The sequence below is a fragment of the Neltuma alba genome, unplaced genomic scaffold (genome assembly GCF_004799145.2).
Source record: "Neltuma alba isolate B1F8T4 unplaced genomic scaffold, ASM479914v2 tig00011202_pilon, whole genome shotgun sequence".
Classification (NCBI taxonomy): domain Eukaryota; kingdom Viridiplantae; phylum Streptophyta; class Magnoliopsida; order Fabales; family Fabaceae; genus Neltuma; species Neltuma alba.
Window position 1 is genome coordinate 5,808 of NW_021635926.1, and position 116,758 is coordinate 122,565.

Genomic DNA, 116,758 nt, shown 5'->3' on the forward strand with positions numbered 1-116,758 from the left:
AAAATCATCATAAAAAGTCAAGTATTTGTGTGGATTTCGAGATAGTGAAAAATTTTGATTCTTCCGCATCAGATCATTCATGTATAATAGCATACCAAAAGAACTCCAAGTATTTAATAGCTTTTTCTTATTATTTATATTTAAGACTGGATAAACAATAAATAATACTACCTGCGGTCCTTAATATAAGAGCTTGTTTGATTTTTACCTTCATCCTAAGTATAAGATTCCAATCCATTTTGTCTCTCATGTTTATCTATTTTTTTAAGGCATTCTTTGTAATAATTATAGTTCTAGTCAATACACTTAATTGGCAAGAATAGTTTAGGAAAGATAATACCTATTTATTACAAATAACTAATTTAACTAGTTTCGTTAATTTACTTAAATAAATTAACTAACTCTTATATTAAGGATCAGAAGTAGTACTACTCCTAATTGCCACTATTGCAAGAGTAGGTATCAATTATTAGTTCTATAATATGCATATCTATATGCACGTATGTATATGTACTGTAATATCCTAATTTTCATATATCTAATATTTAAACAAATTTTTATAGAATAGGTAGAGGTTAAATATATATATGTAATTAAAATAATTCTGATTTTATGTGTGTGTATGAGAAAATGAATAAAATAACAATGTTAAGAAGTCCCACATCGACTAAATGATGGGAAGAGGAAGCTCTAAGAGCCTATATATAGGTGGTAGTAGGGAAGAGTTAAAGATGAATTAAATAATTTTTGCACAAAACTGAGACAATCTCAGTAAAGTGCTGTTTATGGGTTTGTAAACCGTTGGATCGGGCTGCAATTTGGTCAGCTGATCCTAGACTTCAAACTCGTTAGTTTCAACAGTTGGATCGTCAATTCAGTGTCTGAGTTACAAGTTATTAGGTATGTTTTTCATTTTTTTTTTTTAAGATTTGGTAGATAGAATACTAGATAGTAAGTTAGTGTTTTTAAATTTGTTCACCGTTGGATTAACCCCCGAAATTTAGAGAGTAGTCTTGTAACATGTAAGACATTAAATTCAATGGTTGGATTAATAATTAGACTTCTACAGTAAGAATAAGTTAACTCATATTGAGGTTATCCATCTAAATTCTTTGAAGATAGAACATAAGTTATAAATTAAGGGTTCTTTATCTAGGTTGTGAATTTGGTGGTTCAAATGATATAATGTAATAATTAAAGATAACATAAGTTAAGGGAGCCTAGGAATTGAATATAAATCATTATATATATGTTCTTACCCCAAACTTTAGAAAAATCCTTTCAGGCTAGAATTTCGAGTAACAGCTGAATGTATTAGAGGGAGCGTTAAAGGTTAGAAATTTGTGAGTAGTTTACTCTAATACTATAGAAATAATGTTTTAATTTTAATTGTAGATACAAACCCTATTGTGGTATTTTCGAGTATGGGCCTCGATTATACTTGACTGTTAGCTAGGAGACCAGGTAACTAAATTTCTATCTGTTACATGCATTAGTATGAGGTTAGTTAGTGATTGTATAACCAATTTTCGTATACATATATTATGTTTTATATGAACTGTCTTGTGGGATACTGTTTTGAAAAGGATTGAAATCGTTTGTATTATTAAAAATTAGTGATTATGACTATGAGGTGTTATTCTGGAATTTGGTTGATTATGCATATAAATGTGTTATTTTGAACCCTGTACATCTAGTTTGGGTGGGGGAAAGAGATGATTGGAGTTATTGAGATGCATATACTTACCACGTGGTATCGGCCTCCATACGGAGCTCTATGGTTGGCCACTATTATTGTCCCACTAGTTCTTTGAAGGACTGTGACACCCCACTAGTTCTTCGAGGGGGACCCATGGTCCACTGAGTGCTTTGTGGTCTTTGGCCAGTCCATATCACTCGAGTGGTGAGCTTGTTAGAGTAGCCAGTCAAATGGAAAGAACTTAACCCATGGGTCCAGTCGGCGGAAATAAGGAGGATACAAGGATGGATTTGGGTTCATGGATTTCATATGACATAGTATCTTCATTTGATATTTATATCTTTTGAATAAAATGAAAAGTATGTTCTCTCTTTTTGAAATTTATCAGTTGTATGAGATTGGCAGAAATATTCAACTTATATGGTTACTGTGAGTTTAACTGTTAAATAAATGTCTATTGATTGTTTTTGACCTAGTGTATCCCACCTGACATCTCGCTAGCCCATGCTAGTGTGTGTGATAGATAAGATTTTAGTTACTGAGACGTTGTCTCATCCCTATTGTTTAACATTTTTCAGGTGAAAGCTTTAGATGGGGGACGTCAGGGAAGGCTCAAGAGGAGTAAAGCTACATTAATGACTTGTATCGTCTCCTCGATTTATGAGTTATATTGTATCTTGTATATTGTCACCTTAGAATAAACTGTGTTTAATTGATTCATGCATTATTGTGTTTTATATCCTTTGAGTTGTACTGTTGTGATATGCGTGCTGATAGTTGGCCAGAGACCTAGGATCGCATGTGATTTGTTTATGAATTTATTATAAAATATGAATTTCTCATTTAATTCTTAATATTTTGATCTATGAGCTATATGATATGTTGTTTTGTAATCATATTAGATGAGATTGATCATTGCTTACATAGGTTGTATTTGAATGAGTTAGGAAAAGTTCTTTTATCCGTAATAGGATGTATGATTGGATACTGCTCTTTTCTATCACGGATAACATTATGATATAGTTAGTTAGTGTAGACGACTGTGATATAATTTGGGTTGTATTTAGCATGGTTTTGTTATAAAAATCTATTTCTTAAAGTTACTATAAAAAAAAAAGTTAAGTTTTTCAGTTTATTTAGGAAGGTTGTTTCATGTACAAAAGCCAGAAATGTTGTTTTACAGCAGTCATAACTAGCCCTCTCCAATCTCCCCCGTATATTTAACCTCAAGAAGTGAACATAATACTAGTACATTTTATATATATTGTTACAAGTCAACAATTGCGACCATTGAAATGCTTTTAATAAATATATATATATATATATATATATATATAGAGAGAGAGAGAGAGGGGGGGAAAAACAAAGATGATAAGATAACGAAAGCAGAGGCACATGGAGGAAGGAAGAAGAATGGCACCGGATCAGCTGTCATAATAATTATCCGTACATTTCACATGTGATGGATAAGCAGAGCAGATCATATGTACACCAAAACAAAACAAAACAAAACAAGCTCAGGCAAGTCGGTACCTTTTGTGTGTGTGTGGCTTTGGATTCTCTTAACACGTAATATACTGCTAATTACACACATGTGCTTCTCATCCCCACGACCCCACCTCTCATTGTTTATCTTCCAGAGATTCATCCACACCCACATGCATACGACGACGACCGATTGTTCAAAACGACATTATTGTCGCACCCATACACAACATATCTAATTAATATCTTCATATTATATATTATTTTATATATATTTATTTATATATCTCTCTCTGTGTACATATTGATCCGTCAACCCTAAAATGAAAGGAGGTTCGGCTTATCTTATGATCTTATGATCTATCTGTATTCTCTCATTTTTGATAATCACCTCACATGCTTTCCACTATTATATTATGCATTTATCTCACTTCTCCAGGTTTCATTCTCTGCATATTCCCTTATTATCTCTCTTTTTCTTTCTTTCTTTCTATTTCTTCATTTTATTATTGTGATTATTTTTTGTGGCCCAGATTATTATGAGATTCATTTACCAGTTTGTCTTAAAAGTGAATATTGAATTGAGTGTGTCGGTCATTATCGGTCATTATTTTTGGCTTGAGGTAACATGCATGGGCATATGAATGTATATTCCCCAAAATGATCCACAGGAGGTAATAATTGATAACACGTGGTAGTGATCGATCTTTATTCTTGTTAGCAGTTAGAAAATTTATCTATAAAGTAGTTAATCATGATTTACTATTATCTTACATATGGGGCCAGAAGGAGTAATCAGCAATACCACACCTCTCTTTTAATCACTCTATATATTTTTAAAATATGAAATAGAAATTAAGAATTTTATGCAGTGCACTTTTTGCCTCCAACCCCACCTGTACTGTGATGGTCTGGATATAAGCACTAGTTTATAGAAATACTCATAAATTATTATTAACTAACTGATGAAGTGTTCAAAATTAGAGTATATAATTTGAATTTACTCCTATATTCTTGTGAGATATGTACAATTTTTTCTTCAAAAAAAACATTGGTGCCATCAAAATGAATTTTCAATAATGATGGAGGAACAAACAAGATTGATAGGGCCAAGGATACGGAATAGTAGCAGCAAAGGAATGGGTTAGCAGGAAATAAATGGAGGTTGGATAAACGCAATGGAAGTTTGTTTTGTTCATTATGAGTGACCAAACACATTAAAAGCAAAACGACACACACAAAGCAATAAATAGAAATCTGTCTTCCATACAAAAAAAGAAAAATGCTGCTAACTAAGAACTTGGATGTGAAATCTGTGGTATATTATACTGGTGAAAAAATATCTTTGTACTCTTATAATTCAAACCTACCTTCTTAAGTATCTCACTCATTATTGCACCTGCTCCTTTCAATTCACCCTGCCCATAACGCTACCCAAATATATGATTTTTTTTTCACATGAACACTTTTTTCAATAAATGATTTTATATCGCATAAAATCATTTCTCCACAATTAGTTAATTTTTAATTTAAATTTTTATATAGAAAAAAACATAGTTCAGAGATATTTGCCTTTTACATTTAACATTAGGAATGAAATTACTCCCTTCGATTTTATATACGCAAGATATTTTTTAGGAATAATCTGTTCCTATTTATAATAAAAAAAACACTAATAGTCAGTCTAAAATTTTTAGTTTGTTTTTTTTAAATTGTTGTTCCAATTAATTATTTGTTAGTCTTGCTGCATTATAATTACTACTCGTTCGCTCTCGCTCACTCATTCTTCCTCTCTCCATAAATAAAAGTTGTTTGAAAAAAATAAGTTATTTACCTATTTATTACTTTTTAAATAATTTGATTGCATATATCTTGAAAAAATAGTTTCTGGTATGATCAGAATAAATTCCCAGGAGACATGATAGCAAAGAGAATTATAAAATGTCTCATAATGCCCCTTATTTATACACCCTAATCATTCTGCAATAATATTTCTTCAAATAATGCGAAATGGGCAGCCCTGGAGTCGGTATAAATGTTGGATCAATCATGTAATACATAATATATATATATATATATATATTATGCAAGCATGTTTATGAATTATGAATAGATGAAAATCACATTCCATCATTATATCCTTGATCCTAAATATAAGACCCTTATAAACTAGTATAAGGGTCTTATTTTAGGACAGAAGGAGTATATTTAATGTTGGTTTGACAATAAAGTCTGGTTTTTGAAAAATCAATTTGATATTTTGTCTTTTATATTTTTGGAGATACTAATTATTACTTGTTTTAAAACAATGCTCCTATTAGATGGCGGGCATTTCATGGATATAAATTATCATTAAGATTTTAAAAAATAAAGCATTAAATGAATTAGGAAATTGTGGAAAATAATTCTCGCACCGTACCACATTTCGGAATGTGAGATTCTCGTAGAATGTTGACCTGATCCGATGAGTCACGAGGCATTCAGATAAAAAGTGTTTTATACAAACTGAGATAATATTTATCTCATATGTTTATTTTGTATATTATAAAATCACTTTTACAATCATGATTTGAGAATGTTTGAATAAAATCAAAACCGTAATTTTAAAAATAATTTTACAGTATACAAAATAAATATGTAATAAAAATTATCTCATTTGTATGAAAAAAATTTTTAAAAAGTGCTTATGAGGTTTACCAAATATTTTTTTAGTTTCATCTAAACACTCTCTCAGTTAAACTAATCTGACCTTGTATTGAGTTATTAATATTATAGGTTGAGTCCCAAGTAAATTATTTCTTGCTGCCAAGCTTGTTTAAGTGTTTTTGCAAATCATGGGTCTCATAATTTTCTATGTGCTTCTATGATCTTATTTATAAATTAAAAAGAAAAATTTTGTTGTCTTATTTATTAGTTATACATGTGTGTGTATATACATATCAAATAATCATTAATTTTTTAAATTAATTTAAAATTTTCAATTGTTTGTCTACATAAATCAAACCCAAATTGTTAACTGAGTTTTTTTGTTTTACCATGACTATTCATTTATATGTTTTCAAACTATTATCCCTTTGATTCTATTTGGACGACAATTCTAATATTTCATATATATTAAGAAAAATTTTAAACTGTATTAATTTTTTGTTAAAGTATAGTAACTTTTCAATTTTATTTATATTTATATATATATTTTTAAAAAAATTAACTACCTACGCTATAATAAATAAAAAACAAAATAATACATGCTAAAAATGAAATGATGTAATTTATAAATAAAACAAAAAAATTTTTCCTACTTTGTAAATAAAACCATAGTAGTATATCTTCATGAAAACAACCGAATTATCGTATTCAGGTATTTTATTTCACGTTTAAATTTTTATAATATGTTTTAATTTGAATTTAAAATCACGACTGCGTATGACAAGTTGGCTGTGAATTATTGAGAGCCTCTATGGCAGCTATAGCCATTAGCCACCCCAGGTCCAAAAAAAAATAAAAACGGACATATTGTCAATTTTATACCAATCATGCATCCTAAATTCCTAATATGATCCTATAGAAGTTTGGCCATTTGGTTACATGAACGCCAAATTGCATAATAAAATGAACCTTTTGTAAAAATGGTTTTTTTAAGAAAATAAATGTTTTAAAAGCATTTTTTTAATATATAGAACAAGTCAACACGAATAAATGTAGCTCCAAAATTGTTCTGTTAAACTTGGTCTCAGTTATCTAGCAAATAAAGTTATTGTTGTTATGATACAATGTACTTTATTTTCTTCTGAGTGGACTGGAGTTTCTTAGGGGCAGAAGAAAGTTGCATATAGTCCAAGTTGAATATTGAATGTGAAATGTAAGACTCACTTTAAATACACACTAATTTTGAACTCATAATATTGTGTGTGTGTGTGTGATATAATATAAGCATCTTAAATATATTTAAAATTTTTAAATATATAACATATGAATGCAATTATAAAACATAGGATTCAAAGGATTGATAATAAATTTAACGAGTTTATCTGATCTCAACTGGATTCTTATACGAAGCAGATTTAAAATGGTCATATAGTAAACACTAGAGCGATTCTGTATAAAAGTTACTACCTCCGGTCTTTAATAATATAAGGTCCAGTTGATTAATTTAGAAATATTAAAAAAAAATTACTTAATTAAATCTTATATTAAAGATAAAAAATAAAAGCATACTATTCACATAAAAATATGAATGGTGCATTCTCAGTGCCGGAGCAAAAATTAAGTTACCTGTAAGGCTAAATTACACATAATCCTTTAAACTTTGAATCATGTATGAACTTGACTCTGGTTAAAAAATCATGTATATGCATATAAATCAAAGTTTGAAATGGTTATGCGCGCACAAAAATAAAGTTTAAGCGGGTGTTTGGATGTAAACCAAATCATGATTTTAAAAATATTTTTACAGTATACAGGGTAAATATGTGAAGTGATTTATCTCGTTTTGCAGAAAAGTACTTTTGGGTGCTTTCAAACACTCTCTAAGAGATATATAATTGATGGCTATGGGTTATCCGTTTAAAGATCTAAAGAACTCAAGGGATTTATTAATTAAAGGTCAAAAAATGAAGTCATTTATACGTAGTCCAAAGTTCAATGGAATTTTAGGTAATTTAACCAAAATTTACCGGGTTCAAACTTCAAAAGTTAAAAGTTGTACATGTCAAAAATTTTAAAAACAATAATAATGGGGTCTGGATCGCGCTCTTTTACGGGAAACTTTATGGGCAAATAAACTATTTTTCTAATAAAAGGCCACAGCAAAACGGAAGGCCAGTAAAAGCCAACAACCAGTAGAGGCTTTCCAGGTGTATCCAAATTTTTTTTAAACAAAAATAATAATAACGGAGGCTTTCTTAAATTACAATATATTATGCCCAATCTTGCTATGATGAGTTTCATCAGCCACTAGCCAACACAGGAAAAAGTTTCTCCAAATTTGTTATCATTTTTTTTAAAAAAATTGTTATAAATTTATGACGCATTTGGTGCATTGTTATCAATTTATGACGCAGTTGGTTTAGCTCCTTTTCAATTTTTTTAAAAAAATAAGTTTGGCAGTTCAAAGTAGTGTAATTTTATTTTCAAATTTTCTTTTTAGAATGAAAAAAAAATACTTTAATATACTGCGAGCATAAAAGATTACTTTAAGATAGTAAGTACTGTTAAAAAATGCTTTAAAATACTTAATGCTTTAAAAATGATTTTAAGATATTAAGTATGGGTTACGAATTATTTCTCTTGTGCTATTTATAATGCACTTTCAACATGTTTTACATGAATTAAAAAAATCTTAAATTATACTAAGTCCCTATTAAAATATAACAATTTTTCAACTTTACTCCTATTAAATATATACACCTTTAAAAAAAATAATTATCTACTTATCTAGTTCTATTTATAAGTCACTTCTAATATATTTCGTACAGACAAATGAAAACCTTAAACTTCAATAACTCTTATTTAAAATTCAATAACTTTTTAATTTTATCCCTATTTAATCTACATTATATTTCATGAAAACAAAGTCAACATGATAATAAATGAATGGTGAACTATACATTCAGGTCAAAATTTTCTCTCAGTCCTATAAAAATTTCTTTTTTCTGTATCCTATAAATAGAACAAGAGGAATATACTATAATAAATAAAAGACAAAATAATATGTTCATTTTAAAAATTTAATAAAGTGACTTATAAATAGAACTAAAAAAGATATTCTCTCTGTGCCTTATAAATAGAATCATCAGGATATTATTTAACCAAACAAAAAGTTACGATTTTCTTAAAAACAAAAAAAAATTGACGGTGGTCCAATTCCCCAACAAAAAGTTGAATGCCCTCTTAGGATGCCCCGTAATTCTCCCACATTGTTTCCCCACCCCCCCCCCCCATGAACCATGATGAAAGGGTTAAGAAAAGGCTAGTTTTCAAGTCAATGCAAGCATCATTTGAGCTAATATGACGTTTTTATGCCCATTTGAAATGATTTATACAAGGCATGTATATCAAAAAAAATTTACCCTAACTTACATAAAACATATTTATAAGTAATTTTAATCATGATTTCAAATGGAGATAAAATAACAACTCTTCAACGTATATTTTCTGCTATATTAATTAACGTAATTTACATATATATGTGCTTTAATGATTGAACTTCTGGTGAGATGGATAAAAACACAGAAGTTGCTCACAGCCTGGTTCGTTTTAAAAGAGAACAGAAAACACGTGATGATTTGAAAGGAAAAAATCTTGCTTGCATCCTAAACTCTTCTTTCCAGATGCGAACAGTGACAACTGACGAGGTAAGGTATCCAAAATATAAGCCGAAAATTTTTATCCTAATATAAATTGCTTCTATAATACTACCTCCGGTCTTTAATATAAGACCCTGTTTGACTTTTTGTTTGGTCCTAATTATAAGACCCCAATTCATTTTATCTCTCATATTTATGTATTTTTTTCCAAGATAATCCTTCTAATAATGATAGTTCTAACCAATACATTTAATTAGCAAGAATATTTTAGGAATGACAATACTTATTTATTACAAATAACTATATTAACTTACTTCCTTAATCTCCTCAAATAAGTCAACTGGGTCTTATAATTAGGACCGGAGGTAGTATTTATAATAGTTGGGAGAGAGAAAGAAGAGAGATATGAGAAGAAATTTTTTTTAATAAGAAAAATTTAAAAATTTTATTAATTTATATTTTCTTAATATATATGAGAATGAATTGTAAGTAATTTACAAGTGACCACGTATTCAGGGAAGGCAAATATTAAACTTGCGGAAAACTGTGGAGCACTCCCTCCTTCCATGAGAACATTTCATTGTTTTACGTGTTAGATTCTTTTTGTGTGTGTGTGTGTGTGTATAATTATGTCAAAAGGAAGATGGTATGAGAGCTCCCCCGTACAAGAAAGATTACAAGTTCCATTTTATTTTAATCTCATATTATATGTCTCTACTTCTTTAATTTAAAAAAATTATGTCTGAAAGAACCGCTTTAAATTTAAAGTTATTATTACTTCGATCTCATTTAATTGAGAAGAAGCTCTCTCAATTAGTTTTTTTTTATTTTTACATTAAGAAGACCGAACTTGAGAACATGATCAATTTTGTGTCTTTGTAACATAATTTACACAAAATTTAGTGCCAGAGGCTTGATAATATGTGAGTCCAAGCTAACATAATGTTAAATTTGATGGATGCTAAACGTGAAATGATGAATTCCAATACAAAAGGATAAAAACCAGGTATTTTTCTTTGTAAATTAAAAGAAGATAACATTTTTTTAAAAAATCAAACGAAAAATCTGATGAAATCATTTCGTACACGATATAAAATATAAATCAGTTTCTTCTATCTATAAATCACCAATATTATAACTGATCTCAAATCCTAGAAAATATTTATATATCATTAATATTATAATTTGCCTCAAACCTTATAAAATACATACAGGAAACTTGTTAGGTTATAAAATGCAGAGTGCATATTTGAAGTCAAAAGTGATCAAATGGAGGCTGTTATTAATTAATTCTAGTAAGTTTTAATATCAAATTCAATCGATTGGCACTTTTACACTAGTTAATTACGAAGTGATATATAGTGTGAAATACCTTTCAAAGAACATTTAAACTATATCTGAGAAATTATATTAACTAGTGGCAGAAGTTTCTACACATCGAAGCCACAAGTTGTTGTGGTGTGTGTGTGTGTGGCTACATATATATATATATATGTATGTATATTAAATAATTATTCTTTCTTCTTAGCCATAATAAAGGTGACCACTCAATTAACTTTTTTGACGAAACATAGTATTCTTTATTGATCTTTTTCAAACGTAATTGTCAAATGGTCATTATCATGGATTTAAAATGTGACACAAAAAGAGCTCGTGGTAGGTCCTTTTTATATCAAATTGAGCAGGCTAGCTAATACTTGTTGTTTCTTTAATTAATCCCTTTTATTTATTCAATTATTGACTTGGCAATTTTGATTTTAAATATGTATAATCCTCGTCTTTTCATTTCAATTTCAGCGATGATCAAACCTGCCAATCTTATCGTCAAGACGCCAAAGTGCATAATGGACATGACATTTCTCTCTCTTTTGTCTTGATTTCATTAGTGGAAGCAGATTTGATCTTATTTTGAAATACTCCAACATTTTGAACGAAATGTTACCTTTTTTTCTTTCATCATTTATATAAGAATTAGTATAAATATTTATTTAAAATGTGATATACCAATTCACCATGTTTCCCAAATTTATAACTATTCTTCCAAACTCTCCCCATTGATTATATGTATTGAAAGTGTTTTATCGATCGGTAGTTTGTATACAAATAACATATTTTCTACAAATGAATGATTTATAACAAATTTTCTTACTATGTGCCAATTACTTATTAAACTCTTATACATCTATGACAAATGCAGTATTAAATTATTATTTATAATTTTTTTCAAAAAAGAAAATGACAAAAAAAGAAGCTAAAAATTATTAAATACCAAAAAAGGAATGTCAACAAAAATTTGTTGTTATTTGCAAATTCAGTATTATCAACATCAAATAAAATGTTGTTATTAAATCTGATTTGAAATTTAGTAAATTTCAGCTCTTTTTTTTGTCATTTTCCCCTTATCAAATCATCCATGACTTATATAAATAACATAGTAGATTATTATAAATTTTAGATTGAATTGAATTTTGATTTTTCCCTATTGTCTCAACTCTATTGGACCGATGTCCCTAGACGTTATTTTATAACTATGCTTTCCTTGCTATTTCATGATAGAAAATAAGAACATAAATAATGTTATTCTTAATTTATTTGTTTTAGAGTTTTCTTCTAGGTTACAACTAATTCGTCTCTATATATATTCACGAGAATCCCTTGGCATTTTCATACTTGAATAATATACAAGAAAAATGATTGAAGCTTTTAATCAGATTATTCACGTTGCGCTTACTTTCTCATCTAACATTGCTTTTAATTTTATCCAGTAGTTGATCCAAACGTACATCAGCATGAACTTTTAATTTTGTTTTATGATACTTTATGTCTACTCTATTAATTAGAGGCTGAACTTAGCTTGCTTGCTTGCTTGCTTGGTGAAGAAATTAAACGTAAAAACATAAACCACAAATCAATAGACGAAGAGACTGAGGAGAAAAGTGACCGAGGAAAGCAATGGTGAACATGAAAGTGGAGAAAGACGTATTAAAATGAAAAGTGTCGGGTTTTTAATCGTTAGTGGACAACGTTGTCAATTTGTCAATCATATATAAAAATGATGATTATCCTTAAATTATTGTCTAATCCCATGGAGTAGGCGTGTGTGAGGGGTCTCTTTATCCTAACCAAGATAAGGGTTGATTAAATTTTAGCACCTAGTGTTAATAGTCCTATATATTGTTGTTTTTATAAGTTCCAGTTAATTAATCAGCTACTACCGTTAGTCCTCATTATAAGACATAGTATTTCCTATGATCTGAATATGAATATAAGAATAGTTAAAGAGTTTGGATTTGTTTTAAATATAAAATTTTAATTCACTTTATCAATTAGAATATACTTTTTTTCAAATTATTCTTTTTTTTTTTGTGAGGATTGGGGCAAATGACCTTATTATTCATCAATCATCAACTATACAGCGTCTAGGATAGGAAAATATATTGCCTTGTAGTAAAGAAAAAAGTCCCCTAGGTGAAAAAATTTGAACCATTCAATATCTAATATAAATAATGGTCTCAATAAAACTTTTAACTTGTGACTTTTTTTAATGATAATCTTATTTGCTTAAAAAGTATCAGTTATAATTTTTATTTTAAATTTTGTATTTATTAAAATATAAAAATATTTAAATTAAATTTAAATAATTCAAAATCAATTTAGATAGTTTATATTAAAATGTTGTAGGGCCCACGGCATGTTGCGTGGTTTCAGCTCCCTGGACTGGAACAGTGATTTATATTTAGGACCGGAAAAAAAATATATATATATATATATTACCTGAACTGTCCCGTTGTTATTTATAGCATACGTTTATAAATTTTTTTATTATTTTAAAATATAGTACGTGAGATTTATGTTATTTGAAAATATACATATATATATATATATTTATATAAGTATATGACAGTTTGAGGGATAGCTTAAAACATGTTTGTAATAAAATATGTTCATTTATAAATTTAATTAAATTATATTTATATCATTTTTTATTTGCAAAATAAAATTCAATGTTTTCATATTTTGATATATATATATATATTGTCTGAAGACTCTTGTGGATATGAAATATAAAGTTGAATGATATGCAGCTGAAGACGTCCCATTAAAATTATTCAAACTTCAAGGTCTCGCTCATAATTCGGCTATTAAAAATCTAATTAAAATTTAAGCCCACGTTGTCGGGGAGTGTGTTACGAATATAATGACATCGCATTTTTTTTTTATTTACGAATAATCAAATTGAGATCTAAATTTAGAATGTGTGTGTGTGTGTAAACGAGAAGATGTTTTATATTCTCAACAACCATATCAATTAACATTATATGCAGTCACATCTCACACCCAAGCACACGAAGAATATTCCATCAAAATTGATTTAATTCGTACATATATTTAAGACTCACATATATAATTAATTAATTAAGATAGAATTAATTAAAGTCAGCATCATGTTTGGCCTAATTGTGTTCTCTTGAACAGTAATGCTGACAAATCAAGCATTTAGTTTTCAATTGTTCAAGTAGTTCGTGTCGCGCCAGAAGAATCTAGAGCAACAACCACAGTAATCCAAATTTTAGGTCAGAGGAAATTGATGAAGTCACTATTAATTGAAACATGGATATATATATATATATATGTATATATATGCATGTATGTATGGTTTCACGTTACTAATCAGTGTTTATTACTGACTAATCATAAATATAGATCTCATAGTTCGCGTGTGTTTGTATGCGCTCTGTCTGGTATAAAAAATTCGCACCTAACACACACATATGAACAATTTAAGTATGGTTCTAATGTATAAAACTTATGAATGGGGTCATAAATTATATATGGATAATTAACGGTTATTTATTTATCAAAAATGTATGATTAAATTTAATACTGCACGACACCGGCCAGCTGGCCAAGTTTATTTTTGTCATTAATTATAAGTTTGAGTTGATGGGGGAAATAAAATAAACTGCAAGTTGAAGTAGAGATGCACGATTGGTGCTGCTTTCGCATAGACATTTGATTAATATAATTAAATTTGTCAATTTAATTATTGAAAACAATACAGACACACTTTTATATTTTTTTTTCCTTTTAAATTATAATGAGAAAGGAACCGGAGTTTTTTAGTGGGATGTAATTTTCATTCACGTTTTAATAGTCATTAATTCATTCATGATACCCCTAAAACTGCAAAAACAAAAGAGAAAATTGAAGAGGACTTGCTGGCCTGGCGGGGGATATTCAATTACTAATAAGTTCCTTAAGGAATTTGTGCAAAAAAAATGCATAAAATAAATTGTAAATTTTTTAGTTTGACTCATGAATATTGGATCGGAGGAAGACTAATAAATCATCCCATGACTAATTTTTTTTCCCACAAGATTAATAGTTATTTGTGACACAATTAAGAACCATAACTGTAATTAGTTTTTGTGAAGTAATTATTCTCTTCCGATATGTTCCTTTAAAAATTGGATTCGTGCAGATTTTTCCTCAACTAACAAAGAGATCTGGGTGAATTATTTGTCACATATGAAATTGAGCACAGTCTTACAAAAAAAAAAAGAAGGCCGGCTTGTTTCTAAGAGAGGCATGGAAACATGCTCAATATCACTTGATTGAGTAGTTGACCTAACTCTTGTTACTTGAATATTCCCACCCCCACCTCAAAAGAAAACATGAGACAATAAATCCAATCTTTCACTTAAATTCAAATAACTATCTTGAATTTAAGTTGATTATGCTTCATCTTGTCTTTTAAGAAAGATGATAAAATAATTCCTAATCATGACTCAAATATTATGGGTTTCTGTTTATGGCCCAAATTATTGAATTTCAAAATGTTGCCTTCCATTTTAGAATGTTCATGAAAAGTTGAGTGCTTGTGTGAGTTCTCACTAAATTATAAGACAGTAAAAAAATTAGTCCTTACAGATCGGACTATCCACACACACACACACATATATATAAGGTAGCAAAAAATAAACTCCAAATATTTGATACTCCTCCGGTCCTTAATATAGGACTCAATTCTTGAGTTGGTGTTGGTCCTAAATATAAGACTCATTTATAATATTTATCAATTTTCTCTAAATCATCTCTATGGATATATACTCCCTCAACCATAATCAAGTAGAAGGGGGTATTAGAAAGATGATTATGGTGTTTTAGGAAAAATGTGTCATTTTTCTTATAATTAACTAACTTACCTAATTTTCTTGATCTACTCAAATTATTTAAATGAGTCTTATATTAAGAACCGAAGAAGTATCTTTTTCTTATTTTTTATATTTAAGACTGGATAAACAATAAATGATGCTACTCCTAAATTGCCAATATTACAAGAGCAGGTATCAATTATTAGTTATATAATATGCATATCATATATAAATATATATGTATAAGAGCGAGATATGTCGTTTTCCAGCAATCATAACCAGCCCTCTCCAATCTCCAGCGTATATTTACCCTCAAGAAGTGAACATAATACTAATACATTTTATATACAATTTTCAATTCTAATTATAAGACCCCATTTATAATCTATAAATGAAGTCCTATAATTAAGATCGAAAATGATATCTTGTTAGAAGTCAACAATTGCGACCATTGAAATGATTTTAATAAATAAATAGAGAGAGGAACGGGGGGATGATAAGATGCTAAGGAAAGGAAAGGCACGTGAAGGAAGAAGAATGGCACTGGATCAGCTGTCATAATAATGATCCGTACATCTCGCATGTGACGGATAAGCAGAGCAGACCACATATACACCAAAACAAAACAAAACAAGCTCAGGCAAGTCGGTACCTTTTATGTGTGTAGCTTTTTGTTGGCTTTGGATGCTCTTAACACGTAATATACTGCTAATTACACACATGTGCTTCTGATCCCAACCTCTCATTGTTTATCTTCCAGAGATTCATCCACCCACATGCATATGACGACAACAAATTATTCAAAACGACATTGTTGTCGCACCCATACACAGCATCTAATTAATATCTTAATATTATATATTATTATATATATATATATTTATATCTCTCTCTGTGTGTGTATTGAGCCGTCAACCCTAAAATGAAAGGACGTTCGGCTTATCTTATGATCTTATCTATCTGTATCCTCTCATTTCTGATCATCACCTCACATGCTTTCCACTATTATATTATGTATTTAGCTCACTTCTCCAGGTTTCATTCTCTGCATATTCCCTTATTATCTCTCTCTCTCTTTCTTTTTCTTCATTTTATTATTGTGATTATTTTTCGTGGCCCATATTATTATAAGATTCATTTACCACTTTGTCTTAAAAGTGAATATTGAATTGAGTGTGTCGGTCATTATTTTTGGCTTGAGGTAACATGCATGGGCATATGAATGTATATTCCCCAAAATGATCCACAGGTGGTAATAATTGATAACACGTGGCTGCAGGGATCGATCTTTATTCTTGTTAGCAGTTAGAAAATTTATCTATAAATTAGTTAAATATGATTTACTATTATCTTACATATATTTTTTATAATATAAAATAGAAATTAACAATTTTTTGCTTCCAACACCCCCGGTGATGGTCTCGATATAAGTACTAGTTTATAGAAATGCTCATAAATTATTATTAATTAACTGATGAAGTGTTCAAAATTAGAGTATATAATTTGAATCAATTTTACTCCTATATTCCTATGAGATATATAAAAAAAATTTAAAAAAAATTGGTGTCATCAAAATGAATTTCCAATAATGATGGAGGAACAAACAAGATTGATAGGGCCAAGCATATGGAATAATAGCAGCAGAGGAATGGGGTTGCAGGAAATAAATAGAAATTTGTCTTCCATACAAAAAAAGAAAAATGCTGCTAACTAAGAACTTGGATGTGAAATCTGTGGTATATTATATTTGGTGTTGGTGAAAAATATCTTTGTACTCGTATAATTCATACCTACCACGTTCATAAATGATACAATTCTCCACCTTCGTAAATATCTCACTTATTATTGTACCTGCTCCTTTCAATTCACCCTGCCCATAACGCCACCCAAAATATATGATTTTCTTTTTTCACACGACCACTTTTTTCAATAAATGATTTTATATAGCATAAAATCATTTCTCCATGCAATTAATGGAATATGGTTATAAGTTTAATTTTTAATTCAAATCTCTATATAAAAAAAACATAGTTCAGAGATATTTCCCTTTTACATTCAACATTAGGAATGAAATTACTCCCTTCGATTTTATATATGCAAGTTATTTTTTAGGAATAATCTGTTCCTATTTATGAAAAAACGCTAATAGTCAGACTGAAATTTTTAGTATCGCTTTTTCGTTTTTGCTCCAATTAATTATTTGCTACTCTTACTGCATTATAATTAGGAAGAATTACAATCAAGTCTCATGAAAGGAAACAAATAACAAAACAAGTTTTAAAGGTTGTCATTCTTTACTGTAAGACTTGTCATTTCAGGTTGCTCAGGTTGTGATTAAGACTTTTTAATAATTATTTCTTTTATATGAGACTTGATTATAATTTTTCTTTATAATTAATACTCGTTCACTCGCGCTCACTCATTCTTCCTCCCTTCATAAATAAAAGTGTGTTTAAAAAATAAGTTTTTTTTTTTACCTATTTATTACTATTTTTGAATAATTTGATTGCACATATCTTGAAAAAATAGCTTCTGGTATGATCAGAATAAATTCCCAGGAGACATGATAGCAAAGAGAATTATAAAATGTCTCATCATTCTGCAATAATATTTCTTCAAATAATGCGAAATGGGCAGCCCTGGATTCGGTATAAATGTTGGATCAATCATGTAATATATATATATATATATAATCTGCAGGCATGTTTCTGAGTTATGAATACTTGTGAGATTCCCTAATGTGGGACTTATAACAGAGCACTCCTCTTGAGAGCCGACGTCCCCAGTAGCTCCACTTTACGGCACTTCACTTGGTTTTCTTACTGGTTAGAACCCTTTGCAGATAGCCCTTTTCAGTTGGCCAACTCTCAATGAAAGCAACAATGTGATGAATATAAGTCCACAGGGAGAGCCCATCCCAAAAGACTAACCTATTAGGAGGGAGAGTCCCTTCAACTTATAAACCCCACAACACTTGTGAGATTCTCTAATGTGGGACTCATAACAGAGCACTCCCCTCAAGAGCTGACGTTTTTGGCTGCTCCACTCTACGGCACTTCACTCAGTCTTTTTACCGATCAGAACCCTTCGCAGGTAGCCCTCTCCGGTTGGCCAACTTTCAATGAAACAACCAATGTGATGAGTATAAGCTCAAAAGGAAAGCCCATCCCAAAAGACTAGTTTATTATGAAGGAGAGCCCCTTAAACTTATAAACCCCACAAGATTTGTGAGATTCCCCAATGTGGGACTCATAATACTCTCTCCCATTAGTTGGGCTCCATGATAACTTCAGCCACCCAGCATATTCTACAAATTGTTTTTGTTTGGCAAAAACGATGTCCTATAGATTATACATGAAGAGTGTTTCATGCCTCTTTGTATTTTCAGAAGAAAACTCCATCACCATTATTTCATTGAGGTGTTCAAAATATTTTATATAAGCAAATGTGTGGATAAAGGAATATGCCATATGCCATATCCATTGGTATTTATAAGTCATTTTTGCGAAGCATTTGATGTTATTTGTCAGTCATTTTATAAAATCTATGAAGTAATTAATACTCCATTCAGTCCCTATCATAAATTTTTCCCCAAAAAAAAAGGATGGTCATTAACAATGAGAGGATGTAATAATAATTTGAAATAGTAGTATTTGATTATTTTCATTTAAATATGGGTAATAGCGGAAATTTATCCGGTTTTCAAATGAAGCTAATTATTTTACCACCTCCTCTTATTAGTGCCGGTGAGGTGGTTACAGGTATATACTATAATAAGAATCAGGTGAAATGTGTTTTTAATAGTGACCCTCGTATCTTATGGTGACAAAGAGTATGGTTTATGCAAATGAGTAAGATTATGTTGGGATTTTTTTTTTTTGGACTGAATGTTGGAATTTATTATACCTAAGATTCGTTTTAACAAATGAGTAACTTATAAGTAGAAAAGAATGAAGTACGTAAGTAGGTAATTATGTTTGAGGCCGAATGAAAACGAAGTAAATAATTATCTCTAATGCGACCCTCACTCTAGTTTGACTCCAGTTTATATTATCGCCAATCAAAGGAAATAAGAAATGGTGGGCCAGAAGCAAAATAGCCCATTTTTCAACTGGCCGTTCTATGGGCCTTACTAACATTAGTTATCGATCACGATTGTGAATGTTGCTTGGGCCTACCGAAAATGGATGTTGCTAAGTCCGGATCATTCCAGGGTTTGACCAATCTAAAATTGGGCCTCCATAACATAGTCCGAAGCTCTATACTATATTGGGCTTAATTAGTGACCCAGTTTGGCCCAAAGGGTAATCCAGCTATGTTCTCACTCTTCTCGCGAGCATCATTTTCTTTTTGAGATTATTAGGCCACCTATCAATTCGTCAAGCCTTGCAAGCCCATATCTTTAGCCCAATAGAAGCCCATCATGTAACCTGGGTCCTCTCATTTTTTGTTCATAAAACAAAAGCCCATTTACCCTTGGTTTACTATACTCTCACAATTTTCCATCAAATAGGTGTTTAATTTCAAAAAATTGAAGTTTTCATCCAAAATAAAGTTTACTTGTGTTTTTAAATTTCAAACTATAAAGGATATTTGTCTAATTTTAATAAAATGCAAGAGATATTTAGAATGATATGATCTATTTTTATAATATTTCATATTAATTTTAAAAAAATTATTCTAACAAAATTAAGAAAAGTGCAATACACCAAACTAAGATAATAACTCCCACTTGCATGCATAAAAACCTACCCCACTCTTTCCCTCCATAATTACCAAATAGATATTTCATGACCAACTGGATCTGTAATCATGGGATGCGGGGTCCACCCATCACATTCCAATTTATATTGACAAGATTTTAGCTTTTTGTTTGGATTTATTATTTATCATTGTATTCTATTATACCGCTTGACTTAAACAGAATATTTTTTTCGATCTTAAATATAAAAATTAAATAATTTAATTTATAAAAATAAAAAATAAATTGAATTAATTATATGTAAAAACTGTGCATTAGTTTTCTTAAATATTTCCTTTAATTACGTGCATTAGTGAGAATTCCTTTTTAACATAAGTCATCACTGGTCACTAGAAATAGTTTAGAGCCACCGAAGGTTGGTTTGGTTAGTGATGGCGAGTTGGCCCATGACCTTAGTCTGAATCGAACCCTTAATATGAAGATTTTGTCCCTGAGCGATTTGCAAGTATTTTAGTTGTTTTTTGTTAGATACGGGCATTCTCTTTAAAAATATATATATAATTATATTCAAAGTACTGTTAAGCACTACGTATAGATATTTTTTTAAATGAAGATTTAACCTTAGTTTATCGGTGCGAAGGACTAAATTCAGTCTTTTTTATTATCTATGCAAGTTTTTTTGAACATGGAGATATACTTTCAGTTGTGGGTCACAACTTAAATTACCTAAAGGGAAAATTACAAATAAAAACTTCTAAATATGTAAAATTATGATTTGAGACCTTGAATTTGAAAAATAACAAATAAAGACTTGGTCTTACTTTTGCAAATCTGAAATGTGGGTGAAATGTCTAAAATGCTCCTCAGTCAAATTGTGATTTGGTTTATTGAAGTTGTCATTCGCTAAAATGAACTTATCATTTTTCATAGTCAACTCGTCATTTGGCATATCCTCAGCCAAGTTGTGATTTGGTCAACTGAAATTATCATTCATTAAAGTGAACTTATCATTTCTCATAGTCAACTTGTCAGTTGGCTGAAGGGCATTTCAGACATTTTATATTTGCAAAAGTGGGACAAGTTCTTATTTGCTATTTTTAAAATTCAGATCCCAAATCATAATTTTACATATTCAGGGATTTTTATTTGCAATTTTTCCTTGCCTAAACTTTATTTTATAAAAAAAATACAAATAATAATGCAACATGATGAGATAAATAATACTGTCTTCAGTCTTTAATATAAAACTAATTAACTAATTTAAGTAAATTAAAAAATTTGTTAAGTTAGATATTTGTAATAAAGAAGTATTATTTTACTAAAATATTCTTGCTAGTTATATATGTTAGCTAGAATTATTATTTGATAAAATTTTTAACATGTACAACTACTATAAACATTATTTTAATAAATAAATAAATATAAAGATAAAGTATATTGAACTTGTAATTAAAAGTTAAATAAATTTTTATATTAAAAAAAAAGACTAAAAGGTGGCCAAAATAAAGGATGGAAATTTTGTTGGGAGGCTCGTTAAGAACACATTATGATTATGTTCCCACAGTTTTTTTGTTCTTTTTGGGAAAACAGTGGGATGTATGGGCCAATTACAAATGTGTGGGGAGTAATCTTTATCTCTATTGGAAAAGCCTAAAAGTCACAGTGCCCAACCAAGCTCTTTTATGTATTTTCATTGTATTTTCGGACTTATACATCACATCCACCTCAAACCATGAGCTCTCCAATGACTTTAATATAAATATGTCTCAATCAAATGCTAAACATGGGAAATGGTCTGAACGGACCAAAATTGTCATGACCACCCTGTTTTATTGCTTCTCTCTCCTCCTTTGCCCCACCTCAACTCAACGTCAGACGTCATATTTACTATTTAGCCCTTTCATTCTCCCTTGCGTAACTCAATTCTATTTCAACCAAAAGTGCAAATAAAAAATATATATCAATAGTTAAAATTATCATGATTTCATCCATAAAATCAAATACATAGCCAGTCATAAATCCGTACGTATTTGTAATCCTAGTGCCGGTCCTCTATTTATTTTTCAAAACAATTGACAAAGTAAAATTTCATGGCTGACCGTCATCTTTACAAGTAACTCTTGAAATAAGAATAAAATTTTTCTCATATGTCCAACTCGTACAAGACAAAATAAATTAGGATAAGCTCATCCAAACAAGGGCCTATTTGAATTTCTATGGTAATCTGTCAATTATACGAGTTAAAACCATTATATATATTGAAGAATGCCCAAATACGCCTTATATAAATCAAAATCAATTATCAGCCAAACACCCTTTTGAATGTTCAATGAACTCAGCTTTGTGACAGCGAGAGCGGGAATCTGCCCGCTCACCAGCCTTCCAGAAAGAAGATATTTTTTTATCTAAAACAGGGTATTGAGAAATTTTTTTATATAGATATATTTTGTTTATATAACGTATAATATATACTCTTTCAGTCTTTAATATAAAACTCATTTAATTAATTTGATTAGATTAAAAAAGTTTAGTGAGTTAGTTAATTATAAGAAATGTGACACATTTTTTCTAAAACATTATAATCATCTTTCTTAATACTTCTTTTTCCCTTTTTTACTTGATTATATTGAGAGGGTATTCATAAGAATAATTTAGAAAAAATTAATAAATATGAAAAATTAGTCTTATATTTAGGATTAAAATTAACTCAATAATTGAATTATATATTAAGGTCCGGAAGAGTATTAAATAAAAATAAAATTAAAAAATTTACTTAATATTTTTTTTAAATATATATGAAATATGTTCGAAATAATTTATAAATGGTAAACAAAGGTGGAACGAAGCAACCACTGACAGTGACAATGTGGGCCACACAACCATGGCTCTGTGAAACAAACAAACGAAACAACTTCTGAATCTCATCTGACAAAAAGATAAAGTTCCGATCACCTCGTTGGAATTTGAGAATCTTATCCATCCATCTCAGTCTAACGTAGTCTTTGAATCCACGCCCACAATAACATTTTAACCAGCTCAACTCAACCATGGATTCAGGCAAGATCCTTCCTTTATAAATACCAATCCAATCCACCATGAAAATTCCTATCCCATTCCTTTCGTTGTGAGAGTTTGACAGATTCAGAAATTCAGAATGTTGGCTATTTTTCACAAGGCGTTTGCTCATCCGCCGGAAGAGCTTCACAGTCCTGCTTCGTATAAAGGATCTAAGAAGCCTAAGCTTCCTGAGGAGACTCTCAGAGAGTTTCTTTCTCGCCATCCAGACAACACTTGCTCTATGAGCTTTGGTGAGGCTGCCGTGCTTGCCTATGTCCGTCCTGAGCGACCATTTTCCATTCATCAGAGGTAATTCTTCATCATATCTCACAAGCTTCTGGTTTTTGGTCCACGGTGAAGAAACCCATTTCGTCTCTTTTCTTCTTCCATGAAGCAAAGATCGTTGCTTTTCTGATCCATGTTTTTTCTTGTGTCCATCGAATTAAGGTCCTTGTGTTTTGTCTGTGGTTATGCATTCCGAATAAAGAGACCCCACTTTGGGATTTTCACATTCGCAGGTTGTTTTGCGGGCACGACGACATATACTGTCTCTTCCTGGGGAGCTTGAACAATTTAAATTTGCTGAATAAGCAATATGGGTTGACAAAGGTGACCAGCGAGGCCATGTTTGTGATTGAAGCTTACAAGACTCTTAGAGACAGGGGACCTTACCCTGCAGATCAAGTTGTGAAGGATCTTGATGGCAGCTTTGCCTTTGTTGTCTATGACAGCAAGGTTGGAAGCGTTTTTGCCGCACTGGTATGTCTGCCATGGACCGTGTTTTCCAGATCGAAACCAGTTAATTTGTGACCAGCTAATCCATGCTCATCATAAAGAATTTCAACAAAAAAATAAGAAAAGAAAAAGAAAACACATCTGGTATATGAAATTGAAAAGATAAACTTGATTTCAGGGGTCAGATGGTGGAGTGAAGCTGTATTGGGGAATTGCAGCAGATGGGTCCGTTGTTATCTCTGATGATCTCGAAGTCATAAAAGAGGGCTGTTCCAAATCGTTTGCTCCCTTTCCATCTGGTACTGTTTCAGCTCCATTACTGGTTTACCATGGACATATCTTTAGGCGTCAATCTGTTTGGATAATCCTAGAAGAACCACTTTTTCATTTTACAAAACAAAACTCCTATCTCGTATTTACTTTATACAAGGCAGTGTCACTTAAAATAAGCCAAATCAAACAAAAGTACTTTCAAATCATAAACCCTCTTCTTCAATTTCTGTAAAAAAAGAAGAGAGTGGATAGAGATGACGAAGGGGGTGATGATTGTTTATGTGTTATATTTGCAGGGTGTATGTTTCACAGTGAAGGAGGACTGATGAGCTTTGAACATCCAATGAATAAGGTAAAGGCGATGCCAAGGATTGACAGTGAAGGGGCCATGTGTGGGGCCAACTTCAAGGTTGATAAATACACCAGAATCAACAGTATTCCTCGCGTTGGAAGTGAAACCAACTGGATGGATTGGGACCATCACTGACCTCAAGTTCAATAATATCACTTTGTCTTTTTATTATTAGGCACAAAGAGCTAGGCCCCACTTGAATAGGGGGTTGCCAAGCTTCTATTTCCTGGTTTCTTTTCTTTTTAACTCTACTGTAGAATATTATTGAGAGAGATCAATAAACTTATGTCTTGAAATGTCAATTACAGGGGGAAAAAAGGTGGCTGCTACTTGCTAACTACAATCATAAAATAATGTCTGTCAACCACTGAAGCTTATCCTTTCCTTCCCTCACAAAACAAAGAACAGAACAAAACTACTATTGCTGTTTTTGAACTTGTTTTCAAGTTGAGAACTTCTCATCATAATAATGCCATGTTCCCTTCTGAATAATTTGAATATGGTTGAGTTGCAAAGTTGGTGCTGTATAAGTTAGTTTGATCTTCCACGAATTAACCGGCGGATATCCGCGAAGGAAATCCATTTTAAAACTGCTTCGCTAGTTATATATACTATTAGTATTTATGTTATTTTCCTCAGAAAAGGACTTGCTGATATTAATTCAAATCCCTCACTCATTGCGTAGAAAGAATGTGCAGACAAAAAGACATACACTCACAAGCTAAGTGGCAAAAAATAAAGGAAGAAAGAAGATATCTGGACCAAATATGCATGGACAATGTTGTTGCACTGTGTAATAGTAAATTAGACTTACAAATCCTTTTAAAAATAACAAAAACTAGTAGTAGAGCTATGGCTTGAGCCAGAAACAATTGGCCCAATTTTGTATATGCGACTCAGCTCCACCAATATAATGAAAACTTGAATCTGATAAGCAAAACATTCCAAAGTCAATATTCCAAAGCCGACGAGTTCCGTGGTACTTGTTCAAAGCAAAATAAATGCAGTTTCTTCTCCCGTTTTTCTCTTCCAAACCAAGCGTTGAGATCAACCTGCAGCTTTTTTCGTCCACAAAAATCAAACGACCACCCAAGTCTTTAATCTCCATCCATTCACAAACCCCTTCACAATTTCTGGTTCTTTCCAACTCGTAAACCTTAAATCTACTTGTGTTACCTCTAACTAGTATCAGATCTCCAAAAAATACATCATATGCCAAGTAAACAGCTATACCTTTGCTGATATCAGCTCGCTTAGGGTTAACGACGATAAGTTTTTCAGACTTGGGAGCATTATGATTGTTGTTGTCATTAGACTTATCCAAGTCAATGAGATTATAAATTTCTATGTCTTCATCACAAAGACCGTATAATAAATTTCCAGTGATGACTATGTCTATAAATGTTGTACCTCTCCCAATTGATTTCCATGACTTATCTGTTATTTTGCAGAAAATAATCCCACAAGAAGTAAGACCCGCCACAAAAACTGGCTCATCTTTAGGGCAATTATCATATGGAGCTGAGGATGCCACCATTTTTGTGATATTGGGAATCTGGTCATCATCCTTATCCTTCATTATTTCTGATGGTAACATAACCTTAGCCCAAGACATAGGGTGGAAGAAGAAGAGGTTGATGAGTGAATACTTAGTTTTATTTGAGCTGGTCCAAAGAAAACCCTTAGCTTTTGTGGGTTCCGCCATTATTAACCAACAGTTAACTGTGCCAAGAATGAGTTGATTTCTTGGGTATATTTTATTCTCAAAGCGCAAAATTCCAATTTTCTTGTCTACCTCAAAGAAGCAAGGAACCTTGTCATTTTTGCCAGTGGTAGGGCATAGCAGAAGTAATGGAAGCTGAGGAAGAGGATAACAGTGCCTGTTTGTGACGGCTTTAACGAGCAGTGCTTGCCAAGATGAACAAACAAAACCAAAATTATAGAAGTCCTTGAAGCTCAATCTTCTTAATATTGATTCTGCAACTTCTTGGTTCAGATGATTCCAGTTTTCGCTGTATTTCTTTTTTGGCATTTTCTTCGCAGCATTGCTTTGAAAGCCCATAGTGATATATCATAACCTATATTAATATAAGTTTGAATTTGAGTCTTTATAATATATATCTATATATATAATCTCATCAACAAAAAATAATCACAATCAATGACAAGTAAAGATTTTACAACGAAGTTGTTTGAATTCTCAATTAATAATCTTATATACATGATGGAAAAATTACAAATTTCCTTCAAATCATACGGACACTATTGATTTGGAGATTATGAAAAACAAGCCAAAGTAGAAAAGGGGAAAAAGAAAAGAAAAGAAAAGTACCTTTGGTGGGTAGCAACACTTTGAACTGATTCTTCAATCATTCAGCCTCTATGCTGCGATGCAATTGAGGAGCAAGGATTATATATAGAGGACTCGCGGTTTATTTTATAATTTGAATAATTAGTTTATCTTATCTCCCTGTAGTTTTTTTAATTTGAAATTGAAATTTTGATCTTTGAATTACCTTGTACAATGATTACCTTTTTTTTTTATTGAGAAACACGTATTTAAAAAAAATTTCCCCTTGCATTTACAGGAATTACTTCTAGTTTTTTTTTTCCTAACTAGCTTATTGGTGGGTTATTTCTATTTTTTTAGATATAATTTATCTAATTTGAAATTATCTTGGTACTAAGATGTTGATTATTTTTTCTGATCGAGGCCAGAATCTTATCAAATCTGATTATGATCTTTTGCAAATGCTGGTTTTAAATGCCTTCCTTATAATTAAATATTTTATCAAAAGAAAACTAATTTTAAAAAAACCAAAAATAAAACTTATTTATTTCTACTTTGTAAATTAACTTTTAGTTTAATGATGTAATTCTAAACATTTCTAAAATTTTTAAAACAAAACTTATTTGTGTTAATGTTACAATTTTTAATATCTTAAAATATTTTGAAGTTGTTTTTTTTTAACATCAATATTTTGAAGTTGTTAGTTATCTATTTTAAGCCTTAAAGACATTTTAATTATAATTATTATATTACTTAACAGTTTTTTATTAACAAGGTCATAATTTTCCATTAACTTCACTATTTAGCAATGTTAAAAGTTAGAAAGCTTTTTACAACATTTTAAAAATTAAGGGACCAACATAAAATAAAAACAAAGTTAACGGATTAGAGTAAATTATACGTCAAAGTTATACACTACATATACTTTTGCCTATTAGCGCCTTCAACTTTGTGTAGCTTGTTGTGAGTTATGAATAAGGATCACCGTTTTTTTTTGTGTGTTTTAACCTTAAAAAAACCGTCCAAACATATTTTGTTTGGGAATAAAATCAAGGGATAATTAATCTCCAGGTCCTTATAGTTTCATCTGATTTTTAATTAGGTCCTTATAAAAAATTTTCTTTTTATCAGATCCTTTTACTTTCGTGTGTTTTTAATTAGGTCCTCTATTTTTTTTTCTTTTTATCAGGTTCTTATAGTTTCGCTTATTTTTTAATTAGGTGCCTTGTAGTTTTTGAAAAATTATTTATTAACTTTATTCTTTAAAATTAATTTTATTTTTAAATTAATAATTATATAATTGGAAAAAATAATTAATATAATCATTTAGTAATTAATAAATAATCAGAATAATAATTATACTTAAATATAAATTATTTATAATCATATTTTAATTTTAGAAAAATTTATTATTATAATTTGAATTTTATAATTATAAAAATTCAAATTGAAAGTAAATAATATATTTGTTTAACTAAAAATTTAAAAGAATATTAACATAAGATTGTTACAATAATTTATTATTTTTAAAATGTTATTATTTGTAAAATAAAGAATAAAAACTACAAGGATCTAATTAAAAACAAAGTAAAACAATAAGGACCTGATAAAAAGAAAAAAAATTATAAGGACTTGATTAAAAATATATGAAAGTATAAGAACCTGATAAAAAGAAAAAAAATTATAGAGACTTGATTAAAAACCAGTTGAAACTATAAAGACTTATATATTAATTATCCCTAAAATCAAGATGCCCTAAGAATACATCGTGATTGAACAATATAAATAATTAAAAAAAGAAATAGTTTAGAAAAAGGAAAGAGAAGTTTATAAGGACTTCAATTACAGGCAAGCTTTTTTAAAACTGTCCAAACATATTTTGTTTGGGAACAAAATCAAGATTGCCCTAAGAATACATCGTGATTGAACAATATAAATAATTAAAAAAAGAAATAGTTTAGAAAAAGGAAAGAGAAGTTTATAAGGACTTCAATTACAGGCAAACTTTTTTAAAATGAAAGTCATTATTTTGCACATAGTTAAACAAATACTCCTCCAGTCCTAAATATAAAACCTTTATTTAGAATCGAAAGAGTATTATACATACCCAGCTAAAGAAGAGTTAGACACACTCAAATTCGGATTCTTTCTAATAAATAAAATTTTTAAATAAGTACTTTAAACCAATCTTTAGTTTTAATTTTAGAGTCTCATGAAATTGAAGCAAAAGGATCCACAGAACACATCATGATTGAACAGTCGCAGTTTGTGTGAGAAAACAGTGGATGATAATTATACTTGAGTGAGGAGGAAGCTGAATCTCTGTTGGATAAGTTTAAAATGTCTCATTCCCAAACCAAATCCGTTTGAGTATCTGAATTTTATATTGATTTTAATATCCTATGTCACTTTCTTCGTCCCTCTTTTTTCGTCCCATCTCAATCTTGAAAGGTCATATTAGCCCCTGTATCCACACTCTATTCAATTCTTTTTTGTTATATTACGTATCATCATCATCATCGGTATGAAAATATTAAAACTTCAAGAACTATGTAAAACCCATGACCCATAATCTAATAAAGTGCACAAATTATATTATACTACTTAGAAAAATTTTATTAATTGAAATTAAATTTATATTATTTATACTTTATTTTTTTAAAATTTTCAAAATTATTCTTGTTTTAAATAAATCCAAAAAGTGAGATAAAATTATATTTTGTGAACTCAGAAATATTTTATTTTTTTTACCGAAAGAAATATTTTGACATGAAAACTACAAAAAATTAAAATTTAAACCTCAGTCTATCCATTTGTTCAAACTTAATGGGCCCGTTTGGAATAACTTATAAGTAGTTTTTTAATTGTGATTCACAAAATGCGAAATAAATATGTAAAAGGAGTTTTACCCTTACTTACATAAAACGTGCTTATAAATTATTTTAACCATGATAGCAAATAGAGCCAATATTGCATCAATTGATTTAAGCTTTTTTGTATTTTGTAATATCTCCATGTATCTTCATTAACGTATTGAATTATTTTTAAATATATTCATATATTATCCATAGTAAATTTCTTAATTACATTGTTGATGACAGAATTTGAACTTAAGCCACTGGCCACTCTGACCTTTGTCCGCTTCCAAAGTTTGTACAGATGAACAAAATATACAGATGGCGTCAATCACGAGCTTCCACGATGATTTTGGTCTCCAAACAAGGGAAGATGCCTTCCTCTCCCATGGTAACACGAAATTAAGAATCCGATGAAAGTGTCACAGTGACGATGTGGGGTACTGACAAAGCCGCCCCACCTCATTGCAATTTGTGAATCTCATCCATCTAAGGACCTGTTTGGATAACAAGCCAAACTATATTTTGGGAAAAAAATCATCCAAACAAATACAAATTATCTGAAATTATGATTTAGGTCAAAATCATAGTTTTGGAACTCAAGACCATGATTTCAAGAAAAGTGAATTCATTCTGCTTCTTGTTCAAATTGGAGAGTATGCTTATGCCTATCAGAGTAGATCTCAACAATAATATGACTTTAACACCCTTTAATTTTTTTATAAACATATTTAACCTTATATCTTATAAATATATATACACATATTAATTATTTATTAATTACGTTATCTTATGTATTATTAATTATGTTGGTAAAAAATATATTATTAATAATTTTATTTCTTCTAATTAAAATATATTATAAAATCTATGTTTTATGTAATTATCATATTAACTTATTTTTTTTTAGTAATTTATATATATAAAAAGTGCTTCTGATAACAACTATCCAAACACTCTCATTTTATCAGAATCACTTTTTCACAAAATCTATTATCCCAGAATCTATTTTCCAGAAGTTATTCTCCAAAACATAATTTAGTTTCCAAACACCCTTTTAAACTCGGGATCCACGCCCACGATAACATTTAACCCGACTCAACCATGGATTAAGGCGAGATCCTTTACTTTTAAATACCCCCATCAACCCAGCATGGAATTCCTATCTTCCTTCCTTCTTTCTTTCTTTCTGACAGTTTGACAGGATCAGAATTTCAGGATGTTGGCTATTTTTCACAAGGCGTTTGCTCACCCACCAGAAGAGCTCAACAGTCCTGCTTCGTACAAAGGGTCCAAGAAGCCTAAGCTTCCTGAGGAGACTCTCACAGAGTTTCTTTCTCACCATCCTGAAAACACTTGCTCTATGAGCTTTGGTGAGGCTGCTGTGCTTGCTTATGTCCGCCCTGAGCAACAATTCTCCGTTCGTCAGAGGTAGTTTTTCATCGTACAGTGTCTTTCTGACATGTTTTTTAATTGCTCGTTTCTAGACCCAATTTGTCTCGTTGCGTTTACCACATCAAGCAAAGATGGTTGTTTTTCTGTTTCTTAATTCTCTATCAACTAGGTTGGAGAAAACCCACTGTGTTTTCTCTTCTCTCCACCGAAGATCCTTGTGTTTTGCTTGTGGTTCATTGTCTTAAGATGCAGAAGCCCCACTCTGGAATTTTCACATTCGCAGGTTGTTTTGCGGGCACGAAGACATATACTGTCTCTTTCTGGGGAGCTTGAACAATTTAAATGTTCTGAATAAGCAATATGGGTTGACAAAGGGCGCCAACGAGGCCATGTTTGTGATTGAAGCTTACAAGACTCTTAGAGACAGGGGACCTTACCCTGCAGATCAAGTGGTGAAGGATCTTGATGGCAGCTTTGCCTTTGTTGTCTATGACAGCAAGGTTGGAAGCGTTTTTGCTGCACTGGTATGTACCACGTTTTCCAGATCGAAACCAGTTAATTTGCGACCAGCTAATCCATACTGATCATAAAGAATTTCACCAAAAAATAAGAAAAGAGAAAGCAAACATAATTGATATATGAAATTGAAAAGATGAATTTGATTTCAGGGTTCAGATGGTGGAGTGAAGCTGTACTGGGGAATTGCAGCAGATGGGTCTGTGGTTATCTCTGATGATCTCGAAGTCATAAAAGAGGGGTGTGCCAAATCCTTTGCTCCCTTTCCAACAGGTACTGTTTCAGCTCCATGGAGATATCTCTAGGTCAATTTGGCGTATTAAAGACAATAAGTGGCTTAGTATGGCCTAAACCATCTTAAGTACCCTTCCTCTCAGATTATATATGCTAGTTTACGGGCTAAGGATTTCCAAGGAATTATAGATACTCAATTTCTGCAAGAAGAGAAAGTGGATAAAGATGATGAAGGTGGTGGTGATTGTATATGTGTTGTATTTGCAGGGTGTATGTTTCACAGTGAAGGAGGACTGATGAGCTTTGAGCATCCAATGAATAAGGTGAAGGCGATGCCAAGGACTGACAGTGAAGGGGCCATGTGTGGGGCCAACTTCAAGGTTGATAAATTCACCAGAGTCAACAGTATTCCTCGCGTTGGAAGTGAAACCAACTGGATGGATTGGGACCAACGCTAAGCTTACTTATTACTTTACATTTTCTTTAATGAGAAGCACACAGCTAGGTCCCACCCCTATCTCTCCCTCACTTCCCTTCTTAAGTGTTCTGTAGAATGATGAGAAGATAAGCTAAAGTCTTGAGATGTAAATTGAAGAAAAAGTTGGTGTTGCCGTCGTACAATCATGTCACTCCCTCAATCTTATCCTTACGTAACAAAGTGACCCCTTGTTCTAATAATGTCATGTTTCCTTCTGAATATCAAACGTTGGAGTAGTCTTTTTTGTACATTTTGGCCTTGTTGCACCAATTAAGAAGGAGCTTATGATATAAAATTATGTTTGATTCTGTTAAGGGGAACAAATATTAAAAATTGGAGTGGTAGGCACTGTCCACCTAAGATTATTTCATGGTTCACTTGCTTTGGAAGATTGAAGCAGGTTAAATAGTCCATTATGCTTGAACTCGAGCTTTTCTACGCATATTTGCACTTTATTAGATTTTCCAATATAAACATGACATATAAAGCTTTAATTGAAAAAGAAACGGAAAAAGTTAACACCGTATAATTAGATATTTCAAAATAGTGCGTCCACATGTAAACAACCAAGAATCTCATTCTCTCCTTTTTACTTGCACACATAGTAATTGGTGTGCTTTGGAACAGAGATGCTGTACGAATTTTCTGCTCTGGAAAAATCTTGGAAAGAAGGGAATTTGTCAAACACATTGAACAAGCAAAATTTCTGGAGGCTACTATCACCTGAGCAAGTCTCTATCCTGCTTCATCTTTCAGAGGCATAGCCTTCGGTGATGCACTATTAAAATGAAGTAGAATGTGTTATCTAAACGAGCCCGCAGGGGCAATGCTTGCATCCAGCATAAAGGGAAGCAAATGTAATCCCAGTTTCCTCATGGTTCCTTCTGTGAAATTCCGAGTCTCCAACGTTATGAGCATATTTGCCCACTTTGCTGTCACTCCCTGTATGCCTTAACACCATATCAATCATAGCTCAATTTTTTTAAGTCCAGTTAAGCCTCCAGCAAATCCTCTCTAATCACCAAGGTTGGCTATGAGTCGTGCATTCCCAAGGTGTTTGTGCTTCCTGTTCAATTCAACAAAAAAAACGGCTTATGAAATAGATTTAAGAAATTGGAACTGTGTTAAAGAACAGTATTGTTATGACATACTGACTTGCGTTTGACTTGCACTCAAGATAAAAACAAAATACTTTACAGTTACAGATGCACACATTAGACATAATTTGAACACATTTGACCCCAGGAAGGGGGGGGATAGATTGAGACAGAAACCTATCAATGAGAGCATTTTAAATGACAACATTAGGAGCCAATGATTTGCCAGACATTCTTTCTTTTAAAAAGATCCATAGCTTCGTCCACGATTTTGATTTTACAATATCCGTTAATCAACGGAATAAAATTCAGATGCCTCAGTTACGGGTCTTTCTTTGTTAAATGTCATCAGTGATTGTGTTATAAATCACTGAATTGCAATTCACGGGCAGTTCTTCATTTTCCAGTATAACATAACCAATCTGCTAAGGTGCCATAAGTAATGACGTTCAATTAAAATCCTTTTGTCAACGAACCATCATAAAGTGTGGTGCTTTCCCGACCTCAGTATTCATACAAAGTCCTTTCATAATCGTATTTAACGTTACAGTATACGGTTGATAACCCCGCTTGAAAATCCTCCCGAGTGAAGAAGAGAAAGCGCAAGCCATGTCACCATATTCGGTAATGTTTGTTCTTTGCAAGTGATCCTAAAAGCTTGTTCATTTGGACAATGGAGGGAGGAGGATACGGTTGAACAAAGCCACATAATGTTGGACGCTTCGAGGACTTGGGAAATGGGAATGAACACAAAACTTCAGAATGAATGCACAAGAGAGAGAGAAGGATTCGGGGATGGCATACCCAGTTGCAGCTGAAGACTTTTTCTGGCCCTTTACCTTTGACCCTAGTCCAACAACATAAGACAATACACGGCCCAATCCAACAGAAGGCACAACACAGAAACCGTAAATGCGGCTCGTTCGGATTGGAAGAAGAATCTTCGAAGTCCGACTATTCTGCGCCGAAGGCGAAATCTGACGCTTAAGCCCAAGACCTTTTTTTTTTTTTTTGAAATTCTGTATCCAGTTATTGAATTATATTTTTAAATATTATTAAACCCAAACAATGGGTAATCATTCCTGTATCATTTTTTCACAGTTTTGAAGGGCGTCAAGAAAAAGTTTAAGGAAAAAATGAAATTATCTTTATGATTTTTATTTATTTTTTCTTCTGTAACATACCGTGTATTGAGAATAATTTATTTATATTCACTATAAATAATCCAGACTCAAACGTAACCTGTGATCCTAAACGGGATCACCAGGTCAAACTAAGAACCCAGTTATTCGGCTGTTTTCACTCTCCTTCTACCGCAATATAAGTTTTGCCCCATTTCTCAAATTTCAACCATGGGAACTCCACATGCCTGATTTCTGCATTCACGGTCCTTTTCACTGATTCTGAACTTGAAGAAGACCATACAAGCAACCAGGTATTCTTGCTCTTGTTCTTTGCCATCTCCAGGTCTCATCTTTCTTTTAGATTATATGCTGTCTTCGGCTGCAAATCATTGAGTTGTTGCATGAAGGGACGCTACTGCAAGCTTAATTCCTTCATTTTCTAGCTTAAGGCCTATACACACATATATTCGTTTTAAGTGTCAAACAGCTTATAAAATTCAAGGTGAAAAACAACAGCTTATAAATTGTTTTGGTTAGATTTCCCAGCAATATTAGTGGTCATGGAAATGTTCCCCATAAGGTGATAATTTCGTCAAGGTAAATATCTCATTAAACGAGACTCCCATCTTCCACATTTGTTATTATAGCTTCCACTCTTTACCTTCTCTGTTTTTGTTTTTGAATTAAAAAGGCAGATATTAATTATCTGAGGTCATTAATTGGCTGAGGTCTCAAACGGAATTGAACCCGCCCCCTACCTATGAGGAAACTCTCATGTCAATAAGATATTATATACCTTCTCTGCATATCATGGTTCTAACCATATGCAGATTGCAGATTGCAGATTGCAGATTGCAGATTGATAATCCCTAATAAAATATCTCGAGCCTAGATTGGAGGTATTATAACTCTGCGCTATTCTCAAACACCATTTCCATCCACTTCTATGTGTGATTTGCATTAACATTGCACGACACACTGGATTACAACAAAACTGTAAACTAGTGTAAAAGAATTTCCATTGACATTTGTCAGTCAATAAGCTTTTCCCATTCTCATTACTCTACATTTCCCGACTACATGAACCCAATAGGTTTCTAAATTCCTGCTGTACTTTTTCTTTCTCTTTTTTCCCCCTCTTTTTAACAATTTCTTTTCCCCCTTTCTGCACCAATCGGAATGGCAACCTATCTCCTCATCCGATGAGCACAAGGACAAGGAAGGAAATGGAACCCCTCTACTATAACAAATCTCACCCAATATCTGTACAAATCTTCAACTAATGGAGAAAGTGAAATCTACCACCTTCTGAGATGAAAATCATCAACCCAATTCTCCCCAGGCACTCTACATCACCTCTTCATTATATCCGAAGTGGCAATCCAAAATTTTGGAAAGTTCTAATTTCCCCTCGAAGGCCAGCAGTTACAATCACCATACCCCACGCTGACATGTTTTGGCTCACCCCACTGGAGAGATCTATGCTGACTCGAGGGGTTCGGTTCCGTGCAGCTACAACAAGTTTTTCCTCTGGCCACGTCGCAGAAATTCTATCAAAGAAGTAATCGTTTGTTGTGCTTGCAATTGTTCCATGAAGAGGACTGTTGGTGCATCCTGATGCCGATTGCGAACCATCAGTACCAAAATTATCCTCCACCGGGGTAGGAGGATGATTAGCAGACATGACATCATCCAGAATATTATCATCACCGGTCTGTTCTCCAGACAAAGTCTCAGGCATTTCCCAGGCATCGCCCATACCAGGCCAGGGAATTGCCACTGAAACATCTTTACAGTGAAAATGTTCATACGATTGCGTTACAGTAACACCTTTGCTCCGGTTAGGTCTGCAATCAGCTTCATTTTTCCATATATACACATGGGAATCCGCACTTGCTGAGATTACATATTTTCCATTTGCTGTGAGAGAGGCAGAAATCTGGCTATTTGGGTTACGAAATCCTGCACAACACCAAGTCAGATTATTCTCAAGCCAAAACCAAAATGAAAACATAGTGAAGAACACCATCTCTTCACATACTTCATGCCAATCTAAAGAAAGCTGAAATAAAAGATGTTCACCAAGAAACCAAAGAATAATGAGACAAATAAAGAAATTCTCAATCCAAAAGAAATCTCCACACTACACCGCAACTTACCCTATAACATATGATAGCGATAAAACATGGATGCACAAACTATATTAAGACTATAAATCTAGGTAAATACAAGGACTGCTCGATATTTGATGCCAGCATAGGGTTTGCTGGCTAGAATCAATTGGAGGAGAAAGCTCAGTGGCTGAGGTCGTTGAGAATAAACTCCACATCTCTCATCTAAACCAGCAAAACAATATAGTCTAAATTTTGACCAGATCATAGGATAGCATCAAATCCAAAAGCCTCCATTCAGATGAAAGTAATTTACTAAAAATTGTTATCCTCACTTGTTATACTATTTTTACAAATTTAAGCATTAATTTTACCTTTGAACTTATGAACCAGATCAACACCATCAACAACCCGAATTCTTGAATCAGCAGACGTGATAAGTACTTCTGAAGAACTTCCCGGGGCAAACTGTTGAAAAAAATCAAGTACCAAGAAAGACATCAGTCAAGGTAAATATACAAGATCATGCGTTCTCCTGTTATTCAAACCCCCCCCCCCCAAAAAAAAAAATTGAAAACCAAAAGGAGGAGGGGTTGCTTTCATATAACACAGCTACTAAGCCATTAAATACCTGGAAGCCAGTGATTTTCTTGTGATGCGATCTCTTTTTCTTGTTCTGCAAATTGATTTGACTTTTCTGTTGCAACTTATTATCTGAATGAAATTTGAAAACAATATTACAGTCAGCAATTCTACAATCGTACTAATGTCCCTTAAAAGGATATATTTAGAATATGAGGTGTCACTAAAAGTACCAGATGTATCATATAAATGGCAGCTACCCTTGTAAGAACCAATTAACGCACCCTGCAAAAGCCAGCAACCTTTACTTTATTACAACTCACCAAGTGAACTTTGAAAGCTTGAAATGATACATATTAACGACTGACAACCTGCCCATCAGATGTATAGCAAGCCGCAGTGACCATCTCGTGTAAATCAGTATAATCAACAACTTGACGATCAGGAATGCTCCATATGCGAACCTTAGAATCCAGCGATCCACTAATGAAATATCTATCATCAACAGGATTAAACTGGATGCAGGTTACTGTGTCCACACAGAAAAAGATTGAAGGAAAAGGTATATATTAGCAAGAAACAGAAGATCGGGAAGAATAGAATTGCTTTCATTGATAAGTTCAGCAAACTTAAAAACATGAAAGAACTCTTAAAAAAGTTCTTGTCTACATTAAATTATTCCAAAGCTGTTTCGCCATAAGGCACCATACCATTATAAAGTTATGCATTCCTGAGAAGGGAGTGCACAAGTAAGAATATGAAATCTATTAGAACAAGGAAAAACAAAAATCAGGGCATTCCAAAACATAATAACTGCATGTACTCACCAAAGTCACTGTGTGAAAAAACTTTCAAACAAGTCTTGCTAGTCAAGTGCCACAGCCGCACTGTTTTGTCCATAGAAGATGAGAGCAAATGCTGATCAAAAGGGAGAAAGAAAATGCATTACTAGAACAATCTAAACATACAGGTTTTTATCCCATATTTATAAAAGAAACAGCCCTATTTAAAGACAAAATCACCTGGGATAAACAGATTAGCTCGGGAAAATCCCCGCAGAAATAATTAGACAAATCCCTTAAGAGCTTTTAAATCACATGTCCTAAACTGCGTATGATCCCTCATTAAACCCAATTCTCTATGATCTAATAACTTGAAATATAATCGTTCTAATTCCTAGATGTTATCAACTTCGTATGAAAGATATGCCATAAATGTGGCTGCAAGATTCTAAACCAGTCAAAATCATTTCAACTATACAAAAAAGGGATTACACCTACATAACAAAATTGTAAATGTATTTGAAACCAAATTGAGCACCAGATAAGAGGAATTTTGTGGCCCTCTAAAAGCAGACGTCCTAAGCTGAGAGTCAAGTTTGTTTTCTAACAAATATTAAATACAGGACAATAGACAAAACAGAGTAGACAATGATAGAATGAATTGCTAAGCATCCGCTCCTATCAAGATAATAAAGCTTACAAAGGGAATACTGACAAATTGGCCAAAATTTTTAGCTAAAAAGCAGCTAATCCCAACCATTACATAGCACACCCATTCTAGACATCAACAGGATAATAATCCAAATAATATACAAACAAAAGCATCCCACAGGGGCTACTAACCTGAACACCTTTTTTTGTGGTATACTAAACAGAGCATTTCAGTTCCCTTTACCTACAGCCACTACCATTATTTCCACAGTTCAATGGAGCAATTGCTGATAAACTGGATATATCCATCGCATAGAATATTTCACATCAGACGTTATTATGGAATCTTTACAAGGCTAACGCCAGAAGCCATCCAGTTCAATTAAACAAACAAGCTCCCTAACTTTGTCGTCAAAAGCCTTTCCAGGGAAGGCTTAGGATTACAACATGGGGTTGTCAAATCAATTGTAAACCAAACTAGAATTGTGTGGGGAAAAAGTTCCACTTCTTGCTGAAACAGAACTTTCACTTTTTATTCCTATGATTTTCATACACACACACACACATATATGTATGTATATAACTTGGGACCAGCCTCAGCCCTAACAAAACGTTTGAATCATTATTCAATTGTTTTCAGTTAAAACATGCAGGAATGAAACCACTAGTTGCGTAATTAAATTGAAAGTATAACAGAAAACCTTAACAGTATATATACAATATTCTAATGTGAAACTTAAGATCTAGATTATCACTTCAAGGTTATTCACCACTCAAGAACCGGCCTATTTCAGTGAATTAAGGATAGGTGCCCATATTTAGTAACCGATCCTTCAAACAGGAACAGGATTTCCTTACCTCTAGTAGGAGGATACCTGTGTTTACACCCCCAAAAAAAAAAAAAAATCTATTGAACAGATTATATGTACAAAAGCAGAGAACTCAGCTTAAGCACATCCACCGCCGGAACCTATGATAACAGCATAATTTAGGAAAAAAATATATTGCTCATAAACGAGATGAGTATATCCAGCATGTGATAAAATAACACCACGTAATGGCAAATGACTCTAATTAGACATTGAGAGATTTGGTGTATATTCAGAATTAGACATATCATCAGAGAAAAGAAGCTAACCTGAGACTTGGACCAAGATAGGTCAAGGACATCATTATGATGGCCTTGGAATGAGCAAATGGGTTTTTCACTGAGCGCAAAAATAGTTTCCGGCACCACTAATTGATCCAAGCTCAACGATTTTCTGCTTATGGATGATCTCCCCCTTCTCTTCCTGTCAGGATGATTGTCCATTCCGGGGGAGAGCAGAGTTGGCTCTGGCGATCCATTCACAACAAACAACATGTTCATGTTCCCATCTTCAGCTCTCTCCATCAGTAGCTCTCCCTTCCTCTCTGACTCCACAACTTGCCAAACATGTATTAGACAATCCTCACCTGCACTGGCAAGGTATTTTCCATCCAAACTAAACTTAATGCTCCATATAGATCCATTGTGAGCCTGTATTTCCTGGCTTTTATAAAGTCCTGTAAGCTCTTTGCAAGACTTCCCATACTGCCTAACCCGTACTCTCTCAGGCCCGTGAAATGAACAATCCTGGCTATCATCCGTTGCTGAGCTTGACCTGCGGCCACCCTTCTCAGATGAGGTATCCCTTTCATCACTACTTCGTCGCTCTTTATAACCCGTCATAGTGCTTGCAACATTCTTGATACTCTTAAACCAACCCACCTTCTTCTTCGGCTTGGAACTCCCTCCACTGCCGCCACTTGCATTAGAATCTACACTATCCTTATTGCCCTCCTCAACACTTTGCCGTCTCATTAATTCTTGAACTATTGGAGAGTGCCCAACCGTCATCTCAAATTCCTCCATAGTCAACTGCCTTCCAGTCCCGACTTCTTTGAGTTTGCTCCACGTTCCGTCTTCCCTAACCTCCTTGACTACAAACTCCTTCCCATTATCGAGATCTCTTATGGTACACACTTGTTCATTTACGCTGTCAACCCCATTACAGTCCACAACCTCCTCTACCTCCGTACCTTCAATTTCCGAAACGGACACCACCAAGCTATGATCGAAATCCACACTCAAGTTCGAGGATTCGCTCTGAATTTCATTCCCCCTTTTACAATTTTTCCCAGCAGGCGGCTTATTAAGGGAAGCGGCACTATCAACGGGTGATCCATTACCATTAACTCCCCTTGACTTGACGACAAGATTACGGTTATTTACAAATGAACCGGTCTCTGGTGCGACCGAATGAATAGAAAGAATTGAAGAAGACGAACAAAAAGAAGACTTATTACAACGATCATGAGACTGACCAGACACAGACAAGTCACTGCGATCCGCTGCACCGTCTGATTTCGATTGGAACATGCCAGTGGAGCAACTAGAACTTGCAGCCTGTTGTTGGCGGCTTAAGTGATCGGACGAAACCGGTCGCCCAAACTCTCCATTGCCCATTTCTCTAAGATCAGCGGCGGAGGAAGGCTTTCCCCGGGACAATGATGGGTCACCGCCGAGGCCCATCTCTCGAAGGAGGCGGGTCCGGCGTTCCGACACAGAGGAGGGTTCGGAGATCCATATGTCGTACTTGGACATGGCGAGCGGGAATTTGGGGACAGGAAAGGGCTGGTTGGAACCATAATTCGGAGAGTTGGAATTGGAGTCGTTGTCGTCGTCGGAGTTGGAAGTGGAACAAGAGCAAGATGAGGAAACTAGGCGGTCGTGGGACTCGTAGAAGCACTCGTCTTCCTCTTCTTCGTCCCCGGCTCTGCTCATCGTTTATTGGGCATTCCCATTTGAATGAAAATGCCCCCGGAATCGATCAGATCAGAATGGGATTTCGTCCAAGCAGATACCTGAGAAGAAAGAGCAATGGTATCTGGGGTTGGATCTGCAGCGCTATTGGTGCGCTGAGGAAGAGTAAATTGGTGCGAAAAAGCGATACGAAGGGATCGGACAAGAAAGGGGACGAAACCAAGCGAGTTTTTGGCTTAGAACTCAGATCCAATGAGAGAGTGTGAGTTAGCGAGAGGGATTGGGAACGAAGCCCTATGCTATTGTTGCTGGGTTGTGTGGGGGCGTTGGGGTTTGGCGAGCAATGTTTTTGGTGGGAGGAGGGGAGAGAGAGAGAGAGAGAGAGGGAAAGATGATTTCTTTTCAATATAAAATGTCTAAGAAAGTGGAAACGAAATTTCTTTTGGATTTTAGGATACAGATGGAAAGTAAAATAGGGAAGGGAAATTGGGAGTTTGTTTGGCTTTTTTTCCCGTATACATATTTCGCTTTCAAGAATTGAGCATTGAGGAAGAAGAGAATGGTTGGGTGATTCTACCGTTTGGAATAACTTGTTTGTATGGTAATACTAATCCCTTTCTTTTCTTTTCTCTTCTTTTTTCAAATTGAGCCACCGTATGGTATACTAATACTAACACTAATCCCTTTCCATAAGCTTCATTTGAAGCTAACCTGCAAATTAAGAATTGGGGCTCTTTTTCTCCCATGTAAGGGGGGAAAAAATATAACAATGATAACTGTTCAAATAAAATTAACCACACAACTAGCGATATTTTATTAAGGTAATTTTATCCATTTAATGTGGATTATTATATTCATCCCTGCTGAGAGGTCATCATCTAAAAATTCATTTTAAATATTTAATTACTTCTATTTTTTTAATTTTATTTCAAGGAATTACTTTTATTCAGCTTTATTTATTGGCTTTTTTTTTTGGTTTAGTATGGCATGTTAAAATTCTGTTAACTTCTAAGGATAACAATTCCCCTCTTGTCATTGTCGTATTGCATATATGCTATTCAACATAAGATGAAATGCGAGATAACTTTATGCCAGATCAGATTGGATTCTTTATAACAGGGAAGTCAAATTATATTCTTTCCAATAAGAGCAGGTTTAGATCCAGATCATTTGAGCATGAGATCTAATTTACCCATCCTTAAATATTTTAGAAAACTATTTTATAATTACCTACATTTTTTCTTAATTAATTTCTAATTTGGTATTTATACGCTTTTTTTTTAATTAAATCATTTAATTTTACCTTATTAACGCTGCTAGTTTCTGTACAATGACTAATAATATTAATAAATCAAAGTTACTTGGACTAATAATACTAAAAGATCAAAGTTAAATGATTTAATTTTAAAAAATATATATAAAAGATACTAGGTTCAAATTTGAGGAAAAGTATAGGTAACTGCAAAATACTTTTTCCTGTAATTTTTTTTGACATTTCTACGAGACATCAGTGGGAGAGTATCTTTGAGGTAACAAAAGTAAATTCTTTTGATCCTGGTTTAGTCTATATACAAAAGTTAAGAATTAAATAGCCAAACACATGTTAAAGGGGAAACAATGAATAACAATAAAAATGATTTATTTGTCTCACAAATTTATAATTCATTTTCTAAGATATCTTTATTAATTACATATGTTAAAAGGTTTTCACTAAAAAATAGTGATGATTAAAAGAATATTTCAAGAATATCAACTTATACATGTTACAAATAACTAATTTAATTAAGTTTTTAGTCTACTCAAAGTAATTAAGTAGCTCTTATATTAATAACATAATATGATAATGAACGAAGCAACATCGAAATGAATCAAGGGGAATAGAAACAACAAGATGGGATTCATGATTAAGGAGGTGAAAGAAGTACTATAGAGTGATGTGGATCTATGTCCAACCAACAAAAGGTTTTGTGATGTTTACAAGTTGTTGTGTTCCTTCTCCAAAGGGGTGTTGCAATTTTGAGGGGCATCATGATTATGTCTTGGATTAACAATTTCCACAAAACCCATAATTTTCTCTATTTTTTGTTATCTTTTTGGGGAATTCAAAGTTTACCAGACACACCAAAGTCATTAAAGCTAGGGTTTTTAGGGACACTATAAATCATGCTTGTTGGGGGACAAAATATGCATATAAAATAATAAAGCCAATAAAGCAAAGCCACCACATATATGTCATTATGCTTTAACTCACTGTAACTTTGAAATTAAGTCATTTGTTTCATCTTTGCTTCCTCTAAAAAAGCTCACCTGAATCATCTCCACTTTTACTTACTTTATCATACATTACGATTTCTTTTGTTTTTTACATGCTTTTGTTCTCAGAGCAAATTATGTATATACGGTTAAATTCTTAATTAAACTAAACCAAAGAGACATATTTAATTCAGAACATTATGTTTTTATTATTCAATATTAAATGCTAAGATCAGTTGTGAGTAATAACTGGATATACATGTCATCAGCTACTTCTTTTTAATTAGATGGCAACCTAATTATTGCGCAATGAAAATGTTGGTGGAGTAAAATAAAAATAAAAGAATACCTATAAATAGATATATGCATCATAATGAGATTCTTTAAATTGACAAAAGCCCCATTTAAAGCAATAGAAGTGATAAAGACAATTGAAGTGGAATTTGATAAGACACAATGTAAAGCCGACATGCAAGGGTAATAATCATTTTGATGCGGGGTAAAAAAAAATGACGGTGGGCATTTTAATTATGCAACAGAGAATTAAAGTGTGAATAAAATTAAATTAAAAAGGAAGTTATAATAAGGGTGTAGGTAGGATGGAATCATTTAATTGTGAGGAAAATGTGTATAATGGGCTAGTAAATTAAATAAATGAATAATGGCTGGGGGAAGATAATAAAGGAGGAATTAAGAAAAAGAAAGACTTTACAGATCATAAGAACATGGAGACAAATAATGAGGAATCAAGGCGTAACAAGTGCATATTTCATCAACACATGCTCTCCCATATTCTTTCCACATTGCTCCTGACATTTATTCTTCTCCTTCTTCTTTCTTCTTTGCTTCTTCACGATCTCGGATTGGTTTAATTGATCCATATGAGCTTCCTTTCTTCTTTACTTTGTCTCATATTCTTCCAATCTTTTTTATATATATTATTCTCTTGGTCTTAAAGTAAAATTTATTTTCTAATGTAAATTAAATATGTCTTGCATTTAGGATTGGAGGAGTATAATTTTTTAAAAAGATTTGGCCTTCACGCTTTTTCCTTTTTTTACTGCAAATTAATTACACGTCTTTTTTATTTTTTTCTTACTCATTATATTACCTCCGATTTTAATTATAAGATTTTATTTGTAGTCTACACATGAAATCTTATAATTAGGACCGGAGATAATATCTTTTTTTTTGCCATTCTTCTATCATCATATTCCTCGATCACTATCTCTATTAATAAGAAATAAGAATACATATCTATATATATATATATATTTCTTATATATTTACCTTTTTTTTTTAAATTCCTAATCTACATGTAGTTTAATTGTTTATAACTTTTTTTTTTTACCGGAATTGCTTATAACATATAAAAGGGAGTAGAGGGAGTATTTCATATCATGAGGTATACCACGCTTATTATATCAGTACTGTCATTATTTAATAGTAGCAGTATTTTGTTATTTTTTATTCAACGACGAATAGGATCGAATTTTTTATCTGCAATGTTTCCCTCTTTTTTTGGCCAGATTTTTTAAAAATATTTTTCAGTGCATTCCGATATGTGCATATTTCCTCCTAAGAATTCTTTTTCTTAAGAAAAGAAGTGGTTGGAATTGCAATTATCAAAATTATTTAATTAAAATATGACAAGTATATTATTTGTTTGTTTTTTTAATTGAATAATTTGGTCCGCAGAAGTTGCAAGCAATTGAATCTCAATCAATCACAGTCAGCAAGTCAAATAAAACCTATTAGAAGGATAAAGCTCTTCCAGTGCTATTTCTTTTTCATTCACGAGATGAACCGAGAAATATAATCCTTTTGTTTATTTATTTTTAAATTTGGGTTCCACGAACCTGAAAGCCTATTTAAGAATATTGGGAATTTATACCACACAAACAAACAAATATCAATTTAATGATCGGGTTTTTTAAAAAGACAAAAGGACTTCACAATTTATCGAAGGAATATAACGTGGCTGTATGGTTCATGCTGGGGGGGCTTCATAGAAGAATATTCTTCGCCTAATGCCGTTTCAGCTCATAAACAAATGAAATAGAAAAATCAAACCCATTAAAAAAAAAAAAGTGATGCCCACGTATTCAACTATTAATTGTAATTTAAATTATTACAAAAAAAATGAAATTATATGACTTTGTGTGGCCCTTGAACTTACGTGGCTCACACCGGCCATCTCTATATTTTGAGTTTATTATTAATATGAAAATTTAGAAGCCAACATTTAATTTATAGTAACTAATATTTTTATATAAAAAAAAAGCTTCAATCAAATTTTATAATAATATATACATATGAAGAACAAGGTTGGTTCCTTGATGGTTGGTGATTTTATAACTAATAAAGGAAATAATGATGAGAGGCCACTAAATTAAAGAGCAAAGTGCAATTGACTAAAGAAAATTGGTTCATTTAACACGTATGCGACTAATACCTTACAAAAACATGGGTTTAAATCTCATTGCTAATATAACAACTCTTATTACGCCCTCTTATGAGAAAGTTTAATTTGATTCTAAATAAAAAACCTTAATTTATTTTATTTTCTAAATTTATAATTTTTTTAAAAAATTCATATTAATTGTGCAGGTTAAGGAGTTGATAGTGATAAAGTTAAAAAGTTACTCTTCCGGTCATAAATACAAGACCCTTATACACACTTGTATAAAGGTCTTATATTTAGGATCGGAGGAGTATTAAATTTTAAAATATAGTTAATGAAATCTAAAATTTTTGTTAATTCTAATATAACATGTTAATAGTGATTTATAAATAAATAATACGGATGAGTAAAATTTTTGGCCCCTGCCAAAAGAAGGACAAAAAAAAGGAGGGGAAGCGGTTGAAGACCTAGCAAAGTAAAGGAGGGAGTGGTTTCACCTCAGCCTGATTTAACTCAAAAGGACGAAAGTGGAGTTGAAATGAGGAGCATGGATTGGAAAAGGGGTGGGTAATTAATTATGACATAATACAACATTTGCCGTGGTCGGAGGGGACCAAAAAGAAACCCATATTAGGTTAATTTCTGTGTAACTCAAACAGGACAAAGTTGGCATGTTCCACTGCTTAATTTTGGTTTTGTCTTAACTCCTCACAATGTCTACTGCTTTCCTAATTAACAACAAGAAGTAATTGATTCATTGATTTCCCAAAACTTTCACTTCTCTCTCTCTCTGTTTCTTCTTCTATTTTTAACTCACATCAATACATTATATTCTTGTTTACAAAGTTTCAATATGTTTTATCGAAACTAAGAAAAACTTAAAACTTTTATAAATAAAACTAGATGAATATGTTTAAAATTTATATAATATTTATAATTTATAAACAACAAATTAAATACATGTAATTATGAGACTAGTCTTTTTTCCCTTAATAATGTCATATCCCATTGTGAGATCCTACATAATAAAGATAACTAATAAAAATATGATAATCATAAGTGAGCAGCTCAATTATATTGTCATTTTCTATACTGACTTGCATTACAAGTTGCTCAGTTATCATGAGATTGCTTGATAGTTATTTTCTTTCCTTAACACCTTATAACAATTCAATTCTTCCTATTTTTATACAGTATCCAATGAAACACAAATCATTTAATATTCTCTAGTGCTGTCTCTCTTTATTTTTCCCCTTTATCATTTTATTCGGCGAGTGATTTGAATATTTTTAAACGATAATTTATGGTTTAATTAAAGTCGAATATTCGCCACCGTCATAACTCTAACACAAAATTTTATTATTGCAATACGTGGTTTCAAATGAAAAGACAACATTCCTTATCCTCACCAATGCATTAAAGTTGATTTCCCCTTCGGCATTCACATGAACAATGTACAATATTCTCACGTTCATTTTACCTTCTTACTTCACATAAAACACATGCTTGTGTATATATCTGTATATACTCCCTTCCGTGTAAAATATAAGTGACTTTTTAATACTCTTCTGATCTTTAATATAAAATCTAATTAATTAATTTAAAGAGATTAAAGGTATTAGTTGAACTATTAAATATGATATATTTTATCTAAAACACCCTAAGTATCTTTCTTAACTTGAGAATATTAATAGAGTTAATTTGAGAAAAATAATACTCCTCCGGTCCTTAATATAGGACCCAATTCTTGAGTTGGTTTTGGTCCTAAATATAAGACTCATTTCTCATATTTATCATTTTTCTCTAAATTACCCCTATGGATACTCCCTCAACCATAATCAAGTAGAAGAGGGAGAGAGGATATTAAAAAAGATGATTATGGTATTTTAGGAAAAATATAAGACTCATTTCTCATATTTATCATTTTTCTCTAAATTACCCCTATGGATACTCCCTCAACCATAATCAAGTAGAAGAGGGAGAGAGGATATTAAAAAAGATGATTATGGTATTTTAGGAAAAATGTGTCACTTTTCTTATAATTAACTAACTTACTTAACTTCCTTAATCTAATCAAATCAGTTAAATGGGTCTTATATTAAGGATCGGAGGAGTAATAAACATGTTAGATAGGTATTACATACAAGATTAATATATACTCCCTAATTAGATCCTATATTAAGGAGCGGAAGAGTGCCTTATAGAAATCAAGAAAGAGCAGCTAATTTATTAAATTTTAAAGGGAAGAGGAAAAAAAGGAGTATTCACGTTTAAATATTAATAATTGAGGAAATATAGAGAGGGAGGGGGGAGATCTGGTGTGGTTGGCCAACCACATTAATCCCCCCGCCCTCTTATTTAATGATTTATACTTTTTAGTATCTAAAGAATAATAAGTGCATGGATGAATGGATTGCGGTTGCATGTAGTTATGGTTGGTGACTTAATAGTGGTCCAAATGAATACTTCCCCATAAATGGCCACAATATCTTCCTCCTTCACATGTTCATGCCAATATATAGATTCTATTCACAACACACACACGCACACATCAGCTAATTGTAATATTTTCAGTTTCAAAATTGAAATAATTAGAGGAATAGAATATAATATTTCTACATTTTTTATATTTTTGCTGTGCTCTTTGACTTTGAGCTGAGGAAGACACTTGCAGAGGGTGAGGACTCAGCTAAGATTGGCACACCCTTCTGCCTCCATTCTCCTTGTACCCTCGAACGGTAGAAACAGATTTCAAGACTTTTTTTTTTTTTTGGGTGCTTCCCAACTTCACGTTGAATTTTTACCGTCGCTGCTCAAGTTTTAATTTGGGACTGGCATATAGTTTTTTTTTTTAAAAAAAATATTAACATCATTTCATATTTAGAATAACTTATAAGTAATTTTTTAATTGTAATTTATTAAATACAAAATAAGTACGTGAGAAGAGTTTTCTTCCAACTTATGTGAAACATGCTTATGGGTATTTTTAAATGCTTTCACAAATACTTTTTTGGTTCTATTTATAAGTCACTTCCAACATATTTTACACAGATCAAGAAAAACTTTAAATTTTATTAACTCTCATTTAAAATTAAACAACTTTTCAGTTTTATTCCTATTTAATATATATCATACCTTGTGTAAATAAAGTCAACACAATAATAAATAAAAAATAAAATTATGCATTCATATAAAAAAAATTCTCAATTCCTTATAAATAGAACTAAAAAATATTTTTTTTCCTACCATACAAATAAAACCGAAGAAGTAAGTCCTTAGTGACAGAATATATGAAAATGAATAAATAATAATATTATTACCTCACATATATAAGCACGTGATTAGACCTGATTCGACAAGGTTAATACATAATATTAACTTTTATTTTAAAAGAAAAAGGCAAATGCCTTCACTGCGTCCATCACTTCTACCTCCTGACTGCTGAGTGTCTCAGTCACTCAGAGTACCATTTCCTCATTACATCCTTCAAGAAAAGAGGGCCAAAAAAAATCTTAAACAAATCATGCCAGATTTATTGGAAAATATGTTTCGAGCTAGAAAATTGCCAGCTAATTTCTCACATTATCATGTGACTTTTGCACTGGGAAAAAAACAAAGAAACAGATATGTATGAACAAGAATCACAGCTTGAAAGTAATCGCACTTACCATATACCAGAGCTCAGGGAAGAAATTGCTGGTTGGCTCAGATAATCACAGTGACCAAATAACTTTTTACTATAATTAATTTATTAATTAATATGCCCCAGCAAAGCTGGCTCCCGCCGTCACTGCAAATAGCCAAATGCCATTCACACAAGTCTGATATTGATCACATCAAAATTGCAAAAGGAAGAAAAAGTGCAGCAAACGAAGCATGAATGAACTCAAATCAAACGACACATGACGACATTGAACGACAACCACAGATATATATTTGACAAATGACGATTTTAACGTTGAACCGTTAAATACCTTACTAATCAAGTATATTGATTATAATTATAATTATTATAAAGACTATTTTTAAAAAAATAAAATATATTAAGATCTTATATTTAGAATCAAAATAAAAATCAAATAAACTTTTATATTAAGGACCAGAGGTAGTGTTGTGTCCATATGATACCTTGTGTTTCTAATAGTATAAAAATTAGTTTGAATTTTAATTTAATCCTAAATATAATACCCTAATTCACTTTGTTTTTCATATTAAACTATTTTTTCAAAGTGGTTATTTTATTAGTTGGACATGTTAAATATTTTATCAACTAATAATTCTATCTAATACACATGATTAGTGAGGATATTTTAGAAAAAACAACACATATTTATTATAAATAAATAACTTAACAAGCTTTTTTAATCTACACAAATCAACCAACTAGTTTTTATCTTAAAAAATTATAAGCATAATCAACCACATTTTGTTTTATAGTAATTAGGACCTATGCCAAACCGCAACCACCCCTTCTAACTCCACTTAGTTGTGATAAAATAAATTACATTCAAATATTGTCCTACTTACTCTTTAATAGTCCGTTTGGTATGATAGAAATAGAAAGTGAGGAAGGAAACAAAATTTAATAAACTCGGTTTAAAAAATCAAAAAATTAAGATTAAAGGTTTTTAACTAATTTTGCTTATTTTGTTTTTATATTACATCTTCTCTTTATCAAAATTTTATAACTCTATTTTTTAAAATTGAGTTTATTAAAAAAATTTCCCTCCCTCTCTCTTTTTTTTTTTTTTTCAATTTCCTTCTGCCAAACATAGAGACTAGTCTCTGCTTCATTACGGCAGAGTTTCAAAAAGAGAAAAAATTTCTCAGGAGCACATGTGTTAGTTTAACACGAGGCAAAGCTCTTTCCCTCTACCCCCAGCGTGAACGACGAAGCAAGCACATATCAAATAATATCCCGATATGCCCCACCCAGGTCTACTTATAAGTCTTGATTTGATTTTTATTTCGTCCTTAAATGTAAGTCCTGATCCAAAATTTAAGGTGTAATAATCATCTGCTGTCAATAATATTCCTGATTTTAATCTTTGAACATAGTCAATGTTTAAGGTAGTGTAACGTTAAATAGAAGACAAAAAAAATTAAATAGAAAGTAATTCTTATATAATAGATTTTGCTTCCTCCTTGATCCATGAAGTTAGTGATATGGCGCCCGTTGTAAAAGAGGCAAACTATGTAAACAATGAAATGAACTTATTCTCTGAAAACAAGAAAAGAAAATAAACGGGGAATTAAGACTTTGATTAGGGCTAGATAATTAATTTGTAAATATTAAAAAATTAGTTAAGTTAGTTATTTATAATATATAGATATCATATTTTTTAAAATACTCCTATTAATTATGTGCATTGGAATTCTTACTTGGTAAAAACTCTTTATATATACAATCACTATAAGATTATTTGATGATAAAATAGATAAATATTAGAGACAAAATAAATTAAAATTTATATTTAAAAGTAAATTAAATTTATTAAAAAAATAATTTCATATGTTTCAACGAAATGAAGTCTTAAATACAAGAAGATTGTCCACGTGAAAAAAAGTACAATAAGATTGTTGGGTCACGGAAAAAAAGATTGAATAAACAAGTTTTGGGGCTTGTTGAATAGACTCGAAAAAATGAATAAGATATTTGAATGTTCCCTGCGAAGGGTAAAGATTGAAGAAGAATAATAGAGATGTAACCTAAAAAAAAAAAAAAGAAAGAGAGAGAGAGAGCAGAGAAGCTAGAGATACCCCTAAAGGGCATAGGCTGAGCCCTAAAATTGGCACACTTGCACCTAAAGGTAACATAGTCAAACACAGACGAAGTTGCCTTTTATAATCAATCTCTTTCACTTTCCCGTCACGTGATGTACGGCCCTCCTGCCTCCTATCTCCAGCCTCCGCCCCTCTCCCTTTCATTTGGATCTCCCCTACTTCCTTTCCTAATTCCTTTTTAATAAAAATAATTCACATTAGCCAATAAAAAATAATCCGATTAATAAGAAGTCGGTTCATAATTATGAGTTTGAAGATGTAATAACTTTATTAGTGAACAATTTGTAAATGCCTTTTGAACATGAAATGAAAGTATGAGCTCTTAAAACTCAACTTACCTAAAACTTTTTATATAAAAAAAATAATTCACATAATTCATCATAATTTAATTTATAGATATTTTAACAGATTGTGTTCACTTTTTAACTCTAATACATGAGTATTTAATGTCTGTACTCTATTATTATTATTATATGTTTAAATCATTGAAAAACTTTGCATGCATTATAAATTTTATTCAACAACAAATATTCATAACATATTATCAACATACTACCTCCGATTTTAAATATAAGAATCAGTTAACTAATTTGAGTAAATTAAAGAAATTAGTTGAGTTAGTTATTTGTAATAAATATGTATTGTTTTTTTAAAAATATATTTACTAATCAAGTGTACTAATTAGAACTACTGTTATTATTATAAGAACTATCTAAAATAAATAAATAAATATAAAAGATAAGATGAATTGAAATTTTATATTTAAGATCAAAATAAAAATTAAATAATTTTTTATATAAAAAACTGTTACTAATTTTTTCCCCATACGGAGGAAGGAGTAGTAGTAGGGGGTGTTTGGCTAGAAACCAAACTAAATTTTAGAAGGTTTTTACGGTTTATGAAGTAAATATGTGGAAGAATTTACTTTATTTTACAGAAAAGTGCTTCTGAAACCATGATTTGAAGGTTGCCAATCATCCTATAGTCTACGTATATAGCTACCCAATAGATATAAGAAGCGACAGAACCAGCGAGGCAGCTTTCCCACTTAAGTACAATTTCAACCTCAACTGCTTATTGGCAGACAACACCAATTTTGATGAAAGCTTTTAAAAAAATTAAATTTAATAATATCAACCAATTTCTTTTTTAATAACAAAAAAAGTCACGCCACATCTTGACTTATCCACATGAATTGGGGTCGAGTTACATTATTGGTGTAAAACTCTTTCAATGATAATTTTCTCTTTCAATTTCATAAGACTCGAACTTAATTAAAGTAACATCTCAAACAGCACTTAATTTTCTCTCCCATCGTAATTACATGAACATATCTTCTTTTTATATATACGTATTGATCGTTTAAGCGTGATTTACTTGAAGAAATTTTTTTTAAAATGTAGAAACCAATTGAAGGATGTAAATCTACCGAACATTTGCTTCAATAAGGGTGCATGTTTCTATGTTTTTTGAGTCAGTTTTACATCTGGTTTTGGTTTATTTATCCTTTAATTTATATATACGAATTGGAGAAAGTCAAAACCTAGATAGTGATGGCCAAAAGCTGTTTTAGTGCCACCATATTATATATATAACACCTTGAGGGATGAGCCCTACATATCCAATTATCCAAACATGACGATTATTGAATTGAAGTTTTCTAAATGCTTGCTAGCTTACATCCTTCTGGTCATAATATACATTTTTTAAAAACGCGTGAAAGCAAAGCAGCCTAATGAATAGTCAATTACAAAAGCATATATACGACTTAAATAATATATATATATATATATATATGAGAATTGACCTATTTAATTAGAGGATTACAACTCATGATTCCTGCCTTTCAAGTTTTTGTTATTAGGAGTATTAAAAAAAAACTACTTTTTCAGAACACGAAGAAGCCATGAAACGGGAGCTATTTATGGACGTAGTGGCCGTGAGGAATATAAATAGCTCCCAAAAGTCTTCCAAGAGACTCTCTAATAAACTTTAACTTGACCAAAAAAAATAAACTTTACTTTAACATGAGTATTCACACACTACCTTCATCATCTTCAATCCTTAATGTGATATCTAATTTGTATTCCAGTTTTAATTACAAACTAAACTAAACTAGATCTTGTATTAAACATCAAGAGGAGTATATGAATCAATATTTATACATACATATATACTCCCTCCAGTCTTAAATATAAAACCCATTTTGCAGTGGGTCTTATATTTGGGATAAGAGGAATATATATATTTTGCAAAAAGATATTGGAATATTTTTGTATAAGCTACTGAATCTCGCTAAAATTATCTCTTGACATACACGTGCAATTTAATTTAGATGAGTAATTTACAAAATAAACTCTTATCATTGGTCTCTTTTATTCCGGAATAATTTAGGTGACTGTGTATACTCAACATTTGAGGTAGACTAAAACCTTTTTTGTTGAGTATTTACGTTGTTGAATTCAGATAGATCAATATCGGATGCACACATAAGAGATTTGGAAGCCCAGAGAATACTACAATACTACATTTACGAAAACAAGCAGACCTCATGCGCATGCATTGCAATATATATATTATTCACAAATCTAAATAGTGATGTTTTTACTAATATATATATATTGATGATGCATTAACAAATTATAAACAACACAACTCATATCAAATTATATATGAATATATATATATATATATATAATATAAAGGAGGGCCAGTTTAATTTTTAAAGAGAAAGCACAAAAAGAAGCAATAATAATTGAGGTGCTCAAGGGAGTGGCTTAAGGTTGCGACAATTAATAGTATATGGGACATATAGCTATATAGATTGCAAGAGAGGCAAAGTTGAGACCAAGTCAAGCAGGTCATATGATATTTGACCCCCCCCCCAATATTTAATTGTTATATATATAATCATAAAATAATAATTAATCCCCAGTTGCTTCAGGCAGCTAGCAGCTCATATCTTTCTCTTTAATCCTCTCCCCTCCTCTCTAAAATCACACTCAAGAACCCTTGGGATAAAAGCTTTGTCTTCATATATGGCACCTTTAATTTCATCAAGCATTCATATCTATGCATTTGTGTGTGTGTGTGTGTGAAGAAAAAGAATTTGGGATCCTCGTATTCACTACTGTCTTCCATGTTTCAGGCTGAGGTAATATATTCAGATAAGACTTATACGTTAAGTTACAGAAGACGTAAGTGAATGAGGTTTCGTTTCATTTTCCCCTGCAAATATTCACAAACACTCACTCAAAAAAAGCTGGTTCCTGTTTTTTACACCCACGCACGTATCTATCTATCAGACTGACAGTCTTTCTCACGGAAATTAAATTATATTCCTAGTTTTTGACCACAACTTCACTTCTCGACACCCACTCTCACTGAAAATTTGATTATACCTTTTTTTTCCCCCTCCGAATAGAAGAGTGTGCAGTAATCAACGAGATGAAATTACAAGGAAGATCGAACACACAAGCTCTCTACCACACGATCATTAGCAGAATTTGATTATACTATGATCCCCTTATTGCCCTATTTTAGCATTAATTATTTATAATTCATCTCATAATTTTCTTTCCATGTCTAAAAGCATACGCTTTGAGATTTAAATTTGGTATCACGCGCACTTCGCTCCTTATCATACCTCAATTTGCTTTTGTCTTAAAATATATATGTTTCTTTTTTGTTTTTGTAAAAGAAGTTAAAATAAATCCCCGCCCCCTTTTTCCTTATTTAATTAATTACAACCCCACCCCAAGAAAATAAAAGAAAAAAATTAACTAGCCATATGGATCAGGAGAAAGATTAGTTATTGGTCGAACTAGGGCCACCTGATCATGTCATTAAGCAGCCATATGGATCATGATATGGATTAATTAATTAAAAAGAAAAAATATTAAGCAGGAAATGCAGTCATATGCACAAATGTGTGCTCCACCTCAACTAAACCCATTGAATTCTCAGCCAATAATCATAAACAAAGAAGCGAATGGAGGAAAGTGGTTGGGTGATTGAAGGTGGGGGACCGTATGAATCTGATTTTGTGGTTTTGGTTTGATGTTTTCTCACTATCTTAAAAATAATAATTTTATAAATTGTTTTAGTTTAATATTATCAAACAAAAATTTTAGTTATGTTCCGTACGTAGTGAATAGGGGTGTGCATGGACTAGACTGGACCGGGTTTGTCATCAACCCGAAGTCTGGTCCAGTAAAGACCTCGGGCTGAAAAAAACAACCCGAGGTCTGGTCCAGTCCAGTGCCAACCCGAGGTCGGGTTGGACTGGACTTGGTCCTTTGGACTGCCTGGACTAGTCCAGGCAGTCCAGAGACCTAAATTTATTTTTTTAAAAAAAAATTTTCTTCGATAGGAAGCAAGATTGTAACTTACTATATAAAATTTTGCACATATTTTAATTCAAAATTTATCAAATTTGATCATTCCTTTTCAATTTCCCAATGAAGTCGTGTTTTATTAATTAATCCTCATCAATATAGATCTTAAATTGTAGAAAATATATATGCATGCTCATTACTTCGAAAGTTAATAGATAAATCTTAATTATTTGAATAGATAAAAAATTTATATAGAAATATTAAATCAAATTTAAATTATATAAATAATAATTTAAAAAAATCGGGCTAGACTGGACTGGACCAACTGGTCTGAGGGGTCAGTCCCTAGTCCAGTCCAGCCCGATGAGACCAGTCCGGTCCAGTCTGGTCCAGTCTTATTTCGGGCCAATTTTTTCTGGATCGGATTGGACCGGGTTTGTTCGGGTTGGACCGGACCATACCAGACCACCGGGTTTTTGCACAGCCCTAGTAGTGAATATAATAGGACAAGACATGTTTTATCCGGGGTTTTATTTACTTATTTAGTTTTTATACAATAGTCTACACCCATTTATTATCAGAAAAATATAAACCACAGATATATTAAATCTATATCGTACCTAATCGGCTAAATTTGAGAACTTTGCGGGATTCCTGAATTGAAGGAAGCAAAAAGACGATAATGAAATTCGATACAACTTTTTGTTGCTTGGAAAATCAGCAATTTTTTTTTTATTCCCAGTCATTTTCCTTGCTATCATTATCATTATATCCAATTCTAATATGATATTAATTTAAAAAAAACTAACTGTACATCTTCAAATGCATATCATCAAGCTGTCAATAAAATCTACTATACATATATAATATTAAAATTATAAAAATTGTATTGCTTATAAATTATAAATAGTATATTTTATTTTTCAGACTAATTTTTTATTTGAAAATGTGTCTAATTAGTGAAAAAAATTTGATTAGGGTTGTAAGTTTTAGTTCTTGTTTCCAATCAAATGATGAGGTGTCCTCAATATGAGAGAACAGGTCAATGTGACTATGCTTACAACTTTTGCCACAAACTTAATTAGGTCAACGATGAGATTGGCCATCAAACAACAAGAATAGGACAAACAAAAAAGCATTGTCCAAAAAAATCATTTCGAAACACAAAAAAAACATGCATATGAAAAAAAAAAATCAAATTATCAATATAAAATCTAAAAACACACACACAGGACCCTGCTTACGAAATAAAAAATGTGCTGACTTATTTCAAATGCCATGTAAGTTTATAAGGCAAACTTTAAATTTGGATCAAAGTGTGCAGCTTAATAAACTTTATCAGCAAGAAAAGCGACAATTTAATAACTGCCACATTTCTGCCATATCGTTGTTCTCCCATTGGGCACCATATGACATATTTTTTTAATCAAATTAATTAATTATTTTTTGAATGAAACTTTAATTATTGTTAATACATATTAATGTTATTGCTTTGTCACAATAATGGAAAGCCCTAATCAATCACCATTGCAATTAAGATACAGATTAACTGGAAGAGAAACAACTTAACCAACATATTAGTCGATTAATCAAATTCAAATCACTTGTGTCACCAAAGTCACACCTACCATTTATTATTAATTAAATCAAATCCCCGTCAAATTATTAAATTGACTGCTTCAATATATTGTAGTTTTTCTTAATTTGACTGGTCGTTCAGCTAGATTCCAATGATTAATTATGACCTAATGGGCATAGCTTATAGATCAGGTGGGGTTTTTGACCGGTTTGGAGCTATTGTTTTGGTTTTAGTCTAGCAAACATTTTTTAAGCTTGGTAGTTTAATCGAATTTTTTTGGATTATTAGCTTAGTATAATTTGAATTAAAGGCGAGCATGAGCAATTAATATTCCTAAATTTGGATAAACTCCTCTGATGCTTAATATAAAAACTAATTTGAAAGTTAATGTTAGTCCTGTATATAAGAGTTATTTGATTATTTCACATGTTTATTAATTTTTTTCTAAATTAACCCTATTAATATTTTTCCAATAATAATCAAGTAGGAGTGGGAGTGATGAAATAAAAAAAAAAGGATTAGAGTGTTTTAGAAAAAATATATCATATTAATTAATTTAACCAACGTTCTTAATTTACTTAAAGTAATTAATTTCGTTTTTCATTAAGGACCAGAGGAGTGGTATACATTAAATTGGACAGTAAAATTTTTATTTTGATAGACGTAAATAATGATGAAAAATAAAATTCTAACTTTTAATTTAAAAAATACTGGTATCATTTAAAAATTAAAAATAAATTTAATTTTTTTAAAACAATATACTGATCTAGGTCCCGTTTAAAAAATTGTGCGGTCTAGCCGTCTAGTGCATCGAATTTGAATCCACTCTCATTGAGCAAAATCTTCATATGAATTTCTGTGGAAAACCATTTTTGTTAATATAAACCACAGTAGCAAATTACATCATTTATAAGAAATAAAGCCTACAGCTTATTCATCACATTACACACGAGAAAGTATGTTTGATTCGCATTTCGCACACACACTCTTAAATGATATTAGTTTTCATTAAAAAAAGTATTTATGTTATTATTAGCTTAACTTAAACCACATTAACCAAGATCATCAACGCAATTCCTTACTAATCTCAATTATTAACACATTTTCTTTTGAACCCCAGTGCTAAGAATTAAATATAATCTACCCATCATGCTGGCGATTTCTGGTTCATCTCCACTTAAAATAATCCAATCAGAGTTTTGGCGAGTGGACCGTGAATAATATAATTAATTAATAAATTAGTGACATCAATCCTTTTCTCACTGCCATCAAATAAATAAACACAGAGAGTTAGATAGTGATTTCTGATTGACATGCACTACCTTACACATATACATTCACTATCATCTATATTAATCTACCCATCATTCTGGAACCATCTCTTTAATTATTTATTTATTTATTACTTATGGATTGAATTATTATTAATAAACAAGCAAGAAGAACACTGAAATTCTTCAGAAGCAAAAATTTCAGATCTTCTAATCGAAGACACTGCAGACAGTACTCCACATGCCCTGATTCCCCCAACAGGCTGGTATGATTATCAAAAGCGAATTTGATTAATTAATTAACACTGAAAACAATCGGAAAAAAAATCGAATTATTCAACTATTGAGAAAAATTTTGTATAGGGGTAAACAGTGATGTAACATGCTTGGGATTAATTTAATTAATTAAATCAAACTCGGTGAGGTGGATTTATTATTAATATATTAATTAATTATAATTATCCATGTGTTTGCTTGACAAGTGATGACTCTATATATATTCTCATTATAGGAAGATGCTTCTTGGAAGCTTCATTTCACATGTAACGATGTCCTCCACAGATGATAACGTGGCAGCATATGATTGGCTATGATTACTGTTTTAGATGCTTTACTTAATCATTGTGGCATGGATATAAACCAGTCAATCTGAGATACAAGAATGAATATGAGGTTATCATTACCCATATATATGTGTATGTATGTAGAATAGGCCACTAGATGCATGTTGACCACATATAGGCCATTACATATATTAATGCAAACGTTGCATCATGTATGACTGTTTAGGGCTATGATTAGAATGTTCAAATGAAATGACACTTTAAGACAAGTTATTTTTCAAATAAAAATAATTAGTTAAAGGAGTTTAGATTATTTAATTGAAAAGTTTTACAATGAGTTAAGAATACTAAGTAAGTGTTATATTCTTTCTGTTTTAAATAAAAGACTCTTATACTCCTCCTGTCTTAAATATAAGACCCTTATACTAGTGGAGGAGTATTATGTCAGGAAAAAGTTCTTATGATAAGGATTAGACAGAATACTTGCCATTCATTAATCCATTATTATTATCATTCAAAAAAAAAAAAAAGAAATAAAGGGAGGTGAAAGAACTAGTATTCCCAACCAGGCATATAAACACGTATAGTTGGAGGAAAAGAAGATGCTATATATTGTCATAAACTGGGCAAAGCTGAGAGCACGTTGCAGCTATCCTGAACCTACATATAGATTTGGCCATTCCAACCTCTCTTTTTCTGTCTTCCTGGTTGAAACCTCCCATGCATGTGCACTGTACTATTGATCAAGCTGCAGAAACACAAAAAATAAATGCCCAACTTGGCCACCCATATATATATATGTGTGTGTGTGTATATCTGAGATGGTGATTTATCTGGCCTCATTTGAAATTTGCTTATTTAGAGAAACTAGGCTGATTTGTCTCAAAGGTTAATGGAGAAACAATGAATTGCAAAGTAACAGTAGAAAAACCTCTACTTCGTTCTCTTCTATGGACTCAGGTCAATTCAGAGTAACGTGGGAATTTTTGTTAATATTTAAAAATATTTTATGAGGGGGGGTTTTGTTTTTCAGTCTCAAAGTGATCAGAATGTTCGTACCCGTACTGGCCTAACTCATAATACGTACGTATAATTATTGGACTGTAATTCATGTCTTTTAGTGTTTCCTTTTGACCACTTACAGGTTTGAAGAATCCAGAAGCCAACTATTCATCATAATCAGATAGATGTGTCCTCTTCCGTATTACCCAGACGCTGAAAGCCAGTCACACTCGCTTAATTTTTTTTTTAAAATGAATTTTACGCTATACGTGGATTTAATGATATTAGATGAATTTAATCAAAACTTTGAATATAATGGCTCTTTGTTGGAGCTACATTATTTTCTGCAGAGATGTGGTGGTCAGGGCAGGGAAAAGCAAGAATATTTGGTGAAGAAGAAGGACAAAAGATGATTACAGTGAAATAATGTTGGGGACGTGATAAGGAAAAAAAGCTAGTAGGATTTTCTTAGAGGCCATTAATAATGGGGAGAATTAAATTAGACTCCCATAAAAAAAAACAATAACTATAAAAAAGTCCCAATAATAAGAGAGAAGTTGTCAATTCCTATTTGAAACTTGTCTTACCAGCTGCTCAGTTGCCACTAAGATTTTATAGGACTTTATGGTAATTACATTTTTTCTTTACTTTATTGCAATTTTCCGTTAATAACTTATGGATCTATCTGTGTCAAACCTGGAAAGAGCTTTATGCGAGTGATATCATCAGCTGTCAATGTTTGGCAGAACTGGTTCGGTTTCAAAACACTTGCATTTTGGCCATTAACAAAATTCCAAAATTTTTAATAATATTGTTTGACATTTTTTAATTTGTCCTTATCATAAAAAAATTTAAAAATTAGAGTGGAGTCAAAGATTTATTATGGGGAGCTTAGGGTGCATGGGTCACATAGCCGTGGTTTGTAAATAGTATAATTATCTTTGTTTTTTAATATACTCGACTTCTGCTTGTTTGACAAAATTTAAAAAAAAAACTTAAAAAAAAAAGAAAAAAATTGCTGATAAATAACTGTTTGGAGAATTAATTGTGTAATGCTCCTTGAATCCAATGTTAATTTGGGTTTAAAAGAATTTGAAAATAATCTATATAATTTACTCAATTAAAAAAAGTTAAGAGAAAATGTGCTTGAAAAATGAAACCCAGACCAAGTCTGTTCTAATGGAAATATCCTAAAAGTGGGGTCGTGAAATGTAATTTGGTTTCTGTGTGGGGAGAAGAAACTATGGTTGGCAAATGACAAAAGGATAAGGAAGGGGAAGTACAAGAGGGTACCAAATGCATTGATTTGGTAGATTAGCTCAATGCCTAAAAAACTAAAAAGGGTTTCTTATTTGTTTAGCATCCCAAATTTAAATATCCAATTCCCTGTGTTTGGGGTTTTGTGCTTCTTTTTAACTATTCCTTCCCTCTTCTCTTTATCTTAGAGGACCCCATCACATCCCAATCGTCCCCCACAATCCCCCAACTACCCCTCCTACATTGCCACATTTCACTTTTCTAAATCTCCCTCCATGTGCTCTATTAATCTTTCCCTTATATTCTAACTTAATTATAAATTAATGTTCAAAGTTTAATTCTTCCATAAATTTCCAAACTACTGCTCATGTCCTTATAATAAGCTGTAAGTTATTCTTACATACTAAAAAATATATTAAATTAATAAAATTTTCTAAATTCATCTTTACTACAGTTTCATCTCTATCTGTATTTACAAATCATTCTTACTTTACTTTTTCTTCTTTCTTTTTTTTCTAACCAGAATCAAGTAAGGATAAAAATAAAAAATGATCATTAAATACTCTACAAATCACTTAATATTTAGGAATAAAATGCTCAAAGAGTATCACGCTATGTTGAATATGTACCTTATACCTCATACTCCTCCGGTCCTAATTATAAGACCCAATTGACTTATTTGAGGAGATTAAGGAAGTAAGTTAAGTTGGTTATTTATAATAAATAAGTGTTGTTATTCCTAAAATATCCTTGCTAATTAAGTATATTGGCTAAAACTATCATTATTAGAAGGATTATCTTGAAAAAAATGCATAAATATAAGAGAGAAAATGGATTGGGTCTTATAATTAGGACCAAATAAAAAGTCAAATTGGGTCTTATAATAAGGACCGGAGGAGTATATTGGATTTGAGATGAATTCTACTGTTTCTTATTGATCAATAACGTGGATTTTTGCCCTTTGAATATTTTACATTGGTCTATGTTTTAATCATTTTTAGAATAACTAGATATATTTATCGTCTATTTTATAAAATTGTTACATCAGCGATACCATTCATTAATTATGAATTGTGCGGTTTATTATAAAATTTATTTTACATACTGATATTTTTTGGCCACATATATTGATATTGATCAATGTATTTAAATAATTTCCAGACACTTGCGTATAGCACGGCATTAAGCAAGCATGTTACATCGATGCATTAATGCTCTTTTTTTAAAATGAAAACTAAATAAATCAAATAAAAATGTAATTTATTGCTGCAAATTAAATCTCGAGTCGCATGCTAATAATTGAGTTATATGCATGTTTATAGTTTGTAAGTGATGCAACTTGCAAGAGATTGTATGTAAATATAAATTAATATTTGACCAACGGATACTATATTTTAATTACCAGTGGTATATATATTATACTATATAAAATTGTATAATAAATGATTAAAAATTCAAATAAAACTTTCCCCTTACCCATGGTGTGGATTTCAATTTCTTTGAGAACACCAAAGTCTGCTTGATACTAATGCATGTTTAAAAATTGGATATTTAAATAGTTGCCAGTGGATGAAATTACTTGTGTTCTACTCATGCACAATAACCTTATGACATATCTACGATATTGGCATTTTATTTGGGGGTGTTTGGGTGGAAATAAATCATAATTTTAAAAATAATTTTACGGCATATGAAGTAGTTATGTTAAAAGAGTTTTATTTTGATTTATGTGAAAGTACTTTTTAAAATTTTTTTCGGAGTTTCCAGAATACTTCAAAGTAAATATGTGTGAAGATTTTTGTTTTGATTAGAGTGAAAATATTTTTTAACAGTAATTTTTGTTTCACCTAGACACCCTCTTTGATTTGGTGCCTTTATACTATTTTGGCACAAAAAATTAAGAATATACTCCCTCCGTCTCTTTTATAAACAACAACTATCATCATCCTCTTGTTCTTAAATATAAGTAACATTTACAAGCTGTCTTAAATTTTTATAGCAAGTTTTCTAGTTTGTCCCCATTAATTACTTATTTTAATATTCAATATGTTTATTGTATCATTTTTCAAACCATCATCTCTTTCCATCAGACATTCTCTCTCTTTTATAATTATCTTTATTATAATAATTTTCTTATACTCTCTTTTCCTATAAATAAGGGTATTTTGGAGAAAGAACTTCTAATTTTTACCTATTTATTATTTTCAAATAAATTTTTGATCTATGTAGTGGAGTATTATGTTACTTATAATAAGAGACAGAGGGAATACACTTTCTCTCTGGTTCTATGTATAAGATTATATTAATTAATCCATAGTTACTATTAAAAATAGTTAATTATTTACCTTTCATTTGTAAAAGTTTGTTATATTTTTCATAAAATACCTCTTAATTTAATGATTCAATAGCGAGAGAAAGCAAAATTAATTCAGTATTTATTTTCTAACACGGGTGCTTTGGACAAAAAGATAATAAATGAGAGAAATAAAATGGATTTATGAATAAGACCAAAATAATTTCACAAGCAACTTTTATAAAGTAGAACCAGGGACTAGTAGTATTTAATTTTAAATTTTAGATAGATTCCACATGTCAAAATTTTGTGCATTTAAAATAATTCTGGTCTTGTATGGTGAGCCTCCCTCAAACAGTTTGTAGCCTAACATGTCTCACACATGTTAGGCGACTCTATAATATGGGCCTTTCGAGGCCCAGGAAGTGACGGAGGAAGCTCTCTTTAACAAAATGCTTCATGGGCCATATTTCAAGCCCGTGTATTTTGTTCCATACATTCTCTTTTTTGATCAAACATTCTCGTGGGCCTAGGGTCAAAATACTTTGGATCAGACCCCCCATCCGGATCAGACTCACTTATGTGAACTTTTATATTTTGTGTTCATTTTGTAATAAACACTATATTGTATTCTCCTGGATGCCTTTTATCCTCTATTTCTTTTTTTGCCAATTTGAAAACATTAGTTATTTGGTTTCTCCTGAAAGTGGTTTTTTAAAAAACTTTCATGTAAGTTGAAATAAAACTGCTATCATATAGTTGCTTTGTTGAGTTCTACCGGCATACGCTGACGTTGAATCTAAAAATTGAGTCTCACACGCACGCATTAAATTTATACGGCAAAGAATGCCCAATTTTTTAAAAACATATGATCATGTCATTTTAAAATTTTGAATTAAGTTTAAAAGTACATTCAGATGAACAAATGAACTTCTAGAAAGTTTGACAGAACTTTTGGTTTGAAAAGATGTCCCCGTATATTCTTAAAAATAAATAAGAAATTTTAAATCATTCAGAAATATAACTAAGCATCTTTTAAAAAAATTAATCCCCCCAAAAAGAACTTTTTTCAAAACAAGCCTTCAACTCTGGATGGTAAACGATGCAGTGAATGCCAGAAGCATACAGATTTTCTTATTGGTATGTATATAGTATTCCTTCGGTTCTAAATATAAGAATTACACTACAAAAAGAGTCTTATATTTAGGATCGGAGGGAATAAAACGGAAAGAATAAAATTTGTAGCAAAGGCACCAAAAATGAAGCAGCCCTGTGTGAAGAAAACAAACAAAAGAATCATAAAATGGTAGACAAAGTAATTGAGTATGCATATATCTTAGGATCAAACTATACGGAAACCTTAAAACAGAGATTATGGGATTGATGAATCCATGAAATGGAACAATTACTTAATCACATTGCTGTCAAAGTAATAATCTAAGGAGGGTGTGAAGTCACTTGAAGGTTCCCAAACCGACACCAGTGTCAGGAGCACCGCCATAAGGTTGGAAGCTGTCTCTGGCTCTTGAGTAGTTGATGTAGAAGAACTCTGAGACGATTCCTGTGAAGAAGACGAAAGCTGCTCCGGCGGCGAACACTCCCTTCCTCACTGTCTGGCAAGATGGTGGATTGTCACCGAATATGGTTCTGTACTTTGTGTGATACGCGTTTCTCACTGATCCTGCCAACAAGCATACTTCTGCTATGAAGAAAAACACCCTGCATCATACAAACAAAGCTCAGTTCAAACATAGCAAAAACTATGAAGTGATCTACATAATGATGTGTTTGGATTAGAGTTCGCAAAACTTGGGTTTGGCTCAAATGCAGAACGTATGACAAAGGCCATGGTTGTTTTGGCTCAATGTGGGTTTAGGGGTAGATTTGCTTTGCCTCACATGTGGTTCTATGGGAGATAAACAAGAAATGTTATGGTTGCTCTGACTCTAATGTGGGTTTGGGTCCTGCGAAGGGGAAATGAAACATCATCTAAAGATGAGTTTGTTTTTCTGTGTTTGGCTGCCTAAACATACATTTTTGAAATACAACCTTTTCTTGTATCTCGCTAAACATGCTTTGGAATGAATGGTGACAAATGTCCAAACACATCATAAGTATTTCAATAGAATTCTGCATATAATGATAGTCAGTTCAATGCATCAAGAACTATAGAGTAAATAACCAATGAGAAACTCAACATTCTATAGAGGATTAAGTGTTTTGACCACCACAATCCATTACTAGTTTGAGATTCTTTTTCAAATTAATGGAGTGCGAATCTCAAAACTGATCTAATAATCAAAAAACACTTAACTTCTAAAGAAGTTATTATTCAATGAGTATTTATGGCCTTGAGAGTAAAATTAGCCATGAAGAAGTCTGAACTTGGTGAGTTTAGTTGAGAGTTTTCCTTGAAAGCACAGAAGAGTGAGTGGGTAATATATATACCAGCAGACTATGAAAAGAACAACAGCGAGAGCCCTTGAACCTCCGGGGCTGAGAGGCTTCCCACAGCAGAAACATTTGCTGGCGACCATTATGAGGGCTTGACTGACCATAAGGAACAGAAGTGCCCCAACGCCATATCCAGTTGATATGTCTGAGTCATACACACAGTAGTTATAATTCATTTCCTTGTCCTGAACAACTGTCGCCTGCCAAAAAATGCACACAAACATCAGTCTTCTGTTACCCAGCATCCTCAACATTAAATTGCAAGCTTAAGAATCAATAACAACTTTCGTTTCAAATCTACACTCAGGCCTCCAAACTAAGGGCCTTGAAATTGTGGAGGCCCAATTCTTGGGCTTAGATCTGAGCGCATTAATTCTGAAGTCATGTCCAGGACTAAGCCCAACAAATTGGCTTTGTGAACCAGGAGATAACTTAGCCCCATTAACAATTGCATTGATGAAAGGAATAAAGAGCATGTCACCAAAACAAAATAGAATAAAGATCAAGCTTTGGCAAAAATAAAGAGCAAGCACTTTGATATTGGCATATGATTGAAACTTCTTCTTTACGCATATGCATGAATTTCACAGGTATAGATAGGTAAAGAAAGAGATCTGGAGTGCAGAATCAGAGCAAATGTTGTCGGGTATAGGTAGAACTATAAGACATGTACATAGATCTGGAAGTCTACTGCTAAATGTAGCCAAAAAAAGAAGAAAAAGAAATCACTATTACAGTATGACTCGAACGTCACAAGAATGCATACTATTCAAGATTGTTTCATTTGGAATATCAAGATGAATTAACAGAAGCAAACCATTCTGCAGTAGACAAATTCCGCCAACCTTAGATGGATCACGGCATAGAAACAGAGGAAAGATTGTATGTCGCTTAAGTTCAAACACATAGTAAACGCAAAGAATTATGCTTTATCCCGTCCACATTTCTCAGACACAAAAAATCATTGTATTCAGACTCATATTCTCATTTCCAAACCAAAAATTAGCAATCAAGGAAAACCAATCCATGTTCTTTCTCTTAAGAAGATATTTGGCAAAACATTCACAAACCCAGAAACAAAAACATTAGTAAATTCAGAGCAGATTCTCATTCCCAAAGAATTTCTTGGGGGACCAAGGAAAACAAATTCACGTTCTTCTTCTTTAACACATATTTACGACCATTCACAAACACAAAAACAAAAACATGATTGAACCCGAATCAGCCTCTCGTACCTTGTGATGTGATAAGAGAGACAAAACATAGCAGATAGTGAGATATAAAAGGATGAAAACTGGAAGAAGATTGAATACTCACAGTGCTCCTTCTTTGCTCGGCTGCTACAGCCAATGCAAAAGCGATCAAGTCGATTACGAAGACAGAAATGAGCAAGATCTTGGAAGCCATGGAGGATGAATGAGAGTGCCAAAAGCAACAGAAAGCAGCCTGATCTCTGTATATATGCTCTGTTTCTCACGGCACCCGCAATGGAAGAGAACCGGCTCTCAAGCAATATAGCAGAGGATTCAAGCTATTATACAGTAAATGACATAAAAGCATGAAACTTATTTAAAATAAGGAAAAGCAACAAGAGGAAAAAGACGTCGCACCGATGGACTAATTCTGAAAATGCGTATTTCACCTGCCAACACTGAAATTACTTAACAAGCCATGGCCTTTACTCGCACTTTGCTTCAGAGTTTAAGCTTCACATACAAGCCTTATATGCTTTTAATTTTGCTTGAATACTTAAAAAGTTATTGGAGATGGTTATGTTTCACGGTGAAAAAAGATATACGTGTCTATTAATATTAATTGGCCATTTGGGTTGTTTATAGGTATTATCTGCGTTAAACTTCTCCTACATTATTATTTTTGTTTATGGTGTATCATTAATAAATATCATACTTTTTTCTCGCAAAAAAAAAAAAAAATTCATGCTTTAAGAATCAGAAAGGTTAGCTCATAATGAAGAGATCTTTTGTTGGATTGTAAGGATTATATCATTTTTAAATATTTAGGGGATGAGTCATTAGATTGTGCAAGCTTTGAGGTGGAGGCAAGTGGAAAGAGGAGGAAAAATCATATTTATTTATTCTAATTTTCGTAAAATCATTTAATTAAAATTAATCATTAATATCTGTTTTTTTAATTATAAAATTTGACAAACAAGAAGAAGGGGTGAAAGTTGAGAAAGGAAGAGTAGATGGAGAGGGCATTATGGGAATTGGATGGGGTCAAGTCGGTGGGTGAGACCCGCCCAAATGTTCGTACGTAATGAGAAAGGTTGGAGGAGAAGCAAATAGACTCCCCATGTTTATTTATCATACTTATTTTTCTTTTTTCTTTTGAAAACACCAATAACATGCATGATTTTGGGTTATTGAAAAATTATATTGATCCAGTTTTCATAAATAAAAAAAAAGAAGAAATAAAATAAGGAAATTGATTGGATATAAATATTGGGGGGTGGGTAGGAGAAGGTGATGGAATAAATGAATGAATTGGGAAGGAAGGAAAATAAGTGAAATGTCACAATACAACAATCATCAAAGTCTTTCTATTTATATGCCTTTTCCTTTATTCTTCCCCTCTAAGCAACCTTATCATCACGCATCTTTCATCCATGTGTTCCCCGCAGGGTCATATTCATATGTTTTTTTTTTAAATTTTATTTTAATTATATGTAAGATTGAGTTGGGATTATTTTAATCACTTTGATAATTAACAAACAAGTAACAAATCATTTTTGAAAAACGAAGCTTTAAGTGATTCTGTGTCTATATATATATATATATATATATATATATAATATCTAATAAATATATTTTCGCATAAGGTAATTAGGTAGTGAGGCCCAGTTTTATCAAAATGGTTGCAAGACTGGTTCTTTTGATATTTGTAAAATTAGATTTACATTTAATAAAAAAATATTGCTTGAACAATATAAATATAAACGACATTCTAAAGAGGACATATATTCAATCAATATATATCTATTTGATTTTTTTTTTTTGATATTATAATATCATCTTGATGTGTCTCAAGACTTTCACGAGAAATCATCCACGACAATTATTGCCTTTCCTGGGCCAGATATGGCAGATTCATGCAAAATCTGAGTGGCCCTTTAATGCCAGAAAATGTAACGTAATTGAATGATGGTTATAGAGTATTTGTTAGGCATGTTATTAAGAAATCATGATATGAAATTTATATTTTATCTAAAAGAATATAAATAAATATGAAATGACATTTTTATCCCAGTGGAGGCTAGATATAGATCCACATGTTGATTCATTAATAGAAGTTTGAATATGGATTATACCCCTTATTAAAGTTATATAATAGATATTAATAAATGTTTTGTTGTAATATGTTGCAATCAGAATTATATTACTTCACTGTGCCAACCAAATACCATGAGATCAACAAATTAAACAAATATTATCTTGATGCACAGAATTGAACCAAACACATGATTACTCATAAGCTCGTGGGTAATTTGATTTTGTAACCATTTTTACTTGTCATCAAACATATGGAGCCAAATCAAGCTATAGTGTGTTCAAATGTCCTATACAATATATATATATATATATGCAGCTCTTACGAATTGAGTGGTTCATGTTCAGGTTCCTGGGTTCTGTGTTGCAATTCTGTGAACAAAAATGAAGAAGCCGCCTGCATCAAAAGCAATGTGGCCTAAAGCAATTAAGGCTGTTCTTGCATGGATCAATGCCAAAAGGATGCATGAGAAAAGCCTCTAATAAGTGGTAACCGATTTTCTTCAACAATCTTCTGATTAATTAGTCAATTATTTTTTTTGGGCCCCGAAGTCTTCTGATTGTTTAATAAAGAATTTTTTTGAACAATTTCTTGATATATATAAGCACGACCTAATTAACATCAGAGGAAAAATCCCTTTTAAGAGAATTTTACATCTCCTTTTTAAGGTGATTTTAGTTAAAAGTAGACTTTATTGTAATATGAAAATAACAAGAAGTCACAAAAATAATGTTTGTGTGTTGTATTTGCTGATAATGTCAGATTGTCAAGTTAGTGACAAATAACACAACTCATTTGTATGGCTTTTGTTGGTGTCTATTATTAGAAGATGCACAGGACATTGATTTTTGCGTATGTATATAGCTGTCTCCTGTACATCTTTAGCATTCAATTCTTTCCCTTTTTGCCTTAGCTTCATATTCAAGCCTTATAACCTTTGTTTTTTCTCTACTTTTCTTCTGTTCGACATTCTAGAAGTATTTTTTTTAAAATTTATTTATGTAATTATCTTAGCTATTTTTTTAACCAATGACTCACACAGTTTCAATCATTTTTGTGCTGAAGTTTTCAAATTTTGATATTTGGGATTAGGATTAGAATGACTCGCAGCTGAATTTTTTGGTAGGAATATTTATAAAATTGTAGACATATGGGTTAGTTATCAAAAGTTGAAATCAAGAGAATTTATTAATTTTTTCCCCATATTGTCAACGTTGAAGCCAAAATTTTTCCTCACATGATTTGGCCAATGTATTAAATACTTTGTTGCAACGATATCGTGATAATTGGGTTGAAGAGTTCGTGATATTAAAGCATAGGTTTGGAGTTAAAATTTTGCAAAATCAATTTGGCGAATTAATTACTACTTATTAGTTTGACTTCCATCCCTTCTTTTCAAAGAGGGAGTTATGATATCTGAGTCCCTCTGATTTTTTTCCCTCTAAAATTCTAATTTCATAACCAGATTGAAGCTCACTAATAACAAAGCTTTATTTATTTATTCTGGATTCAATTGTGTTGCAGGAAGAAAGTGATAATGCAAGTTCAAGCATGTGTAAGTATTCAAAAGAAGAGGAAGCTCACAATCATAAAGCAGTCACGAGCTGATATTGCTCAACTCCTCCACAATGGCAGCCTCCCCCATGCCCTATCCTCCAGGGCACTTTCTGCCTCTTAGTTTCATGACTTTGATGCTATCAAGAAGAGAGCATTTAACACCAAAACGAAACCTATTAGGCTCCAGAATCCCAGTGGAGACAGATAGAAATAGAGATTAATTAGTTAGGTCTTACCTGACTAAACGTTTGTTTCTATACCTGAAAGTCCTAATTTTTGATATCCCCAGAAATAAACGCCACTAAGTGTGGATGGATCCATTCCACTTTTTCGTCGCATTTGGTTCTCTATCCTCCCTCCTCTTTCTCTCTTCTCTCTCTCTCTCTCTCTCTCTATCTCTCTATCTCTCTCCTCTCTTTTCTCTCTCTCTCTCTCTCTCTCTCTCTCTCTCTCTCGACAATACTGCATCACTAATTTACACATAGGGGTGTTCAGGCCGGCCCGTCCCGGTCGGCCCGTTTCGGTCCCGGTCTTATTGGGACGGGACGGATCCGTCCCGAAATTTTTCGGGACGGGACAAACCGGGACGGGACAAAAAGGGACCGGGACGGGACGGGACACGGGACGGGGTCGTCCCGTCCCGGTTCCTTTTTTTAAAAAAAAAAATTTTAATTTTTTTAATTTTTATATAATATCATTTTTTATATTTTTTAAGATTTGAGACTATTGTATGGAACTATGGATATATTTATTTAGAGTTTTATATTTGTTAATGATTTGAGATTATTGATGATTAGAATTTTTAGCAAGTGTTTATTTGTGTTAAAAGCTTTTGTGTTAGAGTTTTTAATAACTATATATGTAAATTTTGAGCTTTTGTTTAAGTTTAAGAGTGCCAAACAAATAAAAAAGATGTTTTATGAGATTTAAGCTCAAAAAAATATAATTAAAAAATTAGATTTTTAAAAAAAATTAAAAAAATTAAAAAAATTAAAAAATTAAAAAAAAAATTATTAGGGACGTCCGGTCCCGTCCCGGATCCGTCCCGTCCGACCGGGACGGGACAACCCCGGGACGGGCCGGGACACGGGACAGAAAATCTGTCCCGTACTGTTCATCGGGACGGAACCGGGACTCTGTCCCGGTCCCGATCCGTCCCGTGAACACCCTATTTACACATATAAAGATTGCTTCAAATATAATGGCTCATATTACTTCTTACAATTGACAAGAGAAGTGAAGAAGAAATAAATGGATAGAGTAGAATAGAGAATTAAATAGCACCCTCTTTTAGAAGGAAAATGCGCTCAGCCCCTAAACTTCAGGTTGAACAACTTTACAGGGACGAGTGTCAAGTGGCTGAATATAATCAGATTGAGAACTTCTGTGAATGCATCATCACCAACATCGCAGATATTTGCGAACATATAGGTATCCACACAGGAATCTTTTTACTTTCAAGTTATATAGTTCTCTCATCTCACTCATCAGTCACCATCATTTTGTCATGAGCTTAACATTCTGACGATATTATTATTGCAGTTGTGTGCAAAACTTGCCTATGAAGGTCACGGAAGCCATAGCAAGTGTGATATGGGCAGCCTCAAAATGTGGTGAATTGCAGCCACTACTTGTGATACGAAGACTGTTTATCAAAAAATATGGCATCCAATTTGATGCTGAGGATGTGGAACTACGTGCTGGGAATTTTGTGAACTCCCAGTTGAAGCAGAATCTGTGCATCAAAGTTGTACCAGAAAATGAGAAGCTCATCAAGTTGATACATGAAATAAATCAAGGGAGATGAAAACAACATCTCAACCTACAACTGGGGATGGTATATAATTTCTAGTTTTCAATCTGATGTTAGCAACTGAGAAACAACTATTGGAATGAGACGGTGCACCGTATTGTACATATATAACTAGCTACAATTTTCTGAAAAGCAAGTGTGTCGGTGCTTTAAAATAAATGTTTATATTGTATCAGTGCGCTTGGACTAATGCTGATTCTCAATATCAAAAAGCTGTTTAAACAAAGATTCGTCATGCTTCTGCTACTTCCACTATAAACTTCTTAACTTGGGTTCCTTTGCAAATTCTTCATGGAGAGAAGGAGTTATGCATTGAAGCAGGAAGATGAAGTTATGGATGCTGAAATGCAGGAGACGAACAAGTTATAGCAAACACCAACGTGAGCAGAATTACGTGTAAGCTGATGACGAAGAAGCATTAGAAGGGGGGAAAAAAGTATAATTCTGCTTGTCTGTACTTATGCTCTCTTCGGTAATGGCGTCTACAATTGCGAATGAAAAAATTAACTCAGCAGGAGAGATATTGCTTTCATTGAGAGTCGAACTCAAGACCTCCCGCTTACTAAACGGGTGCTCTAACCAACTGAGCTATGAAAGCCTGTTGGTCGTAGTTTTAATATAACCAAAACACGTGATGTCGCAAACGGCCAAACAATGCAGATTTTGCTTGGCCCATGCCATTGGATCATAATTGCATCATGAATCTTGCATCGATGAAGCTTTTTCTTCTTATTTTTTTGGCTTAAAAGTTCATAACGCTACCTTAAAGGCTAACACGTAACAATTCCTGCTAGTGCCACTGTGTTCTTCCCCACCTATGTGTTATGTTTTTCCTTGGTCTTCTAGCAACACGTTTTCTGTGGTAATTTTAATTTCGAATGGTATTATTTATCTTAGCGTACCGCACGAAAGGCTTTTTAGCCCCCTTTCAAATCAATATTTGAGTGTATGATGGTAAATAATTTAATTTCATATTCATAAATCAGATTAGGTCTGTATTTTCACAAAACTGAATTGCATTTTGAAGGCTTTCAAAACTCTATTAACTTTTGCATATATGTAAATGACTTTTGTCTTAAAGAGTTTTACATATAATTGAACAAAAATTTGCACCGGATTCTTTTAGCCAATAAATTTCTCAAATAGGTAAAAATACCAAATTTCCCAAGAATTTATTAGTTTTATGTTCATCCTTCATACACTGTAGAATACGAGGCTTGCAATAACATGAATTTGAGGTATAAAATTTTATTTCATATTTTGATGGATTATCACACAAATGTTCCTGAATACACACATTGAAGCTTCATTACACAACAATCCCAAACATCGAAAATTGAAAAATTATGGTATTCACAAAACAGAATCAGCCCACATACAAATTAACTATTACATATGCAACCCTTTTCTTCATATTAAGTTACATTACAAACAAATCCCTGCATATGACCGCTTATTGTGATGTTTGGCAAGCAGTGAAAGACCTACAATCTTCAATAACCAAAAAAAAAAGTCACGGGGACTTCTAAGTAATCAGAACTCTTCAGTTGCTTGTCATAATCCAATTTTCACAGGATCAATCTACAGAGGTATCTCAACTTTTTCTTCCAAAGAATAGAAGCTTACGAAACCCTTTTGCTGCTTTAGACGAATCCTCAACACTGTTCCATTTCTTCCGGGAATGGATTGGTTCTGACGTCAAGCCACCACTAGGTGGAGGGGTGGAAATTTCTATCTCAGATTTTTTAGGTGGGGCAGGAGAATTTTCATGTGATTCATGATAGACCTTGGAATCCACAGCAGACTTTGGAGGGGTTAGAGCATTGTTAGGTGATGCTGCTTTAGGATTTATGATCACATCAGTAGTATGTTCTGGTTTGTCTTCTTTAGGAGCTGAAGATAACTTGTCCAGCACTTCACCTTTAGATTGATTTCTTCCAAACATGCGACCTTGATTTGGCACAGAGCTTGTGTCAAGTTGGCCAACATTTTCAAGCATGGAATCTTTTTCTGAAATCGAATGTCCTGCATTTTTCTCTGTAGAAGTCCTGGGCACCTCTTTAATGTCTTTCAATCCAACATTGATATCATCTGGTTCAACAGAGCAGGTATCATTATGGTTCAATGGCAACACTACTTCGCCTCCCATGTCATGTGGAGTCTTAGCAATAGTGTCAGAAGGAAGTGCTCCATTGAGTTTCTTTTTGTCATCTTTGTGATTTGAGGATTTGACTTCTTTGGGACCCAGTTTCTTCTTTTCTGTACCAGCAGTCCTTTTTGGAGGAAGCCCATTTGCCTTCGAGGGAAGTTTCTTCGTTGTACCTGATTTTGCCCGAGTTGGTGACGGCTTCTGACTTACCCGAGCAGTGGCAAGGCGCTCAATAGTCGAATTCCTGAGGACTGGCTTCTGCAATTTTTTAGTGTCCTCTGCAGATGGACGAGTCTTAGGCTTCTCATTCTTTACTGAAGTTAAGGAGGTCTTATTTCCTGTTCCCGTCTTAGAGCTTCTTTCAGCAATTCTTCTCTGGCGCTGAATCATTAGCTCCTCCATTCTCTTTCTATTTTCTTCTTCCTGTGGATGAAACGAGGGCATACAAGGGAACAAAATCAGAAAAGTGCAAGGCGCTCTAATCCAACAATGAAATAGATCTGAGTGGATTAAAACATATGAAAGGTAAAAACATTCCATATGTATTTGGTGTCAAATACAAGTGTTTTAATACTTAACAATGGAAGCAAGAAGCAAGCCCCTTCATAGACATAGATAAAGATGTTTTAAACACTACTGGTTAGTGGAGTTGCAACCAGCAGTTATAGGCCACTTAGTAAAAGCTTCGGGCCAAAAAAAATTTCTACCCTCCACAACAAACTGACAGTGACTAGCACTCCGGTTGGTTATGGATCTGATAAAAGCACTGAAACATCCCAATTGATAATAACATGTTTATTCTCTTAATTTTCGAGCGAAATTAATAGAACCCAACACATGTAAGCTACCTTATTATATTTGCTCTTCACTACTGCGGTTCTGGTTCCCGGGGATGCTTTACTTCTTGGTGTGATATCGGATCTGCTCTTCCCAAGTGATCCATTTTGGGCTTTAGATTTGGTCTCTTTACTTGAAACTTTGGCTGTTCGAACTCCAGCAGTTTTGGTGCCTGTACCCTTAGTACTACACAGCTCCTTTTCATCTGTTCCAACATTCGAAGGCTTGGAATTTCGTTCTTTTGAAGAAATATTTTCATAATCCATTTCCACAGTCCAAGGCGCTACACTCCGCTCCACAGCTGTTTCACGATCAAGCACCATGAAAAGATCATTTGGCTCATGGAAATTTAGTTTTTCATTCCTATTCTGCAAACTTTCTTGCCTGCTGTTTGCAAATTCAGTCGAAACAATGTCTGAATCCAAGCTTATTTGTGCTGCTGAAAGGGAACTGAACTGGTTTTCTGATGAACAAGATTGGATCATAAAAGAGTCATCGGCCAGCACACCTTTGTTGTTCTTTTCAGCATGAGAACCACCAGTAGCTGATGATGAAATGGAATCCCCATTGAAAACACTAAAATCTTTGCTTCTGTCTTCATTTGCTGGTTTACCTGATTGGTTGACAATAAACCAATCCTCTTCTTTATGGCGTTTAGTGATGGAAGATTCTATGCCAGAGCCAGGTAGAACAGCAGAAGAATAGTTCCCTGGTTCTTCATTTCTCTTTGAAAGCATAAACTCTTCATCTGTGCTATTTATTTTCCTCACAACTGGGAATCCATCATTGCCTTCCTTATAGTATTCAATACAAGCTTGATCCCCACTGTCAAATTTACTACCATTCACAATAAAGGAATCACTTGAAACTGCTTTCATTACCTTGTCAGATTTTAGATTGAATGCAGATGACCTTTCGTGCTCAATATTTTTATTCCCAGCATATTCATCCTCAAACCGTACAGGATGCTGTTCTGCACCTGATGTAGGCTCCTCTTCTCTCAAAAGAAGACTCTGGAAAGCACACCAGTTGTCATTGTCTTTGGTTACTGCTTTAGTTTCCTGACCAGCAGCACTACCGTTTTGCCTGCCAGGAAGTTTTTTCCTATCTCTTTTATTGTGATGGCGGGAGGTTGACTTGTGTCTTCTCTCCAATGAATCCAGAGCTTCCTCTACCTGATGCTTTAAGGAATCCCCATTGACGTATTCTTCATCATCTGACAAACTCGCCTCTGAGATACTACCCTTTTCACCATCTCCGTTAGAGGTTATATAATTAATATTGCGGATAACAACCTTCCTTGAGGACTTCTTTCCATGTTTCTTTTTTCCACTTTTAGATCGTTCCTCTGAATCACTCTCATTACTAGAGTTGTCAGACGCAGTTGATTCATCTTCTTCAGAATTCTCCTGTTTTTGGGAATGTTTCTTCTTTTTAGTAGATTCTTTACGACTCCAGCGATCATCCAGCTCTTGGTCAATGACAACACGAGAATCTTCCATGCTTGGAGGCCAGTGCATATTTCCTGGAAAATATGAGGAGGGAGCCTGCATACCAGGATAGAGGTAGCCTTGATAAGGTGGCATTTGTTGAAATAAAGGACCCTGAAAATGGTGGTACTGAGGAAGATGATTTGGCCATGGCATTGGCCTTTGAGCCCTTCCACCTGTTGAGGGTGTCTGAGCTGACGTTGGCAAGCCATTGTCTGCATAAGATGTGCATTTTTACAAGACCAATTAGGAGTATTGAAAAGATACATTGGTTATGAACCCAGTTAGGGTGGAGCGCAGAAAAGATACCTTGATTAATGTCCAAACTAGCATGGCTTGGGGTTGACTCAGAGAATGATGCATCAACAAAGCCATTTTGCTTCCCAACAGCATCATTATCTTCACCAGCAAGTATAATTCCTGATGTTCTCAAGTATGGCAATTCTGGATGAGAGTGTGCCTGCATTGCTGCTATCTCATCAATCCAGAGCCTATCTTCATTCTTCTGCTTGCAGAGTTCTAGGAAATTAATGCACGCTTCCCTAAACAAACAGAAACTAATATTACATAGCAAAACTTCGAAAGCTTTTTCATGGGAAAAGTGAAGAAGGGCTTTAGAATGAGGCAAAGACAGAGAAAGTGCGAACATCTCAGGAGCATTAAAATTCTGAATCCTTCAGTCCATGACTCTGGACAAAGGAATCTTGTGAATATATAATATCTTATGACTATATAACTCTTGATCCATTATGCCAAAAAGAACAAGAAAGAGACGATAATATCAACAAACCTTGAGAATAAATTGGTGCAATTGCGAAGCAGATTCAAAGACGGACTTAATATTGAATATCATTCAGAAAGTACATTCTATTATTTCGACAATAATTCTTAAGAGCTTCTATAAAGTAAATAACACCCGACAGCATCGCCGTGTGTATTAAAATTATGTTTATTATTTAGCATTGTTCTTCCTAGCCAAGTTAACAAACCAAATGTCACAGTTTCAGTTCCAAGTGAACAGTTTTAATCGATTGCAGTTATTTACTGGAATTGCAGCCAACCTTAAACGAGATGCTCCAAAAGCATCAGCAAAGCATATAAGATCATCTATGGAGTCCAGGTCAAATCCTGCAACTAAAGCACGAGCATATGCCATCGCTTGCTCTTTGCGAAGCATTGCTTTACGATTATCCAGAACACGTTGAAGGCGAACCCTGATGATTAAACACAGATAGAAAAAACAATTTCAGGAAAATTTAGATTTACTTTTGTGAATGAAAAAATGTCTTACAAGAAAGCATGAACTTCAAATACTACCTGGAATTTTCTTCGCATTCAGCTTGATTGGTTCCGTTAAGTTCATCTTTCAGCTAAAATGCACCAGGTGGCATAGGGTCAATACATGGCCAAATTAACCAAGGTAACCTCAGCAAGATTCATATATGCATACCTTGGAGATCGTATTTGACCTTTTGGAGTTCCAATCTGCATGAGACATTACTGGTTTAAGTTCAGGAAATGAATTATTTTGATACAATTCATCAAACAAGAAAAGTTCGAACATGGAGTTCCTTGTCCATTGCTTGATTTACTTGCATGCATACAATGCTAATATTTGGGAGCGCAAATTCAGCTAACACAACTTGTCCTTTTCTTTTTACTAATCCTGTCTTATCTTGAGGCTGAAATGATCTTTGTGCTTTGAACGAAGACGTTTTAAACTATAAATTTATGTCTACCACCATGAAACTGACACCACAGAGATCAGTAGCTTCTTCCACTCTATACAAATTTTGAAGTGAAAAGACAAACCTTCCACTATCCCTTTATGAATGAATAGTTGCATCGAGGAAGTGGATTGAAAATCAAAAAGAAAACGTTAAGAAAACTGATCAAATAAGGTTAAGAAGAGACAATTTCAGATATCCAATACCTTCTGCCTCTGCTCCCACACTGCTGTTCTCACTTGATTGAATGGAACTTTCAATCTGCGCAATCTCTTTCTCGATTGTCACAAGCCTTTCCAAGACTTCTGGCGAGCTTACGAATCTCACAAACCTGTTGAAAATGCATTGAAACAGATAAATAAGCTCGTGCATCTTATCTTCCAAGTTACTAAAAGCTCAGCGGCATTTGCATCGGTCAGTTAACATAGTATATATGACTATACAACATAGCATTTACAGTCCAAAATCGTAGAAAAATCATTGATCTAATCCAACGCTTGGATTTCTGAACATCTTAGAAACTTATTATCTAATGTATCAACATTCCATGTAAGTACAAAATACAAAACGAAGAAGAAAGTTGTTGAGGGATAAAGAATTACCTCTGGAGGGTGGCTTTGGTGAACCAGGGAGCGTGAGCAACTGAAGGACGAAGAATGATAGAATACCCACCTTTCGAAATCTGATCCTTAGCCGTCTTGAGATGCGCCAGAAACGGTTGTAAGAGTCCTGAAGCTACACTCTCGTTCACACCTCCAGCATAGACCACGAGGTCACATCTTCAACAAAGAAATGACAAAACAAACAGAAAACAAAAATCACAAAGTGAAGAAAAAAACCAAATAGCCCAATCAGTAACGCAAGTAAGCATGAAAATGTGAAGTTGCAGAACCTGGTGCGAGTTGGGGTGAGCTGAAAAAGTGCGTGATCGATACGAGTACGGGGGTCCATATCCGAAGGAGAAATGACAGTCAATTCAAAATCTTAGTCCAGTGGCAGGTAGATTTGGACCCTTGATGGCAGTCTCTGGGTTTGTGAGATGCTTGCTTCACATGGAATGAAAGAGAAGACGAAAGAGAAGAAGCACATGGAGGGTAAGTGAGAGTGTGTGAGAATGCAGGGGATTTAGTGGAGTTTTGAAAGTGGGTCCAACAGAACATGGTGTCTCCTCGGATTCAGAGACAGGGTGCTTGGGTAGAAAGAGGATGTAGAGATACAAGGTGGTATAGCGAGTGGTTAAGAGGTCCATTTCATTTCTCTCTGTTAGCTTATCGTCCAAGAGAGCAATGGTGAGAGAAAGAGAGAGAGAAGCTTGTTGTGCTTTTGCTTTGTCGGTGTCACACTGATGAATTGAGTTGAAGAGAGTAATGGTGAGCGAGAGGTGGCGGAAGGAATAATAGGAGTAGTTGCTCTCAGGATCAGCGCCAACTACAACAGAAAAGAAAAAGGTCGCTACTTTTCCATCACGCAAACGTGAATTCCATTTCTAGTTACTACGTTCACAGGGAAACAGGCTGCAATGCACATACATTCCACTGTCAACGCCTTCTTTAACAATTTACAGCTACTCGTTTATTCTTTTTTATCCTCACTTCACAAATCCAATATATTTATAAATGATTTGAACTCCTAACTTTTTTTTTTTAATAAGCAGGTATATTTTCTCATTCTTTGTGTTTAAGAAAAATTAAAAGAAAAAGAAAAAGAAACTTAGTAGGCGTTGGGTTCCCTCAATTTACAAGGGTCCATTTTAACTCATGAACATTTTTACGATGTGGTTTTTTTTGGTAATATACAAATGGTTAATACCACCAGAATAAGAATCTTATAATGGTTTAAAAAATTAATTTGAGTTATATTTACTAAGTTATGAAACATAATTTCTCACAGATAATTAATAGAAAAAATAAAAAGAAGATGGAAATTGCAATATATTTCAATTTAGGCACCTAAGAGGTTAAAATCCCAGGACAAGAAGTGATGTTTGATTTGGTATTTTGCAAATGTAGCCAAATGATTAAAATGCCATTGTATCAAAAAAGTTTATTAATAAGTTGCGAACTAGTAAGGACCAATGTTTAATAGTAAATGACAAGATATGTATTAGCAATGACAAGTTATTTACTAATAAGTTGTGAATTAGTAATAACACATATTGAACAAACAATGACAAGAAATATACTGACAATAACAAGTTTGGTAAAAAAAAATTTTAGAAAATCTAATACAAGAGCATTTTACTTATTTGGCTACATTTGTAAAATACCAAATCAGGCACTATTTTTTCTTCTAGGATTTTGACCTCTTAGTTGCCTGAATTAAAGTATTATAATTTTCAACTTCTTTTTATGTCATTTTTTCAATTAATATTTGGAAATTCTATTCTTTTAATAGTATATAGTGCCCTCTATATTGTTTTATATTGTAACTATTTGGTTTATCCATGTCTTTATATTTAAAAAAATAAATATGATTAATAATGCTCATCAATTGTTAATTTTTTTTGGACAGGCACCATTTATCGACTATAAGACAAAAGCCAAGACAAAGAACGTTAGGCTCTTGGCAGTTGGGGCACTCATAATGAGAATAAATGGTTGCCATTTTCTTGTTTGAGGAATATTTGTCTCGTATTAAATTGTTATTATCATTATTCATTGCAAAGTCATTCAACTGCTTATATAGTGATTAATTAACCATATAAAATATAGAAACAAAAGTTCTTCTTTTGGGGACGGAAGCATAAACTTTAAATGGAGATAATTTTAAAAAAATGTTATTAATGATTTGTAATTAAAAAAAAACACTTATTCTTTATAATAACAAACACCATGTATCAGTCACTTACAAAAATTCTATTCTTTTTAAATATCATGATTGCTAATTTTATGTCTCAAATTAGAAAAGGAAATCACATTTTGTAGTTAAGGATAAGGACTCTGGTGCCTGTATGTGGTAGGTGGATCATTGACGTAAAATAATTGAATTAATTAATAATGAATTAAGAAAAATAAACCTGCCGCAATCATAGCCTTCACTAATAAATGATAGCTTTTCAGCTTAATTAATTAATCAATTAGGGTTCGTGTTTGTTGGCCGGAAATATAATTAATTAAACTTTATGTCTGCTCATACGTAACTTTCCAACCGAATCAAACGCTCATGAGATTGCTTCACTGTATTCATGGACGTTGGCCCTAATTGTTGCTTTTCCTTTTTTAATATGATTATCTTTTGTTCTTTAATTCTTCTCTCATATTTTTCCTTGACTTGGTTGATTTTTACTTAATTTATTCACTGCTGCCATTTTTGCCAATACGTCAATAAGTTATTTTCTATATATATCTACTACCTCCGCTCCTAATTATAAGAGCCAGTTGACTAATTTGAAAAGATTAAGGAAAGAAGTTAAGTTAGTTATTTGTAATTAATATATATTGTCTTTCCTAAAATATCCTTGATAATCAAGTATATTTGCTAAAACTACTATTGTTAGAAAGACTACTTTGGGAAGAAATGCATTAATATGAGAGACAAAATGGATTGGAAATCTTATATTTAGGACCAAAATAAAAGTCAAACAAGATCTTATATTAAGAACCAGAGGTAATATATGAGAAGAAAAAATAGTTTTACGTAAGTTTCTAAAATATTCGCAACGTGGTAATTATATGACCTCAGATTAATTGTGTTTCACCCTTTTTACTGTAGCCAACTTTATATTCCAATTAATTTGTACTAAGGGCGAAAATATAATTAAGGAACACTAATCATGAATATCAATAGTCAACAGCAATATGATTAATCAATTGAGAATAGCACCATACATCAATATGAAATCATTAGATGATAGTCTTTTTAGATGAAGTATCAGCGTCTTAAATTTAATTAGATCATTCATAAAATGTCCTGTCATGTACCAAAGAATGTAGACTGTCCAATAAATAATCATGTGCTTAAATTGGCATAAAATAATAAGGCTACTTATAGTGGTGGAGATTCTCCAACAAATAATAATCAATATTAATTTAAATGAAATAATGTATATCCTACATGTGAAATGCAATTGTAAGAGCTCTTATTCCTTAACAAAAATCAGTCTCTGATATGGCAAAGAACAATATTAATTCATAGCTTCTGATAATAAAAAAAAAATCCTACCAAATCATAGTTTAAATTAATTAATTAATTAAATGAAGATCTCAGAAATCATTTTCCTGTCCAACATTATTTTTAAAATTATTAGTTTTAAATTATGAAGAGATTCGCAAATTCTTGCTCATGGACAAATTAAAATGCATGTGAACATTCATGGAGGCCAAGCCAGGTTTCGTGGGTCTCAGAACAAAGCATGCTTGGCAAATTGGTTTTGGCAATATTCACATAAGTATTATATATAACCTTCGAGAGTTTCTTTTCTTTTCTTTTTTTTCTCTTTTATCAAAGAAAAAATGATATAATCTTGCACAAAAACAAGCATTGCAGTGCAGCAAAAGCAAAAGAACATGAGAGAAAATTAGTAAATGCATAAGAGTTATATATTATGCAATTATATAAGTTAATTCTGTTTTTTTTTTTAATGTTGTTGAAGCTCTTTAAACTCTTTGGATGCTTATAAATAGAGATTATGAACGACACAATTGTAGGCTTCTTGTGAAGAGAATTCTCCCACGTTTTCTCTTTACATTTCGCTCTTTTCTTCCATTACATTTTTTAATTTTCATGACATTATTTTTTTATTTTAAGAAATTAAATACCAATTTATGCGTCATCAGTATCAATATATTTGAAAGCATTGAAGGGTACAGCCTCATTCCCTGGATTCCATCCAAAATTTGGGCTTTATATAATTTGAGTAAATTTTATATATTCTAACGTGAAATATACATATCCTTTAAAAATAATGCATGGCATTAAAAAAACTGGGAAACATGGGGCTGTTTGTTTTTGTTCTTTGTTTTCTTGTTCTCAGGACAATTTTGTAAAATTGTTTCTTGAAACTATTTTTGAAAAAAAAAACAAAAGAATTTGTTTGGATAATAATCTAAAAAAATCATGTTTACAAGAAAAAAAGATTAAAAAAAATCATACTTAGTAAGTGATAGTTGTTGCTAGTATTGATAAGTAGTAGATAGTAAGTGAGAAGAAAAAAAGATTTTTTAAAATTTTTCAAACCAAAAAATAAAAAACACGAAAACAAAAACAAGAAAATATGTAAAAGTTATTTTGGCTTTTTAGTTTTTAAAAACATGTTACTGTTTTTTTTTTTTTTTAAAACAATCAACTAAAAACAAGTTACCAAACAAGTTTTTTTATTTTTCTGTTTTAAAAACAAAAAATTGTTTTCAAAACAAAAAACCATGCTTTTTTGTTATTAAAGTTGCGGTTCAATTTAGATCAAAGCCAAACCCTATAATTTATTAATTTTTTCTTACGGAACTAATCTTTAACTTATAGTTTTGGTCAACTTTCATCAAAGCCCTCATTATTACCAAACATTATCGTCATATTACCAATATGTTATGTCAAAGAACTTTAATGAAAGTTGGCTATAATTTTAGTTAAGAATTGATTCCTTATTAAAAAAAAGATATAGAGAAATTTTACTCATATATCATGGGCACTTAGTGCGATATATACCAGATTAAAAGCCTATTATTAGAAAGAAAGTGGAAAATTAATAGTAGGATCCACAATAATCCATAATCAAGAATGATAATATTGGAGTTAAGGTAGATTCAACGAATGCTGAAAAGGTGTAGCAGAAAAGCAAAGGTTGAAGCTGATGATATTAGCTGGAAATATGATGACACATCTTCTCAATGATGAAGATGGTGGAACTCCCTGTCTCACCACTGAGAATTATATGAAAACGATCCTATCACTATATATATATATATTTCGCTGGGTCCACTATGGTTGAAAACTAATTCCAATACAAATTACTGCCTTTTATGTTTAATATAAAAATCAGTTTTACATTCAATTTGGTATTAAATTTAAGACTCAAATCTGTTTTGACTCTCATATTTATTCATTTTGTTCAAAGTAGTCCTTATATTAATTATACATGTTAAATGTTTCATTAAATGGAAATTCTAAGCTAATACATATAATTAGCAAAAGTATTTTAAGAGACAGAATATCTATTTATTTTAAATAACTAACTTAACAATCTTTTTTAATCTGCTCAAATTAGTTGATTAACTCTTATATTAAGGACCAAAAGTAGTATATCTACATATATTGCTAAGTTATAATTATTAATAAGCATTGACATGAAGTTTTAACCGACCCTAAAACGCAAGCAAACCCCCTCACCTGCAACACAATCTCATAATACTCAAGCTCTAATCTATTTGTCTCTCTTTCCCTTTGAGATCATACCATATCATCTATTCTTGAAAAAGCATTTTTAAACGTGTCAGTTCTAGTTGCGGTAGATGTGACTTCTCTCCCAAGATATTTTACCTTTATCCTCAAAAATCTCAATACGCACACATACGAAAACATGATAATCGATGATAAATAAACCAATGAATATGTTTAAATAAACAATGATTTATAAGGGCATGTTTGGATAACATAGAAAACCATGGTTTTGGGAGACTTGCCAAACACTCAGGAAAAAACAGAAACTATGGTTTTGGATCAAAACCATGGTTTCAGAAAAAGTGAATCCATTTTGCTTCTGACTCAAATGGGAGAATATGATTGTGCCTGTAGAGTAAATCTTAACGATAATATGATTTTAACATTCCTCAATTATTTTTTTATAAACATATTTAATCTTATATTTTATAAATATATATACATATTAATTATATTATTTTATATATTATTAATTATGTTGGTAAAAAAATATATTATTAACAATTTTATTTTTTCAAATTAAAATATATTATAAAATCTATCTTTTATGTAATTATCATATTAACTTATGCTTTTTTTAGTAAAATTTGTACATATAAAAAGTTCTTTTGATAACAACTATCCAAACACTCTTATTTATCAGAATCACTTTTTCATAAAATCTATTATTTACAAAATCTATTTTTTCCAGAAGCTATTCTCCAAACCATAATTTGGTTTCATCCAAACATCCCCAAGTTGAACTGAAACTTGTAGAGGGCTAATGCATGTTTAAATCTTTTAAATACTCAATTCATGCATTATATATCTGGTGACATATGGAGAAACATGGGCACCTCTTTTATTAAATATTACCTCCAATTCTAATTATTAGATCTTGTTTGTAGACTATAAATAAGATCTTATAATTAAGATTGAAAGTAGTATTCAACTTGTATTCTCTTTCTTATACAGGTGAAGCTGTATACCACTTTAACAAACAGTTTATTGGTGTTTTAAATTTATTCAATTTGCCTTATGATAGGCTGCAGAATAAAATGGGCTCGAGCCTCATATTGAGGAAGACATTAAGCAAAGGCTGAGCCCAATAACAGAAAGAGGGTTTGACAGAAAATGAAGACCCGAAAATGTGGAAGGGAAAGGTGAAAGGGTGGTACGGGCCGGATGCGACCTGAGTTTAGCCGAGATTAGTAGCTTTGGATCTAGTTTTGTAAGTGATTCGAGGTGCTTACTCCTTATTTTGTAAATTATGATTTCAAGCAAGCCTTGACTTGGCTTATTTATATGAAAGAATTTCAATGAACTCTCTCAGCAATTAATATCAATAAACTCTTAAAATAATTTTGAAATTTCATTATACTTCTTTACTTAATTTTTCCTTTGTGAGAAGATAAAAATACCCTTAATTATTTTATTTGAGTTGCAGATCAATCAATTTGTGTTACAAATTGTTAAATTCTTGTTGTAAACAGCTAAATTTGAGTTATAAATCCAAATAAATTTTTTGGATGAGGAACTCAAATTTGGTAATTTATAATAAGAATTCAACAATTTATAATAAAAATTTAACAATTTGCAGTACAGATTTGATGATTTGTAACTGAAATAAAATAAGCGTATACTGTCTCCTCACACAACAAATTTTGGCCAAGCGGCTGTATAGAAATTTCAGAATTTTTTAAGAGTTGATTGACATTAACAGGGATTACTGAAATTTTCCCTTTATTCAGACTCCATAAACGATGCCGTTTTGCTACTTCTTCTTCCGCCCTAAATTCTGAGAATTCCGAATTCGTCTCCGGTCTGCTTCTTTGTTTCTGATGAAGTCTGAACTCTGAACTTCCCTCCTGCTCTTCCGTCTCCCGCCCTCGCCGTGGTTCTCCGCTGTACGTCACCGTCGTGCTCCTCAGTCTGGCACCCTCGTGCACTGTTGCTTAGTTCTTGGCTCTCCATCCCGCTCACTCTCCATTCTGGTATCCAGTTACTGGCTGTCAATGTCAAGGGTTTCTGAATCCGGTCTTGCTGTATGATTGAGAGCTGCCAATCGCTTTCAACCTTAGTTTACGGTTATAGCTTTATTCGTTGGCTTTACCTTTTGCTGAAACAGGATCAGGAATTGTTCTTGTCATCATTCAGTTCAATTGATTATTCTTGTTTCACACAATGTTGGAGAAGAGCAAGTTTGACGTGCATTTGAAATTGTGGGCGCTTCGACTACCTTGCCAACTGTGCAAGGTTGCCACTCGAATACTCAACGGGTACTCATTTCTCTGTTTAAGGCTCCATGTTGTACTTCTATCTGTCTTCTTATTTCTGATTCAAGTTTCATCATTGTGCAGTTACTTGCTTGACAAGCCCCGAGTTAAACCTATCACGGAGGATCCAACATGTGAGAAAAATCGCTACCTTATATTATCCGAGAGTGTTCAAAATCAAGGTGTGAACTTCTGAACTCTTGTCTCACCTTTTGAGACAATCCTTCACATGTTTTATTCTTATACATTTACTATATTGATCTAGAATAAGGAATATTATTTTATCTATATAATGCACATGTCATTCATCATCTTGCATTTATGTTTTCCAGTTATTCTTGAGTAGTCATCTACCTGTTGCCAGAATAGTTTGGTCTAAAATCTGTTTGAGCATTAGGCTTTGTTGCATGCATGTCTGATTTTGGCAATCCGATTTCTAAAATCTTATAATTCTTAAAATAATCTTCTCAGGGAAATGTTTTTGCTGTTATTAGTTCTGTGTTCTCATTGACATCTGCCTTGGCTGCCATTTCGCAGTGGCATGGCAGAAATTGAGGAAAACTTCACGAAACATCTAGATGGCAGGCTGGCAGCCTTTACATGGTGCTGCCTTCATGTAATATAGAGTCAATTTTGGAAATAACTCTTTTCTTTTTTTGATCATTTAACTGTTGGACTTCCCAAGGTGGAGGGTATATGTAGCACATTAGTAAATTTTCAGCTAAGCAATTATTTGTGTGGAGATTATGGATGTACTACCTTTTTTTTTCTATTTTCATTAAAAAATGTTTTTGTATGATTTTCTAAAGTATTTATTTTAAATGCTACTGCGTCATTTGCCATGATGGCTTGACAGTTTCCCGGCTTGGCTGCACCTTTCTTTTTTTTGGATGATACTTCTATCATATTTATACTTTCAGCTAACATGTTTATCTGACCTAATTTTGGTCGAGGGCAGATTTATCTGATATCCCCGAGAAGAAGCTTGAGGAGCTAAAGGGGTTGTGTGAGATTGAAGTTTTGCCCTATACATTGACGCTGGGGTATTCATACTGGACTGCTGGTGAGTGCGCTATTCTCCCAGAGTGTGCTGTGGATGCTACATCTTAACCACTTCCCTTCCCTTTTTAACAAAAACTGGATAGAGGAAGCGCCTTTAGATTTATGTAAATACCTTGCCTAGTATAGTAGTACTTTGTTGGATGGAGTGGGGTTCGATTTTCCTTTAATTCTTGGGACTCAAGATTTTCCTGATTGATTGATAATAAAAGAATGGTGTCGTAGTTAGTAATGTTTGGAAGTCTATAGACAGCTGATAGCTCTTATAAATATTTGCTTTGAAGTATCTTCTTCAACACGTGGTTTTGGTTTGGGTTTTCCTTTGCACTGTTTGTACAACAAACGTAATTCCAATTCTGTAACCTCTTGTCTAGCATGGTAAAATTTGCTTGCAGTTAACAATGTTATTTTGTTTCCATTCACTTTGAAATTAAAAGAAAAAAATTACATCCCAAAGACACAAGAGGATAAAAATTTAAAATATTTGATTATCATATCCTATCTGTGGACTGCTATCAGCTAAATTGTTTGGTTATAGATTTGTAATAATTCATGTTTTACGCTTACTCTACCTTTGCTAATGTTTTAAAATTTCTGATTAATTTCTGTATTTGCAGATCATGTGCTGAAGCAGATACTGCCTCCTGGAGTGGAGGTGCCTTCATCTTTTGAAACAATAGTTAAGTATTCAGTTCATTTTGATTTTTGACATAGCCTCTGGGTTACACTCTTCTGCTATAACAATAAACTTTTTTTGTTTCTTTTTTTTTTTAAAAAAAAAAAAACTTTGTTACACTTGTTTTTGTTATGAACCTACTGCTCTGCGTTTTCAATTTTTTTGTTTTTTTCCCCTTCCCTAGAGGGCGGCATGAGCTTACCAATTTTCTTAACGGTAAGGTCTCTTTGGTCAGTCACTAGTTGTAACCTAACATTTGTGCTACTTATGCAGGTCACATCGCTCACTTAAACTTACATGATGGATTACTCCAGTACAAGGATGTTATTGCCAATGTTCTATATGATGTATGTTAGACTACTTCTGGCTTTTGATGCAGCATGTTCAATGTTTAATTGGGTGTTTGTTGCTGCTCCTGTTACTCTGTGCTTGCATATGGAGATTAGAAAGTCCTCCTAAAAAGATTATTTCCTGTTCAAAATGCTTTTATAATCATTGGTATTACTCCTTTTTTGGGTATATCAATGTAATGGTTGCAGAAATGGTGAAACTTTGAGCTTTAAATACATGTTTTAATGCTTTTTTCCCTGGCCTGTCGTACTGAGAAGCCATCCTTTGGTTAAATTAGGTGTTAAAAAATTATGCATCTATGATTGTGACTGATTTTAGTAGTGATGTATTTGTCTTTCGAAATCTTTACGCTGGTCCGATTTAAGCATAATGAATGACCTGTTTGAACAGAGCTTTTATAAATGTCTTTATGAAAGATTTCTACGGCCCTTGCTTGAATAAATTTTCACTACCACTTTAGGACTCAAGAAATACTTATCTGAAAGCCCTTTATTGCTATATTGATGTTTACATTGATGCTGATGCAAAAATTAATCTAACATAATATATTTAATAGTCATCATGCATGTGTTTTAGCATGCACATTCCTTCTATTAACGTCTGTGTAGTAACTATTTGTGCAGAAAAATTATCCAAGAATCAAAACTGTTGTTAATAAAGTTGGAACCATCACCAATGAATTTCGTGTGCCCAAGTTTGAAGTTTTAGCAGGAGAACATGATATGATTACAGAAGTGAAGCAATATGGAGCCACTTTCAGGCTAGATTATAGTCTGGTTTATTGGAATTCAAGGTTGGAACATGAACATAGAAGGTTGGTTTCTCAGTTCCAAGCAGGGGAGATCATTTGTGATATGTTCGCTGGAATAGGTCCTTTTGCTATTCCTGCAGCACAGAAAGGATGCATAGTGTATGCAAATGACTTAAATCCAGATAGCGTCCATTATCTGAAGATAAATGCAAAAATCAACAAGGTTGATGATCGCATTCGTGCATACAATATGGATGCAAAGAACTTCATCTCCCATTTGATGGAAGTCCCAGAGACTGAGATTAGAATAGAATCTAATGTCCCCATAGCAAAGACTTGTGAAACATGCGAGATACATGACATCTCTGAATCACATTTGGGAAATGAGAGGTTAACTGGTAATATATTTGGTAATCAATAACTGCAAAATATCAATTAGTACAAAATAAATGAAAGCATGTTCTCTGATCCCAATATTTCCATGGCAGTTGAGACAAAAGATCTTGGAGATAGTATTAACACTAGTGTGGAGGATGCTCACGGTTCAGCTAGAAATGGTACCACATCTGTTGCTGCTGGTAAAAGATCTTCTGATAGTTTTCAAGAAGGTATTTTGGGGACTATAGTAAAAAATACGGCTGCTACTAGATGTGACGATTACTTCATCTTATTGTGCATAAATTTTTTCTGCAATCTTCAGTTCCAAACTTAAAGACTCATAAAACTATATTGTCTAACACTGTTCCCTCTTCCTGAAACAAAATTAAAGCATTGTTACTGATATTCTTTGTGATTGAAACTTGAATGTAAAGCTTGCAATTATTTTCCTTGTTGCAGGTATCACTGAAGATGGTAACAGAAAAGGAAGCACAAACAAGAGAGTTAAAGGCTCTGACATTTCTGACACCAAAACATGGGAACATACTGACCATGTAATAATGAATCTACCCGCATCAGCTATTCAGTTTCTAGGTAGGGATGCCAGACGATGTGAATATTTTTTTCCTAACTCATTTAGCCATTTTAACCTCTCAGGTGATACTTTTTGATCCATAATTAAAAGAAAAGAAACAAAGGACACTCTAAAACAACTCCAATATTTAATTTGTCGATATCAATAATAGAAAGGTAAAGAAGGAGGGACTATATTTGATTAATTGCATATTTATAATGAAGAAACATGAATCGAGGCCCAATATGCTGAAAGCATCCTTGGTCCTGAAATCATTATTCAAATCCCTAAATTGGACCCTAATTCCCAAGTCAAAAAGTATGATTAGCAACGCCATTTTGTAAGGTTTATCAGTAATGGGAGTTTCTTTTAATTTGTTGTTGGGTGGCTTTACTAATTTTAATTGGTTCAGAATTTAGTTTGATTAAGAATAACTTGTATAGTTTTTTATACTCACACATGGTGAGAATTATATATCCTTATGATCATGGACCTTTGGCTTTCTGGATGATGCCTAACCTTATTGTAAAATCTAGCTGTCATAATCCAAGACTGATCTTTATCCAGGTTCTTCTTGGTTGTTTTCTGTATGATTTGTTCTGGATAATTAGATCCATCTTCTTTTACTAGCCTCTTCTCTCAACATTTTTAGACTGTTATCTGACATCAGATGTTTCCTGGCAGATGCATTCAGGGGATTAATCCAGAGGAAATATTGGCAGGGACATCTACCATGGATTCATTGCTATTGTTTCATTCGGGCAACTGAAACTCCTGAATCTATACTAGCTGTGAGTTCATTTTGTTGCTTATGGCTTTATCTCCTGCCCTCCCCAGAGGTTTTCCTCAGAAAAGAAATTTTGCAGTATGAAAAAATAGAAGAAGAAAATAGTCGGCTCATTGAGTTATGGTTTTCAAGATCTTCTGCTAGTTAAGATGAATTTAGGCATTTTGAATTTTCTTCTATTAGATAGCTGGGCCTGGACAATTATTGTATGACAATTGTCTATCCAGTGTTTCACCAGTATTTTAGTTCTGGTAGCATTCAAGAAAGTGCCTTTCTATACGTTGTGTTGTTTAGTAACTGAAGTCCCTTTTATTTCCTCGAACTGGTAAACTCTTGCAGGAGGCAGAGTCTGCTATAAATGCTCAGATACAAGACCCAAGATTTCATCGGGTCAGGGATGTGGCTCCAAACAAGGTAATCTATTATCACCATTAAACTCACTCACCTAACTTGTGCAATTCCTGCATAGATAGAATGTGTATAATTATCCACTAAACTGCTTTATTTTTCTTAATTATGCAGGCAATGTATTGTTTAAGCTTCAGGATGCCAGAAGCATGCTGCAGGGAAGATGTTTGCTGACATTATGGTTAGCTTTCCAGTTGAATAGCCCTTTTCTCTCTTCAGTGTTCAACTGAGCCAATGCTCGTTCATGCGCGGGAATATGACAGTCCTATCTGACTCAGATCTATATATTTCAAGGCTTAGAGAATTAGAAGTTTGACCTAGGTATCCTTTTCTTGATTCATTTTTCTTGAGAAGTGTCGTATTCTGGATTGTTAGTACATTTTTAACGCTTCTGAAATGTTTAGCTCCCCTACTTCTGCTTCTTCTAGAAGAGAAACATGCCTATTGTGGTTTGTTCTTTCATGCTCAGACTACATGGAATTACGTTAGCATCGTGTTTTACATTTTTGAAAACAGACTTTGTCTGTATCATTACATTAGCATTTCAGCACTTTATTTTGAATCCTGGCTGTGTTGTTAAAAAAGCGGATATATGCGTCGGACGTGCATATAGGTATTTCTGCCAAGTTTGTTCTGCAGGCGCCTGGAGGTATAGTTTCCCTCATCAATCTTTACCTCATGCAGATTAGGTGGCAGTTGATAAGATATAATAATAGCGCTCCATGCTGTATGAAAGTTTACAAGAGTAATCGGCAACTAACAAAATTTCTCTAGTGCTATGATTGACCAGAACATGCAAGTACCTACGAAAACACGACCCAACATATTCAATAACGTCTTCAAATCTCAATTTTTCTGGGACAATGCCAATAATTGGTACCCTGGGGCCTGAATTAATTGAGAGATCCAAGACCAGATGTATAATATTTCACTTTTGTTCTAATATCAAATAGTACTTCTTAAAAGACATCAGAGGCAAGGGCTAGTTAGCTACTCGTAGAAATCTTATTCCTGTAAACGCGTCCACATGAAGCTATGTCTACCTTAACATAAACGTAAATTGAGTACAATAGTATATCTTGTAGAGCTACCTGGATAGCCAATAATAACTTAAATTTGTGTTTGGGTTAGATTTTTAAAAATGATATTATGGAGTCTGAGGCAACTATGTAAGGGGTTTTATGAAACGTTTAAGTGTTTTGTAGAGTTTTTAAACATTCCCCTAAGAACCGAACACTAGGGTGAGGAATTCTTTGATCCAGACAGGTAAATGACAAGTTTGCATGCGTACAAAAATTGATAGCTATAAACAAACGAGGATGCGTATCTTCCCAAGTCTTGGTGAACAATTAGAAAATATGGAAATTTAGTTAAAAATGATTTCCCGCATCGTCATGGCTGGCTGGGCCTTTGTTTTTATTAATTAGATTAATTAGTTCTGCCAACTTTGAGCCACGTCGATTCGGCAAAAGACTAAGAGGAAAACTTTAACACTAGGCATGAACCCAGACCTTTCAGTTGAAAAATATTTAGAAATCTAAATTATATTTAAATATTAAAGTTATTATCGTTCTTATATGTGAGTTTTGTTATTTAATTTTCAGAAAATTACTCTCGTGGTAGTTAAAATTATATACTACCTCCGGTCCTAATTATAAGAGCTGGTTGATTAATTTGAGAGGATTAAGGAAAGAAGTTAAGTTAGTTATTTATAATAAATAGGTATTGTCTTTCCTAAAATATCCTTACCAATCAATTGTATTAGCTAGAGCTATTATTATTAGAAGGATTACTTTGGAAAAAAAATACATAAATATGAGAGACAAAGTGGATTAAAGTCTTATATTCGGAACCAAAATAAAAGTCAAACAAGATCTTATATTAAGGACCAGAAGTAGTATATTTTTTTTGAATTTGATGCTAATTTTCCTTAAAGTTAGTTATAGTTGAGATCCTTTGGCCCAAGTTTTTTTCCCATACATTTTGTTAATTCAAAATTACCTACAAAAAAGCCAACGGGGGTTGAATCTAACGAAAAGAGCTAGTCCCTCACAATGTGGCAAATCAAGGTTCAAATCCTTACTAGGAGAGGTGTCCACATTTAGTACCCGACAGTGTCTCGAATACGATTACCTCCAATAAGAGGATATCTATGCTATAGCAAAAAAAAAAAAAAATTACCTACGAAAATAAGAGTCAAGAAGGGAGAAAACGACAAAAAATCCAACAGATAAAATGGAGCAACAGGGCATTCTGTCTTAAGCGGTGCATTAAAATATTGATAGAAGATTTTGGCACGGTTAAAATCTGAGTTGGCTAGTCCTTGGATCTTGGACTGCAACTTATCTTCTTATGATATGCATTTTGACTTGATTTTTCATACATTTTTCTGTGTTTTTATGTGTTTTGAGGGGAGAATTCTCCGTCCATTTTATGAAATACTCATGTTTAATATAAAAACTTAATAATTAATTATGAATATTAAAAAAATTAATTGATCTAGTTTTTTTGTAACAATGCTTTTTATAACCACATGGACTGTAATTACCCTTAATGAAAACCCTCTTATCAAGAAGGATACTTAGAGAGAATTCATACATTTGGAAAATAAAGTTAATCAAAATCTTATATTTAAAATTCAAACAAATCATTTATATAACTTTTATATTCAGGGTAGGACAAGACAGAAGGAATAAACCTTTTTTTTCGTTTTTTTTTTTTTTTGTGGCAGTTTTCCCGGTTATCATGTTGCTCAAGCCATGACGCGTTGCTAATTGCTGACTGGCCAGAGAATAAAAAAAGTGACCTTTTGGATCATCGACATTTTTATACCACAAAATACGTTACTTGCATTTAATTCTTCTACATGCCACGTTGGATTTAGGTCATATGTAGTTAAAGAAATATAAGTTGAAGTGTTTGTAGTTTCAACTTATTTCATTTGTTCTTTAAGAGTATGGCCAACGAGTGATGACGTCTGGTTTTTTTCAATGTTTGGCTTCCATTTAATTTCAGTAATCTGAACACGTAAACCTCCGTCGAGATATATTTAAAAATAAAACAAGCTGCCTAGTTCTCAATTAATTGACTAACAACTGTATAATAAGTTTCATATATTCTTGCGTATATTCATTCTATTGTAGTCATTATTAGTATTATTATACATATAAGCTAAGAGATTAGTAAGCTACACTTACATTTATGAACAGACATACGAGTAAAAGTAGTGTTTTTCCTGAGAGTTTTCCTCAGGAATCAAAGAATCTAAAGAAATTATTCTACTTTGAAATTCTGCATACGATGACACTTCCCATGAATGTACTACCTCCGGTCCTAATTATAAGAGCTAGTTGACTAATTTGAAGAGATTAAGAAAATAAGTTAAGTTAGTTATTTGTAATAGATAGGCGTTATCTTTCCTAAAATACCTTGCTAATTAAGTTTATTGGTTAGAATTACCATTATTAGAGGGACTATCTTGGGAAAGAATGTATAAATATGAGAGACAAAGTAGATTAAGATCTTATAATTAGGACTAAAATAAAAATTAAACGAGATCTTATATTAAAGATCGGAGGTAGTATATATTACTAAGCAGCAGCAGAATCAAATCCGCAACCTCTTATATATTTATATGGAAAACTTTTATACCTTAAATCTAATAAGCTTGTTTGACTTAAAGATGACGTCTCTATGTAATATATGGTCTCCATATTTTTTGCTCTTCAAAGATGCATGTGATGTTTGGCCCCCAAAAAAAAAAGATGCACATGATGTTTAACTATAAACAGCAGCATATATATTTATGTGAATCAATACCAATATATTATAAAATAAAACAATTTTTTATATGTTAATGTAGGATTTCTATGAATTTTCCATTTCACATGCTTGAATTTAAACTCAAACCTTGTGGATTGCATTGAGGATAATATTAGTTTTGTTAATCACTAATAATAATATCGATATTAATTAATCATTGATACAGCTTAGTGGGCAAGGAAAACTCTAAAATTGTGATTATATAAAAGAATCAAAAGGAACATTTTGGGTTGACATCCCTTCACAATTAATGACCAAAGGATATTTGTCAATAAGGGCTGGTCTAATTAGTAAGAAGTCGGTTCATAACCTATAACCCGTAAGATTGTGGATTCGAATTTCTCTACTGATATAAAGATTTTATTGGTAAGTGATATGTGAGTATCTTTATAATATTTTCTCCAAAATATATTATAGTCTTAAGGAGCTCACATGCATGAGCATGAACCAACTAAAAAAGACAGAGCAAACGATATTGTATACAAAAGGAGGTCAAGCCCAATGAACGAATAAAAAACGAGAAAGATGAAATTACTCTGAACATGCAACAAAACGCGGATCTCAATTTGTTGCCTATCTAAAGTGATTGATTAATTAATTGATGCTGCTATGCTTGTTTCTCTTAAATCATGTAAATACATATGTACCACCCTTGGATATAAGAGCTGGTAACTAATTTAAAAATATTAAAAAAAAGTTAAGTTAGTTATTTGTAATAAATATAAATTGATTTTCTTAAAATATCTTTTTAATCATGGCTACAATTGAATGGAAACTTCCTTGATATATATAATCAATAAGAATATTATTTGGAGAATGAATTATAAATTTGGAAAGCAAAATGAATTGAGATCTTATATTTAATATCAAATTAATTACTAACTAACTCTTATATTAAAAACTAGAGATAATATGTATTTATTTATGTGTGTCTGTTTTTCACTTTTTTATAAGGAAAAAAATTACCTCCTATATTCCAAATATAAGTTACAACTTCTTACTTTACAAGTATAAAAAATTAGGTAAATTCAATTTTTTTTTATTTGTACAAAATTTACCCTTGATGATTAGTGTTTCTTTCTTTTAGTAGGTACCGCGGGTATCTTTTAACCCACGACCAATTACTAATGATTTTTAGTATATATACCACTATATTTTTCTATTTTTAAGTTTTTTTAATAGTCACAGATATTTTTTTATTGAATACAATTTTTTTAAATACTGTCGAGTATTAAATATGGACATCTTTTCCTACAGATGTTCGAATTTTGGTTTACCACGTTACAGAAAACTAGTCCCTTTCACTAGACAGAATCCCTATTGGTTTCTATTTATAAGTTACTTGTTAAATTTATTCCTAATCCACTTGCAGGGTAATGAATGAACTTTTTCAATGTTATCTCTGTTAACTTAATAAATGCATGGAGAGAGAAAAAAATAAAGAGGTGAGATGAAATATAAAATATATATTTTAATATGCTTTTTTTAATAAGAACAAATATAAAAAAAAATTAATTTAATATATTTTTCAATTTGCGGGTTTGAGATACAAGTAATTTATAAACAATAACGTGCTAGTTGATTACAAAACTGGGTCTTATCTCCTATCCTTAATAAGAGTTTTTCATGTACATAACTAGAAATCATATCATTTACAAAATGTTTAAGAAATCCAAGGATCCTCTCCTAACCTCGTCGATAATGTTTTTCATTCTTCATTTGTTTATTCCCAAAATAAGTATTACATCCGGTCCTAAATTAGAGGTGCCAAATTCAGTTGCTTTTCAAGTGTAAAACCCCACAAATTATAAAATGTCGGATTGTGAAGTTCTCTTTCCATGAAATTCCGAAATGGCTTCAAGAACCAAATATTCCTCAGAACTATTCCACTGAAACCCCCAGAATCAACCTCCAGACTCATCATCTCTACGCTATATATAGAGATCTGAGTCTATGGCTAGATTTACGCCGCAGCTCTCTTCACTCCAAGCCCAGTAAGCATAATGATGCAGTACAGATCCCTGGCCCTGAACTTCCATGGCAGGAATTTCAGGCCCTATTATCCTCCACCAAACCTTCTCAGCAATGGTCGCTGTGATGTGTTCTTAAGCCACAGAGGCATCGACACAAAAACAACTGTGGCCCCTCTTCTCTACGACAATCTTCGCCGCCTAGGGTTTTCTCCTTTCTTGGACAACAAGACGCTGAAGCCTGGAGATAAACTCTTTCACAAGATTAATAACGCCATATTTGAGTGCAAGGTCGGTGTCGCCGTCTTCTCTCCTCACTACTGTGAATCCTTCTTCTGCCTTCATGAGTTGGCGCTCATGTTGGAGCGCCAGAAGAAGCTGATTCCCATCTTCTGCGACGTTAAGCCGTCGCAGTTGCGGGTTGTTGACACCAGAAAGTTGTCGGTGGGGCCGGAGCAGCTCCGGCGGTTCAAGTGGGCTCTTGAGGAGGCTAAGTACACCGTCGGTCTTACCTTCGACTCCTCCACAGGGTACGCATATAATTAATGAATTGAAATGATTTCTCATCATGCTAGAGATTTTTTTTGGGGGGGGGGGGGGCAGATTTTTTAATTGGATTTTTTTTTCGTGGAAATTCAGGAACTTTTCAGACATTGTCAGTTGCGCTTCTGATATCATCATCAGCACAATGATGGAGCTAGACGATGAAAACAAGCTGCCAATGGCAGTTTGAATGATATAATAATATATAATTAACTATATATATTATATATTTTTCCACCCTGATGATTTTTGTGGATCTGAATGTTGTCTTGCCCAGATGTCAATACTGCAAACGACATGTCTCGTATATATAGTATTTCAGTTTTTTTTCTCCATTTTTTGTAATAATGGTTCATGGTTGTGCTTCCAGAAATTACATACTATATGTAAGGCATGTAAAAATATGCTGTATCCGGTAGTTATATGGCTCCTCATTCACTCTTAACTTCATGGGGAATTTTAATATCAATGCTCAATACTTCTTTTATTTTTACTTTCTTTTTTACAAATTATGTTTTCGGTGAGCTTGTTTTATTATATAATTTGATGATATTAATAATGTTCTTAATGAAATGATGATTAATATGATCTTGAAAAGTTGAACTTGATCGATAAGGTTCAGCCAACTCAGTACCCAGACATATTTTTCACATTAAACAAGTGTAATTAAGAGATTTAATTAATAAAGAGCGACTCCATGAGTATTTTATAATTGTACGCGCACAATATTAAGAAGGAAAAAACATTGTAATAATAGAAATGTTTCCTTCCTATGTGGAGAATATATTATTCTTATCCGTCCTTTTTATATATGAATAATGAAATTGTATGTTTAATTCAAAATTAATATACAATATAGTAGAGTTTTGTTAGCCGGCTTCAAATGTTGAAGAAATCAAAGTCAAAGTCATCACATTGTTGTCTGAGAGAAATGAAGAATCCAAGAAGCTTTAGAATCTAATTAGTTAAAAGCAGAGAAGCCTCGATTGATTAATTATTTATTTGATGAAATATTTATTCTATTTTAGAAAGCTTTCAGAATTTTCTGGCTATCATCTACTCTCCTTGTGATTCAAGAAATTGGTTAAGATCTATGAAGGGGTATGGCTAAACTGAAATAAATAGATAAAATATTATCTCACCTTTATTCGTGGAAATTTTACAAACAATATTACATTTCAACTTATATGTTTGACGGAACTGTTGAAAAGTATCATAACCATTTACCGGTTTAAACATTACTACTCCACAAAATAAGTTAAATAATTGCTAACTAGCTGATAAAAATAAGGGAAAAAACGTGTCCTGATGTAAATGAGGAACCTGAGATGACTTAACAGGAGAAATTCAAATATAAGTATTAATCAAATGTAAAGGTAACAGAAAATCAGGATTAATTATTAAATCTAGAAGAGTGGGGAAAATATAAAATTATACAAACATAGTTAAACCAAATAATTTAAGTAGCAACAAAATGAAAATGTAAAGCAAAAGTCCGGGGAGCTTCCTGCATCAATGGCATAAGGAAAAAATTGTGTAATGTTTAAGAAATTGCAATACGTAGGAAAACGTTTCTAGTTAATGATTTATATTAACACTTAATTTAATAAATGTATAAATATTAGAATACCACCAACCCCTCTGATATTTACTACAAGAATTTCCTACATGCATGTTTCATAATATAACATATTTTTTTAAAGCATTAGTTTTGAAATAATTAACTAAATTCCTCTGACCAATAATTTTTATTAAGAATAATATTTTACCCAAGAATGGTTAATTTTAACTAATACTTTTATCAACGTATATAGAGTAATTAATTAGAACTTAAGAGGGGGGGATTGGGATTAATTTGAGGGGCCTAACATCGTCCGTTACGAAAACAAGGAGCTTGAAAAAGATCAACTTTGCAAATCTAATTTGGGCGGCCCACTTAACTTGGGCCCTGCCCCAATAATTAACCCATCTTAATTTCCACCCATCCTCCACACAAATGCTCAAGATTTAAGAAAGTCGTCAATAATTCAATATAAATCATTACAATTAACTACAAGGTATTATATATCTGTAGAGCGCCTCAAGAAATCACTACAATTTTGAATTGTAAGAATCATTGGCCACTATGAAAGGATTTATTTATCTATTTAATTTGCTTTTCATGGAATGAAGCTTGAGTAATTAAGACGCACATCAATACACGCACAAGCTTGCTTAATTAAAATGAGGAAAGAGATTAATGGATATTCATAAAATGAAAGCACCTTGAGGCGTGTGAAGTGAAAATTCAAACCCTAGTTAATTAAGTAGAAAGAAGAGGAGGAAGTCCTCATCTATCAGATTATGTCCCACTTTGGGAATAATAAAGACAAGAGAATGAAAAGGAAATGGAAACTTGAACTATAAATCAAAGTCAAGTTACAATACATGTAAGCGCCTGGTACAAGCTGAGAGATGGAAAGAAGCAACTAGGTGAAGAAGAATGGGTGAACAGAAAAAGGAATGTGAGCAGAGTGAGAAGGAAGAAGAGAGGAAGGTGAAGAAGACGACGACGACACTGCAGAAGCAAATCGGAGAAAAGAAGAGGCGATGGCCTCAGCAGTTTCAGCAATGTAAGTGAGTAACATTGGCCTCACCAGCATACCCCACAGACCCGCCATCACCATCGCTATCTCAGCTCCACAACTCATCTTTCTTTAACTTGATGAGATATATATGTCTGCTTCGTCTTCTAGCTATCTCTTTTCCTCTTCTTCTTCTTCTTCTTCCTCCTCTGGGCTTACGGATGAAAGATTTGTGGTCATATCATGGGGACGCTAAGTAACAGATGGTGAGATAGGTAGACATAAGCTTGATATGTTCTGGGGAGTCTGCGGCTAACTAACAGTCTTTGGGATGTGAGGGTCAGTCACTAACCCTCTCTCCTAAGTCCCACCAACTCACTTTCCTTCTTTTCTTTCTTCCTAACAAACCAGCTGAGCCTCCCGCCTTTAATTGCTCTTATCTACTTACTTCAGTGAGTTTTTTCTTTCTTTTTCTTTCTTCTTTTTAATTTGAATATAATATTTTATTTCATTTTATTTTTTAAATTTATTTTTTTAAAACTATCCCTACTAACTGTGTTTATATGCATAAAAAGAGAAGTTTCCATCAATATAGAGCAGTTTTCCGTGCATATAATTAAATGAATGTTTTAGAATAACTAATATTCATTTAAGGCCAAATGAAGTATTTTCATGATTAAATAATATATATTTTTTATATAAAATGATTAGATTTTTCGTGAGTATAGTTTTTTGTTGTTGTCATTAATGGATGCCCTCTTTTGTCCTTTTCACAAGTCTATCAACCATCTCATCCATGTTAAGGAACATGGTTCTTTTTTCCCTTTTTTTTTTGGCCAAAAGTTCAAATTGTTTATTAAATAATTTACTTCTTTTCCCCTAAACTTACATTAACGAAGATAATTCATTAATTGTTGGTGTTGTATAATTATTTTTAAAGAAGGGCATTTTAAATATAAGAGTATGCAAATAGTTAAATAATTTTTAAAACACCGTGCCCAATAAATATTCTAAAGAGATTCTCGTCAGCATTATGAATAAACAAATATTCAAAGGGTTGGAATCCCAATTAAAGAAAAACTGTGTTGATGCAAATTTTTTAGTTCATAGAGCTACAATTCAACTCTTTTGTTCAAAGAGTGTTCGTTAAGTCATTTACCATTCAACTCTTTTGTACCCATTGACTCTTTTTTTTTTTGCGTTGCCTTGTTAATGATGCTGTGAACCAAGCGTGCAAATAGGTTTAACATCGGGGCTCCTGCAAAAGCAAAAGGTTTAATATTGAGGCCCTAAATTTAAATTGGGCCTAACTGAAAATAGGCCCAAACAATTCAAACTCCCAGGATAATTTTGACCGCTTGGCGACTAAGAATTCATAACAAATTCATATCCAAATTCTTGCTACATTACTTAATCTTTTGATTAAAATAAAAAATTATACTCCAATTCTTAACGTAAGACTTAATTTGAGAGTTAATATTAATTTTATATGTAATACTTATTTCACATCTTTATAATTTTTTTAAAATTAATTTTATTGATATTCCCTCGACAATGATCAAATAAAAAAGAAAGGGAAAGAATTAAAAAAAATACTTATGGTGTTTTAAGAAAAAATCATATTAACTAATTTAACTAATCTATTTAATTTATTTAAATTATTTAATTAAATCTTACATTAAGAATCAAAATAGTAATAATTTAATAAATATTATATATATCCACGTATAATTTTTCTAATTATTTAAAAAAAAACACACACACACACATGCAAGTTTGTCATCTTTTAATGAGAGTCGAGTGTATGTATGTATCAGGCCACCGCCAACCGCTAAAGTTATCATATTCTAATTAAAGGACTTGCCAAAACAATCACAAATATACTTATAATTTTCTCAGAAAAAGATCATTAGAAAGTATTGATCAGTAGTTAAGAAATAAAAAGTGTGCATTTATAAGATCATATACAAGCATTAATAATAATGAAAGTGCCGACGAAAATAATAAAAGGGGAAAAGAGAAATTATGGAGTTGGGAAATCACCACATGACACAATCAATTAATGAACTGATGAGAATAGCATTTCTGTGAACTGAAGATCTGTTCGGAAGCGATTTGAAGAATTTTCCGCAGAGTTTCAGCAGATTGATGATGCATCGGTACGTTAATTTCTGCAAAATTCGATCAATCTGTCTTTGATTTCTTGATCACAATCCATTGCTTTCTTTTCAAGTTTCTATCGTGCTTTCTTACTTATGTTTTGGATTGACCGATGAAGGAAATCAAAAATGGGAACAAACCATAACAAATCACACAATCTGTTGTATAAACCTACCTTTATGAGGTTTTTCTCTCTCTCTCTCTTGTCAATTCAGCAATGGATCATATCTCTTCTCTTTTGTTTTTTTAATTTCACTTTCTTTATAGTTTTGATGCTCAACCCTTTTAGTGATACCATTTCTCAGCCAGAAAAAGAATTGCACATGTGGATAGTAAAGAATCTTTGGAAAATCAATCACTTTCTCAGAAACTGGCGACTTTCTGTCTTCATTGAATACACTAATTAAACAGTTTCAATTAAGAGTAAAATTTTTATTTTAGTGACTCCTATAAATAATGCATTATTCTCAATTTAAGATTTCATCACAATGGTCCGAATCATTCCATTTTAAACGCACAACCCGTTCCCTCCCTTCCATTTGAACTGAAGGGGCAAAAAAAAGAAAAACCACCAGGAAGTCCTTTGGAGAATACATATAGAAGCAGAAAAGAAAATGATACAAATTAAAGTTTTGGCCAAGTAAGTGGCAGGCACTACTACTGCAACGAAACAAAGTCTGAAGTTTAGTACCCAACTATGAAATAAAGAAACAGAAGAAAGTGAGTTTTTTTGTAACCAAAAATTGGTAGGAAGAGAAGGAACCATACCTACATATGAGTCGATGAGCACCGTTATTGACATGTTAGGCTATCCTTTCTATCCGACTAGCCAGCTTCTTGGCTTGAAGGGATTTGAACTTTTACTCATAAATGCTCTACGTAAGAATTCTCCCCTTTAAAGTTTGATTTGTTAACTAATTGTAATACAACTGACCTATGTAAGCAAGTTTATGTCTACGTATATACCTACCCAGTGAGTGAATTTTATCTCCTGATTAATCAATGTAAATATATATGTCAACATAAAATATCAAAATCATGGAGAGCTGTATTAATTATGCGCCGCAATAAATAATGACTTTACCTTTAGTTTTATTTAGATTTTCAAGCATTTTTATCACGTGTGCTTTGTGCAATTTTATTTTTATTAGTTCAATATTTCTTCACAATTTCTGATAGGATTAAATATTAGAAAGATACATGAAAAAAACAAAGTACATGATGAGGTCTCAAGTAAGAGATTTTGTTACTGCAAGATCCCTTAAAAGTTAAAATGTTCAAATTAGTTTCAAGTTCCAAGGAATCTATAGGCATTTGTAAATTGACCATTTACGATTTGAGATTAATTTGAATATTTGAACGGACCTTGCATAATGAAACTTCTTACTTGAAACCTGAAAGTAATTTTTCAGGAAACTTTCAAATTATTATATGCATTGAAAATATATATGATTTATTTAAAATATAAACAAACTACTTAAACGGATCCATTATATTCCTTTTTTTTTTTCCCCAATTGAAGATCTATAATTAAAGCAAGCGTAATTACACATAGACTAGGAAGGTAAAAAATTACACAGAGATCAGATTAGGGAACTTACGTGACTAAGCGGGCATGGGTTTGGCATGGCATAAAGGCACACGGCTTTGAAAATGTAATTGTTTGCTTGCACGCACTCACCGCATTATTCATCAGCTTTTCATATTACATCACGTTTTGCTTATTTATGTTTATTTATCCACTAATTAACCAAGTTTCTTTTATCTTCTTTTGTTATTTTGGTCACATTCACATCTCTTCAATGAAAACAAATAATGAATGTGTACTTTTAAAACTAATGAAGCTGGATGCGAATCAATTTATTGATGAAAAGTTTACCTGATAATGTGGGCATGTGGCTACCTTGACGAGGTGGTAGCCATATTGTTAATTTAATGCTCTGCAAAGTAATAGTTTAATTAATCCTGAAATTAATTATGGAATGGTTCATTTCGAGAGTCTCTCCTCTAAACCGGCTTTTCTTATCATTTAAAGTGAACACCCTTAAAATGATGCGAGGATTAGACATAAACCACAATTCACAAGCAAAGCATGCTAGTTATTAATATCATATAAATAAAAATTTCGTACATATGTGTGAAAATGCCATGATTTTTTTTTTCTTTTTGGCTTTTTAATGTGTTTGGATTGTCCTATTCACTCTCTCTTTTTTTTTTTGTGGATAGATTGTTCTCCCGTTTTCTTATAATAGTTCCTTTTATGCTTTCTAAAAATCACTTGATGAAATAAGGCCTATTCCCCAAGATGCATATGCTTTTAGCGTCTATAATTTTACGAATTTTATATAATTACTATAATACTTTATCATTACATTTTCTAAGAAAAAGCATTTTTTATCTGCTATAAACTAAAACATATTATTTTAATTTATTTTATATATTAAATAAGTATTATTATTCATGCGCATGGTAATACCAACGGGATTATCTATGAATTGTTTAGCAGTACAATTTTCTGCGGGGAGAATCCCATTTAAATATAACCGCAATACTAAAATTTTTGAATTAGACCTACACTTTGAAGAAATCTCTAATCAGGTCAAGAGGCCTGATTAGGAATTCATAAATATTGTTAAAAGTCTAGAATACCCCTCTATAATTATAATATGATTTTTTTACTTTTATATTTTTTTTTCCTCACAAAGTCTTTTCTTGAGATTTTCTTTTTGCCGGATTTTCCTGAAATTTGAAAATAATAAATCTTTAGTAGATGATAGAAAATTACAATACAGTCCTTGATTCATATTAATAACTACTCTAATACCATCATCAATGTCATAGTGTAGGTAACTGATAGATTTTAATTTTGAATGGGTTTAACTACTGCTTGATTTTAATATTGATCCATCCTCCAAATATTTTATACACACACATACAATTTTTTTTATTGAACTCGTATATGTTTTTAATAGAACACGCTTACATTTTAAGAGTGAAAAACTTACTCAGACAACAAACTTTTTACAGATTTTAGATTGAGGATAGTGTTATAATTTATTATTTTCATATTTTAAGAAAAAAATTCACAAGGGAGAAAAATATATAAGTATCAGCTCATATTTTAATTATAGAGGACATTTTGGTCTTTTAACAATATTCATAAATCTCTAATTAGGCCTTTGGCCTAATTAGAAATTATTCAAAGTGAAAGCCTAATTTCGAATTTCAGTATTTCAAGTAGATTTAAATGGGATTCTCCCTTTTCTATAACATATGTTATTTTTAGGTTATATGTTCCCGTAGTTATTAAATTATATTATAATTAAACATCTTAATAATTTCCATGTAGGCTTCAAGTTTGCTTATTTAACCATGTGTCTATAACAGAACAAATCTCATAAAGCACTGAAAGCGGAAGTGTTGAACCAGAATCTGACGCTTCAAATTATCAGAGATGTATGAATGAAGCCAAAACCCCTACGCCTCTCGTTTTTCTCATATTCACATCACACTGACACACAATCTTTTTGTTCAACATCTATCTTCAATTCTGAATATCCATCTGCAGAATTTATAATTGCGCAATCAAAAAGGGGTTTCGAAAGGTGTCTACGTTAGCTAATTAAAGTGTGTTTGTGTAAAGCAAATGGATCTAAGAGATGCCAGACATTGAGGCTCCAACAACTAACGGATCTGTTCCAGACATTTCTCAGAAGAGGAATCGTCCTGTTACTCTCAAGGTAATCTTATAATTATTACTAGCTCCAGTCATAATTATAAAACCCCGTTTATAGTTTAGGTTGCATAATTAGGAACGGAGGTGGTATATTATTATCAAGCTCTCATATATGTATCCTATTGTAGTATTTTCAAAGTGAACCCTCATCTAAATTAAACACCATGATTAATTAATCAATTCTTTTTTACTCGCTGATATATGAAAATAGATGTCTTGTCTCAAATTGTTATTCATATCAGATACTTTGAATTTCACTGATGAAACAGTCATGTCATGTACCGCCTATACAAAAACCAGTGGATTTTAACCAAGTTACATGTGGGACGAATCTTGTTGTTGGTGCTTATGCAGTTCGAGGATGTTGTGTATAAAATCAAGACCAAGAAACAAGGATTAACAATTTGGAAAAAGGTGAAAGAAGAAGAAAAAATAATCCTCAAAGGAGTGAGTGGCATGATTGAACCAGGTGAAGTTCTGGCCATGCTTGGTCCATCTGGGAGTGGCAAAACAACTCTATTAACGGCCTTGGGAGGCCGGCTCGGAGGAGGGAAGCTTCAAGGGACCATAACCTACAATGGCGACAAGTTCTCTAACTCGATGAAGAGAAACACAGGCTTTGTCACTCAAGATGATGTTCTCTACCCACACTTGACTGTCACAGAAACCCTAGTTTTCACTGCACTCCTCAGACTTCCCAATAGTTTCACCAAACAGGAAAAGATTTTGCAGGCCGAAAGCGTTATAACACAATTAGGTTTAACCAACTGTAAAGATAGCATAATTGGGAACACCCTTTTGAGAGGGGTTTCTGGGGGAGAGAGGAAGAGGGTTAGCATTGGGCAAGAAATGCTGGTAAACCCTAGCTTGCTTTTCCTAGACGAACCTACGTCCGGCCTTGACTCGACCACAGCTCAGAGGATCGTGTCGTGTTTGTGGGAACTAGCCAACAAGGGTAAAACTGTTGTCATGACCATACACCAACCTTCTAGTAGGTTGTATTACATGTTTCATAAGGTTATGTTGCTATCTGAAGGAAGCTCAGTGTACTATGGTAAAGGATCTGAAGCCGTAAAGTATTTTTCTAGTATTGGGTTTTCCCCAGCTGTTGCCATGAACCCTGCAGATTTCCTTTTGGATCTTGCAAATGGTATGTTTGTATTTAGCTGTAATTTCAAAAGATTCAGAACGCCCAGTATATATATGTGGAAATATATGCATCCCTTCTTATTTATGGCACCTCTTCATTCATTCCAATATCTTCTTTTTATTCCATCTTATGATGAGTGATAAAAGGTCTTGTTAGCTTTCTTATCATTTGTTTACAGAATGGCGGTATCCTACTTTAATCTGCAAATGATATGTGTTATGCAGCAACAATGATGACTGATAAGTCTTATTTTGGGAAATAAATTACACGCGCGCACACACGTCTGTGTGTATAAGAGCATTTTGAGGTGTTCTTATCTTGTACAGTAATCTTTTGAGATAAGTTCAACTCAAGCGATGGTACTAGGTATACCCAAGACATTATGAATCTCAGTTGTAACTGTGCATTGTGCCTAATGGTAACACCAGTATTGTCATGTTTGCCTGGCACTAGAGAACTTGGACGAGGCCTGATTGAAACCAAGCATCCCAGTACAAATAATGTGTGTGATTTTTGTCTTAGTTTTAGCACTGAAACTTCTTCTGACCTGATATATACATATACAATTATGTAATTTCTTGTAGGTGTCTACTCCAATGAATCAACAGAACATCATGCTTTAATCAAGAGTAAATTGAAATCCGAATACACGAACCGCATTGAGCCTCAATTGAAAGCAGAGCTTCAAGAGAGAGGCGTCTCTGGTCAAAGTCAGCAAGATCGGCCTCAAGACAGAGAATTTGGGAGGTGGCCTACGACATGGAGCCAGCAATTGTTTGTGTTACTTAGAAGAGGAGTCAAAGAGAGAAGGCATGAATCCTTCTCTGGCCTGAGGATTGCTCAGATACTCATAGTTGCAACTATCGCAGGACTTTTATGGTATAAGTCTGATATATCACACTTGCAGGATCAAGTAATTAACAATCTTTCTCATCTCTTCAGTTCCAAAGAAATATGAATCAAAAGATTCGATCTTGAGGACACTGTCTTGTTGTATTTGCAGGTGGGGCTTCTATTCTTTGTTGTAAGCTTCTGGGGCTTCGTCCCTATGTTCCATGCCATCTTCACCTTCCCTCAAGAAAGAATGATGCTTCAGAAAGAACGATCTTCCGGAACTTACAGACTCTCTTCATACTTCATGTCAAGAATCGTGGGTGATCTTCCAATGGAGCTAGTTCTTCCCACGATCTTCCTTACCATCACTTACTGGATGGCAAGCCTAAAACCCAGCCTCTTAAGCTTCTTCTTCACTCTCCTTAGTCTCTTGTTCGCTGTCCTGGTCTCACAAGGCCTAGGCCTAGCCTTAGGTGCTTTGCTCATGGATCAGAAAACAGCAACCACACTTGGCTCTGTCATCATGCTCTGCTTCATGCTGGCTGGTGGGTTCTTCGTTCAAAATGTGCCAAAGTTTATAGCTTGGATCAAGTACGTGTCTATCAGTCATTACACTTTCAAGCTCTTTGTGGGGTCCCAGTATGGTGTTAGGGACACGTACCCTTGTTCTGAAGGGCAGTGTTTGGTTGCAGATTTCCCTTCTATAAAGCAGATGGGGGTTGGTTTGGAAGGCCAAATTGTGGCTGCACTGGCTTTAGGGGTAATGCTGGTAGCTTATAGACTTTTGGCTTATGCTGCTCTTATGAGGATTGGGGTCACAAAGAAATTGAGTTAGACTTCCCTTTCTGATTCTGTTCTGTGAACCAGAGTTACGTGAGACGATGAACTTGGACATTTTCTGCGGCCTGAGAGAGCGTTTTGGGCCAAAACTCAAAATGGTAGAAAAATTACCAATACCAAAGCATTAATTCTTCTATAACATTAGTTTTTATTGTATAAAATTTATAAATTGGGCCAGGCTGGAAAGTGAAAATTTTGTGAAAAATAACTGGCCTGTGAATATGCTGGGTTGGGGTTTGGTCCGTCTCAGCAAATATATTTGTATATATTTTTATTTCAATATTTTGAGGCTTATTCGGAATTAATATTAGTACATATAATTATTGAGTATTCACAATTCTGCATAATATTGCTTCCGAAACTTGATCAATAAATAGAATTAATTTTTATTTTTATTTTATTAATAAATATTTTTTGGAGGTGGGCCAACCCAATCCCGGTATCAATCTAGCTCGATCTTGTCCGCCCTATATCAACTTGGGCCGAGCCACGACAACAAAACATTAGAATGTTTAAATTCAAATAATAAAACATTCTTGGAACCCCCAAAAAACAGTTATCCTGCTGTTTATAGATTTTCCATGATGTAATTCCCTTTAAATTTTATATTTTTATGATGATGATGATTGAATTTTGATGATTTCAGGTTTCCGCTTTCCACTATACATGCTTAAACCAGTGAAGCTAAAGGCATTCGCATGATATAGTGATTACATATAGTTTATTTCAATTAGCAGTAGAAAAAGTAACTTATTTTTAATCTGCCTTTTAATTTCAAAAAACTACTTTTACAAAAATCATAAATAAGTTTTAAGTACTTTTACAAACGTATTTTTAAAAAAAATCAGCTTTTGACCCATAAGTTAGATTGACAAAAAAAACAAATAGCTTTCAAATTTACAAATTGGCTTATCATACTTACAAGTTATTTTTTCTCCTCCAAAACGTCTTACCAAACAAGCTGATAGTTGACTTGAAATTGAACATGTTAGGTAGAAGATTGTCAAACTGCTCGTGCGTTATTCAAATTCATTCAAAGTATGAATTAATAAAGTCGGTGCTTTTAATTAACAGTGAGATGTACTCCTGGAGGGGCTGGATGAATTGATGCTGAGGTCCCCAGTCATCATGTGGGTCACCTATGAATTAATTATATATCCCTTTCGGATCTTACTGCAAATGTATAATCTTATTAGTAAATGATTTATAAGCATGTTTATAAGAGCTCTTTGAACTTTCATTGAGATCCAACTCGCCCAAACGTTTGTTGTTTAAACAGAAATAAAATCTTTTATTAATTTTTATCTTACAACCTATTTATATTAATAATATTTGTTGTTATTGAATTAAGCGTCAAAATAATAATTATTCATAGAATTAGCACAATGGGGTTCAAATCTTATGTTTTGAGAAAATTGTGAAAAATTCATTATTATAAAATTTATTGGCCAGAAATACCCAAAGACTCAATTTGTTGAGTGAGTGCAGCTTATTTTCAATGGGTACAATCCTTCTTTAACCATGTGCATTGTGCAACATCTCATTTTGTAAGTTGCATATGAGTTGTTAAATAAATTTTAAATATTTTAAAACAACAAACTTTGCAGTGGAAAAATTTTCAGTAATCTTTTCTAATATTTTTTGGTACGTTTACAATTACTTAGAAAAAACTACAAACATTGAAAATAGCTCTGACTGACCGTACGTAATAAAAGAAAAGTCATTAGCTGGTCTAGAATTACTGTTAATTTTTTGGATTCTATAAACACATCGAGTTATCACTTGTCAGGACTGGAAAAAAAAAACAAAGAAAATGAACTATATCGCTACAACATATCAATAAACAAACTAAAGTGGAAATATTTTAATCTACTTGCCTACCTGGCATATAATCTTTTGGGTTTTTTCCTCAATGTTTCGTTGATTAAAGGCAGATGATAATATTATAAAAATAAGTCGCTTCTGCCTATTATTATCAGCTTGACCCTTGAAAAACAAATAATACTGGCAAATCAAAGTTGTTTTTATTTTTTTGTTTTGCATACGTGCGTTGATATTGTCCAATATTTTGGGAAAAGTTTGATTAAAAAAAAATATTTTTGAGAAAGGCTTTACTTAAAAGAAACATGTGCACGCGTTTGACAAACTCAATTATTTTTATATATTTTGATATCTTTTATATGGGTTTTGTCAACTTAATTAGTCCCTTTTGACCTTAATTGATTTATTAATTGATTTAATATGTTTTATTTTGAATTATTATTTTTTAGGGGTAAAATTGTCATATTTTGGTTTAATTGTGACTAATTGATTTTTTAGGACAATTAATGCTACCTTATCCTTGAATTTTGTTTGCAGGTTTTTGGAAGATTTAAAAATAAAAATGAAAATTTAAAGAAAAAAGAAAAAAGAAAAAAAAAAGAAAAAAATATAATAAAAAAATAATTAAAAAAAAAGGGGAGCAAAACACCCAACCTAATATTCAATTATTCATCTTCTTCATCCGCGGAACACACACAAGAGAGCTGGGGCGGCGAACAGAGCACACACGAAGTTAACTCATAATGAATAATTCCTGAGTTCAGATCTCACTGCAAATGTACAACCTTATTAGTAAATGATTTATAAACATATTTATAAGAGCTCTTTGAAGTTTGAACTTTGATTGGGATCCAACTCGCCCAAACATTTGTTGTTTAATAATGTGTTGTTATTGAATTAAGCGTCAAAACAATAATTATTCATAGAATTAGCACAATGGGGTTCAAATCTTATGTTTTGAGAAAATTGTGAAAAATTCATTATTATAAAATTTACTGGCCAGAAATACTTAGAGACTTAATTTCTTGAATGAGTGCAGCTTATTTTCGATGGGTATAATCCTTCTTTAACCATATGCAACATCTCATCTTACAAATAGTTCTATATAAGCTGTATATGAGTTCTTAAATAAATTTTAGGTATTTTTAAACAACAGATTTTGCAGTGGAAAAATTTTCAGTAATCTTCTCTGACATTTTTTGGTGCGTTTACAATTACTTAAAAAAAAACTACAAAAATTGAAAATAGCTCTGACTGACCTGGTCTAGAATTACTGTTAATTTTCGGGATTCTACAAACACATTGAGTTATCACCTGTCAGGACTGGGGGAAAAAAAAACAAAGAAAATGAACTATATCACCACAGCATATCAATAAATTTTACATAAGAAAAGAAAAGGACCAAATCAGTTTATTTCCATCAAGCACTCAAACTGAATTCTGTGAAGTATATCCTCCTCGGATAAACAAACTAAAGTGGAAATATTTTAATCTACTTGCCTGCTTGGCATATAATCTTTTGGGATTTTCCTCAATGTTTGGTTGATTAAAGGCAGATGATAATATTATAAAAATAAGTCGCTCTGCATATTATTATCAGTTTGACCCTTGAAAAACAAATAATACTGGCAAATGAAAGTTGTTTTTATTTTTTTGTTTTGCATACGTGCGTTGATATTGTCCAATATTTTGGGAAAAGTTTGATAAAAAAATATTTTTGAGAAAAGCTTTACTTAAAGAAACATGTGCACGCGTCTAAAGTTGGCAGTCTTCATGCGTGAAAAAATAAACTTTACAAACTACTCATCTGGTCTTTAATATAAGACTTTTTAAACTAATTTAATAAATTAAAAAAGTTAAGTAAATTAGTTAATTATAAAAAATATGATATGTTTTTCCTAAAATACCATAATCATATTTCTTAATATCCTTTCTTCCTCACTTACTTGATTATAGTTGAGAAAGTATTCGGTAATTTAGAAAAAATTGATAAAAAAATTGATAAATATAAAAAATATGTCATATATTTAAGATCAAAATTAACTTAATAATTAGGTTCTATATTAAAAACCGGAGGAGCATATCGCTATATGCAGAATTGAACCTATTTTCAGTGGTCGGATTTGTTTACACACATACCAATTCCAATATTAAATATAATATTTAATTTGTAATCTAAATTATATTACAAAATAGACTTTATATTTATAAACGAAGGTAATATAATTTATATGCAAAACTTAGATGCCTCACGCCTCTTCACGAGATATGAAGATAATAAAGTGCTTCCTCACAATTTTTTTTCCTTTTTAATTTTTAACCCGCGTGTTCAGCGTGTTCAACTATATTAGATATTTCTAGCTTTTCTCTTCAAATATTCATCAGACATACCATTTATCCGTGCAAGTTAAGCAACTCACCCCTATTGGCCAGGCCTGTCACGATGAACATCTATTTGTTTTTTTAAAAAAATGTTCATCTATATTTTGGCTACACTTTATAATATATTGGCTTCATAGTCACGGGAGTAGATTTGCTCAAAGCCCCATTTTACTATGTGGCTGGCTGCAAAGAAAAGTGTAACATCCGTATTTTTATATCTAGTATTTAATTAAATTTATAAATAAATATATTTTAATATTAAGTTAATAAAAATTTAGACATAGGCAAATTATTATTTTAATAATGTTTTTGTGTGTGAGTATGTGTGAGTGTGTGTGGATGATATTCTAGAAAATTATACTATGGTATAGAAGTCCCACATCGACTAATCATTAGAGGAAAAGAGCTTAAGGAGTCTATATATAGAAGATAGTAGGTGGAGCTTGAAGTAAGCATATAATTTTCACACATATTTGAGGTAGTCTCAGAAAAGTATTAGTTTTGAGTTTATTAACCGTTGGATTGGACTAAAATTTGGTCAGCCCATTCGGGACATCCAAATCGTTAGTTTCAATGGTTAGATCATCATTTTGATCTCCGAGTTATAAGTTATTAGGTACGTTTTTAACTTTTTCTTCTTTTTTTTAGATTTAGCAGCTAGAGTCCTAAATAGTAAATTAGCATTTTTAAATTCGTTCACCGTTAGATTGAGCTATAATTTGGAGGATAGTAACATGATAAACAGCAAATTAAATTCAACGGTCAAATCCCTACCTATCACACACCCTAGCATGACTGCAATCATTTGGGGATTTATTTTACCTTCTTATATTTTTATATCGTTTATCTTAATGAATGTATTATACCTTTTATTTTTTGTTTATTTTGTCTGGACATTAGATTGGAGTGCTGGTAGTGGGCCTGAGGCCCTTAGGTTGCATGTGATTGAATTATTATGGATCCATGATGTGATAATGGCAATTTCTGCAGGTTTAGTTGTTGTTAGTATTGACTAAAATAGTCAAACCTAAATTGTTATTATAATTTATCATTTGAGGGCGTGTTGTTTTATAACCATGTTAACTATGACTAATTTCTCCTAATAATGTTTGCGTGTAGACGTGCTATGTGATAGTATTGTTGATTATTGATACATGTTATTTCTTTTCTAATTATGATAGCTTTAATTGGAGCCGAATGTCTTTCTATCATAATTAGCCCCTTACTAATGTGATTATTTCTAAATAACCATGATAGGGTATATTTACTAATTTTAATCTTTTCTATCATGATTAGTTTTAGTCAGTAAGTGGTGAGGTTACAAAAACATTACTTAGAATACACACATATATAGTCCTTGATTGGTAAAAGTCACTTAATTAATTTGAAAAGATTAATAAAATTAAATAAATAAATAAATTATAATAAAACAAATATAATTAGATCGATATTTTTATGTAATATTAGATTGTATATTAGTTTATGAAGTAAATAAATTAATTTTAAAAAATGATAAATAAGACAAAATGAATTAAAATTATATTTTCTTTTATTTTAAATATAAAATCTGGTTTGTAGCGTGAGTGAAGAAAGTAAATTGTGAT

General features: G+C 32.4%; 9 protein-coding genes and 1 non-coding gene across 12 annotated transcripts; 5 read left to right on the forward strand and 5 right to left on the reverse strand.

Moving 5' to 3' along the window:
• Positions 1-23,312: 23,312 nt before the first annotated feature.
• Positions 23,313-25,081, forward strand: LOC114762256 (stem-specific protein TSJT1). Its single transcript, XM_028951719.1, has 4 exons — positions 23,313-23,712; positions 23,922-24,162; positions 24,317-24,437; positions 24,708-25,081. The coding sequence occupies exons 1-4, from the start codon at positions 23,501-23,503 to the stop codon at positions 24,896-24,898; spliced, it is 765 nt and encodes a 254-aa protein (XP_028807552.1). The 5' UTR covers positions 23,313-23,500; the 3' UTR covers positions 24,899-25,081.
• A 532-nt stretch (positions 25,082-25,613) lies between these two features.
• Positions 25,614-26,825, reverse strand: LOC114762260 (uncharacterized). The gene has a single exon (XM_028951725.1). It carries the CDS (start codon positions 26,823-26,825, stop codon positions 25,614-25,616), a length of 1,212 nt encoding a protein of 403 aa, XP_028807558.1.
• Positions 26,826-31,060: 4,235 nt separating this feature from the next.
• On the forward strand, positions 31,061-32,839 carry LOC114762257 (stem-specific protein TSJT1-like). The gene is made up of 4 exons (XM_028951720.1): positions 31,061-31,339; positions 31,587-31,827; positions 31,972-32,092; positions 32,321-32,839. The coding sequence occupies exons 1-4, from the start codon at positions 31,128-31,130 to the stop codon at positions 32,509-32,511; spliced, it is 765 nt and encodes a 254-aa protein (XP_028807553.1). The 5' UTR covers positions 31,061-31,127; the 3' UTR covers positions 32,512-32,839.
• Positions 32,840-35,670: 2,831 nt separating this feature from the next.
• Positions 35,671-42,001, reverse strand: LOC114762259 (WD repeat-containing protein 44). Its single transcript, XM_028951724.1, has 7 exons — positions 40,017-42,001; positions 38,273-38,363; positions 37,817-37,974; positions 37,679-37,730; positions 37,495-37,577; positions 37,238-37,331; positions 35,671-36,714 (listed from the first exon to the last, which is right to left on the reverse strand). Exons 1-7 carry the CDS (start codon positions 41,682-41,684, stop codon positions 36,116-36,118), a joined length of 2,745 nt encoding a protein of 914 aa, XP_028807557.1. The 5' UTR covers positions 41,685-42,001; the 3' UTR covers positions 35,671-36,115.
• Positions 42,002-65,681: 23,680 nt separating this feature from the next.
• LOC114762255 (uncharacterized) lies at positions 65,682-68,347 on the reverse strand. The gene is made up of 3 exons (XM_028951717.1): positions 68,178-68,347; positions 66,855-67,060; positions 65,682-66,125 (listed from the first exon to the last, which is right to left on the reverse strand). The coding sequence occupies exons 1-3, from the start codon at positions 68,265-68,267 to the stop codon at positions 65,861-65,863; spliced, it is 561 nt and encodes a 186-aa protein (XP_028807550.1). The 5' UTR covers positions 68,268-68,347; the 3' UTR covers positions 65,682-65,860.
• A 5,695-nt stretch (positions 68,348-74,042) lies between these two features.
• On the reverse strand, positions 74,043-74,116 carry TRNAT-AGU (transfer RNA threonine (anticodon AGU)). Its single transcript has one exon. It is a non-coding gene; the product is annotated as a tRNA-Thr (tRNA).
• A 622-nt stretch (positions 74,117-74,738) lies between these two features.
• On the reverse strand, positions 74,739-80,814 carry LOC114762252 (COP1-interacting protein 7-like). Its single transcript, XM_028951713.1, has 9 exons — positions 80,614-80,814; positions 80,324-80,500; positions 79,928-80,052; positions 79,445-79,479; positions 79,312-79,364; positions 79,056-79,208; positions 78,304-78,536; positions 76,516-78,209; positions 74,739-76,090 (listed from the first exon to the last, which is right to left on the reverse strand). The coding sequence occupies exons 1-9, from the start codon at positions 80,670-80,672 to the stop codon at positions 75,113-75,115; spliced, it is 3,507 nt and encodes a 1,168-aa protein (XP_028807546.1). The 5' UTR covers positions 80,673-80,814; the 3' UTR covers positions 74,739-75,112.
• A 7,066-nt stretch (positions 80,815-87,880) lies between these two features.
• LOC114762254 (tRNA (guanine(37)-N1)-methyltransferase 2) lies at positions 87,881-93,894 on the forward strand. 3 transcript variants are annotated; one of them, XM_028951716.1, is made up of 12 exons: positions 87,881-88,117; positions 88,201-88,351; positions 88,433-88,530; positions 89,307-89,411; positions 90,025-90,087; positions 90,357-90,430; positions 91,058-91,583; positions 91,674-91,793; positions 92,023-92,157; positions 92,822-92,928; positions 93,264-93,338; positions 93,447-93,894. In XM_028951716.1, the coding sequence occupies exons 2-12, from the start codon at positions 88,257-88,259 to the stop codon at positions 93,504-93,506; spliced, it is 1,458 nt and encodes a 485-aa protein (XP_028807549.1). In that variant the 5' UTR covers positions 87,881-88,117; positions 88,201-88,256; the 3' UTR covers positions 93,507-93,894. The 3 variants fall into 3 exon arrangements, with proteins under 3 accessions (XP_028807549.1, XP_028807548.1, XP_028807547.1); XM_028951715.1 differs by having other exon boundaries at positions 87,881-88,066; XM_028951714.1 differs by having other exon boundaries at positions 87,881-88,351.
• A 5,263-nt stretch (positions 93,895-99,157) lies between these two features.
• Positions 99,158-99,857, forward strand: LOC114762235 (TMV resistance protein N-like). The gene is made up of 2 exons (XM_028951700.1): positions 99,158-99,654; positions 99,764-99,857. Exons 1-2 carry the CDS (start codon positions 99,158-99,160, stop codon positions 99,855-99,857), a joined length of 591 nt encoding a protein of 196 aa, XP_028807533.1.
• An 8,193-nt stretch (positions 99,858-108,050) lies between these two features.
• LOC114762236 (ABC transporter G family member 9) lies at positions 108,051-110,946 on the forward strand. Its single transcript, XM_028951701.1, has 4 exons — positions 108,051-108,131; positions 108,482-109,277; positions 109,862-110,190; positions 110,281-110,946. The coding sequence occupies exons 1-4, from the start codon at positions 108,051-108,053 to the stop codon at positions 110,944-110,946; spliced, it is 1,872 nt and encodes a 623-aa protein (XP_028807534.1).
• Positions 110,947-116,758: the final 5,812 nt, after the last annotated feature.

Coding starts and splice junctions, on each gene's coding strand:
- LOC114762254 (XM_028951714.1), top strand. CDS start 88,257: ATGTTGGAGAAGAGCAAGTTTGACGTGCATTTGAAATTGTGGGCGCTT. Junction 92,158..92,821: donor ATCAGCTATTCAGTTTCTAG/GTAGGGATGCCA, acceptor GTTTCCTGGCAG/ATGCATTCAGGGGATTAATC. Junction 92,929..93,263: donor CTCCTGAATCTATACTAGCT/GTGAGTTCATTT, acceptor AAACTCTTGCAG/GAGGCAGAGTCTGCTATAAA.
- LOC114762256 (XM_028951719.1), top strand. CDS start 23,501: ATGTTGGCTATTTTTCACAAGGCGTTTGCTCATCCGCCGGAAGAGCTT. Junction 23,713..23,921: donor CCATTTTCCATTCATCAGAG/GTAATTCTTCAT, acceptor TCACATTCGCAG/GTTGTTTTGCGGGCACGACG. Junction 24,438..24,707: donor GTTTGCTCCCTTTCCATCTG/GTACTGTTTCAG, acceptor TTATATTTGCAG/GGTGTATGTTTCACAGTGAA.
- LOC114762257 (XM_028951720.1), top strand. CDS start 31,128: ATGTTGGCTATTTTTCACAAGGCGTTTGCTCACCCACCAGAAGAGCTC. Junction 31,340..31,586: donor CAATTCTCCGTTCGTCAGAG/GTAGTTTTTCAT, acceptor TCACATTCGCAG/GTTGTTTTGCGGGCACGAAG. Junction 32,093..32,320: donor CTTTGCTCCCTTTCCAACAG/GTACTGTTTCAG, acceptor TTGTATTTGCAG/GGTGTATGTTTCACAGTGAA.
- LOC114762255 (XM_028951717.1), bottom strand. CDS start 68,267: ATGGCTTCCAAGATCTTGCTCATTTCTGTCTTCGTAATCGACTTGATC. Junction 67,061..68,177: donor CCGAGCAAAGAAGGAGCACT/GTGAGTATTCAA, acceptor ATTTTTTGGCAG/GCGACAGTTGTTCAGGACAA. Junction 66,126..66,854: donor GTTCTTTTCATAGTCTGCTG/GTATATATATTA, acceptor TGTATGATGCAG/GGTGTTTTTCTTCATAGCAG.
- LOC114762252 (XM_028951713.1), bottom strand. CDS start 80,672: ATGGACCCCCGTACTCGTATCGATCACGCACTTTTTCAGCTCACCCCA. Junction 80,501..80,613: donor CTCACCCCAACTCGCACCAG/GTTCTGCAACTT, acceptor TCTTTGTTGAAG/ATGTGACCTCGTGGTCTATG. Junction 79,365..79,444: donor GGTCAAATACGATCTCCAAG/GTATGCATATAT, acceptor GGTGCATTTTAG/CTGAAAGATGAACTTAACGG.
- LOC114762236 (XM_028951701.1), top strand. CDS start 108,051: ATGCCAGACATTGAGGCTCCAACAACTAACGGATCTGTTCCAGACATT. Junction 109,278..109,861: donor CCTTTTGGATCTTGCAAATG/GTATGTTTGTAT, acceptor AATTTCTTGTAG/GTGTCTACTCCAATGAATCA. Junction 110,191..110,280: donor TATCACACTTGCAGGATCAA/GTAATTAACAAT, acceptor TTGTATTTGCAG/GTGGGGCTTCTATTCTTTGT.
- LOC114762235 (XM_028951700.1), top strand. CDS start 99,158: ATGATGCAGTACAGATCCCTGGCCCTGAACTTCCATGGCAGGAATTTC. Junction 99,655..99,763: donor ACCTTCGACTCCTCCACAGG/GTACGCATATAA, acceptor GTGGAAATTCAG/GAACTTTTCAGACATTGTCA.
- LOC114762260 (XM_028951725.1), bottom strand. CDS start 26,825: ATGGGCTTTCAAAGCAATGCTGCGAAGAAAATGCCAAAAAAGAAATAC.
- LOC114762259 (XM_028951724.1), bottom strand. CDS start 41,684: ATGAGCAGAGCCGGGGACGAAGAAGAGGAAGACGAGTGCTTCTACGAG. Junction 37,975..38,272: donor TTTTTCACACAGTGACTTTG/GTGAGTACATGC, acceptor GTGTGGACACAG/TAACCTGCATCCAGTTTAAT. Junction 37,731..37,816: donor GCTATACATCTGATGGGCAG/GTTGTCAGTCGT, acceptor TGGCTTTTGCAG/GGTGCGTTAATTGGTTCTTA.